This window comes from Sus scrofa, chromosome 4, assembly GCF_000003025.6.
Source record: "Sus scrofa isolate TJ Tabasco breed Duroc chromosome 4, Sscrofa11.1, whole genome shotgun sequence".
NCBI classification, from domain to species: Eukaryota; Metazoa; Chordata; class Mammalia; order Artiodactyla; family Suidae; genus Sus; species Sus scrofa.
In genome coordinates, this window is record NC_010446.5 from 96,485,848 (window position 1) to 96,629,209 (window position 143,362).

Sequence of the window (143,362 nt, forward strand, 5' to 3'; positions counted from 1 at the left end):
GGGAAAGGGGAGCCGTGGGGGGTAAGAGTATTTGCTGCAGCGTCCAGACCGCTGAGCCTCAGCGGGAGAGCAGAGCTGTGACTCTGTGCAGCTCTAGGGTCAGAGGTTCTGCTAGAGTTCAAGGTAGACCAAGGAAGCCATTTCTGGGAGGAGGAGAGATGGAGAGGGACTGGGATTTGGGGGATAGTAGATGCAAGCTGTTGCATTTGGTGTGGATGAGCAGAGATCCCGCGGTATAGCACAGGGACCTAAATCTAACCACTTGTGATGGGACACGATGGAGCAAAACATGAGAGAAGGAATGTATATATATGTATAACTGGGTCCCTCTGCCATCCAGTAGAAATTGACCAAATATTGTAAAGAAACAATAGTAATAATTTTCAAGAGGATGAAAATATGTAAACCTTAACTCAACCAAAAAAAAAAAAAAAAAATGAGAGAGAGATTTTTCTGAGTGAGATGCACCCAAGGGTGAGATTGTTACTGGTGGAGCTGTGGAGCCATGAAACCTCTGCCTGACACTCAAAAAGGTCTTAAACATGAGAATGTTGTTTTGAATCTCCAAACAAGGTTTTACATGCAGTCACGGAGACGCATCAACAGGACTGAAGGCTTTCTATTGTCCATCAGCTAGAGGATCGATTTCCCTCTCAAAGCACATTTCCCAGGGTCTTTCACATAGCATCTTTTTTTTTTTTTTTCATCACAAGAAGTTATTGTTTATTTGTTCTTGAGAGTTTTTGTTTGTTTAGGTCCACACCCGTGTCACATGGAGGATCTCAGGCTAGGTGGCAAATTGGAGCTACAGCGGCCTGCCTACACCACAGCCAGAGCAACACCCAAACCTTAACCCACTGAACGAGGCCAGGGATCAAACCCACAACCTCATGGTTCCTAGTCGCATTTGTTTCCTGGGCAGCACAACGGAAACTCCGAAGTGGAGATGTGAACTGAATGTGGAAATGGGATTTGGAGCTCTGGGCCTCAGCAGGACAGAGACCCCAGTTCAGTACATGGAAGGTGCCTAGAAGGAGGAGACCAGACAGCGGGACGAGGGGAGGAGAACAGGCTGGGCTGAGGCCCGAGTGCCAAGTTCAGGGGATTTGAGGGCTTCACTGGAGGTTCAAAAGGAGGCTGGAACCCTCCTCCGCATTTTCCCTTTGCTTTGGTATTGGTACCTATGGCTGCTCGCCAGCCATGTGAACACCGCAACCCTGAGTCCAGGGTCCTGGGACTGCACTATTCCTTGGGCTGACCTACCCAGGCCTCCGGCTCCTGCCTTGACTCTGGCACAGGATCCCACTGGTTCATGGGGGGCCCTGTACCAGCCACGGAGGCTCCAGAGTGCCTGGTTCAGTGGCAGCAGGAGGGCAGCGTTTGGATTTCTCTAGGCAGGTCCTCCCTCCATTCAACAGAGGACATTCTTTCCTTGGGATTGTGGAGATCTGTGGACACTGGGTCAGATGCAGTTTCCTAGCCTCGAATTTCACGAGGGAGTTTTTAGGCGCTGTTGCTTTAGAAATGTCACTTCACACTGGGACCAGTGTTCCCTTTTCCTTTCTTTCTGTTTTTTCTTTTTTCTTTTTTCTTTTTCTTTTTCGCTGCAGCCATAGTTCCCTGTCCAGACATTAACTCTCCATCAGAACCAAAGCAGTGTCCCAGGCTGCCGCTGTGAGGACGCCTTAATCCTTAGCCACAAGGAGACTCCCCATGCTGCCTTGGATGTGAAGCTATGCAAAGCCTGCCTATCCCCTGAGGACACAGGATTTCTGAATTCTGAGGAGCCTTTACAACATCTGTCCACCTGATTGCTAAGCCCATTCACAAGTGGTGTATATGCAACAGTGTTTAGAGTGAGTGCCACTCTTTGCTCTGCAAGTTTAGCAGCCCAGCTACTGGCAGGCTAAGGTGCCTGGCTGAGTCCTGGGGTAGTTACTTAATTCAAGAGGTGGATGCAACTTGCACCTTAGGTTCTAAAGAGCTGAACACATCTTCATAACATATACTTGGAAGGAAGCTGAACTTTCTGGTTCTGGCTTCAGCACAGGTTGCATTCAAAGAAATACTAATCTGAAGTTGTTAAAAAAATAAACACCATTGCAACTTCAATAGTTGACACTTCGTTAAAAAGAGCAAACTGGAATTACACTGCAGCAAGAGACTTTAACATGCTTTCATATCCTCAAATGTGTATTCATCTCTGCAGGGCAGTGGCCTTTAACTTCTCTTTCACCTTCTCCCTCCCTCCCCTCCCCTCTTCCTCCTTCCTCTCCTGTCCTCTACCCTCCTCTCTGCATCTCTCAGTCTCTCCTCTCTTTGTCCCTCAGTCGCCCCTTTCAGCTCTTCAGAATAACTCAGTGTTTGCTCGTTTTGTGTCTCTTGACCATCCTGTCCCATGGCCCGTTCACCAGTTTTCTTCTGCAAATGATGTCCTGTCCTTCCTGGAGTTCATCCACCTGGTGCTTCAGGTTTTCCTTGAGGTCCCCTCTGTGTGCATGTCAATAACACAGAAGGATGGAGTGGGCAGCGGGCAGTGAGGGGTTGTGCGTGGGAAGGAGGAGCGCATAGAAGGCGGTGCATAGTTACATGAGATTTGGTTTGAGTTCCTAGAGCAGAGGTGAGAAAAGTTTCTTCGTTCCTGAACTCACAAGATGGCTGTGAAGCTCATGTAGGATTAGACAATTTAGGAACTTAACATTATTTCTTTTTTCCACCAATATTCATTCAGCACCTACGGTGGTGTAGGTCTTGGGCCCTGTGTCCCAAAGGTGGAGAGAGGAGATGCAGGCCCCCTGTTCCAAGGCTGCAGGCCTGATGGAGAAGCAGATGAGTGGACAGGGCACATGCTGTGGATGATGGGAGAAGCAAAGCTCCGAATGTCCCGGGGGCAGGGCTTTTCACTGAAGTGATGGCTTTGTTGAGAGTTGTGTAGACATCAGCCTTGTTGAAATGATGACCAAATGCACTGAGGAGAGGAAAGAGAGATGTGGAAGACAAATCCTGAGACCTTAGCTATGGCAACAGCCCGTAGTTCAAGGCACAGAGTCATAAGGAATGAGGCTGGAGGGGAAGGAAGGGCAGTGTCTCGGATGGGGGATTGATCCTTGAAGGTTAAAATGTTTTCGGTACGCATATGACATAGTCAGGTTTAGTTTTCAGTGGATTGTTCTGACCGGCAATTGGAAGGTGGATTTGACAGAAAGAAGTCTTGGGGAGAGAGAGAAGTTAGGAAGGTGTGGTAATAACTGAGCCAGAGATGAGGAGGCCCTGAATTAGGGCCACGGTAGTTTGCATGGACAGGCTGAAATGGATTCCAGAAACATTTAGGCCCTCAGGATGGCATGAGTGGGTGTTTGGCTGGATAATTGCATGTTGCAGAGGGGAAAACACTCCAAAGAACATAAGGTACTGGGTTATTCACATGGAAAGATAAAGAGTCCTGGAGATTTGAATGGTTTGTGGGAGTGTGATCAGGTTTTGGACACTTGGAGGATATTGGAATAGAGACGTCCAGAAGGCAAAGGGATAGCTAAGTCCAAGGTGAGTTCTGCGATGCAAATGGAGCTGTGTGAGCTGACAGCTGTGTTATGATTGCCGAAACCACGGGAGTCATTGGGATTATGCCTGGAGAAGCATAAAGTGGGGCGATCCTGGGGCTAGGGACCAGAGAACGCCATTTGTTATTTAGAAGAAGAGGTTCAGGCCAGAGAGAAGAACGGCCCAGTGCAGGGGTTGTAGAAGCAGTGGATGTCCTGGAAATCTTCAAATAGGAAAAGGTGAGGAGGGCTCATCGTTTGCTTCCCATTTAACCTGTGTCTTGTGTTACATTTTGGTTTTGGCATCGCATTTCTTTTTCTTCCTCTTCTTCTCCTCTTCCTTCTTTCGTGAAATGAACTTCTGCTGACACCGCATCAGGTGGTGTGCTCTTTCTAGCTCATGAGGTGAATTGTTGGCAAATGCTACAAATCCAGACTTGATGTATTGCTTGGTTGATTGTCTGGACTTGAGAAAACGATAAAGAAAATGTTAATACCTGAGACTAAATGTCCACGTGGGTCGTGTCAGTAGCCGTTATGCTGTGAAGAGCTATGCCTAGACACATAGTTTTGTCCCCTCCAGGGCGCTGCTTGGGAGTTATTTACGATTGTAGGACCGACTGCTGTCCGTCTTTAACCAGCCTCTCACTCTTTCTCTCTTGTTCTAGGTAGAGTTTCCAATGGGAAACGTCATGCCTGGAGTCCTTCAAACGAGGGTTTCCATAGCATCTGGTCTCCCAAATCGTTGTCACCCTGGGGCTTTCATTCTCTTAATGATTCTCCTTTAGGTCCCCAGTTGCTGGCATTTCAGATCATCCTCATTTGGCGTTTTGATCTTTTTGGAGCAAAGCCTCAGGAAGCTACATCAATCAGAAAAGTTCAATCTAGATTTGTGTATTTCTGGCAATTAGACTGGTTGATCTCGTTGGATGACTCGTTTAGCTGCCTGCCACAAGGCAGGTTCAAAACATACCTTGCCTTCAGTTTCTGAAGTCATTGCTCCCTCGTCCTGTAGTGTACAGACTTGATGAGGCTTTCTGCTTTGACTCATGGCTTAGGTGGTCTCTCTTCTTATTCTCCAGCTACTCAGCTTCTCTTTTAGATAACCAGTACTGCTAGTTTCCAAGTAAGATCGACCAAACCTTCATGTAGTTGTGACATGGTTTTCGGATTCGCTTTGTTCCCAATGCTTCGAGGATCCACTCTTTGGGCAAAGTGAAGATCACTGAGCTTTCGTCACTGTCTTTGTGTATCACGAAATACTTGTCCCTCTTTCTAAAGCTGGCAGGCAACCTCACGAAGCATTTTTTCCCCTTGAAGCCTGATCCTCCTTCAGTTTATCAAATCTATGGCATGGCCCGTATAATTTCTTGGTAAAAATAACTTGGGCTCTCTTAGTAATTCATGAGGCGAAGAAAAACAAGTCTACCATTATGACAGTAGGACTGATCCAAATCACGTGACCCTTGGATGGCTCCCTCACCCCGGCAGGCACCACCTTTAGCTCCCAGGGCTTTAACAGGAAAAGAAGAGGTCGGGAAAGCACCTGACCCGTCATCCCAAGAGCATCGCTGTGCCTTCTGGCATCCCTGAAGGATGACACTCTCCTAATGGTGATCTGGGTCATTTCTGTTGCATCCCAGAGTGCTGGGCCGGAATGGCTGGCCTCAGATTGGCCGTCTGAGAGGCCGAGAAAGAGATGGGGAACAGGCTCAAGCTAAAGAAATTCCTCCCTCTTCAAGCCCCGAGGTGAGGCCACTGATTGTTCTTTTCTGTGCCACAGCAACCCAGGCAAGAGAGAACCACTGCAGAGGCTGCCCAGCATTCCTCCAGGAAAGAGCATCAGGAGGGGACTCTTCCCTCAGGCAGCGGGAGGGCCCTGCTCACCAGTAAGAAGGTGTGGACCCTGAAGGTGCTTTCAGACTGACTCCTTCGAATTAGCAGTGATGTCAGCCAGGAGAAAGAGGGGGAGAGGGCCAGGGTCTTAGCTAGGGAGCCCTGCTCTACACAGTGTCCTCTTCATCACAGTTTTGGGCATCGGTGACATTATCGATGAGTTATTACAGTGAGTTATTTGTCCTTCCTATTGGTTTTTCTCCTTCGTTGTTATTTTTTAATGGCCGCACCTGAGGGCATAAGGAACTTCCTGGGCCAGGGGTTGGATGTGGGCCACGGCTTTGACCTGTGCCATGGCTGTGGCAACTCGTGATGGTTTAACCAACTGTGCTGGCCTGGGGGGTGGAACCTGCACCTCCGTAGCCCTGCGGTAGAATTCTTAACCCACTGCACCACAGCAGGAACTCCTTAGGGTTTGTGCCCTTTAGCATTCACATGTCTTTTCCTTTCAAAAGTTTTTAGGGTCAGAATGTGTAACACGAGGAGTAGTCTCTGAATACTGCAAATGTATGATACGGTGTGGTTCGCATATTTGTCTATCATATCTGCAAATGTGAAGCTGTGGGGTGGGGGTGGGGCTGCCCCAGCCTGTGATCTTATGGCCCAGAAAACAGAGGGATAGTGCTGTCCTTTGCCGACCTATGTAGGGAGCCATGTGAGGACCCACCCAGCAGGGGACTGTCAGCAACTAGGAAAGCAAGATAAGATTTTGTGGCTCTGTGTGAGTCATTGAATTCTCAAGAAATGCCTAGAGACCTGTAGGACCTGGGCAAAGGGGAAGTTAGTTTTAAATCTTTGGTGGAAAATGAAACAAGGCCTAAAAGGACAAAAACTCAGCATAACCCAGCTGAATCCAGACTCGCAGTGTCCTAATCGAACAGGTGCATGCAACGAAGGAGTTCCCAAAGACAAAGAGCTCCAAGGCCACAGACGACAGGGCTCAACCAAAAAAACCCTTGTGTATGAAAAACCAAGCACTCCCCTGGGTGGGGGTGGGGGCTGCGGGAGTGAGTCTGAGTCTTGCTTGCTCACAGCCCCTGACCATTCAGTTTGTCAATAAACTGCTTGCAAGCTCATTGCTCCAGCCTGTGCCTCCTCCTTCCTTGCTGTTCTACCAGTAAAGGAAAACTGGGTGAACGTTAAGAGATGGGGGGTTAGCAAAACCTGGTCTCTGCTATTGAGAGACACAAAGCTGGAAGCTGGGCGGGAGGAGAGGCACCATCTCTGAGCATGGGAGCGCATCCCCACTGTCAAGGAATTTCTCCTCTTTCCTAACTGGCACATGACACTGGCATGGGGAGCATGCGCCACGGTCTCGGGTCAAACACTGTGCAGTTCCTGGGGAGGGGTGAGGGAGATCATGGACCAGGAAGTGTGATACTGGCATGAGTGTGGCAAGTCATTTATGAGATTGTGTGTGGAGGGCGTTTTTCTTTGGAAATGATAGCATCATGCCCAGCCAGCTCCCCCTGCGCCGTGCAGGGCTGCCTGGCCTTATAAAAGGAGTGACCGTCGTCCCAGCCCCACTCTCTTCCAGACACCAGTCCTAGATCTTCTTTGGAGCCTCTGGTGAGTACAGGTCTTAGAGGTCTTTCTTGGTCCTTGGGTGGTGGGATTTCACCTGAGTGTAGAAGTGACTTTATTTTCACCCCTCAATACTCTTTCTGGGGGAAGGAAGACAATGAGGTTGGGAGGGGGGTACGTTACTGATGGTGTTTGGGAGGTGATGTGGAATGGGAGGAGAGCGATGGAGTCCAAGGCACCACCTTACCCTGAAGGAGAGAAACAGAGATGAGGTGCTGTGCTGGAGCACCCCCTCCCCCATTCGTTCCCACAGCCTCCCTCTCACGGCTCCATCCCAGTGAGCGGTGGGATTGGGCCTTTGCATTTCTCCTCAAAAGCTCAGCCCCACAGTCGGGTCGGTTAGCCCAGCAAGCAGGGCCTCCTGGGACCTCTGAGCAGAGATGTGTTTTGAGACTGGTGACCCTTTTAATAAGCGGGTTTTTCCTCTCCAGATAATATTTGTATTCACACAACTCCCCTGAGGGTGATTTTATCTTTAGAAAGTGGTCGAATGTGAGATGAAGCAGAAAGGCCTGAGGCCTGAGGGTGAGAGGTGCTCAAAAGAACAGGTGAAGATGGGCCACAAAATCCTAAAGGCTGTAGTAGGAATCCAAGAGAGTCCTTGGAGACCAACGTGTTGGTGGCCCATTAGATTGTGGTGATCACTGTACACCGAGAAATGAATGAATCCATTGAGTCATAAAAAAAAACCCAAAAAGCCAAGTGTTGATGGTCGAGCTGACTGCTCTATGGACAGGACTGTCTTTGTGGTGACCAATGTTGTCTCACTGTACTTCAGGTTCCGTGAGTCCCAGGAAAGATGTCTCACCAGCAGGATCAGTGCAAGCAGCGCTGCCAGCCACCTCCTGTGTGCCCTCAGCCATGTCCACCTCCAGGGCAATGTCCACCTCCTTGCCCACCTGTGGTGTGCCCACCATACCCATGCTGGCCACCCTGCCCACAGTACCCAGGCTGGCCACCCTGCCCACCCTGCCCACCATGCCCACCCTGCCCACCCTGCCCATCCTGGCAGCCGAATTTTCCACGCAATTGCCATTAACATCAGCAGACTTCCTCAGGACCATGCAACAACGGGATCCAGGCTCCTCTTGGTCCCAGGGCTCCCTCGTCCTCCCTTTGGCCATGGTGATAGACTGCATCCTTCTCAACCTCCCTCCTGGATTCACAGCTGACAGAGAAAAGGCTTGGTTCCCCAGGCTCATAGGATGTTGTTGGAAGAGCAGCAGCGTCATCGCCGGATGGGGCTCTGCCATCTGCCTGCCTGTGATCTGGGTTGTGACCTCCAGCCTCTGAGCGCTTCAGTGTGTCTCTTTTTCAGTTCTCCAATAAAGGACATGTTTCATGGTCAAGCTCTCAATTCTTCCTTTTGTTCCTTTGTTTGTTTTGTTTGTTTGCATGTATTGCTCTCCAGTCTTCTGCCAAGGACAACAAACTCTTTTGAGGGGTCCTTTTCATTCCTAGTAAATCATCAGCATGAGCCTTCTCCAAACTGTCTTCACTTGGGTCTGAAATATGTTCTTTTGGATTTTTTACATCCAATCCTTCTTTTTTGTCATTGGTTTCCAACGGGTTTCTGCCTCTTTCTACCTTGTATTTCCCCGAGAAGAATGAACTTCTCTCAGCTTCAGTTGCCTTATCTGTAAAATAAGGAAAGAATGTATAAGTACCATGCATAACCGATTGAACCACTGGCGCTCCCACAGGTGGAAAGAATGTATTCAACTCAGCAGGCTCATAGAAATTAATTTATTCCCAAGTGTTTCCTAATTATGTATCAGGTGCCAGGCAGGTGGTTAGGTGTTAGAAGAATGATGATGGGGACCAAGGTCCTTGTCCTTAGAGAGCCTACATGCTGGAGGGGATTGCACACACACACACACACACACACACACACACACACACACACACACACGTGTAAGACAAATAATAGTTATGCTTGGGTGTATGTTAGAGACAAATGTTTTGAAAAGCTCTTCCAAAGTGGCTTTGTGGGCAAAGACGTGAATGAAGAGATGACTGCGCTATGAGTATGCTGGGGTTCGTGCTTCCAGAGAGAGCAGATGGCAAGGGCAAGGCCAGAGCAGAGTTAGAGCAGAGAGAACAGAGATGGGGTGTAGGGTGGGGGGTTGAGCACCTGTGAAACATGGAAGTTCCTGGGCTTGAGGTGGACTTGGAGCTGCAGCTGAGGCTTAGGCCACAGCCATGGACACACAGGATCCATAAGCCAATGAGCGAGGCCAGGGATCGATTGATGACCCCGTGTCCTCACAGAGACAAGGTCCAGTTCTTAAGCCTCTGACCCACAACGGGAACTCCTCAAGTGCATGTTTGTGGTCGTTCCCTCCCTGATCTCAGGGTGGAGGCCAGCAGGCCTGGACTTCCGGTGCTGAGAGCATCCGGGGAAGCCTTGCGTTTGTGTGGGTGGCGTCCGTGTCCCAGGGGAGTTGTGAGTAGGACGGTCCTAGTACCGGATTCAAAGTCCACCTTTGTGCTTTCAGATCATGGTGCTGTGGGCTGATATGGGGGTGAAGGATGAAGTGACATGTCTGTGCTTGGGGGTCTTCAGCCCCGTGAGCAGGAGCCTGTGAGGAGGAAGATGGCAAACGGGTGATGTCACTGTTGGGCAGTTCTTGCTGCCCAGGGGAGCAGTTTTATGCCCTGGAAAGATGCAGAGTCAGGGCTTAGGTATCCAAGAAGAGGAGGGTCGGTCCTCCCTTGTTGCTGCTGCCATCAGGGACCCTTCCCCAGGACTAGCATCATCACCATGGCCATCAACGACCACCAACACGACTGGAGAAAGAAGATTGGCATGGATGGCTTCTTCTCAGGTAAACAGCTAAAGCCCAGGTGCCGAGGTGAAATACCCGGAGAGGCTGGGGTGGCGGCAGATAAACGCCCAATACCTTCCTCACCATCACTGACTCAGGAGTTTTCCATTTTCCTACATCAGAACCAGAAGTGAAACCACCCCGCAGGCAGCTCCACGCACGAGGTGGAACCCAGAGCCAGTTCTCCCCGAGGCTGTTGGTGGAAAGGCTCTGCCTGGACACAGGTTAGGACTAGTTCTCTGGCCCTGTCTCATCAACCTACCGAGTGAGCAGGTGCAATGATCGAGGTCAGACAGGGAAGGAGCTAGAAAGGTTGTCACGTGAGGTCCTGGAGATGCTGGCCTGGGAAAGGGGAGCCGTGGGGGGTAAGAGTATTTGCTGCAGCGTCCAGACCGCTGAGCCTCAGCGGGAGAGCAGAGCTGTGACTCTGTGCAGCTCTAGGGTCAGAGGTTCTGCTAGAGTTCAAGGTAGACCAAGGAAGCCATTTCTGGGAGGAGGAGAGATGGAGAGGGACTGGGATTTGGGGGGATAGTAGATGCAAGCTGTTGCATTTGGTGTGGATGAGCAGAGATCCCGCGGTATAGCACAGGGACCTAAATCTAACCACTTGTGATGGGACACGATGGAGCAAAACATGAGAGAAGGAATGTATATATATGTATAACTGGGTCCCTCTGCCATCCAGTAGAAATTGACCAAATATTGTAAAGAAACAATAGTAATAATTTTCAAGAGGATGAAAATATGTAAACCTTAACTCAACCAAAAAAAAAAAAAAAAAATGAGAGAGAGATTTTTCTGAGTGAGATGCACCCAAGGGTGAGATTGTTACTGGTGGAGCTGTGGAGCCATGAAACCTCTGCCTGACACTCAAAAAAGGTCTTAAACATGAGAATGTTGTTTTGAATCTCCAAACAAGGTTTTACATGCAGTCACGGAGACGCATCAACAGGACTGAAGGCTTTCTATTGTCCATCAGCTAGAGGATCGATTTCCCTCTCAAAGCACATTTCCCAGGGTCTTTCACATAGCATCTTTTTTTTTTTTTTTTCATCACAAGAAAGTTATTGTTTATTTGTTCTTGAGAGTTTTTGTTTGTTTAGGTCCACACCCGTGTCACATGGAGGATCTCAGGCTAGGTGGCAAATTGGAGCTACAGCGGCCTGCCTACACCACAGCCAGAGCAACACCCAAACCTTAACCCACTGAACGAGGCCAGGGATCAAACCCACAACCTCATGGTTCCTAGTCGCATTTGTTTCCTGGGCAGCACAACGGAAACTCCGAAGTGGAGATGTGAACTGAATGTGGAAATGGGATTTGGAGCTCTGGGCCCTCAGCAGGACAGAGACCCCAGTTCAGTACATGGAAGGTGCCTAGAAGGAGGAGACCAGACAGCGGGACGAGGGGAGGAGAACAGGCTGGGCTGAGGCCCGAGTGCCAAGTTCAGGGGATTTGAGGGCTTCACTGGAGGGTTCAAAAGGAGGCTGGAACCCTCCTCCGCATTTTCCCTTTGCTTTGGTATTGGTACCTACGGCTGCTCGCCAGCCATGTGAACACCGCAACCCTGAGTCCAGGGTCCTGGGACTGCACTATTCCTTGGGCTGACCTACCCAGGCCTCCGGCTCCTGCCTTGACTCTGGCACAGGATCCCACTGGTTCATGGGGGGCCCTGTACCAGCCACGGAGGCTCCAGAGTGCCTGGTTCAGCGGCAGCAGGAGGGCAGCGTTTGGATTTCTCTAGGCAGGTCCTCCCTCCATTCAACAGAGGACATTCTTTCCTTGGGATTGTGGAGATCTGTGGACACTGGGTCAGATGCAGTTTCCTAGCCTCGAATTTCACGAGGGAGTTTTTAGGCGCTGTTGCTTTAGAAATGTCACTTCACACTGGGACCAGTGTTCCCTTTTCCTTTCTTTCTGTTTTTTCTTTTTTCTTTTTTCTTTTTCTTTTTCGCTGCAGCCATAGTTCCCTGTCCAGACATTAACTCTCCATCAGAACCAGAGCAGTGTCCCAGGCTGCCGCTGTGAGGACGCCTTAATCCTTAGCCACAAGGAGACTCCCCATGCTGCCTTGGATGTGAAGCTATGCAAAGCCTGCCTATCCCCTGAGGACACAGGATTTCTGAATTCTGAGGAGCCTTTACAACATCTGTCCACCTGATTGCTAAGCCCATTCACAAGTGGTGTAGATTCAACAGTGTTTAGAGTGAGTGCCACTCTTTGCTCTGCAAGTTTAGCAGCCCAGCTACTGGCAGGCTAAGGTGCCTGGCTGAGTCCTGGGGTAGTTACTTAATTCAAGAGGTGGATGCAACTTGCACCTTAGGTTCTAAAGAGCTGAACACATCTTCATAACATATACTTGGAAGGAAGCTGAACTTTCTGGTTCTGGCTTCAGCACAGGTTGCATTCAAAGAAATACTAATCTGAAGTTGTTAAAAAAATAAACACCATTGCAACTTCAATAGTTGACACTTCGTTAAAAAGAGCAAACTGGAATTACACTGCAGCAAGAGACTTTAACATGCTTTCATATCCTCAAATGTGTATTCATCTCTGCAGGGCAGTGGCCTTTAACTTCTCTTTCACCTTCTCCCTCCCTCCCCTCCCCTCTTCCTCCTTCCTCTCCTGTCCTCTACCCTCCTCTCTGCATCTCTCAGTCTCTCCTCTCTTTGTCCCTCAGTCGCCCCTTTCAGCTCTTCAGAATAACTCAGTGTTTGCTCGTTTTGTGTCTCTTGACCATCCTGTCCCATGGCCCGTTCACCAGTTTTCTTCTGCAAATGATGTCCTGTCCTTCCTGGAGTTCATCCACCTGGTGCTTCAGGTTTTCCTTGAGGTCCCCTCTGTGTGCATGTCAATAACACAGAAGGATGGAGTGGGCAGCGGGCAGTGAGGGGTTGTGCGTGGGAAGGAGGAGCGCATAGAAGGCGGTGCATAGTTACATGAGATTTGGTTTGAGTTCCTAGAGCAGAGGTGAGAAAAGTTTCTTCGTTCCTGAACTCACAAGATGGCTGTGAAGCTCATGTAGGATTAGACAATTTAGGAACTTAACATTATTTCTTTTTTCCACCAATATTCATTCAGCACCTACGGTGGTGTAGGTCTTGGGCCCTGTGTCCCAAAGGTGGAGAGAGGAGATGCAGGCCCCCTGTTCCAAGGCTGCAGGCCTGATGGAGAAGCAGATGAGTGGACAGGGCACATGCTGTGGATGATGGGAGAAGCAAAGCTCCGAATGTCCCGGGGGCAGGGCTTTTCACTGAAGTGATGGCTTTGTTGAGAGTTGTGTAGACATCAGCCTTGTTGAAATGATGACCAAATGCACTGAGGAGAGGAAAGAGAGATGTGGAAGACAAATCCTGAGACCTTAGCTATGGCAACAGCCCGTAGTTCAAGGCACAGAGTCATAAGGAATGAGGCTGGAGGGGAAGGAAGGGCAGTGTCTCGGATGGGGGATTGATCCTTGAAGGTTAAAATGTTTTCGGTACGCATATGACATAGTCAGGTTTAGTTTTCAGTGGATTGTTCTGACCGGCAATTGGAAGGTGGATTTGACAGAAAGAAGTCTTGGGGAGAGAGAGAAGTTAGGAAGGTGTGGTAATAACTGAGCCAGAGATGAGGAGGCCCTGAATTAGGGCCACGGTAGTTTGCATGGACAGGCTGAAATGGATTCCAGAAACATTTAGGCCCTCAGGATGGCATGAGTGGGTGTTTGGCTGGATAATTGCATGTTGCAGAGGGGAAAACACTCCAAAGAACATAAGGTACTGGGTTATTCACATGGAAAGATAAAGAGTCCTGGAGATTTGAATGGTTTGTGGGAGTGTGATCAGGTTTTGGACACTTGGAGGATATTGGAATAGAGACGTCCAGAAGGCAAAGGGATAGCTAAGTCCAAGGTGAGTTCTGCGATGCAAATGGAGCTGTGTGAGCTGACAGCTGTGTTATGATTGCCGAAACCACGGGAGTCATTGGGATTATGCCTGGAGAAGCATAAAGTGGGGCGATCCTGGGGCTAGGGACCAGAGAACGCCATTTGTTATTTAGAAGAAGAGGTTCAGGCCAGAGAGAAGAACGGCCCAGTGCAGGGGTTGTAGAAGCAGTGGATGTCCTGGAAATCTTCAAATAGGAAAAGGTGAGGAGGGCTCATCGTTTGCTTCCCATTTAACCTGTGTCTTGTGTTACATTTTGGTTTTGGCATCGCATTTCTTTTTCTTCCTCTTCTTCTCCTCTTCCTTCTTTCGTGAAATGAACTTCTGCTGACACCGCATCAGGTGGTGTGCTCTTTCTAGCTCATGAGGTGAATTGTTGGCAAATGCTACAAATCCAGACTTGATGTATTGCTTGGTTGATTGTCTGGACTTGAGAAAACGATAAAGAAAATGTTAATACCTGAGACTAAATGTCCACGTGGGTCGTGTCAGTAGCCGTTATGCTGTGAAGAGCTATGCCTAGACACATAGTTTTGTCCCCCTCCAGGGCGCTGCTTGGGAGTTATTTACGATTGTAGGACCGACTGCTGTCCGTCTTTAACCAGCCTCTCACTCTTTCTCTCTTGTTCTAGGTAGAGTTTCCAATGGGAAACGTCATGCCTGGAGTCCTTCAAACGAGGGTTTCCATAGCATCTGGTCTCCCAAATCGTTGTCACCCTGGGGCTTTCATTCTCTTAATGATTCTCCTTTAGGTCCCCAGTTGCTGGCATTTCAGATCATCCTCATTTGGCGTTTTGATCTTTTTGGAGCAAAGCCTCAGGAAGCTACATCAATCAGAAAAGTTCAATCTAGATTTGTGTATTTCTGGCAATTAGACTGGTTGATCTCGTTGGATGACTCGTTTAGCTGCCTGCCACAAGGCAGGTTCAAAACATACCTTGCCTTCAGTTTCTGAAGTCATTGCTCCCTCGTCCTGTAGTGTACAGACTTGATGAGGCTTTCTGCTTTGACTCATGGCTTAGGTGGTCTCTCTTCTTATTCTCCAGCTACTCAGCTTCTCTTTTAGATAACCAGTACTGCTAGTTTCCAAGTAAGATCGACCAAACCTTCATGTAGTTGTGACATGGTTTTCGGATTCGCTTTGTTCCCAATGCTTCGAGGATCCACTCTTTGGGCAAAGTGAAGATCACTGAGCTTTCGTCACTGTCTTTGTGTATCACGAAATACTTGTCCCTCTTTCTAAAGCTGGCAGGCAACCTCACGAAGCATTTTTTCCCCTTGAAGCCTGATCCTCCTTCAGTTTATCAAATCTATGGCATGGCCCGTATAATTTCTTGGTAAAAATAACTTGGGCTCTCTTAGTAATTCATGAGGCGAAGAAAAACAAGTCTACCATTATGACAGTAGGACTGATCCAAATCACGTGACCCTTGGATGGCTCCCTCACCCCGGCAGGCACCACCTTTAGCTCCCAGGGCTTTAACAGGAAAAGAAGAGGTCGGGAAAGCACCTGACCCGTCATCCCAAGAGCATCGCTGTGCCTTCTGGCATCCCTGAAGGATGACACTCTCCTAATGGTGATCTGGGTCATTTCTGTTGCATCCCAGAGTGCTGGGCCGGAATGGCTGGCCTCAGATTGGCCGTCTGAGAGGCCGAGAAAGAGATGGGGAACAGGCTCAAGCTAAAGAAATTCCTCCCTCTTCAAGCCCCGAGGTGAGGCCACTGATTGTTCTTTTCTGTGCCACAGCAACCCAGGCAAGAGAGAACCACTGCAGAGGCTGCCCAGCATTCCTCCAGGAAAGAGCATCAGGAGGGGACTCTTCCCTCAGGCAGCGGGAGGGCCCTGCTCACCAGTAAGAAGGTGTGGACCCTGAAGGTGCTTTCAGACTGACTCCTTCGAATTAGCAGTGATGTCAGCCAGGAGAAAGAGGGGGAGAGGGCCAGGGTCTTAGCTAGGGAGCCCTGCTCTACACAGTGTCCTCTTCATCACAGTTTTGGGCATCGGTGACATTATCGATGAGTTATTACAGTGAGTTATTTGTCCTTCCTATTGGTTTTTCTCCTTCGTTGTTATTTTTTAATGGCCGCACCTGAGGGCATAAGGAACTTCCTGGGCCAGGGGTTGGATGTGGGCCACGGCTTTGACCTGTGCCATGGCTGTGGCAACTCGTGATGGTTTAACCAACTGTGCTGGCCTGGGGGGTGGAACCTGCACCTCCGTAGCCCTGCGGTAGAATTCTTAACCCACTGCACCACAGCAGGAACTCCTTAGGGTTTGTGCCCTTTAGCATTCACATGTCTTTTCCTTTCAAAAGTTTTTAGGGTCAGAATGTGTAACACGAGGAGTAGTCTCTGAATACTGCAAATGTATGATACGGTGTGGTTCGCATATTTGTCTATCATATCTGCAAATGTGAAGCTGTGGGGTGGGGGTGGGGCTGCCCCAGCCTGTGATCTTATGGCCCAGAAAACAGAGGGATAGTGCTGTCCTTTGCCGACCTATGTAGGGAGCCATGTGAGGACCCACCCAGCAGGGGACTGTCAGCAACTAGGAAAGCAAGATAAGATTTTGTGGCTCTGTGTGAGTCATTGAATTCTCAAGAAATGCCTAGAGACCTGTAGGACCTGGGCAAAGGGGAAGTTAGTTTTAAATCTTTGGTGGAAAATGAAACAAGGCCTAAAAGGACAAAAACTCAGCATAACCCAGCTGAATCCAGACTCGCAGTGTCCTAATCGAACAGGTGCATGCAACGAAGGAGTTCCCAAAGACAAAGAGCTCCAAGGCCACAGACGACAGGGCTCAACCAAAAAAACCCTTGTGTATGAAAAACCAAGCACTCCCCTGGGTGGGGGTGGGGGCTGCGGGAGTGAGTCTGAGTCTTGCTTGCTCACAGCCCCTGACCATTCAGTTTGTCAATAAACTGCTTGCAAGCTCATTGCTCCAGCCTGTGCCTCCTCCTTCCTTGCTGTTCTACCAGTAAAGGAAAACTGGGTGAACGTTAAGAGATGGGGGGTTAGCAAAACCTGGTCTCTGCTATTGAGAGACACAAAGCTGGAAGCTGGGCGGGAGGAGAGGCACCATCTCTGAGCATGGGAGCGCATCCCCACTGTCAAGGAATTTCTCCTCTTTCCTAACTGGCACATGACACTGGCATGGGGAGCATGCGCCACGGTCTCGGGTCAAACACTGTGCAGTTCCTGGGGAGGGGTGAGGGAGATCATGGACCAGGAAGTGTGATACTGGCATGAGTGTGGCAAGTCATTTATGAGATTGTGTGTGGAGGGCGTTTTTCTTTGGAAATGATAGCATCATGCCCAGCCAGCTCCCCCTGCGCCGTGCAGGGCTGCCTGGCCTTATAAAAGGAGTGACCGTCGTCCCAGCCCCACTCTCTTCCAGACACCAGTCCTAGATCTTCTTTGGAGCCTCTGGTGAGTACAGGTCTTAGAGGTCTTTCTTGGTCCTTGGGTGGTGGGATTTCACCTGAGTGTAGAAGTGACTTTATTTTCACCCCTCAATACTCTTTCTGGGGGAAGGAAGACAATGAGGTTGGGAGGGGGGTACGTTACTGATGGTGTTTGGGAGGTGATGTGGAATGGGAGGAGAGCGATGGAGTCCAAGGCACCACCTTACCCTGAAGGAGAGAAACAGAGATGAGGTGCTGTGCTGGAGCACCCCCTCCCCCATTCGTTCCCACAGCCTCCCTCTCACGGCTCCATCCCAGTGAGCGGTGGGATTGGGCCTTTGCATTTCTCCTCAAAAGCTCAGCCCCACAGTCGGGTCGGTTAGCCCAGCAAGCAGGGCCTCCTGGGACCTCTGAGCAGAGATGTGTTTTGAGACTGGTGACCCTTTTAATAAGCGGGTTTTTCCTCTCCAGATAATATTTGTATTCACACAACTCCCCTGAGGGTGATTTTATCTTTAGAAAGTGGTCGAATGTGAGATGAAGCAGAAAGGCCTGAGGCCTGAGGGTGAGAGGTGCTCAAAAGAACAGGTGAAGATGGGCCACAAAATCCTAAAGGCTGTAGTAGGAATCCAAGAGAGTCCTTGGAGACCAACGTGTTGGTGGCCCATTAGATTGTGGTGATCACTGTACACCGAGAAATGAATGAATCCATTGAGTCATAAAAAAAAACCCAAAAAGCCAAGTGTTGATGGTCGAGCTGACTGCTCTATGGACAGGACTGTCTTTGTGGTGACCAATGTTGTCTCACTGTACTTCAGGTTCCGTGAGTCCCAGGAAAGATGTCTCACCAGCAGGATCAGTGCAAGCAGCGCTGCCAGCCACCTCCTGTGTGCCCTCAGCCATGTCCACCTCCAGGGCAATGTCCACCTCCTTGCCCACCTGTGGTGTGCCCACCATACCCATGCTGGCCACCCTGCCCACAGTACCCAGGCTGGCCACCCTGCCCACCCTGCCCACCATGCCCACCCTGCCCACCCTGCCCATCCTGGCAGCCGAATTTTCCACGCAATTGCCATTAACATCAGCAGACTTCCTCAGGACCATGCAACAACGGGATCCAGGCTCCTCTTGGTCCCAGGGCTCCCTCGTCCTCCCTTTGGCCATGGTGATAGACTGCATCCTTCTCAACCTCCCTCCTGGATTCACAGCTGACAGAGAAAAGGCTTGGTTCCCCAGGCTCATAGGATGTTGTTGGAAGAGCAGCAGCGTCATCGCCGGATGGGGCTCTGCCATCTGCCTGCCTGTGATCTGGGTTGTGACCTCCAGCCTCTGAGCGCTTCAGTGTGTCTCTTTTTCAGTTCTCCAATAAAGGACATGTTTCATGGTCAAGCTCTCAATTCTTCCTTTTGTTCCTTTGTTTGTTTTGTTTGTTTGCATGTATTGCTCTCCAGTCTTCTGCCAAGGACAACAAACTCTTTTGAGGGGTCCTTTTCATTCCTAGTAAATCATCAGCATGAGCCTTCTCCAAACTGTCTTCACTTGGGTCTGAAATATGTTCTTTTGGATTTTTTACATCCAATCCTTCTTTTTTGTCATTGGTTTCCAACGGGTTTCTGCCTCTTTCTACCTTGTATTTCCCCGAGAAGAATGAACTTCTCTCAGCTTCAGTTGCCTTATCTGTAAAATAAGGAAAGAATGTATAAGTACCATGCATAACCGATTGAACCACTGGCGCTCCCACAGGTGGAAAGAATGTATTCAACTCAGCAGGCTCATAGAAATTAATTTATTCCCAAGTGTTTCCTAATTATGTATCAGGTGCCAGGCAGGTGGTTAGGTGTTAGAAGAATGATGATGGGGACCAAGGTCCTTGTCCTTAGAGAGCCTACATGCTGGAGGGGATTGCACACACACACACACACACACACACACACACACACACACACACACACGTGTAAGACAAATAATAGTTATGCTTGGGTGTATGTTAGAGACAAATGTTTTGAAAAGCTCTTCCAAAGTGGCTTTGTGGGCAAAGACGTGAATGAAGAGATGACTGCGCTATGAGTATGCTGGGGTTCGTGCTTCCAGAGAGAGCAGATGGCAAGGGCAAGGCCAGAGCAGAGTTAGAGCAGAGAGAACAGAGATGGGGTGTAGGGTGGGGGGTTGAGCACCTGTGAAACATGGAAGTTCCTGGGCTTGAGGTGGACTTGGAGCTGCAGCTGAGGCTTAGGCCACAGCCATGGACACACAGGATCCATAAGCCAATGAGCGAGGCCAGGGATCGATTGATGACCCCGTGTCCTCACAGAGACAAGGTCCAGTTCTTAAGCCTCTGACCCACAACGGGAACTCCTCAAGTGCATGTTTGTGGTCGTTCCCTCCCTGATCTCAGGGTGGAGGCCAGCAGGCCTGGACTTCCGGTGCTGAGAGCATCCGGGGAAGCCTTGCGTTTGTGTGGGTGGCGTCCGTGTCCCAGGGGAGTTGTGAGTAGGACGGTCCTAGTACCGGATTCAAAGTCCACCTTTGTGCTTTCAGATCATGGTGCTGTGGGCTGATATGGGGGTGAAGGATGAAGTGACATGTCTGTGCTTGGGGGTCTTCAGCCCCGTGAGCAGGAGCCTGTGAGGAGGAAGATGGCAAACGGGTGATGTCACTGTTGGGCAGTTCTTGCTGCCCAGGGGAGCAGTTTTATGCCCTGGAAAGATGCAGAGTCAGGGCTTAGGTATCCAAGAAGAGGAGGGTCGGTCCTCCCTTGTTGCTGCTGCCATCAGGGACCCTTCCCCAGGACTAGCATCATCACCATGGCCATCAACGACCACCAACACGACTGGAGAAAGAAGATTGGCATGGATGGCTTCTTCTCAGGTAAACAGCTAAAGCCCAGGTGCCGAGGTGAAATACCCGGAGAGGCTGGGGTGGCGGCAGATAAACGCCCAATACCTTCCTCACCATCACTGACTCAGGAGTTTTCCATTTTCCTACATCAGAACCAGAAGTGAAACCACCCCGCAGGCAGCTCCACGCACGAGGTGGAACCCAGAGCCAGTTCTCCCCGAGGCTGTTGGTGGAAAGGCTCTGCCTGGACACAGGTTAGGACTAGTTCTCTGGCCCTGTCTCATCAACCTACCGAGTGAGCAGGTGCAATGATCGAGGTCAGACAGGGAAGGAGCTAGAAAGGTTGTCACGTGAGGTCCTGGAGATGCTGGCCTGGGAAAGGGGAGCCGTGGGGGGTAAGAGTATTTGCTGCAGCGTCCAGACCGCTGAGCCTCAGCGGGAGAGCAGAGCTGTGACTCTGTGCAGCTCTAGGGTCAGAGGTTCTGCTAGAGTTCAAGGTAGACCAAGGAAGCCATTTCTGGGAGGAGGAGAGATGGAGAGGGACTGGGATTTGGGGGGATAGTAGATGCAAGCTGTTGCATTTGGTGTGGATGAGCAGAGATCCCGCGGTATAGCACAGGGACCTAAATCTAACCACTTGTGATGGGACACGATGGAGCAAAACATGAGAGAAGGAATGTATATATATGTATAACTGGGTCCCTCTGCCATCCAGTAGAAATTGACCAAATATTGTAAAGAAACAATAGTAATAATTTTCAAGAGGATGAAAATATGTAAACCTTAACTCAACCAAAAAAAAAAAAAAAAAATGAGAGAGAGATTTTTCTGAGTGAGATGCACCCAAGGGTGAGATTGTTACTGGTGGAGCTGTGGAGCCATGAAACCTCTGCCTGACACTCAAAAAAGGTCTTAAACATGAGAATGTTGTTTTGAATCTCCAAACAAGGTTTTACATGCAGTCACGGAGACGCATCAACAGGACTGAAGGCTTTCTATTGTCCATCAGCTAGAGGATCGATTTCCCTCTCAAAGCACATTTCCCAGGGTCTTTCACATAGCATCTTTTTTTTTTTTTTTTTCATCACAAGAAAGTTATTGTTTATTTGTTCTTGAGAGTTTTTGTTTGTTTAGGTCCACACCCGTGTCACATGGAGGATCTCAGGCTAGGTGGCAAATTGGAGCTACAGCGGCCTGCCTACACCACAGCCAGAGCAACACCCAAACCTTAACCCACTGAACGAGGCCAGGGATCAAACCCACAACCTCATGGTTCCTAGTCGCATTTGTTTCCTGGGCAGCACAACGGAAACTCCGAAGTGGAGATGTGAACTGAATGTGGAAATGGGATTTGGAGCTCTGGGCCCTCAGCAGGACAGAGACCCCAGTTCAGTACATGGAAGGTGCCTAGAAGGAGGAGACCAGACAGCGGGACGAGGGGAGGAGAACAGGCTGGGCTGAGGCCCGAGTGCCAAGTTCAGGGGATTTGAGGGCTTCACTGGAGGGTTCAAAAGGAGGCTGGAACCCTCCTCCGCATTTTCCCTTTGCTTTGGTATTGGTACCTACGGCTGCTCGCCAGCCATGTGAACACCGCAACCCTGAGTCCAGGGTCCTGGGACTGCACTATTCCTTGGGCTGACCTACCCAGGCCTCCGGCTCCTGCCTTGACTCTGGCACAGGATCCCACTGGTTCATGGGGGGCCCTGTACCAGCCACGGAGGCTCCAGAGTGCCTGGTTCAGCGGCAGCAGGAGGGCAGCGTTTGGATTTCTCTAGGCAGGTCCTCCCTCCATTCAACAGAGGACATTCTTTCCTTGGGATTGTGGAGATCTGTGGACACTGGGTCAGATGCAGTTTCCTAGCCTCGAATTTCACGAGGGAGTTTTTAGGCGCTGTTGCTTTAGAAATGTCACTTCACACTGGGACCAGTGTTCCCTTTTCCTTTCTTTCTGTTTTTTCTTTTTTCTTTTTTCTTTTTCTTTTTCGCTGCAGCCATAGTTCCCTGTCCAGACATTAACTCTCCATCAGAACCAAAGCAGTGTCCCAGGCTGCCGCTGTGAGGACGCCTTAATCCTTAGCCACAAGGAGACTCCCCATGCTGCCTTGGATGTGAAGCTATGCAAAGCCTGCCTATCCCCTGAGGACACAGGATTTCTGAATTCTGAGGAGCCTTTACAACATCTGTCCACCTGATTGCTAAGCCCATTCACAAGTGGTGTATATGCAACAGTGTTTAGAGTGAGTGCCACTCTTTGCTCTGCAAGTTTAGCAGCCCAGCTACTGGCAGGCTAAGGTGCCTGGCTGAGTCCTGGGGTAGTTACTTAATTCAAGAGGTGGATGCAACTTGCACCTTAGGTTCTAAAGAGCTGAACACATCTTCATAACATATACTTGGAAGGAAGCTGAACTTTCTGGTTCTGGCTTCAGCACAGGTTGCATTCAAAGAAATACTAATCTGAAGTTGTTAAAAAAATAAACACCATTGCAACTTCAATAGTTGACACTTCGTTAAAAAGAGCAAACTGGAATTACACTGCAGCAAGAGACTTTAACATGCTTTCATATCCTCAAATGTGTATTCATCTCTGCAGGGCAGTGGCCTTTAACTTCTCTTTCACCTTCTCCCTCCCTCCCCTCCCCTCTTCCTCCTTCCTCTCCTGTCCTCTACCCTCCTCTCTGCATCTCTCAGTCTCTCCTCTCTTTGTCCCTCAGTCGCCCCTTTCAGCTCTTCAGAATAACTCAGTGTTTGCTCGTTTTGTGTCTCTTGACCATCCTGTCCCATGGCCCGTTCACCAGTTTTCTTCTGCAAATGATGTCCTGTCCTTCCTGGAGTTCATCCACCTGGTGCTTCAGGTTTTCCTTGAGGTCCCCTCTGTGTGCATGTCAATAACACAGAAGGATGGAGTGGGCAGCGGGCAGTGAGGGGTTGTGCGTGGGAAGGAGGAGCGCATAGAAGGCGGTGCATAGTTACATGAGATTTGGTTTGAGTTCCTAGAGCAGAGGTGAGAAAAGTTTCTTCGTTCCTGAACTCACAAGATGGCTGTGAAGCTCATGTAGGATTAGACAATTTAGGAACTTAACATTATTTCTTTTTTCCACCAATATTCATTCAGCACCTACGGTGGTGTAGGTCTTGGGCCCTGTGTCCCAAAGGTGGAGAGAGGAGATGCAGGCCCCCTGTTCCAAGGCTGCAGGCCTGATGGAGAAGCAGATGAGTGGACAGGGCACATGCTGTGGATGATGGGAGAAGCAAAGCTCCGAATGTCCCGGGGGCAGGGCTTTTCACTGAAGTGATGGCTTTGTTGAGAGTTGTGTAGACATCAGCCTTGTTGAAATGATGACCAAATGCACTGAGGAGAGGAAAGAGAGATGTGGAAGACAAATCCTGAGACCTTAGCTATGGCAACAGCCCGTAGTTCAAGGCACAGAGTCATAAGGAATGAGGCTGGAGGGGAAGGAAGGGCAGTGTCTCGGATGGGGGATTGATCCTTGAAGGTTAAAATGTTTTCGGTACGCATATGACATAGTCAGGTTTAGTTTTCAGTGGATTGTTCTGACCGGCAATTGGAAGGTGGATTTGACAGAAAGAAGTCTTGGGGAGAGAGAGAAGTTAGGAAGGTGTGGTAATAACTGAGCCAGAGATGAGGAGGCCCTGAATTAGGGCCACGGTAGTTTGCATGGACAGGCTGAAATGGATTCCAGAAACATTTAGGCCCTCAGGATGGCATGAGTGGGTGTTTGGCTGGATAATTGCATGTTGCAGAGGGGAAAACACTCCAAAGAACATAAGGTACTGGGTTATTCACATGGAAAGATAAAGAGTCCTGGAGATTTGAATGGTTTGTGGGAGTGTGATCAGGTTTTGGACACTTGGAGGATATTGGAATAGAGACGTCCAGAAGGCAAAGGGATAGCTAAGTCCAAGGTGAGTTCTGCGATGCAAATGGAGCTGTGTGAGCTGACAGCTGTGTTATGATTGCCGAAACCACGGGAGTCATTGGGATTATGCCTGGAGAAGCATAAAGTGGGGCGATCCTGGGGCTAGGGACCAGAGAACGCCATTTGTTATTTAGAAGAAGAGGTTCAGGCCAGAGAGAAGAACGGCCCAGTGCAGGGGTTGTAGAAGCAGTGGATGTCCTGGAAATCTTCAAATAGGAAAAGGTGAGGAGGGCTCATCGTTTGCTTCCCATTTAACCTGTGTCTTGTGTTACATTTTGGTTTTGGCATCGCATTTCTTTTTCTTCCTCTTCTTCTCCTCTTCCTTCTTTCGTGAAATGAACTTCTGCTGACACCGCATCAGGTGGTGTGCTCTTTCTAGCTCATGAGGTGAATTGTTGGCAAATGCTACAAATCCAGACTTGATGTATTGCTTGGTTGATTGTCTGGACTTGAGAAAACGATAAAGAAAATGTTAATACCTGAGACTAAATGTCCACGTGGGTCGTGTCAGTAGCCGTTATGCTGTGAAGAGCTATGCCTAGACACATAGTTTTGTCCCCCTCCAGGGCGCTGCTTGGGAGTTATTTACGATTGTAGGACCGACTGCTGTCCGTCTTTAACCAGCCTCTCACTCTTTCTCTCTTGTTCTAGGTAGAGTTTCCAATGGGAAACGTCATGCCTGGAGTCCTTCAAACGAGGGTTTCCATAGCATCTGGTCTCCCAAATCGTTGTCACCCTGGGGCTTTCATTCTCTTAATGATTCTCCTTTAGGTCCCCAGTTGCTGGCATTTCAGATCATCCTCATTTGGCGTTTTGATCTTTTTGGAGCAAAGCCTCAGGAAGCTACATCAATCAGAAAAGTTCAATCTAGATTTGTGTATTTCTGGCAATTAGACTGGTTGATCTCGTTGGATGACTCGTTTAGCTGCCTGCCACAAGGCAGGTTCAAAACATACCTTGCCTTCAGTTTCTGAAGTCATTGCTCCCTCGTCCTGTAGTGTACAGACTTGATGAGGCTTTCTGCTTTGACTCATGGCTTAGGTGGTCTCTCTTCTTATTCTCCAGCTACTCAGCTTCTCTTTTAGATAACCAGTACTGCTAGTTTCCAAGTAAGATCGACCAAACCTTCATGTAGTTGTGACATGGTTTTCGGATTCGCTTTGTTCCCAATGCTTCGAGGATCCACTCTTTGGGCAAAGTGAAGATCACTGAGCTTTCGTCACTGTCTTTGTGTATCACGAAATACTTGTCCCTCTTTCTAAAGCTGGCAGGCAACCTCACGAAGCATTTTTTCCCCTTGAAGCCTGATCCTCCTTCAGTTTATCAAATCTATGGCATGGCCCGTATAATTTCTTGGTAAAAATAACTTGGGCTCTCTTAGTAATTCATGAGGCGAAGAAAAACAAGTCTACCATTATGACAGTAGGACTGATCCAAATCACGTGACCCTTGGATGGCTCCCTCACCCCGGCAGGCACCACCTTTAGCTCCCAGGGCTTTAACAGGAAAAGAAGAGGTCGGGAAAGCACCTGACCCGTCATCCCAAGAGCATCGCTGTGCCTTCTGGCATCCCTGAAGGATGACACTCTCCTAATGGTGATCTGGGTCATTTCTGTTGCATCCCAGAGTGCTGGGCCGGAATGGCTGGCCTCAGATTGGCCGTCTGAGAGGCCGAGAAAGAGATGGGGAACAGGCTCAAGCTAAAGAAATTCCTCCCTCTTCAAGCCCCGAGGTGAGGCCACTGATTGTTCTTTTCTGTGCCACAGCAACCCAGGCAAGAGAGAACCACTGCAGAGGCTGCCCAGCATTCCTCCAGGAAAGAGCATCAGGAGGGGACTCTTCCCTCAGGCAGCGGGAGGGCCCTGCTCACCAGTAAGAAGGTGTGGACCCTGAAGGTGCTTTCAGACTGACTCCTTCGAATTAGCAGTGATGTCAGCCAGGAGAAAGAGGGGGAGAGGGCCAGGGTCTTAGCTAGGGAGCCCTGCTCTACACAGTGTCCTCTTCATCACAGTTTTGGGCATCGGTGACATTATCGATGAGTTATTACAGTGAGTTATTTGTCCTTCCTATTGGTTTTTCTCCTTCGTTGTTATTTTTTAATGGCCGCACCTGAGGCATAAGGAACTTCCTGGGCCAGGGGTTGGATGTGGGCCACGGCTTTGACCTGTGCCATGGCTGTGGCAACTCGTGATGGTTTAACCAACTGTGCTGGCCTGGGGGGTGGAACCTGCACCTCCGTAGCCCTGCGGTAGAATTCTTAACCCACTGCACCACAGCAGGAACTCCTTAGGGTTTGTGCCCTTTAGCATTCACATGTCTTTTCCTTTCAAAAGTTTTTAGGGTCAGAATGTGTAACACGAGGAGTAGTCTCTGAATACTGCAAATGTATGATACGGTGTGGTTCGCATATTTGTCTATCATATCTGCAAATGTGAAGCTGTGGGGTGGGGGTGGGGCTGCCCCAGCCTGTGATCTTATGGCCCAGAAAACAGAGGGATAGTGCTGTCCTTTGCCGACCTATGTAGGGAGCCATGTGAGGACCCACCCAGCAGGGGACTGTCAGCAACTAGGAAAGCAAGATAAGATTTTGTGGCTCTGTGTGAGTCATTGAATTCTCAAGAAATGCCTAGAGACCTGTAGGACCTGGGCAAAGGGGAAGTTAGTTTTAAATCTTTGGTGGAAAATGAAACAAGGCCTAAAAGGACAAAAACTCAGCATAACCCAGCTGAATCCAGACTCGCAGTGTCCTAATCGAACAGGTGCATGCAACGAAGGAGTTCCCAAAGACAAAGAGCTCCAAGGCCACAGACGACAGGGCTCAACCAAAAAAACCCTTGTGTATGAAAAACCAAGCACTCCCCTGGGTGGGGGGTGGGGGCTGCGGGAGTGAGTCTGAGTCTTGCTTGCTCACAGCCCCTGACCATTCAGTTTGTCAATAAACTGCTTGCAAGCTCATTGCTCCAGCCTGTGCCTCCTCCTTCCTTGCTGTTCTACCAGTAAAGGAAAACTGGGTGAACGTTAAGAGATGGGGGGTTAGCAAAACCTGGTCTCTGCTATTGAGAGACACAAAGCTGGAAGCTGGGCGGGAGGAGAGGCACCATCTCTGAGCATGGGAGCGCATCCCCACTGTCAAGGAATTTCTCCTCTTTCCTAACTGGCACATGACACTGGCATGGGGAGCATGCGCCACGGTCTCGGGTCAAACACTGTGCAGTTCCTGGGGAGGGGTGAGGGAGATCATGGACCAGGAAGTGTGATACTGGCATGAGTGTGGCAAGTCATTTATGAGATTGTGTGTGGAGGGCGTTTTTCTTTGGAAATGATAGCATCATGCCCAGCCAGCTCCCCCTGCGCCGTGCAGGGCTGCCTGGCCTTATAAAAGGAGTGACCGTCGTCCCAGCCCCACTCTCTTCCAGACACCAGTCCTAGATCTTCTTTGGAGCCTCTGGTGAGTACAGGTCTTAGAGGTCTTTCTTGGTCCTTGGGTGGTGGGATTTCACCTGAGTGTAGAAGTGACTTTATTTTCACCCCTCAATACTCTTTCTGGGGGAAGGAAGACAATGAGGTTGGGAGGGGGGTACGTTACTGATGGTGTTTGGGAGGTGATGTGGAATGGGAGGAGAGCGATGGAGTCCAAGGCACCACCTTACCCTGAAGGAGAGAAACAGAGATGAGGTGCTGTGCTGGAGCACCCCCTCCCCCATTCGTTCCCACAGCCTCCCTCTCACGGCTCCATCCCAGTGAGCGGTGGGATTGGGCCTTTGCATTTCTCCTCAAAAGCTCAGCCCCACAGTCGGGTCGGTTAGCCCAGCAAGCAGGGCCTCCTGGGACCTCTGAGCAGAGATGTGTTTTGAGACTGGTGACCCTTTTAATAAGCGGGTTTTTCCTCTCCAGATAATATTTGTATTCACACAACTCCCCTGAGGGTGATTTTATCTTTAGAAAGTGGTCGAATGTGAGATGAAGCAGAAAGGCCTGAGGCCTGAGGGTGAGAGGTGCTCAAAAGAACAGGTGAAGATGGGCCACAAAATCCTAAAGGCTGTAGTAGGAATCCAAGAGAGTCCTTGGAGACCAACGTGTTGGTGGCCCATTAGATTGTGGTGATCACTGTACACCGAGAAATGAATGAATCCATTGAGTCATAAAAAAAAACCCAAAAAGCCAAGTGTTGATGGTCGAGCTGACTGCTCTATGGACAGGACTGTCTTTGTGGTGACCAATGTTGTCTCACTGTACTTCAGGTTCCGTGAGTCCCAGGAAAGATGTCTCACCAGCAGGATCAGTGCAAGCAGCGCTGCCAGCCACCTCCTGTGTGCCCTCAGCCATGTCCACCTCCAGGGCAATGTCCACCTCCTTGCCCACCTGTGGTGTGCCCACCATACCCATGCTGGCCACCCTGCCCACAGTACCCAGGCTGGCCACCCTGCCCACCCTGCCCACCATGCCCACCCTGCCCACCCTGCCCATCCTGGCAGCCGAATTTTCCACGCAATTGCCATTAACATCAGCAGACTTCCTCAGGACCATGCAACAACGGGATCCAGGCTCCTCTTGGTCCCAGGGCTCCCTCGTCCTCCCTTTGGCCATGGTGATAGACTGCATCCTTCTCAACCTCCCTCCTGGATTCACAGCTGACAGAGAAAAGGCTTGGTTCCCCAGGCTCATAGGATGTTGTTGGAAGAGCAGCAGCGTCATCGCCGGATGGGGCTCTGCCATCTGCCTGCCTGTGATCTGGGTTGTGACCTCCAGCCTCTGAGCGCTTCAGTGTGTCTCTTTTTCAGTTCTCCAATAAAGGACATGTTTCATGGTCAAGCTCTCAATTCTTCCTTTTGTTCCTTTGTTTGTTTTGTTTGTTTGCATGTATTGCTCTCCAGTCTTCTGCCAAGGACAACAAACTCTTTTGAGGGGTCCTTTTCATTCCTAGTAAATCATCAGCATGAGCCTTCTCCAAACTGTCTTCACTTGGGTCTGAAATATGTTCTTTTGGATTTTTTACATCCAATCCTTCTTTTTTGTCATTGGTTTCCAACGGGTTTCTGCCTCTTTCTACCTTGTATTTCCCCGAGAAGAATGAACTTCTCTCAGCTTCAGTTGCCTTATCTGTAAAATAAGGAAAGAATGTATAAGTACCATGCATAACCGATTGAACCACTGGCGCTCCCACAGGTGGAAAGAATGTATTCAACTCAGCAGGCTCATAGAAATTAATTTATTCCCAAGTGTTTCCTAATTATGTATCAGGTGCCAGGCAGGTGGTTAGGTGTTAGAAGAATGATGATGGGGACCAAGGTCCTTGTCCTTAGAGAGCCTACATGCTGGAGGGGATTGCACACACACACACACACACACACACACACACACACACACACACACACACGTGTAAGACAAATAATAGTTATGCTTGGGTGTATGTTAGAGACAAATGTTTTGAAAAGCTCTTCCAAAGTGGCTTTGTGGGCAAAGACGTGAATGAAGAGATGACTGCGCTATGAGTATGCTGGGGTTCGTGCTTCCAGAGAGAGCAGATGGCAAGGGCAAGGCCAGAGCAGAGTTAGAGCAGAGAGAACAGAGATGGGGTGTAGGGTGGGGGGTTGAGCACCTGTGAAACATGGAAGTTCCTGGGCTTGAGGTGGACTTGGAGCTGCAGCTGAGGCTTAGGCCACAGCCATGGACACACAGGATCCATAAGCCAATGAGCGAGGCCAGGGATCGATTGATGACCCCGTGTCCTCACAGAGACAAGGTCCAGTTCTTAAGCCTCTGACCCACAACGGGAACTCCTCAAGTGCATGTTTGTGGTCGTTCCCTCCCTGATCTCAGGGTGGAGGCCAGCAGGCCTGGACTTCCGGTGCTGAGAGCATCCGGGGAAGCCTTGCGTTTGTGTGGGTGGCGTCCGTGTCCCAGGGGAGTTGTGAGTAGGACGGTCCTAGTACCGGATTCAAAGTCCACCTTTGTGCTTTCAGATCATGGTGCTGTGGGCTGATATGGGGGTGAAGGATGAAGTGACATGTCTGTGCTTGGGGGTCTTCAGCCCCGTGAGCAGGAGCCTGTGAGGAGGAAGATGGCAAACGGGTGATGTCACTGTTGGGCAGTTCTTGCTGCCCAGGGGAGCAGTTTTATGCCCTGGAAAGATGCAGAGTCAGGGCTTAGGTATCCAAGAAGAGGAGGGTCGGTCCTCCCTTGTTGCTGCTGCCATCAGGGACCCTTCCCCAGGACTAGCATCATCACCATGGCCATCAACGACCACCAACACGACTGGAGAAAGAAGATTGGCATGGATGGCTTCTTCTCAGGTAAACAGCTAAAGCCCAGGTGCCGAGGTGAAATACCCGGAGAGGCTGGGGTGGCGGCAGATAAACGCCCAATACCTTCCTCACCATCACTGACTCAGGAGTTTTCCATTTTCCTACATCAGAACCAGAAGTGAAACCACCCCGCAGGCAGCTCCACGCACGAGGTGGAACCCAGAGCCAGTTCTCCCCGAGGCTGTTGGTGGAAAGGCTCTGCCTGGACACAGGTTAGGACTAGTTCTCTGGCCCTGTCTCATCAACCTACCGAGTGAGCAGGTGCAATGATCGAGGTCAGACAGGGAAGGAGCTAGAAAGGTTGTCACGTGAGGTCCTGGAGATGCTGGCCTGGGAAAGGGGAGCCGTGGGGGGTAAGAGTATTTGCTGCAGCGTCCAGACCGCTGAGCCTCAGCGGGAGAGCAGAGCTGTGACTCTGTGCAGCTCTAGGGTCAGAGGTTCTGCTAGAGTTCAAGGTAGACCAAGGAAGCCATTTCTGGGAGGAGGAGAGATGGAGAGGGACTGGGATTTGGGGGGATAGTAGATGCAAGCTGTTGCATTTGGTGTGGATGAGCAGAGATCCCGCGGTATAGCACAGGGACCTAAATCTAACCACTTGTGATGGGACACGATGGAGCAAAACATGAGAGAAGGAATGTATATATATGTATAACTGGGTCCCTCTGCCATCCAGTAGAAATTGACCAAATATTGTAAAGAAACAATAGTAATAATTTTCAAGAGGATGAAAATATGTAAACCTTAACTCAACCAAAAAAAAAAAAAAAAATGAGAGAGAGATTTTTCTGAGTGAGATGCACCCAAGGGTGAGATTGTTACTGGTGGAGCTGTGGAGCCATGAAACCTCTGCCTGACACTCAAAAAAGGTCTTAAACATGAGAATGTTGTTTTGAATCTCCAAACAAGGTTTTACATGCAGTCACGGAGACGCATCAACAGGACTGAAGGCTTTCTATTGTCCATCAGCTAGAGGATCGATTTCCCTCTCAAAGCACATTTCCCAGGGTCTTTCACATAGCATCTTTTTTTTTTTTTTCATCACAAGAAAGTTATTGTTTATTTGTTCTTGAAAGTTTTTGTTTGTTTAGGTCCACACCCGTGTCACATGGAGGATCTCAGGCTAGGGGTCGAATTGGAGCTACAGCGGCCTGCCTACACCACAGCCAGAGCAACACCCAAACCTTAACCCACTGAACGAGGCCAGGGATCAAACCCACAACCTCATGGTTCCTAGTCGCATTTGTTTCCTGGGCAGCACAATGGAAACTCTGAAGTGGAGATGTGAACTGAATGTGGAAATGGGATTTGGAGCTCTGGGCCCTCAGCAGGACAGAGACCCCAGTTCAGTACATGGAAGGTGCCTAGAAGGAGGAGACCAGACAGCGGGACCAGGGGAGGAGAACAGGCTGGGCTGAGGCCCGAGTGCCAAGTTCAGGGGATTTGAGGGCTTCACTGGAGGGTTCAAAAGGAGGCTGGAACCCTCCTCTGCATTTTCCCTTTGCTTTGGTATTGGTACCTACGGCTGCTCGCCAGCCATGTGAACACCGCAACCCTGAGTCCAGGGTCCTGGGACTGCACTATTCCTTGGGCTGACCTACCCAGGCCTCCGGCTCCTGCCTTGACTCTGGCACAGGATCCCACTGGTTCATGGGGGGCCCTGTACCAGCCACGGAGGCTCCAAAGTGCCTGGTTCAGTGGCAGCAGGAGGGCAGCGTTTGGATTTCTCTAGGCAGGTCCTCCCTCCATTCAACAGAGGACATTCTTTCCTTGGGATTGTGGAGATCTGTGGACACTGGGTCAGATGCAGTTTCCTAGCCTCGAATTTCACGAGGGAGTTTTTAGACGCTGTTGCTTTAGAAATGTCACTTCACACTGGGACCAGTGCTCCTTTTTCCTTTCTTTCTGTTTTTTCTTTTTTCTTTTTTCTTTTTCTTTTTCACTGCAGCCATAGTTCCCTGTCCAGACATTAACTCTCCATCAGAACCAGAGCAGTGTCCCAGGCTGCCGCTGTGAGGACGCCTTAATCCTTAGCCACAAAGAGACTCCCCATGCTGCCTTGGATGTGAAGCTATGCAAAGCCTGCCTATCCCCTGAGGACACAGGATTTCTGAATTCTGAGGAGCCTTTACAACATCTGTCCACCTGATTGCTAAGCCCATTCACAAGTGGTGTATATGCAACAGTGTTTAGAGTGAGTGCCACTCTTTGCTCTGCAAGTTTAGCAGCCCAGCTACTGGCAGGCTAAGGTGCCTGGCTGAGTCCTGGGGTAGTTACTTAATTCAAGAGGTGGATGCAACTTGCACCTTAGGTTCTAAAGAGCTGAACACATCTTCATAACATATACTTGGAAGGAAGCTGAACTTTCTGGTTCTGGCTTCAGCACAGGTTGCATTCAAAGAAATACTAATCTGAAGTTGTTAAAAAAATAAACACCATTGCAACTTCAATAGTTGACACTTCGTTAAAAAGAGCAAACTGGAATTACACTGCAGCAAGAGACTTTAACATGCTTTCATATCCTCAAATGTGTATTCATCTCTGCAGGGCAGTGGCCTTTAACTTCTCTTTCACCTTCTCCCTCCCTCCCCTCCCCTCTTCCTCCTTCCTCTCCTGTCCTCTACCCTCCTCTCTGCATCTCTCAGTCTCTCCTCTCTTTGTCCCTCAGTCGCCCCTTTCAGCTCTTCAGAATGACTCAGTGTTTGCTCGTTTTGTGTCTCTTGACCATCCTGTCCCATGGCCCGTTCACCAGTTTTCTTCTGCAAATGATGTCCTGTCCTTCCTGGAGTTCATCCACCTGGTGCTTCGGGTTTTCCTTGAGGTCCCCTCTGTGTGCATGTCAATAACACAGAAGGATGGAGTGGGCAGTGGGCAGTGAGGGGTGGTGTGTGGGAAGGAGGAGGACAGCAACAGCAGTGCTTAGGTGCATGTGATTTTTTTCTACTGCCTAGAGCAGAGGTCATAAAACTTTCTTTTTCTTGCTGAGACCAGCTCAGAATGTGAGTGTTTCTGAACGGGTGCTCCTATACTTAAATTAAAAGTTACCGTAAAACAAGACACAGAGACATTTCTCCTAATGAAAATTGGAACCGGGAAACTCAAGGTCTCAGGGACCAAGAGCGTTGCCTCAAGATACCACACTGCTTTTACTGTGGTCTTGAGGATTATGTCACGTGAGGAAGGGGTTGTAGGTGCAGGATATAGGTTTTGTTTAAAAATTGTTTTAAAAGTCACATGGCTGGTAGGTGATTAAGCTTTTATTCTGACCTTTTGGCATTGAACAATCATTTGCATTGAGGAAGCTTGGTGAGAGCTACCTGTGCATAGAGAATCACCGTTGATCTTCTGCAGACCACGTGCTTGTCTGCATCACCCTGACCTGTCTAGGTTTGTACTTAGATTCTCCTTGCCAATGCATATCCTGCTAATGACCCCTCATAAACCCCTTGGGGCCATGAGGCTCATCCTCATCTTATTCTGTAGAGGACATATCCTGCTGTGCAAAGAGTGGGCATGCCTACCTGCACGGGTCCGGCATGCCTAGACCAATGCATTAGGTCCCCATTCAGCTGACCACATGAATAACCGATGCCTTCAGGTCTTTGTTCTTAAGCTTAAGTCATTTACCAGCCCTGCGACTGTTTTTCAAGCAAAAAATGGTGTAAGGTAAGGCAGGATAAGAAGGAGTGTTCATCATAAAGAATAGAAGCAAAGAGGCTAAGAAAATATTGTGGAAACATGTCGTGTGATACCTGATGCTTCTGGTTTTCCTTGAGGTCCCCTCTGTATGCATGTCAATAACACAGAAGGCTCGAGTGGGCAGTGGGCAGTGAGGGGTTGTGTGTGGGAAGGAGGAGGGCATAGAAGGAGGTGCTGATAACATGTGATTTTTTTCCAGTGCCTACAGCAGAGGTCACTAAACCTTCTTCTTTCCAAACTCAAGATGGCTGCGAAGCTCATGTAAGATAAGACAATTTAGGAACTTAACATTATTTCTTTATTCCACCAATATTCATTCAGCACCTAAGGTGTTGCAGTTCTTGGGCCCTGTGTCCCAAAAGGTGGAGAGGGGAGATGCAGGCCCCCTGTTCCAAGGCTGCAGGCCTGAGGGTGAAGAGATGAGTGGACAGGGCACATGCTGCGGAGGATGTGAGAAGCAAAGCTCCGAATGTTTCTGGAGACTCCCAGGGGCCACCCCTGTCCCGGGGGCCGGGCTTTTCACTGAAGTGATGGTTTTGTTGAGAGTCGTGTAGACATCAGCCAGGTCCAAATGAGGACCAAATGCACTGAGGAGAGGAAAGGGGTATGTGGAAGACAAATCCCGAGACCTTAGCTATGGCAACAGCCCCTAGTTCAAGGCATGGAGTCATAAAAGGAATGTGGCTGGAGGGGAAGGAAGGGCAGTGTCTTGGACGTAGGATTGATCTTTGAAGGTTAAAATATTTTAAGTACACATGTGACATAGTCGGGATTGAGTTTTCAGTGGGTTGGTCCGACCGGCAATGTGCAAGGTGCAATTGACAGAAACAAGACTTGGGGAGAGAAAGAAGTTCGGAAGGTGTGGTAATAACTGAGCCAGAGATGAGGAGGCCCTGAATTAGGGCCACGGTAGTTTGCATGGACAGGCTGAAATGGATTCCAGAAACAATTAGGCCCTCAAGCTGGCATGAGTGGGTGTTTGCTTGGGTAAGTAGCATGTAGTGGAGGGACCAAAACATCAGGAGAACTTCAGTTCCTGTGTTATTCTTTTTTTTTTTTTAATTATCCCACTGTACAGCAAGGGGGTCAGGTTATCCTTACATGTATACATTACAATTACAGTTTTTCCCCACATTTTCTTCTGTTGCAACATGAGTATCTAGACATAGTTCTCAATGCTGTTCAGCAGGATCTCTTTGTAAATCTATTCTAAGTTGTGTCTGATAAGCCCAAGCTCCAGATCCCTCCCACTCCCTGTGTTATTCTAATGTCAAGATAGATAATACTGGAGGTTCGAATAATTTGTAGGACGATGATCAGGTTTTGGACCCTTGGAGGATATTTGAATAGAGACGTCCCGTGGCAAGGGGATATTTAAGTCCAAAGTGAGTTCTGGGAGGCAAATGCAGACTGTGAGTCATCCTCTGATTTGTTTTGGCTGAAACCTCAGGAGTCATTGGGATTATGATGGGACAAGGCATAGAGTGGGAACGTCCAGGGCCCAGCGCCCAGGGAGCTCCACCTGGTGTGTAGTAGTTCAGACCAAAAAGAAGACAGACCTAGTGCAGGGGTGGTGGAACCAATGGCTGCCATGGGAACCTCCAAGTAGAAAGTTTAAAGGAAGATGGGATGATCAATGTGTCAACGTACAGGGAAGACGTCTCAAAAGATGAAAACAGAGGACCCGATTGATCTGACAGAAAGCTGTGATACACTTTAGCAGGAGAGCCTTTGGTGGAATGGTGGGTCTGAAGCCGGCTTGCCGCGGGATGAAGCATAAAAGAGATGTGGCACCGAGGAGGAGTGGCAAGTGTGGATAAGTCCTCGACACGTATGGGATGGAGGGATGAGAGATACTGGACTGAAACCACATAGGATCTCAGACCCAAGAGCTACCTCTTAGAGCAGGAGGGAGAGGAGTAACCAGAAAACGTCGGTGGCCAACAAGAGAGCAAAGCTCTAGGGTAGGTGAGAGGGGAGAGGAGGCCACTGGTATGGGTGGATGGGTTAGCTCCGTGCAAAGATGCTTGTGTGTATTAGTGCTTCCCAAGATCCATGGTTAGTCAGACAGGGAACGACAACCGTCATATGGCATCACTTATATGTGGATCTTAAGAAAGGACACAAGGGAGCTCAGCTGCCGAAGAGAAACCGACCCACAGACTTTGAGGGCAAACTTATGGTTACCCAGGGGCACAGGGGAGGGCGGAGGGATGGCCTGGGGGTTTGGGATGGGCATATGCTCACTGAGGTATAGGGAATGATTGGCCAACAGGGACCTGCTAACATCGTCCCCATATGCTGTGACAATCGATGTGGGAAAGGAACCTCAAGGAGAAGGGATGTGTGCGCATGTACAACTGAATCACCTTACTGTACAGCAGAAGTGATCACTACGTTGTAAATCAACTATGCTTCAATCAAACTTCCAACAATGGAAACAAAACATCTCCTGGCTAAAATCAAATCAAACAGTACAAAGGTGTTGGAACGAAAAGTGGCAGTTTCCCCTTCTACATCTCTCAGTTCTAGCTCCAGTCCTCAGGGGAAACTGAAGCAGCTGAAGTGTTTCCTTTGTACTTTGCACTTTTTTCATTTCAGGGAATGTCCACCAAGACTATCTTCTCACTGCTGTGAAAATGGAGCATATGTTTCCCTAACCACAGCTTCACTCTCCTTCTCCAAATATTCCTCGTTTCCACTTTAGTTCTTATGTCGTTTATCCTTGTCGACTTAAATATGAGAGTGTATTTCTTGCTCTGTGTAAGTTAGACAATTTCCTGTCTACATGAGATGAGGCTGTTAGTGCCTTTACCATCCCCCAAAGTGCAGCCACTGTATCTTGACTCTTACAGCGTCCAGATGAATACTATGCACCTTCTGTGCTCCATGTGTAGTCAAATCTTCTATAATGTGTCCGTAGGTTGATGGAACAATGTGGATGCCAGGGAAGGGCCATTCCACTCTTGAGGCCAACAGGAGAGATTTTGAGATCCAGACCCCTCAGCCCACCTTCGTGAGTTCACTCCATGGTTCGGGTGCTTATGACTGTAGGACCTTGGGCAATTTACTTCAGCTCTCTGTGTCTCAGTGTCCCCACCTTAAGGTGGGAGTGGTAATAGTGCTTATCTTTAGGTGCCCTTGTGAGCTCTACATTTATAAGTGCACGTAAAGGGTTTAGACCTGTGTCTGGCTCACAGAAAGCCCAGTGAGGACCAGATGTGACCGTGCACAGCTCACGGCATCACCAAGCAGCTTCCCAAAGCATCCTTACTTTTGGAAAGTAGGAGATGGATGCTTTGGTCCCGTGGGCCACTTAAAGGAACAGTCCTTTTTGCCTTAAGGTGGACATGTTCTCATCATTTGCTTTGCATTTAACCTACGTCTTTCCTGTATTCCGTGGCTGTTTTGGGAGCTTAAGTTGTTTCCTCTTCCCCCTCCTCCCATCCCCCTCCTCCTCTTCCTCCCCCTCCCCTTCCTCCTCCACCTCCTTCTGGTCCTCCTCTTTCCTTGGGAAAATTGGCATGCCTGCTGGCACTACATCAGGCGGTGTGCTCCTTCTAGCTCCTGAAAGGCAGGTTGTCGGCAAAGGCTACAAAGCAGGACTTGATGTATTTGCTTGGTTGATTGTCCGGACTGGAGAAAACGATAAAGAAAATGTTAATAACTGAGATTAAGTTTCAAAGGGTGTAGTGCCTGTAGCTGTCATGCAGGGAATAGCAATGCCGAGACACACGTTCCCTCCCCCTGCCCCCGCCTGCCCCCAGAGCTGGTGGGCAATTTGTCACCATAATTTTTCTCCATTATGCCCATAGTTGTTTGCATTTCAGATCATTGTCATCTGGGGTTTTTACCTTTTTGGTGCAAAGCATCAAGAAGCTACATCAGGAAAGATCAATGTAGATGTTTGTTTCTGGCACTTAGTTGGTTTTATTCACATTTGACGAGTAGTTTAGCTGCATGCCACAGTGGAGGTTCAACACGTATGTTCCCTTGGGATTCTGAAGGCACTGCTCCTCAGTCCTGTAGCATACAGACAGCCTCGATGACGATTTCTTCTTTGACTCATGGCTTATTTAGTCTGTCTTCTTATTCCCCAGATACTCGACCTGTCTCCTAGATAACCAGTACTACCAGTTTCTGAGGAAAAGCTCCCAAACCTTCATGTAGATGTGACATGGTTTTCAGAGATTCGGTTGGCTTCAAATGCTTCAAGGTTCCACTGTTTGGGAAAAGGGAGGATTGTCTGTCCTTTAGTCATTTTCTTTGTGTATCAAGAAATAATTGTCCCTCTTTCTAAGGTTGGCAACCTCATTAAGCCTTCTTATTCCTCAAGAAAGGCTGATCCTCCTTCGGTTGATCAAACATAGATCACAACCCGTGATTGAAACAGATCCGGTAAAATGGGGAAGCTGAATGGAGTGGTTAGGTTTCCATAGCAGATGCCTGGGAAGCTGGGCAGTAGGAGAGGCACCATCTCTGACCCAGTGGGAAAACATCCCCACTGTCAAGGAATTTCTCCTCTTTCCTAACTGGCACATGACACTGGCATGGGGAGTATGTGACACAGTTTCGGGTCAAGCACTGTGCTGTTCCTGGGGAGGGGTGAGGAAGATCATGGACCAGGAAGTGTGATACTGGCATCAGTGTGGCAAGTCATTTATGAGATTGCGTGTGGATGGCGTTTTGGTTGGGAAATGAGGTCATCGTGCCCGTCCTGGGCTGCTCCCCCTGCGCCGTGCAGGGCTGCCTGGCCTTATAAAAGGAGTGACCGTCGTCCCAGCCCTACTCTCTTCCAGACACCAGTCCTAGACCTTCTTTGGAGCCTCTGGTGAGTACAGGTCTTAGAGGTCTTTCTTGGTCCTTGGGTGGTGGGATTTCACCTGCGTATAGAAGGGACTTTATTTTCACCCGTTATTACTCTTTCTGTGGGAAAAAATACAATGATGTTGGGAGGGGGGTACGGTTTCGCTGGTGTTTGGGAGGTGATGTGGAATGGGAGGAGAGCGATGGTGTCCAAGGCACCACCTTACCCTGAAGGAGAGAAACAGAGATGAGGCGCTGTGCTGGAGCCCCCTTCCCTCCCCCCCATTCGTTCCCACAGCCTCCCTCTCACGGCTCCATCCCAGTGAGCGGTGGGATTGGGCCTTTGCATTTCTCCTCAAAAGCTCAGCCCCACAGTCGGGTCGGTTAGCCCAGCAAGCAGGGCCTCGTGGGAGCTCTGGGCAGAGATGTGTTTTGAGACTGGTGACCCTTTTAGGTTCTTTTTCTCCAGTAATATTCATATTCACACCACTCCCCTGCGGGTGATTTTAGCCTTAGGAAGTGGTTGAATGTGAGATGAAGCAGAAAGGCCTGAGGCCTGAGGGTGAGAGGTGCTCAAAAGAAAGGGTGAAGATGGGCCACAAAATCCTAAAGGCTGTAGTAGAAATCCAAGAGAGTCCTTGGAGACCAAAGTGTTGGTGGCCCATTGCATTGTGGTGATCACTGTACACCGAGAAATGAATGAATTCATTGAGTCATAAAAAAAAAAAACAAGTGATGATGGTCGAGCTGACTGCTCTATGGACAGGACTGTCTTTGTGGTGACCAATGTTGTCTCACTGTACTTCAGGTTCCGTGAGTCCCAGGAACGATGTCTTACCAGCAGCAGCAGTGCAAGCAGCCCTGCCAGCCACCTCCTGTGTGCATACCCAAGTGCCCTGAGCCATGTCCACCCCCTAAGTGCCCTGAGCCATGTCCACCTCCTTGCCCACCTGTGGTGTGCCCAATTCCAGTATGCCAGCAGAAATGCCCACCCTGCCCACCGTGCCCACCGTGCCCACCCTGCCAGCAGAAGTGTCCACCCAAGTGCCTGTAAGAGCAGCAGACTTCCTCAGGACCATGCAACAACGGGATCCAGGCTCCTCTTGGTCCCAGGGCTCCCTCGTCCTCCCTTTGGCCATGGTGATAGACTGCATCCTTCTCAACCTCCCTCCTGGATTCACAGCTGACAGAGAAAAGGCTTGGTTCCCGAGGCTCATAGGATGTTGTTGGAAGAGCAGCAGCGTCATCGCCGGATGGGGCTCTGCCATCTGCCTGCCTGTGATCTGAGCTATGATCTCAAGCTTGTAAGCACTTTAGTGCGTCTGTTTTTCCATTTCTGCAATAAACCGCATGTTTCATGGTGAAAATCTCATTTTTTCCTTCCCTTTTTTTTTTTGGTGCATCTTTCTATGTCCTTTGCCCCTGAAAAGAGTGTAGTTCTCTCAGCCTCACTTTTGTTATCTTTAAAAAGTAGAAAAGAATATATTAAACTCAGCATACTCAAAGAAATTAATTTATTCACAAATGTTTGGCCCAAAAGGGTTTTGAGTGGCCTTTAGTTTGACGTCAGCCATAAAAAGAATTAAATATTGCCATTTGATGCAACATGGTGGATTTAGAGAATGTCATACTAAGTTATGTAAGACAAAGACAAATATATGATGTCACTTATATGTGGAAACTAAAAAAATAATACAAATGAAAATTATTATACAAACTGAATAGACTTTCAGACAATGAAAACAAAATTATGGTTACTGAAGAGGAAATGAAGGGAGAGAGAAATTAGGATTATGAGCTTAACAGATACATACCATTATGTATAAAATAGATAGGCAACCAGGATTTACAGGAACTAACTATGTTCAATATCTTTTAATAACCTATAATTAAAAAGAATCAGAGAAAATACGTATAACTGAGTCACTTTGCTGTACACCTGAAACTAACACTCTATTCTAAATCTACTATACTTCATTAAAAAAATGCTGGGGGAGTTCCCGTTGTGGCGCAGTGGTTAGCGAATCCGACTAGGAACCATGAGGTTGCGGGTTCGGTCCCTGCCCTTGCTCAGTGGGTTAACGATCCGGCGTTGCCGTGAGCTGTGGTGTAGGTTGCAGAACCGGCTCGGATCCCGCGTTGCTGTGGCTCTGGCGTAGGCTGGTGGCTACAGCTCCGATTCAACCCCTAGCCTGGGAACCTCCATATGCCGCGGGAGCGGCCCAAGAAATAGCAACAACAACAACAACAACAGCAACAACAACAACAACAAAAAAAGACAAAAGACAAAAAAAAAAAAATGCTGGGTACAAAATCAGGAAACAAAACAAATCATCTTCCTATATGTTAGAAATGGGTACTTAGAAAATACAACTATAAGAATATGTTAAGGGCATAGAAATAAATATAAAAACATTTGTGCAAGGTGTCAATGGTGAGAAATCATGAAAAATATGTAAATGAATTAAAGGACTCATTTTTGGGAGTTCCCGTAGTGGCTCAGCAGTTGGCAAATCTGATTAGGAGCCATGAGGTTACAGGTTCAATCCCTGGCCTTGCTCAGTGGATTAGGGATTCGGTGTTGCCGTGAGCTGTGGTGTAGGTCACAGACATGGCTCAGATCCTGCACTGTTGTGGCTCTGGTGTGGGCCAGAGGCTAAAGCTCCGATTAGACCCCTAGCCTGGGAACCTCCATGTACCATGGGAGTGGCCCTATAGAAAGGCAAAAAGACAAAATAAAATAAAGTAAAAAAATAAAGGACTCGTTGTAAAAGTGTCAGTTTTCTCCTAAATTGATCTATGGAGTCAAACTAAAACCTAGGAATCTAGGGAGTTCCTGTTGTGGCTCAGCAATAATGACCCCAAGTAGTATCCATGAGGATGTGGGTAGACGGGCTCCATGAGCTTTAGCACCTTTCTTTCCAGATGCAGAGCTGAATGACAGGTATCAAAGGGTGAACAGGGATGGATCTGAAAGCTCTCAGGTGTCTAGTTAGTGGCAAAATAGAGAACTCTAAATTTTTCAGCTGCTACAAGTGGTTGCTCTTTCCAGAGAAAGAGGATCTCAGGTGAGTCACTAAATAATTGTCCTAGTGATAAGGGTCCTAAAGGTTGAGCATCCTTAGAATTTAGGGACTATGTCAAGTCAGTTTGGAATTTCAGCTGGATTGCATTTTGGCTGTGAAATAGTTGAATCCGCCCAGTCTTGGGCTTTTCTGCTTCTCCTTGAGTGAGGCAGCTGCCTCTATAAGGGGGTCTGTCTACTGTGTGGCTTCCATCTACTTGACCTTGATTGCAGATTTGCTTTGGAGAACTTGGTTAGTGTGATTTCTTTGTGTCTTCTATGGGGTATGGGTCTCAGAGGTGTCAGGATTTAATTGGGTGACAGCAAGTATGATTCAATAGAATATGAAGATTGGGAAATGTGTTGGATTATTTTGACTTGATTGTGATGGACTGTTTAGAAGTTTGAATGAGAAAATAGAGTTGTAACCTAAAATTAAAGAGAATGAGAAACACAAAATTCTTCTTTGTCCAATAATTCTTTCAGGAAGAATTTCTTGCTATCACCTAAATGTCCATCGACAGATGAATGGATTAAGAAGATATGGTACCTATACAAAATGGAATACTACTCTGCCATAAAAAGAAAAAAATGCCATTTGCAGTAACATGGATGCAACTAGAGATTCTCATACTAAGTGAAGTAGGTGAGAAAGAGAAAGACAAATACCATATAATATTACTTATATGTGGAATCTAAAATATGGCACATATGAACCTATCTACAAAACAGAAACAGACTCATGGACATAGAGAACAGACTTGTGGTAGCCAAGAGAGAGAGAAGGGAAGGAGTAGGATGGACTGCGAGTTTGGGGTTAATAGGTGCAAACTATTACATTTAGAATGAATGAGCAATATGGTCCTTCTGTGTAGCACAGAGAACTATATCCAATTTCCTGGGATAGACCATGATTGAAAAGAATATTGAAAAGTTATATGTTATATATATATGGCTGGGTCTCTGCTGTACAGCAGAAATTGGCACAACATTGTAAATCACCCATACTTTAATTGAAAAAATTATGTTTTGAGGGCGATATTGTCTCTGTTGCCACCATTCAATTCTGTTTAGCAAAAAAGCAGCCATAGACATTATATACCATGAATGAGTGTGGCTGTGTCCCAATGAAACTTTGTTTGCAAAAATATTTTTTAAAAGTTTTAAAAAACAGGCAGCAGGCTGGATTGGGCCCACAAGCTGTATAAAAATCTTCTATTGCTAACATCTGTTTTATTTTTCATTCCCACTGTTAGTAATGTGTGCTTTCTCCCATTTTACTGCTTAGTTTCCATATAATTCTATGCTGGCCTTTCCAAAGAACCAATTTGGGTCTTTGTCGATTTTCCATGGTCTTTTTTCTTTGTTGGGGTTTAACTTGCTCTTTCTTTACCAGCTTCTGAAGTTGCTAAGTTATTGCTTAAGTTCCTCCAAACTTAGGTTATTAATTTTCGTGCTCCTCTATCTAAACCTATGCATTTATTTCTATATTATACATTTCTCTCTAATCAGTTCTTAGCTATATTTAATAAATTTTATTTTTTTAATTTTTTAATTGACGTAGAGTTTATTTATAATGTGTGTTAGTTTCTGGAATATAGCAAAGTGATCCTGTTATACTTAATAAATTTTGATAAATTTTAATTTTATTATGATTAAACTAAAATTTAAAAAATCAATTCCACTGTGATTCCTTTTTCAACTCAAGGGTTATTTAGAAGCGTAATGCTGAACTTTCGAGCACTTGAGGATTTTCTGGTTATATTTTATTTTTTAACTTCTAGCTTTATTTTACATGGTCATATAATTCGGAAAGATTCAAACTTGAACATATTTGAAACTTGGTTTATGCCAGGCATGTGGTCATTAAAAATAATGTTCCACATGCATTTTAAAAGAATGTGCATCCTTTAGATATTGTGTGTGATTTCTTGACCTGTCAATTGGGTCAAGTGTGCTAATTACATATATATTTTTTGCTTTCTAGGGCTGCAACCATGGCCTACAGAGGTTCCTAGGCTAGGGGTCACCTCGGAGCTACAGCTGCTGGCCTACACCACACCCACAGCAACTCGGGATCTGACCTGTGTCTGCAACCTACACCACAGCTCACAGCAACATCGGATACTTAACCCCCTGAGCGAGGCCAGGGATTGAATCTGCATTCTCATGGATCCTAGTCGGGTTTGTTAACTGCTGAGCCATGTAGGAAACTCCTTTCCAAGTTTTCTATCCTTACTGATTTATAGCTATTTATCCTACCAGTTATTGCAAAATGTGTGTAAAAGTCTCCCACTATGATTATGAATTATCTCTTTCTTCACTTATTTCTGTCAACTATTTACATATTTTAAGTTATATTATTTGGGTCATGAAAATTTAGAATTGTTATACTCTGATGGATTGACCTTTTCCTATTTTTTTAAAAAATGTTTATTATAGTTGATATACAATGTTCTGTTAATTTCTGCTATACAGCACAGTGACCCAGTCATACATATGTTTACATTCTTTTTCTCATGTTACCTTTTTCTATTTTTGAAATACCTTTTTTAATATCTGAGGTAAATAGTTTTACATCTAGAAAATTGCACACCTCTTTTCTAGGCTGTTAGTATGAGGACTGAGTCAATCTACTAAAGAGTTGAGATGTATTTGGGATTTTTTGTTGTTGTCACTGCTATGGTTATGTCTATGCACTTCAGATTTCAAATTCTTCTATCAAAAATTGGGGAGTTTCTGTCAGGGTGCAGCGGAAATGAATCTGACTAGGAACCACGAGGTTGTGGGTTCGATTCCTGGCCTCGCTCAGTGGGTTAAGGATCTGGCATTGGCATGAGCTGTGGTGTAGGTCGCAGACGAGACTTGGATCCCACATTGCTGTGGCTGTGACGTAGGTCAGCAGCAACAGCTCTGATTAGACTCCTAGCCTGGGAACCTCCATATGTCACAGGTTCGGCCCTAAAAAAAGACTAAAAGACAAATTCTTCTATCAAAAATTATCTTGTGCTCAGGGTAGTGGCTGCAACACTGGAGGGTTTTTCTCCATTTTTCTACTCCACCTTCAGCTCAGTTGGTCTCTTTCTTTGCTCTGGCCTCTCCTCCGCTGGTAGACTACTACTACTTCTTATGATGCTTATGAGCCTGGGTAGGGACAGGAGACGAAGGCAGTGTTCATTGTCCTGGTCCATCCTCAGTCTTCGGCATGAAACCAAGCAGGGCCCTGTGGGTTCCTGGGCACACCAGCTTTCTGTGTCCCCCATTTCTTGTTTTCAGGGAATAAACTTCAGCTTCCATGACTTTTCCTGAGTTCCAGTTGCTAATCCGGGAAGGGAGGGGATGCAGAGATCAGGGAGGAGCTGTCAAGAAACAGCAGAGCATGACAAAGGGATGTGTAACTGGTCCCCCATGCTGTACCATGGGGAAAAAAATTGTGTTGGGGGAAATAACAATTAAAAAAAAAAAAAAGAAAAAGAAACAACAGTGCAGCTTTTGGGCAGGGACATGGTCCCACCTCAAGGAATATCCATAACAATATCTTTGAGTTCTTCTTCAGAAATAAAACCCTCAACAAATGGAAGATGTTTATGAAGCATTCTTTATTCCAGAAAGAAGACCACCCGACCACTGAAACACCAGCTTTGAAAACAATGCAATCTTGTCTCTACCCTGATCCTTATCTGCAGCCCTATTTTTCACTCCCTAAACTATAAAACCACCTCCCAATCTCTCCTAAATGGGGGCGCAGTCTTTAAGGTATTGAGGCAGAATATTAACTCAGGGAGTCAATGAAGGAGCATGGGCTTCAATGCATTCTTTGAAATGGCCATTGATTAACATTTGTGGCTTAAGGGCTCCAGGGAGTAACATCCCCACAGGTCTTGTCTTATTATAGGAAATGCGCATTCCCCACAGACTTTGTTTACTATAGAAAATGGGAATCTCTAGCCCACTCCCCAACTGATAGTAAAGGACTGAGAAGGATGGTGAAAGAAAAGCATAAAAAAACCCATAGAACTTTCGGGACATCTCCAACCCCACAAGCCCTGTTGGACAAGAACTGATATAGGTCACTGAACAATGGGAGAAAACCACAGCTTTCTGGACCCCACGTTTGTCCCCCCCATCTTTAAGAAATAAAACCCCCTATAGGACAATAGAGAAGGGGGACTCTTCTCCCCCCTCTCAGCAGCCCTGGGAGCTATCTGCTTTCCTTTAATAAAGATTTTGCTTGCTTGCTGCCCGTGTGTTCACGGAGTTCATTCTTCGACTGCCGTGATCAAGAATCCTGATTCCGGTATTGTCTTTCCGATATCAGCATTAGCCTGCTGTGACCCTCCTTTGCCTGGCAAAGCCGTAAAGCTATTTTTTCTTCTTAGCCCAAAACTCTATGTCCGAGTTTTGGCAGTTCTGGCAGCAAGCAGAGCCCCAGGGCTTGGGTCTTCAGTATGAAGCTTTCTCAGTGACCTCATACCTAGTCCCTGCAGCAGCTAAACTCTTCTTTGTACTGTTGGCAGATCTTTGTGACAGAGAATTTCTGCCCTCTGCTAGGATAAGAGACCTCTAATGATATCAGTACAGGAATTCGTTAGCACAAGTTCATGTGCGTCATGCACAGTGAGGCCAAACAGAAACATCAGAGTTTGGAGCAGAGGAAAGTTTATTGCAGGCCATGCCAGGAGACCTGGCTTGTGTCCCCCAGAAAGCCCAAACCTCCAACTGAAGATTGTAAAGCATTTTATTTACTTATTGCTTGTTAGGGCCACTCCCAAGGCATATGGAAGTTTCCCAGGCTAGGGATCAAATTGGAGCTACAGCTGCCAGCCTATGCTACAGCAACAGAAATGTGGGATCCAAGCCTTGTCTGCCACCTACACCACAGCTCATGGCAATGCCGGATCCTTAACCCACTGAGAGAGACCAGGGATTGAACCCATAACCTCACAGTTCCTAGTCAGATTCGTTTCCACTCAGTAAAGCATTTTAAAAGCCAGTTGAGGCATGGGGTGGCAGGGTAAGTGAACAGCTCATGCACAACTCTCTGATTGGCTGATGGTGAGGAAACAGGACGGGGTCACAGGAATTAACATCATAAATCCTTAGGGCTGGGAGGCCTGGGGACAACAGGAAAAGAAAACACCAGTGAAATATAACTCTAGCTAGAAGGTAAGCATTAGTAAAAGGAAGCAAAGAAGCTTTCTTTAAGGAAGAAATCATTTGTGGAAATCGCATTAGAGTGAGTGGGCCAAGGCAGGGCATAGCATCATGGAGACTTTCTAACCAGTTTTTTTTTTTTTTTTTTTTTTTTTTTTGTCTTTTTGCCTTTTCTAAGGCCGCTCCCACGGCATATGGAGGTTCGCAGGCTTGGGGTCGAATTGGAGCCACAGCCACAGTAACGCGGGATCCGAGCCGCGTCTGTGACCTACACCACAGCTCACAGCAACGCCGGATCCTTAGCCCACTGAGCAGGGCCAGAGATCGAACCGGCAACCTCATGGTTCCTAGTCGGATTCATTAACCACTGCGCCACGACGGGAACTTCAAGGTCAATTAAATGTTCTTATACTTCCTCCCTCCCCATTAGTTTTCCAGGTTTTTTTTTTTTTTTCTTAAACAATTCTTTTAGAGGATGCTCCAGAGATGACAATAAACATCCTTCATTTATAATCTAATAGACATGAGTGCTTACATTCTTTTTCAGAAAACCCGAGGCCCCTCAGAATAATTTAACTTTGCTGACTTAATCCCAGGCTCTTGCGCTGTTGTTGTCACAGACTTCCCTTATCCGTAAACTTGAAAACGTACACACCGTTACCATTATCATACCGTATTTACGCACATTTTTATACCTCTAGATTTCCTCCACTCTGTACTTTTCCCTCTCCGTGCAGGGAGTTTCCGCCTCACTCCTGTATTTTTCCCCCCACCCCCAACCCACCCTGAACTGAGACTGTGATGACGGAGTTCAGTTTTGGCTTTTGCCCACTTAATTAGCTCACCAGTCATGAACGAAGCCTGGGCTCTCCCTCCCTGTCACCTGCTCACAAGGTCTCCTAATTAGCCAAGGAGCAGGTGTTTGTGCCAGTTAGCCTCAGGGGTCAACACTGCCTAGGCGGCTGGTGGAGTCATTAGCAGTCTCTTGGTTTGATGGCAGCTGCTCCTGCAGGTGACTCAGTGCCCAAGGAGAAGTTCGTAGGTCCTGAGGGACCAAGCTTGTGAAAGACTTTTGCTTTGAGGCATCTGGGGTACCAAACCCAAAGAGAGACCAGCATCTTCCCTGTCACGGACAGTGGCCACCTTTGGGGAGGTGTGCCGTCGGAAACCATTGTCCCTGTCATTGTGATCCAGTTTTAAGCAAATGATTCACGAATTTTGTATGGTAGAATCAGGCCTTCCTCTAGGAAATTATGTTTGCGGTGTGTCACAAGGATACGAGGAGGAGGCACTTTCTGTTAGGGACAGTCCCTTGGCGTAACCAAGAGTATGTCCCAATCATCCTAGACTCAGTGGCAATGACACAGTTTACAGATGTCTGTCCTTTATCTGTCTAGGGTGGAGGCTTTATTCCTGATAGTCATGACCAATGCTGATCTCACACAAAACTCCCTGTTTCCTTGCAAGGGATGTTCAGGCATCTGCTCCCCTGAGTGGGAGCTTAGATGATTCAGTGTTTCTGCCCTGCTGAGAGCTCGGCTGGAGGGCAAAGGGGTGTGGGTGTTCCTTCTTTGCCCTGTCCTGCTTGTCTTCTTCTTTTTTTGGAAAACTACATTCTTGGAAGGATTTGTGATGGTCGCACTAGATCAAATAAGTTCAAATAGGGTCATGTCTGAGATGGAGGAGAGAGAAAGGGACCAATAGAATTAGTTCACTAAACTTTTATTCATGATCTGCTATTCACTAGACTCTATTCTAGATCATGTGGCTGTATAATTAAGAGGCAAACAAGGTCTCAGCTTTGTCTCCCTAGAACTTGCCTTTGGTGGTGGTGGTAGAGGGTCTGTGTATATGGTTGGAGGGGAATATCAAGAGAAGACAGATGTTAAATGAGCAGACAGTGCTAAGGATGAAATTCCCTGCTTTGAGGGACTTAGAGCCTAAGTTTGGAAAGAGAAAACACACACACCAATCCTGCAGGCATTAGGCCTCTTGTATTCTGCTGTACAAGCTCCCTCTTTAAACCTAGTGTCAGTCAGTCAGACATATGTCTGTGCAAACTTAAAATACTGTATCATGGGAGTTCCCAGTTGTGGCTCAACAGAAGCGAATCTGACTAGCATCCATGAGGATGCAGGTTTGATCCCTGGCCTTGCTAAGTGGGTTAAGGATCCAGCGTTGCTGTGGCTGTGGGGTAGGCCATCAGCTCCAATTCGACCCCCAGCTTGGGAATCTCCATATGCTGCGGGAGCAGCCCTAAAAAAAAATTAAAAATTAAAAAAAATATATTGTCTTACACTTGTCTTAGGTTTTGTACATGTTGAACCTTGTTTTATTTCTGGAGTTTAGGACATGTAGGGCATGGGGTAAGCAGAAGGTGACCTGGGATTCAGTGGCTCCCTTTCTGTACTTTCATAAACAAGCTAGGGATCCTCAACCATTGAGGGCAAAAAATGAAACAGCCTCAGTGAAAGGCATGCAGAGGAAAAGCAACAATGCTGAGTCCTGAACCAGGGAAGGACAGGAAACTGGTGGGGGCCTTTCGTGGCAGACAAATCTCTGAATGGGCAGAAATTAGATTATTCTGGAAGGACTTGAGGATATATTAGGGAGGTGTTTCCCAAATGTCAATGCATTCCGTACCACTTTTCTTATTTTTGGATATTGCCAACATTATTATATTCTTAATGGTTTTCACAGAAATTGCCTTCAAATCAACACTTTAAAAAATTATAATGAAGTTCCCATTGTGACTCAGTGGTTAACGAACCTGACTAGCATCCATGAAGACACAGGTTTGATCCCTCGCTCAGTGGGTTAAGGATGAGGCATTGCTGTGAGCTGTGGTGTAGGTTGCAGATTCAGCTCAGTTCAGGAATTGCTGTGGCTGTGGGGTAGGCCTGTGGCTATAGCTGCAGTTGGACCCCTAGCCTGGGAACCTCCATATACTGCAGCAGCATCCCTAAAAAGACAAAAACAAAAACAAAAAACCTTGCAGTAATTTTAGGCAGTAGTGTATATCATGTAAATTTGAAATTCAACATGTGAACTTTTCAAATGTAGATTAAGATAGATAACAGTTAAAATGTAAAAAGTTGTTTGACATGCGAGACCATTTTCTCTAAGGTCACACTGGTGCAACCATCAGGAAATACTGCAATAGGAATTTGTGTTTACAAATGGGAGACTATTAAAAAAATTAAATTAAATTAAAATGGAGCATTGCCTTCCTAGGAGATTCTCCCCTTTCTAAATAACTTTCATTCACTCCTTTGATCCCTCCTCATAAGGCAACCCTTACAGTGTGGGACAGAAATGAAAAGCAGGAGGATGCACATTTCAAGTGAGCACCAGAAGAGGGATGGGCTTGTCCTTATTCTTTCCTGATTAAATTTGTGAGCTGAAGCCGTGGGAAGAGGATTCGGGAAGAGACAGGGACAGTAGGAGTTACTGAAGGCTGGAGGAGGGGAAATCAGTGTGTGTGTGTGTGTGTGTGTGTGTGTGTGTGTGTGTGTGTGTGTGTGTGTGTGTGTGTGTGTGGTGGAACGCTTCTGACTACAGCATCACCAGGCATACCAGAAGCTCTGTACCCAAGAGCCCAGGTTGTTGCCTCTCCGGTCCCTCCACTAGCCTATAGCTGTTGGAAGGCAGGTTTTGCTACTAATAAAGCCCATATTCATGCTTTATAAGTAGTTACTACATAAATATTAAAAAAATTTTTTTCCTTTGGACTAAGTATAAACAGTAAAATTAGTGAAATTACTAAAAGGAAAAGACCTTAAGTAAATTTTCTGGAGGAAAGATGGAGCAAGCTGAGGAGCTGGGGTATTGTCAGCAGTCCTGGGGAGAGATGAGCCGCCAAGAATGAGCCTAGAGACAGTATCCCCAAAGGAATGTCCATTGTCTTCCAGCAAGTAAGGAGACCCAGGAGACTGTGAGGATACGAGCTGTGCTGGGAAGGCTCAATGGGATCTCACCGCAGAGATCCACCCAGCTACTCTGCCCGAGTATATGTAAAAGTGGAACTAGAAACAGGTGATAGTAAGTCTCTTTGAGAAATATGATCACTAGGAAGAGTTTTTAAAGCCACGACAATTAATAACAATAATTTGGCAATAATTTGTGGCTAAAATTATCTCCAATAAAATGGTAGTTAATAATAATGAGCAAATTATGAATAACTTGACAGAAACATTTTCCTGAATTTATTCCTGGCTTTCCTAATAATCACATTGTCATTATTTAAATACACAAAATTACAGATTTATTAGTCCTTTGAGTGGCTAACTTAAGAGGTTATTCGGAAATTGGATTTTTCGGAGATGGGACGAGGGTTCAAATGTACACTTGCCCTTCAAAAGTTAAAGACATGGGAGTTCCCCAGTGGTGCTATGAGTGAATGAGCCACTGGTCTCTGCGGCATTGCTGGTTTGATCCCTGGCCTGGCAGAGTGGGCTAAGGATGCAGCATAAAAAAAGCTAAAGAAATGGAAGGAGATCATTTGGGAATAATTCTGTAGGAGAAAAAAAAAGTGGAACACAATCACAATAAGAGAACTAAGAGAATTTATTCTTGGTGCTGGCTCAGAGTCTGTGGCTTAGAGACCTGAAATGCAGAAGGTTTCTGGTGAATTCCAAATACCCACAGTCGTGCCCTAAAAAGCCAAGCTCAGAGCATCTGTGCTCTAGCTGGAGGAAGGCAATGTCTCAAAATGTGGCCTCAGCTGTCATTGTTGGGGGGTATGCCTCTAATTATAAATTCTATAAATTATAACTCATATGTCTCTAATTATAAAAAAAAATGAGAGTATTTTCAATGTTACATATCCCATGAGTGATCTAGAGCGTTGAGACTAAGGGCAGGGGGTCAACTGAAGAGGAATGTGTTCCAAATGTGACTTGGAGAGATGTCTAGGGTAGGGTCAAGGTAACCAGGCAAGGAGAGCTAAAAAGAGCGGCCAGGCTTATGATGCGGATAATCTGAGATGATGTGAAAGTGGTGTCAACCCCATTCAATCAAGTGCTCTGTTAATTACCAATTAAAGAACATTCCTATCTTGAAACTGGGACAAGGTTCTGAAAAGACAAGGCAGGGTCCCACTTAAGACAATGTCTCACTAAGCATGTGCCCCAGGGAAGAGGATCTTTGTATGGAATGCTTCCAGTACTGGGTACATGCCAAGTCCTTTTTAGCGTTTCAGGTGAATTGAATTGAGTTGCGCAGAATTTGGAAGTGCCCAGGCTTGGGCTGTTCTGTTTTCATTAGGGTCCTCTGCAGTATGGCCTCCATCTCAGTTCCCCATCAGCTTTGGGGAATCTAGAGAGTCTCTTGGTGATAGAGGGTGGAGGAGTCGTATCATGCTTCAGGTACTCCAAAGCGTTTGGTTAATCTGGAGGCCCAAATTGTATTTAATGGCATCCTTTGGTCACTGGAAGTTGCAGAGAATGATAAGGTCCCCCCTGCCCCATTTTTGAAGTATTGTATTAAAGTTCACAGGAGAAAATAAATTAATGGTTAACAGATATAGACTATTGCCTTCGGAATGGATTAGCAATGAGATCCTGCTGTGTAGCACTGGGAACTCTGTCTAGTCATTTATGATGGAACATGTAAGGTGAGAAAAAAGAATGTATACATATATGTGTAACTGGATCACCATGCTGTACAGTAGAAAAAAATAATAAAAGGTAAAACACTTAAACTTCAAAAAAAATTAATTAATGGGAAGTGAAAATGAGTGAGAGACAGAGGACTCTCCCCTTTCCCGTGATCATTTTAGGAGTATCCAGAGATATGATTTTAAGGAGCTCCCATTGTAGATCCTGGGTAAAGAACCTGATGTAGTCTCCGTGAGGCTGTAGGTTCAATCCCTGGCCTTACTCAGTGGGTTAAGGATCTGGAGTTGCCACAAGCTTTGGCATCTATTGCAGATAGGGCTCGAATCTGGCATTGCTGTGGCTGTGGCGTAGGCCTCATTTGCAGCTCCCGATCAACCCCTAGCCTGGGAACTTCCATATGCCACAGATGGGGCCATAAAAAGAAAAAAATTTATACATAAAAACAAGTTGAGGTGGACTCACTGCACTCAAGGAGACACACAAAGTCAGCATTAAGGTAAGAAGTTCTCTTAACCTCTCTCCTATCAGTAGACATTTTTCTCTCACGTGTGCTCAGTGGCAGCTCTTAATGAAAACTGATTGCATCAGTTGCAAAGGAAGAGGCAACTGTCCCAAATAATAAGATGACTGTAAAGGGACACTCCTATAGTCAGAGAAGCCAAAGCTTGTGTAAAGGACTGTGTAATTATCCCTTTGACTTTCAAAGATCTGCTTTGATTTCTTAATGCCTTCCTTATGACTGTCTGTTCCACACCCTTTCCCTGAGACCTGGCAGCCTGAGAACCACCTCCTGCCTACTCTTCAGGAGTCCTGAACCATGCCCACTTCCAGTGCCCACCTGTGCAGTAACCCTTGTGCTGCCAGAAGAAATGCCCACCCACCAAGATCACTGCCAGTCCCCCAAACTTTCAGGACCATTAAACAAGAACAAATATGGCATCATAAACCATGGGTTCTAAATTGGGCTACTGCGTCCTGTTTTGCATCCTTGCTAATCTTCACCCCTGCTCTGCCTGGAATAATATGTGGTAGACAAGTGGCATTTCTGAAGTGGGCATACTGCCTCTCTCTGATCTAGAATCACCCTTGATTCCAAGCTTCCTGAGGCCTCAGAAAGAGGAGCAAGGATCAAACCCTACACTGTGGCAGGATTCCATTCCCTGAGTAACATACCTTCCTTTCAGCATTATGGTTAAATGTAAATTCAGTTTCATGTTTTTGTCATTTGGTGAAATTTGCTTTTGGTAACTGTAGCTGATCAGTGTTTTTGCTGTGGTGGTGGGGGTGTATAGGCGTGTGGGGTGTGTGCATGTGTGTATGTGCGACTCTTCCCATTTGATCCAGAATTTTAGGGTCTTATGATAAACATTTCACGAATCTTGTTTAAATTGCCTTTGATACAGTGGATGAAAAGACTATATCTTTATTTCTTTAAATTCATGTTCTACTGCTTATGTCCACTGTGATGCCCGTTAGGATATTTTAATCTATTGTTTTGATTTCTTTAATAATTTTAAAGATAATCAAGATTTTTATTGCTTCTAGAGTAATTTTTTAGAAAAAAATTAATTTTTTATTTAAAAATTCTAGCCTAGGTAAAATCCATAAAATCCAAGTAAACTCCTGGAGCAAAAATCATTAAAGAAAAATTATTAATGTTCTAGATTTCTGGAGTTCCCGTCATGGCTCAGTGGTTAATGAATCCGACTAGGAACCATGAGGTTTCGGGTTCGATCCCTGGCCTCAATCAGTGGGTTAAGGATCTGGTGTTGCTGTGGCTGTGGTGTAGGCTGGCGGCTAGAGCTCTGATTAGACCTAGCCTGGGAACCTCCATATGCCACAGGAAGTGGCCCTAAAAAAGGACAAAAAGACCAAAAAAAAAAAAAAAAAGCTCTAGATTTCCTCTTCTCCCCCACTCAGTTTTAAAAATAACCTTTTCTAATTTTTTTTTTGGTGAGTCATATGAGCTCTTTATGTATTTTGGATGTTAACCCCTTATCAGACATATCATACTAGTCAGGTTCCTTTCCGCTGAGCCACAACGGGAACTCCCCAGAATATATGTCTTTCACTACCTTGGTAAGTTTATTACTAGGCATTCTATTCTTTTTGATGTGATTTTAAACAGGATTGTTTTCTTGCGTTCTCTTTCTAATAGCCCACTATTAGTGTAAAGAAAAGCAACAGATTTCTGTATATTAATCTTGAATCCTATAACTTTACTAAATTCATTTATTAGCTCCAATAGTTTTTGGTAGAAACTTTAGGGTTTTCTATATTATGTCATTTACAAACAGTGACAGTTTTACTTCTTCCCTTCCAGTTGGATGCCTTTTATGTCTTTCTATTCTGTTATTAAATATTATTATTATTTTGGCCTGATTGCTGTGGCTAAAATTACAAACACTATGGTAAATAGGAACTTGTCTTGTTCCTGATTTTAGAGGAAAAGTTTCAGTTAGTTTTTTTTTTAAGTTGCATAAACACTTTTTTTTAATTTAATTTTTTATTTTATATTGGAGTATAGTTGATTTTCAATGTTGTGTTAATTTCAGGTATACGGCAAAGTGATTCAGTTATACATATACATATAGACTTTCTTTTTCAGATTCTTTTCCCATATAGGTTACTACAGAATATTGAATAGAGTTTCCTATATTATGCAGTAGGTCCTTATTGATTAGTAGAGTAAGTACCATTGAGTATGATGGTATCTGTGGTTTTGTTTTAAATGGCTTTTATCATGTTGGGGTAGAGTAAGTAGAGTAAGTACCATTGAGTATGATGGTATCTGTGGTTTTGTTTTAAATGGCTTTTATCATGTTGGGGTAGGTTCCTTTTATATCTACTTTGTTGAAAGTCTTTAAGTTAGTATTGAATTTTGTCAAACGCTTTTTCTGCATCTGTTGAGATGACCACGTGATTTTTACCTTTCCTTTTGTTAATGTAGCTCTTTTAAAAAATTCTTTTAGATGTTGGGTTAGGTTGCTCATTTGAGAGTCTTATTTCTTTATTTCTTTATTTATTTATTTATTTAATTTTATTTATTTTTTTTTTTGTCTTTTTGTCTTTTTGTTGTTGTTGTTGTTGTTGCTATTTCCTGGGCTGCTCCCGCGGCATATGGAGGCTCCCAGGCTAGGGGCCGAATCGGAGCTGCAACCACCGGCCTACGCCAGAGCCACAGCAACTCGGGATCCGAGCCGCGTCTGCAACCTACACCACAGCTCACGGCAACGCCGGATCGCCAACCCACTGAGCAAGGGCAGGGACCGAACCCGCGACCTCATGGTTCCTAGTCGGATTCGTTAACCACTGCGCCACAATGGGAACTCCTGAGAGTCTTATTTCTTGAAGTAGACCTGTATTGCTATAAAATTCCCTCTTAGAACTGCTTGTCTTACATCCTATAGATTTTGGAAACTTATGTTTTTGTTTTCTCTTATCTTAAGGTTTTTTTTCTGACTTTTCTCTTTGATGTCTTTTTTGCCCTATTGGTTTTTCAGCTGCATGTTGTTTAGTTTTCATTTACTTGTGCTTCTTCCATTTTTCTTTCTATAATTGATTTCTAGTTCCATATTGTTGTAGTTGGAAAAGATGCTTGATACAATTTATATCTTCTTAAATTTGTTGAGACTCATTTTATGGCCCGGCATGTGATCCATCCTGGAAAACATTCCATGTGCATGTGAAAAGCATGTATTCTGCTGTTTGGGGATGGAATGTTCTATAGATATTTATTACTAAGGAACTTGGACTTTTAGTTCTTACATTTAGGTCTTTGATGCATTTTGAGTTAATTTTTGCTTATGGTGTAAGATATGGATTCAAATTAATTCTTTTGCCTGTGAATATCTAGTTTTCCCAGCACCATTTGTTGAAAACACTGTTCTTTTCCCATTAAATGGCCTTGATGCCCTTGTCAAAAATCAGTTGACCAGAGTTCCTGTTGTGGCTCAGTGGGAAGGACCTGACATTTTCTCTGTGAGGAGGCAGGTACGATCCCTGGCCTCACTCAGAGGGTTAAGGATCCAGTGTTGCTGTAAGTTGCAGCATAGGTCTCAGATGTGGCTCAGATCTGGTGTTTCCATGGCTATGTTTTAAGCTTCAGACACAACTCTTATTTGACCCCTGGCCCAGGAACCTCCATATGCCACAGGTGCAGCTATAAAAAGAAAAAAAAAAATTGACCGGATAGGGAAAGATTTATTTCTGGATTCCCTAGTTTATTCCATTGATCTATATGTCTGTCTTTATGCCAGTACTATACTGTTTTGATTTTTGTAGCTTTGTACTAAGTTTTGAGTCAGGAAGCATGAGACCTCCTTATGTGCTCTTCTTTTTCAAGCTTGATTTGGCTATTTGGGATTCCTTGAAGTTGTATATGAATTTCAGGATGAGATTTTCTATTTCTGCAAGATATACATTTGGGATTTTAATAAGGATTGCATTGAAAATGTAGATCTTTTGGGTATTACTGTTATCTTAAAAATACTGTCTTCTGGAGTTCCCTTCATGGCTCAGGGTTAACGAAACTGACCAGGATCCATAAAGATGCCCGTTTGATCCCTGGCCTCGCTCATTGGGTTGAGGATCTGGCATTGTCATGAGCTGTGGTATAGGCAGCAGATGTGGCTCAGATCCTGCATTGTTGTGGCTGTGGTGTAGGCCAGCAGCGTAGCTCCGATTCAACCCCTTGCATATGCTGCGGGTGCAGCCCGAAAAAGCCAAAAAAAAAAAAAGTATCTTCTTTTTTGGCCATGCCCGTGGCATGTGGAAGTTCCTGGGCCAGGGATTGAACCAGAGCCACAGGAGTGACAACATAGAATCCTTAACTAATAGGTAGCAGGGAACACCTATAATTTGAATCTTTTTGATTATAGTAAAATAACTTAAAATTCTCTTTAACGGCCTTAAAAATTCAACCACATGAATGTATAGTAACTTAACCAATTCATCAAGATTATGGAAGGATAATGGAGAGTGAGCCTTATACTCAGAAATAAAAACAAAAGTCAGAAATTCAAAGGTACTCGCGGTTACCATTTCACTAAAAGTGTCAGGGATGTCTTACCATGGTTCTGATTTACTTATTGTTCTTTCTTTCCTATTTTATTGTAGAATCTTAATTTTCACGGAATATTTCATTCAATGGTGTACACATATAGTAGTAAAACATGAGATAAAATATTGAAGTGGAAATTGGACAGAATTTTTTAAAATGTTTTCCTGTCATTTGTCTTATAAGAATGATTCACAGTAAAACCCTCAGAAAGTTAGAGAATGGAGACAGTAGGGTTAAACCTGGCGTTATTGAGTCTTAAGACCATAAATCCAAGCTCTTTAGATATGTAGATAGAGGATAGATAGATAGAAAGATAACACATGTGAGTGGTGTGTGTGTTTGTGTGTGTGTATAAAGTATTTTGTGTTCCATGTCTCATGTCTTAGATGCTCAAATATGGAGGAACTTTAATTATTAGATGCCATTTTCTTTTTGGTCTTTTAGGGCTGCACATGTAGCATATGGAGGTTCCCAGACTAGAGGTCCAATTGGAGCTGTAGCTGGCACCTAAGCCACAGCCACAGCAATGTGGGATCTGAGCCACGTCTTCGACATACACCACAGCTCATGGCAATGCAGGATCTTTAACTTACTGAGCAAGGCCAGGGATGGAACTTGTGTCCCCATGGATGCTAGTTGGGTTTGTTAATCACTGAGCCATGACAGGAACTCCTAGATGCCATTTTTTCATCTTGTGGCAGCTCTTCCTGTAGATGATCTTGAGGAACTCTGAGTGTTCAAGTTCACTACCGCAACCTATAAAATGACTGCTGCCTCACAGGTTGGGGCACCAGGACTGCTGGGACTTTGGCGCCTTCACTGTCACAATGAGCACCCTTTCTGGAATGGTGTCCTCAGAGGGAAATTCTTCAAAGCTGGAGTGTCTGACACTGTTAATCCTATTTGAGCAGCTAAGTCTTAAATTCTTTAGATGACAGAAATCAGACATTTCTCTAAGGATTTAATTTTAGATGTGATGTGGAGCTCTGGGTAGTAATAACCTGTTGAGTAAAGTCCCTTCTCTTTGCTCTCCGATATAGTCTATATAAACCTTTTGGTGACAGCACTGCTGGTAGACACCTATCCTGAAGGTGCAGTAGTGATGGCTCTGTTCCTGGATGGTCACAGTCAGCAGTAATCTGGACAAAGCTCTTCCTTCCTGACAGGAGCAATGACAGTTTTGGGAACCTTACCTGTTTAACTGATGAGATGTGATGTTAGGTTAATTCCATGATCCTTGATTTCTGGAGCATAGCTGGTGACTGTTTCAGAGGTTTCAAGTGTTCCCTCTTTCTCTTCCTTCCCTTCTCTTCATCCTCTTTTCCCATTTACAAAGGCACATTCTCAAAAAGCTTCCTGGTTATTTGGCCAACACAAGGAAGGAGGCTCGAGCAACATCACTGTAAACACTTAATTTGCAATTTAATTTTAAGTTAATTTGTCTGCCCTTCTGACTGCAGGAAGAATTTCCTTTTTTTCTTTTTGTCTTTTTAGGGGCACACCCATGGCATATAGAAGTTCCCAGGCTAGGGGTCCAATCCGAGCTGTAGCCTCTTTCGGCCTATGCCAGAGCCACAGCAACACCAGATCCGATCCATGACTGTGACCAAAACCACAGCTCAGGGCAACCCTGGATCCCTATTATACTGAGCGAGCCAGGCATCGAAACTGCAACCTCATGGTTGCTAGTCAGATTCATTTCCACTGAGTTATGATGGGAATTCCAGAATATTTAAAAATGTGAAAAGACAAATCACTAAATGCATTGATGTTGTGTCAATGTACCAAATTGGACAGTCAAGAGTTATACATCGGGGGGTCACCTTGCTGTGTACTGGAAAATTGAGAGAACTGTATAAAACAGCTATGATGGAAAAAAAATCATTAAAAAAAAAGAGTTACATATTGGAGAGTGTGAGGATAATGTGGAGGGCTGAAGGAGAAGACAGAGAATAAGCATAAACATAAATTTAAACAAATAAAATTACAAAAAAATTAAAATTACGTTTAAAATTTACATTTAAGAATTAAACTTAAGAATTAAAAAATAAAATTACCATCTTTTAAAGAACTAAAACACATTTGGAAAGAGAATGGGAGAAAGCAAATTTATAAGCTCAGCCCTAGATCTCAGAGCTTAGTATCTGATCCTCTCCCTCCTCCCCGTACCTACACTCTGTCACTTCTTTGTGATGGTGTGAGTCTTCAACGGTGCCTTACATTTCTTTTAGGTCTCATGCCATTTAAACCCATTTGCTCATAGGAAAACAGGGTTTATTTCCTGATAAAGGAATGTGAAGCACATGACGGCAGTCTAGGGGAGTGTTGGGGTCAGGGGGAGATGGAACATGCTGGTTCCAATAACAAACATGTTCCTACGTTGCACAGGGACATAAAGCCAGGCATGTAGCTTGATTCCCAAACCACACAGGACCCCTCACCCCTCATCAGCCACGGCCCGTGAATAAGATTTCAGTGCCCAAGGGCACAGTACAGAAAAGAGGATCGTTCCGGACCAGCAATGAATGGGGAGCTGTAGAATTCTTGAGAGCTAAATCTCTGAAAAGGCAGAAATGAAATCCTTTGCCAGGATTGGAGAACATACTATGGCATTGTTTCTCAAACTTGGGTTATTCCCCAAAGGCCCATTACATTTGTCCCAATCACGTATCGCATGTACCATGTAGTATTCATGCTTTTTACTTTACATTCATCGTATGCTACCTTTCTGAATTTTTAATTTAATTGGCCATAGGCAATCCATTATGTACATGAAATGGCAGAGGAATGATTCCAGTTTTATATATATATATATATATATATATATATATATATATATCTTTAGAGAGAGAGACACACAGACAGAGACTGAGACAGAGAAAGAGATACCTTGAAGGCTGGCAGGGCCCACACCTGTGGAGCCCAAACCCTGCTGGAAGCCATTAGGCAGGGCAGTAATCTCTTGCTGGGAGAGGGTCCGCCTTTTGCTCTTCTATTCAAGCTTTCAGTAGATTGCGTGAGGCCTACCGACCTTGTAGAGGACACCCTCAGAGCACTGACCCCAGTGTGAATCTCATCGCAAAACACTCTCAGAGAAGCATCCAGGATAAAGTTTGACCAACTATCTGGGTACCCTGTGGCCTGTCACGCTGACCCACAAGTTCGCCATCAATGCTTCCTTCCAGCACTCTGACAAATTGTGTGGCAAACGTGGAGCAGGAAGCGGTGTATGTGACTTCCATTCCACTGGGATCAATATGGAAAGATCTTACTAACAATAAAATTATTGTTCATGATTAAGAAGTTGTATGTACATGGCAATTAACTTCAATGACACAATTACTAATTGCCGGAGGCCAGCTCCGGCGGACAGGGAGTGTACACTTTTTCCCGATCGGAGGTGGACGGCGTCGGCAAAAATGTGCAATATGGAGACAGCCTCTTTGCCCCTTCTTTCAGGGCGCTGGACTGCTCAAATTTTATTGGCATAAGTGGTTGATTATATAGACAGCTTTTCACTACAGATTACATCACAGTGTTAAAAGTACGTTGGTAAACTCTTACATGGTATAGCAGCTATACATCATGTTTTAAGATCTTTATCTTAACTAAACTTAGTGGGTACAATTTAAGGGCAATTAGGTACAATACATCATGTGGAAAGGAGGAGACTCAATACAAATCATCCCATGGCCAGCCAGTCTTTACAAGTTGAAGAGGCCACAGACACAAGAATTTGGCATTCACAAACCTTGTTTGTAGACTGGTGCTTATCTTCAAAGCGTTATGGCAGGGAGACAGTGTAAGTAAATATAAACCAACTTAACCAGCTATCACTTAAAAGCTTTTAAAATCAAGGACAAAACTCACAGCTAGGTTTTCGTGGACAATATATGTCTAACTTCTATGGACCTCATTAAAATCCTAAGTCTAAAGTTTACTATATAACTAGTTAGTAGATAAACACTATGTTTTAACTAAGTTGGATTTAAATAGGGGAAAGTCCTTTGGGGTGAAATTCTTATTATATTATTGTTGTAACTTTGTTAAATCACCAATCACCACAGGAGAATAAGAATGGAAAATAAGAATAGTAAGCAAATAATCAGGAAAGACTGAGGAAAACTGAGTAACAAATAAAACAACAGGAAAGACTAGGTCACCAGAGAAACAATCCATGTTCTCTGGTGCAAACATGGAAATTGTTTTCCCAGGAAAGCCCCAATTCTTTCCCATCAACATCAAAATGAGAGCTGTGTAACCTGAGGCCTGCCCTCGGCTTGTACTGTGCAGGCGAGCTTTTTTCCTGACCAGAGGCCCACCTTCGGCTTGTACTGTTCAGGTGAGCTTTTTATCCGGAACAGAAGCCCACGTTCGGCATGTACCATTCAGGTGAGCTCCCTTCCTTGGTTAGGAACCTGCTTTCAGGTTTTTTTTTGCCATCAGGCAAGGTCCTTGTTTTGAGTCCCTGCATTGTCTCGGCTCCCCACAACTAATAAAGTGAGTTCAACTTTGTCTCGAATTTACCTTTAGATTCTGTGTGAAACAAATGGGTTTCAATAATCAATACATATTAAATACGTATGAAATTAGTTTTTGAATGGCACTGCTTATTACATTGGGTTTTCCAATCACTTCAAAGGGGTAAGAAGCCAGAAAATTGGAACAAGCTCCTGAGAGTGCTTCCAAAGTTGAAGAAACAGAAAGAGGTCCATGGAGAGACATTCTGTCCCGTTGGGGTATTATGAGCAAAAAGCTTGTTGCCTGTGGTAGGTCTAGGGTCTGAGCTGCCAGAACATCTGAATTACACTAGGTGATGCTATGGTCCTGGTAAATGCCTTGTGTCCCCGTCCCCAGGTGAAACCGATTTATAAAGGCCAGAGGAACCTGCTGGATGTCCTTTGCTTGAAGGAGCAAAGCAGTGAGTGGAGGACCCTAGTGGTCAGCACTGTGCTGAACGTGTGTGAGAGTCACGAAGGGAAGGCTGGCGAGATGATTTGCAAGCTTCCCTCAGTCCATTTTAGAAAAAGAATGGGAGTTCCCGTCTTGGCGCAGTGGAAATGAATCTGACTAGGAGCTATGAGGTTGCAGGTTCAATCCCTGGCCTTACTCAGTGGGTTAAGGATCTGGCGTTGCCAGGAGCTGTGGTGTAGGTCACAGATGCCACTCGGATCTGGCGTTGCTGTGGCTGTGGCGTAGGCCGGCAGCAACAGTTCCGATGAGACCCCTAGCCTGGGAACCTCCATGCGCCATGACTGAGGCTCTAAAAAGACGAAAGGCAAAAATAAATAAATAAAGGAACAGAAGAAGAATGGCTACTTAGGTTAGCAAGGCTCTCGATGGATCAGGGGAAAGGCATTAGGAACAGGACTTGAGGTATAGAGAAAGGAGTGAGCAGGTAGCCAGGCTCTTTTCAACCCAATGTGTGGAAGAGGGCAAGCAGCTTTATGATTCAGGAAAGGGGAAAGACAGAAACGGGTCATCTTCCCCAATCAGAAAAGGGAGACCTTGATTACCCACCTCGCTTCTCCCTCAGCCATAAAGCACGGAAACTGAGAGCTAAGGCCGGGACTCTGTGAGTCATGAGAACTTAAGCCAGTGAGCCGATCCTGAGGCAGCACAGTTCCTGTTGTCAGAGTCCCTGTCAAGCCAGGTGTGGATGGATTTGCATTTTGGTTGGGAAATGATTGGACCAGACCAGTTTTAGGCAGCTCCACTTCCCCCTGGGTGGGGCAGCAAGCCCCAATAAAGAGGCCTTCGGCTGCACAGCGGCCATCCTCCTGGTGCTCGCATCCCGATCCACTTCGGAGAACCCGGTGAGTCTGAGTCTTGATTTCGACTGTGTTCTTGGGCTCCCGCAGGTGGAATTTATTCTGGAGACACCACAAGCGGTGGGTGCAAGGTTACGATCATGGGTTTAATACGACTCAGCTTTTGGAAACTTGGAATCTGGGCAAAGGGAATGCCGTGTTTATGAGGTTTCTCATGCATGGTTTGGCATCCTCATTTAAAAAGAACCTAATTGAAAAAGCTTTGCCATGAGTGGAGGTAAAGCACAAAGTGCTTTTCCTTGTTCTTTGTTCTTTTTAGGGCTGCACCTGCGGCATATGGAGGTTCCCAGGCTAGGGGCTGAATCGGAGCTCCAGCTGCCGGACTACACCAGAGCCACAGCAATGCCGGATCCTCAACCCACTCAGCAAAGCCAGGGATCGAACTCACATCCCCATGGATCCTAGTTGGGTTCGTTAACCGCCGAGCCACGAAGGGAACTTCCTTTTTGTGTTTGTGTTTTTTGTTTTTGGCTTTCCCCGTTTCGATGTCTTTTTGGTGTCCCTCTGCTGTGACTGCAGAGGCTTCTGTCTTAGAATGTGTGAGGTCCTTGTCTTCTCCCTGATGGCCCTTTGTTCGGGACACAAGTCATTCCGTTGGGACCTCAGGAGAGAGAATGATGATAGGAATTGCCTGTGAGCTGGTCCAGGATTTCAGGACTCATGATGGCTTTTCTTGAAGATGTTTTCCTACCCCCCCAAACGTCGTTTGGGTCTTTCAAACAAGATATTCTCTTTGAAAAAGCTGCATGAGAAAAGAGACGGTTTTCTCTGGGCTGAGAGCACAATTTGCTCACGAGGGAGCCAGAAGCCAGAAATTTGTTCAAAGGGGTGGCAGAGATGAAAGCACACGCTTGGAGACTGGAGACGTACTGTCTCGTGGCGTGACATCAGCTCTGGCTGTTCTCTCTGTGTAGGAGTTCCTTCTTGTGAGCCCTGTTGTCCTTTCTTTCAGGTTCTCAAACTCCAGAGACATGTCTTATCAACAGCAGCAGTGCAAGCAGCCCTGCCAGCCACCTCCAGTGTGCCCTCCTCCAAAGTGCCCGGAGCCCTGCCCTCCTCCAAAGTGCCCAGAGCCCTGCCCTCCTCCAAAGTGCCCAGAGCCCTGCCCACCTCCAAAGTGTCCTGAGCCGTGCCCACCTCAGCAGTGCCAGCAGAAATGCCCTCCCGTGCCACCTCCCCAACCCTGCCAGCAGAAGTGCCCACCCAAGAGCAAATAAGAGCGTCTCCATTCATCCGGACCAGGAAGGGATAAGCACAATGGGCTCACCTGCTGCCACACTCCACCTTCGCCTTCTCTCCAAGGCCCGTCATGGAGGCAGAAGAAGCTTCTCCCTCCTTCAGCCTGTCGCATGCTGGGAGCCACTCCTGATGGCCAAAGCTTTCTTCCCTGAGGCTGCTCTGCCTCTTCCCTCCAGAGGCTGCTAAGGAAGCACCTCAGGGCTTCAGACGGAAGAGCAGAAGCTCCCCTCCTGGGCACCAGCAGGGGATTCTCAGGCCGTCTTCAGTGCATGTCACCTGGGCAGGGGTTTCTACCACTGGGCAATTGTTACTTATCCTCCCCTTCCTGAATAAACCACAGTTCTCTTGTGTGATGAGCAATGTGTTTGCTTTCTTTTAAAGCCTGCTTGTTGCAAAGGGGTATCATCATCCGGGTTTGTTTCTGTTCTTCTTGGATCCCGAGGTTCCGTCTCTCACTGTCAGTGTTATCTGAATTTTGAGTCCCGTCCACCATTATTTCTATAGAATTTTGAATCCGTGTTATTTCCCTTAATTTCGCTTGATTGGCGGAACCATTTATTTAACTCCTCAGGACTTCAATGCCTTTATTCAAAAGCGCAGCCCATTGTCTTTTCACTGCAAACTTGGCTGAGGCGTAAAGATTAAGTGAGTGTGTATAACTCGGTTGACACCATGCCGGACACAGAGGTAGGTAGCACTTGGGAAGTCAGCAGATGCTCACGGTCTCCATCCCCATCACTGTCACCAGCATCGTGATCATCAGCACCAGCAGCAGCATCACCACCACCACCACCACCATCACCGCCACCACCCTGTTGGCTCCAGCTGGCAAGTGGCTCAGACATGACGCCCACAGCAAACATGAAGATTCTTACACTCTATTACCCTTTTGTATTCTCTTGTTCTTTTTCTTTTCTCATTGGCTTATTTTTAATGCGCTACCGCAGACAAAGAGCTTTTGAGAACTCGTCGATTATTTTGTATAAACTTATAACCGTGCTTAAAACAAGACTAGGAGAGAAGAAAGGGACAGACATATAGAGGATTCTTACCAAAGTGCTGCCTCTTCTCCATGGGGACCACTCGCTCCACATATCCCACCCACCAATCACAATTCAGAGTCCTGCTGTAGTTTGCTCACCTCTGGGATTACTTTCTGGCTTGTTTTGAAGAACGAATTGGGGATTCCAATGTTTCTTTAGATTTGCAACGTTACTATCCCTACCCAGTTTGTGTTCAAAGTGCTTAGCCTTCCAGTCAAGTAAGCTCCGAAGAGAGGGGCAAGTTCTTTCATTCTACCTTTTCTTGTCATCCCAAGGGTATCAAAACAGAATAGTTACTTCAGGTCACACACACACACACACACACACACACACACACAGAGTATTGAAATAGTGTAGTTGTTGCTGTTGTTTGTCTACACTCATGGAAGTTTCTGGGCCAGGGATCCAATCTGAGCTGCAGCTGCAACCTAGGCCACAGCTGTGGTACTGACGGAGCCTTAACCCACGGTGCCACAGCAGGAACTCCTATAGCATTATGTTAAAAAGCATCAACGTCTTCATGTTAAATCATACTCTACCCCAACATACTTAAGATGAAGAAGATTTCTCTTTCTATATCCTTCCCTCACAAAGCTAGAAGTAAAGGAATCCAGGATGGTAGAACCACAGAGGACAAGAGATTTCCAGATGACTGCTCAGCCCTCATTAGAATGTGACATGAGTAAAACCAAACACTGATATTTGGGAGTTGTGTTCCCTGTAGCGCGTGTCATTGGACCTGATACAGCAATTAGTTTCTTGAGGCAGGGTGCTATTGTAACAAATCTTCAATATGTAGCTTTGGCTCAGGAGGCTGGAGGTGGCTGGCAAGGAAACTGATATTGGAAACAATAAACGATGACCCACAGAATTCAATGGCAAAGCCATTGCTAGAATGGTAGCTTGGCAGGCAGAGTAAATGTTGGTTAGTTGTTGGATTGGCAAGGTGTTTCAATAACACACGTGCAGGAAATAATTGTTGGCTTTCAGAGCAGAGATGAAAGAATAACCAAACCCCAAATCTCCCAGAGTTAAAACACCTTGTCGAATGGGAAAACTCACCACTGTTAGCCCAGACAAGTTCAAAATGAGGTTAGAGGTGGTTTTGCACTCAAAGTTCGCTTTCAGTTGACTGTAACAAGAGAGAAAAGAGACAGAACTCGTCGTCTTTCCATCTCTGTGCCTGAGTGCCTCAAGGTAGCTCTATTGTGTTTAGAGGGAAAAGCAGCAAAATAAATCAGGCCACAAAACTGCTTCTAGGAAAGGACTGAGTGTGGTTCCCAGGACATAGAAATGGTTCGAGGAGTGCCTAATAAGTTTTGGAGGGAATTGATGCCTAAGTCAGTGATGTGCCCAAACTAACAGACTTTGCATTTTCAAGAAGAGAAGCCACTTTCCAGCCCTCCTTTCCCCACTTTTCATGCTACCCCTGTCAGACGTGGTCAGTGCAGGTGACTGAGAAGGAATACATGCTGTGAGGTGGACACAGGACCATAGAGGATAATGGATAAGGGAAACTCTCTCAGAGAACAGTATCAGAGCCTAAGAGAGCTAAGGATAATAAAAAAAATACAAGAGTTTCAATCTTTTTTTTTTTTGTCTTTTTTTCTAGGGCAGCACCTGTGGCATCTGGAGGTTCCCAGGCTAGGGGTCTAATTGGAACTATAGCCGCTGTCCTACACCACAGCCACAGCAACGCAGGATCCGAGCCGTGTCTGCAACCTACACCACAGTTCACAGCAACGCCGGATCCTTAACTCAGTGAGTGAGGCCAGGGATTGAACCCACCACCTCATGGTTCCTAGTTGGATTCGTTAACCACTGAGCCCCACGGGGAACTCCAACAATTTCAAACTGTGTTACTCTTTTTTTGTGGTGGTTATTCTCCTTTGTCTTTTGCTCTTCAGATTTATTGAGGTATAATTGATTAATTAAATTGCATGTATTTAATGTGTACGCTACAATGACTCGATATATGTATACTTTGTGCAATGATTACCACAATTGGAATGCTTTTTTTTTTTTTGTCTTTTTTCTTTTGTCTTTTCAGGGCCACACCCACAGCATATGGAGGTTCCCAAGCTAGGGGTCTAATGGGAGCTCACCACAGCTCGTGGCAACACCGGATCCCTAACCCATTGAGCGAGGCCAGGGATCAAACCCACAACCTCAGAGTTCCTAGTTGGATTCATTTCCATTGCGCCACAACAGGAACTCCAGGATTTTTAAAAATGTGAAAAGACAAATCACTAAATGCATTGATGTTGTGTCAATGTACCAAATTGGACAGTCAAGAGTTATACATCGGGGGGTCACCTTGCTGTGTACTGGAAAATTGAGAGAGTGGTGTAATCCAGCTCTGATGGAAAAAATAAAAATCATTAAAAAAATAGAATTACATATTGGAGAGTGAGAGGATAATGTGGAGGGCTGAAGGAGAAGACAGAGAGTAAGCATAAACATAAATTTAAACAAATAAAATTACAAAGAAATTAAAATTACGTTTAAAATTTACATTTAAGAATTAAACTTAAGAATTAAAAAATAAAATTACCATCTTTTAAAGAACTAAAACACATTTGGAAAGAGAATGGGAGAAAGCAAATTTATAAGCTCAGCCCTAGATCTCAGAGCTTAGTATCTGATCCTCTCCCTCCTCCCCGTACCTACACTCTGTCACTTCTTTGTGATGGTGTGAGTCTTCAACGGTGCCTTACATTTCTTTTAGGTCTCATGCCATTTAAACCCATTTGCTCATAGGAAAACAGGGTTTATTTCCTGATAAAGGAATGTGAAGCACATGACGGCAGTCTAGGGGAGTGTTGGGGTCAGGGGGAGATGGAACATGCTGGTTCCAATAACAAACATGTTCCTACGTTGCACAGGGACATAAAGCCAGGCATGTAGCTTGATTCCCAAACCACACAGGACCCCTCACCCCTCATCAGCCACGGCCCGTGAATAAGATTTCAGTGCCCAAGGGCACAGTACAGAAAAGAGGATCGTTCCGGACCAGCAATGAATGGGGAGCTGTAGAATTCTTGAGAGCTAAATCTCTGAAAAGGCAGAAATGAAATCCTTTGCCAGGATTGGAGAACATACTATGGCATTGTTTCTCAAACTTGGGTTATTCCCCAAAGGCCCATTACATTTGTCCCAATCACGTATCGCATGTACCATGTAGTATTCATGCTTTTTACTTTACATTCATCGTATGCTACCTTTCTGAATTTTTAATTTAATTGGCCATAGGCAATCCATTATGTACATGAAATGGCAGAGGAACAATTCCAGTTATATATATATATATATCTTTAGAGAGAGAGACACACAGACAGAGACTGAGACAGAGAAAGAGATACCTTGAAGGCTGGCAGGGCCCACACCTGTGGAGCCCAAACCCTGCTGGAAGCCATTAGGCAGGGCAGTTATCTCTTGCTGGGAGAGGGTCCGCCTTTTGCTCTTCTATTCAAGCTTTCAGTAGATTGCGTGAGGCCTACCGACCTTGTAGAGGACACCCTCAGAGCACTGACCCCAGTGTGAATCTCATCGCAAAACACTCTCAGAGAAGCATCCAGGATAATGTTTGACCAACTATCTGGGTACCCTGTGGCCTGTCACACTGACCCACAAGTTCGCCATCAATGCTTCCTTCCAGCACTCTGACAAATTGTGTGGCAAACGTGGAGCAGGAAGCGGTGTATGTGACTTCCATTCCACTGGGATCAATATGGAAAGATCTTACTAACAATAAAATTATTGTTCATGATTAAGAAGTTGTATGTACATGGCAATTAACTTCAATGACACAATTACTAATTGCCGGAGGCCAGCTCCGGCGGACAGGGAGTGTACACTTTTTCCCGATCGGAGGTGGACGGCGTCGGCAAAAATGTGCAATATGGAGACAGCCTCTTTGCCCCTTCTTTCAGGGCGCTGGACTGCTCAAATTTTATTGGCATAAGTGGTTGATTATATAGACAGCTTTTCACTACAGATTACATCACAGTGTTAAAAGTACGTTGGTAAACTCTTACATGGTATAGCAGCTATACATCATGTTTTAAGATCTTTATCTTAACTAAACTTAGTGGGTACAATTTAAGGGCAATTAGGTACAATACATCATGTGGAAAGGAGGAGACTCAATACAAATCATCCCATGGCCAGCCAGTCTTTACAAGTTGAAGAGGCCACAGACGCAAGAATTTGGCATTCACAAACCTTGTTTGTAGACTGGTGCTTATCTTCAAAGCGTTATGGCAGGGAGACAGTGTAAGTAAATATAAACCAACTTAACCAGCTATCACTTAAAAGCTTTTAAAATCAAGGACAAAACTCACAGCTAGGTTTCGTGGACAATATATGTCTAACTTCTATGGACCTCATTAATATCCTAAGTCTAAAGTTTACTATATAACTAGTTAGTAGATAAACACTATGTTTTAACTAAGTTGGATTTAAATAGGGGAAAGTCCTTTGGGGTGAAATTCTTATTATATTATTGTTGTAACTTTGTTAAATCACCAATCACCACAGGAGAATAAGAATGGAAAATAAGAATAGTAAGCAAATAATCAGGAAAGACTGAGGAAAACTGAGTAACAAATAAAACAACAGGAAAGACTAGGTCACCAGAGAAACAATCCATGTTCTCTGGTGCAAACATGGAAATTGTTTTCCCAGGAAAGCCCCAATTCTTTCCCATCAACATCAAAATGAGAGCTGTGTAACCTGAGGCCTGCCCTCGGCTTGTACTGTGCAGGCGAGCTTTTTTCCTGACCAGAGGCCCACCTTCGGCTTGTACTGTTCAGGTGAGCTTTTTATCCGGAACAGAAGCCCACGTTCAGCATGTACCATTCAGGTGAGCTCCCTTCCTTGGTTAGGAACCTGCTTTCAGGTTTTTTTTTGCCATCAGGCAAGGTCCTTGTTTTGAGTCCCTGCATTGTCTCGGCTCCCCACAACTAATAAAGTGAGTTCAACTTTGTCTCGAATTTACCTTTAGATTCTGTGTGAAACAAATGGGTTTCAATAATCAATACATATTAAATACGTATGAAATTAGTTTTTGAATGGCACTGCTTATTACATTGGGTTTTCCAATCACTTCAAAGGGGTAAGAAGCCAGAAAATTGGAACAAGCTCCTGAGAGTGCTTCCAAAGTTGAAGAAACAGAAAGAGGTCCATGGAGAGACATTCTGTCCCGTTGGGGCGTTATGAGCAAAAAGCTTGTTGCCTGTGGTAGGTCTAGGGTCTGAGCTGCCAGAACATCTGAATTACACTAGGTGATGCTATGGTCCTGGTAAATGCCTTGTGTCCCCGTCCCCAGGTGAAACCGATTTATAAAGGCCAGAGGAACCTGCTGGATGTCCTTTGCTTGAAGGAGCAAAGCAGTGAGTGGAGGACCCTAGAGGTCAGCACTGTGCTGAACGTGTGTGAGAGTCACAAAGGGAAGGCTGGCGAGATGATTTGCAAGCTTCACTCAGTCCATTTTAGAAGAAGAATGGGAGTTCCCGTCTTGGCGCAGTGGAAATGAATCTGACTAGGAGCTATGAGGTTGCAGGTTCAATCCCTGGCCTTACTCAGTGGGTTAAGGATCTGGCGTGCCAGGAGCTGTGGTGTAGGTCACAGATGCCACTCGGATCTGGCGTTGCTGTGGCTGTGGCGTAGGCCGGCAGCAACAGCTCCGATGAGACCCCTAGCCTGGGAACCTCCATGCGCCATGACCGAGGCTCTAAAAAGACGAAAGACAAAAATAAATAAATAAAGGAACAGAAGAGGAATGGCTACTTAGGTTAGCAAGGCTCTCGATGGATCAGGGGAAAGGCATTAGGAACAGGACTTGAGGTATAGAGAAAGGAGTGAGCAGGTAGCCAGGCTCTTTTCAACCCAATGTGTGGAAGAGGGCAAGCAGCTTTATGATTCAGGAAAGGGGAAAGACAGAAACGGGTCATCTTCCCCAATCAGAAAAGGGAGACCTTGATTACCCACCTCGCTTCTCCCTCAGCCATAAAGCACGGAAACTGAGAGCTAAGGCCGGGACTCTGTGAGTCATGAGAACTTAAGCCAGTGAGCCGATCCTGAGGCAGCACAGTTCCTGTTGTCAGAGTCCCTGTCAAGCCAGGTGTGGATGGATTTGCATTTTGGTTGGGAAATGATTGGACCAGACCAGTTTTAGGCAGCTCCACTTCCCCCTGGGTGGGGCAGCAAGCCCCAATAAAGAGGCCTTCGGCTGCACAGCGGCCATCCTCCTGGTGCTCGCATCCCGATCCACTTCGGAGAACCCGGTGAGTCTGAGTCTTGATTTCGACTGTGTTCTTGGGCTCCCGCAGGTGGAGTTTATTCTGGAGACACCACAAGCGGTGGGTGCAAGGTTATGATCATGGGTTTAATACGACTCAGCTTTTGGAAACTTGGAATCTGGGCAAAGGGAATGCCGTGTTTATGAGGTTTCTCATGCATGGTTTGGCATCCTCATTTAAAAAGAACCTAATTGAAAAAGCTTTGCCATGAGTGGAGGTAAAGCACAAAGTGCTTTTCCTTGTTCTTTGTTCTTTTTAGGGCTGCACCTGCGGCATATGGAGGTTCCCAGGCTAGGGGCTGAATCGGAGCTCCAGCTGCCGGACTACACCAGAGCCACAGCAATGCCGGATCCTCAACCCACTCAGCAAAGCCAGGGATTGAACTCACATCCTCATGGATCCTAGTCGGGTTCGTTAACCGCCGAGCCACGAAGGGAACTTCCTTTTTGTGTTTGTGTTTTTTGTTTTTGGCTTTCCCTGTTTCGATGTCTTTTTGGTGTCCCTCTGCTGTGACTGCAGAGGCTTCTGTCTTAGAATGTGTGAGGTCCTTGTCTTCTCACTGATGGCCCTTTGTTTGGGACACAAGTCATTCCGTTGGGACCTCAGGAGAGAGAATGATGATAGGAATTGCCTGTGAGCTGGTCCAGGATTTCAGGACTCATGATGGCTTTTCTTGAAGATGTTTTCCAACCCCACCAAATGTCGTTTGGGTCTTTCAAACAAAGATATTCCCTTTGAAAAAGCTGCATGAGAAAAGAGACGGTTTTCTCTGGGCTGAGAGCACAATTTGCTCACGAGGGAGCCAGAAGCCAGAAATTTGTTCATAGGGATGGCAGAGATGAAAGCACACGCTTGGAGACTGGAGACGTACTGTCTCGTGGCGTGACATCAGCTCTGGCTGTTCTCTCTGTGTAGGAGTTCCTTCTTGTGAGCCCTGTTGTCCTTTCTTTCAGGTTCTCAAACTCCAGAGACATGTCTTATCAACAGCAGCAGTGCAAGCAGCCCTGCCAGCCACCTCCAGTGTGCCCTCCTCCAAAGTGCCCGGAGCCCTGCCCTCCTCCAAAGTGCCCAGAGCCCTGCCCACCTCCAAAGTGTCCTGAGCCGTGCCCACCTCAGCAGTGCCAGCAGAAATGCCCTCCCGTGCCACCTCCCCAACCCTGCCAGCAGAAGTGCCCACCCAAGAGCAAATAAGAGCGTCTCCATTCGTCCGGACCAGGAAAGGATAAGCACAATGGGCTCACCTGCTGCCACACCCCACCTTCGCCTTCTCTCCAAGGCCCGTCATGGAGGCAGAAGAAGCTTCTCCCTCCTTCAGCCTGTCGCATGCTGGGAGCCACTCCTGATGGCCAAAGCTTTCTTCCCTGAGGCTGCTCTGCCTCTTCCCTCCAGAGGCTGCTAAGGAAGCACCTCAGGGCTTCAGACGGAAGAGCAGAAGCTCCCCTCCTGGGCACCAGCAGGGGATTCTCAGGCCGTCTTCAGTGCATGTCACCTGGGCAGGGGTTTCTACCACTGGGCAATTGTTACTTATCCTCCCCTTCCTGAATAAACCACAGTTCTCTTGTGTGATGAGCAATGTGTTTGCTTTCTTTTAAAGCCTGCTTGTTGCAAAGGGGTATCATCATCCGGGTTTGTTTCTGTTCTTCTTGGATCCCGAGGTTCCGTCTCTCACTGTCAGTGTTATCTGAATTTTGAGTCCCGTCCACCATTATTTCTATAGAATTTTGAATCCGTGTTATTTCCCTTAATTTCGCTTGATTGGCGGAACCATTTATTTAACTCCTCAGGACTTCAATGCCTTTATTCAAAAGTGCAGCCCATTGTCTTTTCACTGCAAACTTGGCTGAGGCGTAAAGATTAAGTGAGTGTGTATAACTCGGTTGACACCATGCCGGACACAGAGGTAGGTAGCACTTGGGAAGTCAGCAGATGCTCACGGTCTCCATCCCCATCACTGTCACCAGCATCGTGATCATCAGCACCAGCAGCAGCATCACCACCACCACCACCACCATCACCGCCACCACCCTGTTGGCTCCAGCTGGCAAGTGGCTCAGACATGACGCCCACAGCAAACATGAAGATTCTTACACTCTATTACCCTTTTGTATTCTCTTGTTCTTTTTCTTTTCTCATTGGCTTATTTTTAATGCGCTACCGCAGACAAAGAGCTTTTGAGAACTCGTCGATTATTTTGTATAAACTTATAACCGTGCTTAAAACAAGACTAGGAGAGAAGAAAGGGACAGACATATAGAGGATTCTTACCAAAGTGCTGCCTCTTCTCCATGGAGACCACTCGCTCCACATATCCCACCCACCAATCACAATTCAGAGTCCTGCTGTAGTTTGCTCACCTCTGGGCAAACTACTTTCTTGCTTGTTTTGAAGAACAAATTGGGGATTCCAATGTTTCTTTAGATTTGCAACGTTACTATCCCTACCCAGTTTGTGTTCGAAGTGCTTAGCCTTCCAGTCAAGTAAGCTCCGAAGAGAGGGGCAAGTTCTTTCATTCTACCTTTTCTTGTCATCCCAAGGGTATCAAAACAGAATAGTTACTTCAGGTCACACACACACACACACACACACACACACACACACAGAGTATTGAAATAGTGTAGTTGTTGCTGTTTGTCTACACTCATGGAAGTTTCTGGGCCAGGGATCCAATCTGAGCTGCAGCTGCAACCTAGGCCACAGCTGTGGTACTGACGGAGCCTTAACCCACGGTGCCACAGCAGGAACTCCTATAGCATTATGTTAAAAAGCATCAACGTCTTCATGTTAAATCATACTCTACCCCAACATACTTAAGATGAAGAAGATTTCTCTTTCTATATCCTTCCCTCACAAAGCTAGAAGTAAAGGAATCCAGGATGGTAGAACCACAGAGGACAAGAGATTTCCAGATGACTGCTCAGCCCTCATTAGAATGTGACATGAGTAAAACCAAACACTGATATTTGGGAGTTGTGTTCCCTGTAGCGCGTGTCATTGGACCTGATACAGCAATTAGTTTCTTGAGGCAGGGTGCTATTGTAACAAATCTTCAATATGTAGCTTTGGCTCAGGAGGCTGGAGGTGGCTGGCAAGGAAACTGATATTGGAAACAATAAACGATGACCCACAGAATTCAATGGCAAAGCCATTGCTAGAATGGTAGCTTGGCAGGCAGAGCAAATGTTGGTTAGTTGTTGGGTTGGCAAGGTGTTTCAATAACACACGTGCAGGAAATAATTGTTGGCTTTCAGGGCAGAGATGAAAGAATAACCAAACCCCAAATCTCCCAGAGTTAAAACACCTTGTCGAATGGGAAAACTCACCACTGTTAGCCCAGACGAGTTCAAAATGAGGTTAGAGGTGGTTTTGCACTCAAAGTTCGCTTTCAGTTGACTGTAACAAGAGAGAAAAGAGACAGAACTCGTCGTCTTTCCATCTCTGTGCCTGAGTGCCTCACGGTAGCTCTATTGTGTTTAGAGGGAAAAGCAGCAAATTAAATCAGGCCATAAAACTGCTTCTAGGAAAGGACTGAGTGTGGTTCCCAGGACGTAGAAATGGTTCGAGGAGTGCCTAATAAGTTTTGGAGGGAATTGATGCCTAAGTCAGTGATGTGCCCAAACTAACAGACTTTGCATTTTCAAGAAGAGAAGCCACTTTCCAGCCCTCCTTTCCCCACTTTTCATGCTACCCCTGTCAGACGTGGTCAGTGCAGGTGACTGAGAAGGAATACATGCTGTGAGGTGGACACAGGACCGTGGAGGATAATGGATAAGGGAAACTCTCTCAGAGAACAGTATCAGAGCCTAAGAGAGCTAAGGATAAGAAAAAAAATACAAGAGTTTCAATCTTTTTTTGTCTTTTTTTCTAGGGCAGCACCTGTGGCATCTGGAGGTTCCCAGGCTAGGGGTCTAATTGGAACTATAGCCGCTGTCCTACACCACAGCCACAGCAACGCAGGATCCGAGTCGCGTCTGTTACCTACACCACAGCTCACGGCAACGCCGGACCATTAACCCACTGAGCAAGGCCAGGGATTGAACCTGCAACCTCATGGTTCCTAGTCGGATTCGTTAACCACTGCGCCACGACAGGAACTCCTCGTAGTATATCTTAAGTCTTGTACCCTTTTATCAACTTCTCCCTTTTCCCAGTCCCTCCTTCTTGGTAACTACCATTCTACTCTCTGTTTCTGAGCTCTTTGAGTTTGACAACACATTCCTAAATAACCAGTGGCTCAGAGAAGAAATAACAAGTAAAATTATAAAATACTTTTGCAGGGGAGTTCCTGTTGTGGCTTAGCGGGTTAAGAACTTGACTAGTATCCATAAGGATGCAGGTTCCATCCCTAGCCTTGCTCAGTGGGTTATGGATCTGGTGTTGCTGCAAGCTGTGGTGTAGGTTGCAGATGAAGCTTGGATCTGGCATTTCTGTGGCTGTGGTGGGGGCCAGCAGTTGTAGCTCGTATTTGATTCCTAGCTTGAAAACCTCCATACACCAAGGGTGTGGCCCTCATATATATATATTTTTTTTACAGGAATGAAATGAAATTATAACTTACAAAAACTTATGGGCTACAGGTACTGCAGTGCATGGAGAGAAATTTATGACTAGAAACATCTATATAAAAAAGATGAAAGATCTAAAATCAAATACCATATAGGATTCTAAAAGAAAGAAGAACAAAGTGAAAATGGAAATAATATATACTTGAGCAGAAATAAATGAATTAGAAATTAGAAAAGCAAAAGAAGGAATAAAATGAAAGAATACATACAGATGACCAACAAAGAGGCACATGAAAAGATGCTCAATATCACTAATTATTAGGGAAATGCAAACAAAACTACAATAAGGTATCACCTCACACCAGTGAGAATGGCCATCATTAAATAGCCTACAAACAATAAATGCCGGAGCTGGTATGGAGTAAAAGAACCCTTCTACACTGTTGGTAGGAATGTAAATTGGTGCAGCCACTACAGAGAACAGTACAAGAGTTCCTTAAAAAACTAAAAATAGATTTATCATATGATCCAGCAATCCTACTCCTGGGCATATATCCAGAAAAAAACCTATAATTCAAAAAGGCACATGCACTATTTACAATAGCTAAGGCGTGGAAATAACTTATATGTTCATTGACAGATGACTGGATAAAGAAGATGTGGTATATTTATACAATGGAATATTGGCCACAAAAAAGATTGAAGTAATGCCTTTTGCAGCAACATGGATAGACCTAGAGATTATCATACTAAGTGAAATATGTCAGACAGAGAAAGACAAATACCATATGGTATCAGTTATATGTAGAATCTAGAAAAAGGATACAAATGAACTTACTTACAGAAGAGAAATGGATTACAGATTTGAAAACAAATTTATGGTTACCGAAGGGAGGGATGGGCTGAGGGATTGGCATAGGTACACTCTAGTCTATGGAATGACTGGCCAAAGGGGACATGCTGTATAGCATGGGGAACTCTACCGACTATTCTATGATAATCTATATGGGGAGGAGTGGATGGTAATGCATATGGAGAGGGAAAAAAAACCCCTTAACATAGAAGTCCCCTGATGGCCTAGCAGTTAAGGACTTGGCATTGTCACTGTTGTGGCTTGGATTACCGCTGTGGCCAGGTTTGATCCTGGGAACTTAAGCATGCCATGGGCATGGCCAAACAAAACAAAACAAAACCTTAACATAGAATTTCTGTCACTTCTGGAGGTTGGGTAGGGGATGAACAATGAATATGGCTTCATGATACCTACATAACTGGATTTCAAAATACTAAGGTCTAATAACTGCTATTTTGTCTCCTGTTATTTTCTCTTTCTCTAATTAGAATGGTAGTTTCTATTTAGTTTCCTATATCTGTGCCGTCATTGGTTGCTGGGTAACAGGAAGAAATGGTCCCTCTCATAATCTGCTAAACCAAGAGAAGCCATAGAAAGACAAGACAGAGAGAATTACATGTCACCCGGAAGCCTTATATTTTGAGTTAGATGGAACTACAAGGTTTCTTCCTTGGGAACGGTGCTGTTTAGGAGCCAAAAGGAGTAAACAGATATTTGAAGACCAGAACGGTAGACTGTGACAGAAGCTTGATAAGCTCACCTGTGTTTCTTTCCTCTTCTTTCTGGGAACCCCAAGAAACTAAATTTCTTGACTTTGTAAGGTAGATAAAACCATGTGATTAATTTTAAGTCAAGCTAATTCCAGATGGATAAGAGCAGGGCTGTCTTGAAAAAGACAAACATCATAGGACCTCACTTAACATGTGGAATCATAAAAAAGGATATAAATAACTTATTTTCAGAACATAAATGGACTCACAGACTTTGAGAACAAACTTATGGTTACTGAAGGGGACATGTAGAGAGGAGGGATGGACTGGAGGTTTGGGACTGGCATACGCTCACTGTGGTGTATGGAAAGGTTGGCTAACAGGAATCTGCTGTATAGAACAGGAAATTCTACCCAATATTCTTTGATAATTTATATGGGGAAAGAATCTGAAAAAGAATAGACATGTGTACATGGATAACTGAATCACTTTGTTGTACAGCAGAAATTATCACTACATTTTAAATCAACTACACCTCAATAAAACTTAAAAAAAAGAGAGAAGAGCTGTTTTCTCCATACTCAGTCATTTTTATCTTTGCTTATATTTAGATATTTATTTTCATATATTTTTCTTTTTCTTTTTGTCTTTTTAGGGCCACATCCATGGCATATGGAGGTTCTCAGGCTAGGAGTAGAATCAGAGCTGTAGCCACCAGGCTACATCAGAGTCACAGCAATGCCAGATCTGAGCTGCATCTTCAACCTACACCAGAGCTCACAGCAACGCAGGATCCTTAACCCACTGAGCAAGGCCAGGGATCAAACCTTTGTCCTCATGGATGTTCATCAGATTCATTAACCACTGAGCCATTATGGGAACTCCTATTATATTTTTCTTATATTCAGAGGAGGACAAGGCACTCAACCATGGAAGGAACCTGAATTGCATGGCTGCAAAGACCTTACCAATGAGCACTGGACCTGGACATGAGTAAGAAATAATTTCTAGCTGGACTAAACAACAGCAACTTAGTAATAAACACAGCATGGTTAGGACACATTTTTTTCTGTTTGTTTGGTTGGTTAACTTTGGTTCTAGGAGGCACTGTTTACTTGGTTGACCTTATCTACCAATTAAACAAGAAGGCATTTAGGATATAAATATTTTCCAAGTAGCCTTCAAAAATTTGAATAATGCAATCAGATAAAAGTGTTATGATTAAAAAGAATCACAGCAGCTTGAGTTATACCAAATGCACCTTTTTTTTTTTTTTTCCTTAAGGCTGCAGGTGTGCCACGGAAGTTCCCAGGCTAGGGGTTGAATCAGAGCTATAGCTGCCAACCTACATCACAGCCAGAGAAAAGCCAGATCCAGGCTGCATCTGCCACTTACGCCACAGCTCATGGCAATGCAGGGTCCTTTAACCCACTGAGCGAGGCCAGGGATTAAACCCACATCCTCATGGATACTAGTTGGGTTCATTTCCACTGAACCACAATGGGAACCCTTTTAAAAATTATTTAATTTTACAACCTGAGGAGAAATATGTTTCTTTTTATACTGCTGAAGGAAAATTTTCTTTGTCTCTAAGTAATATAAAAAAAGAAACATACTTTTTATGTAACTATAAACATATTATATATGAATGCATGATTGATAATTCTATTGTGTTTCATTTTACTGTAAATATTTTTACACTCTAGGAAGATGGGGGTGGGCTTTCTAGTCCTTGCCCCCTGTGGTTCCTGCTATACTACATGTGAAGTAAATAGTTTGCAACCTGGGGGTGCAGTGGATGAGCTTTTGGGTGTTACTCCATGTGTGTTTGCACGAGGGGTGGGGTGGAGAGGGAAGTACATCCTCCTCAAAGACTATATGTGCCCAAGGCAAGCATTGTGAATCCTCCTCATCCCCTTTCTGACAGAGAGTGGCACTCGGTGATGCCAGAGGATTGATTGAGATACAAAAGTGAAGGCTGTGCATCTTTGGGTATGTTTGAGAATCTGAATTATGGGTATCAGAAAGAAATGAGAGAGAAGGAGCAGATTCACACAGGTAGGAACAACATCCCTTGAAATAAACAAGAAATGGTTGGATGGCATTCCCGTCATGGCTCAGCAGTCAACGAATCCGACTAGCATCCATGAGGATGCAGATTCAATCCCTGGCCTCTCTCAGTGGTTAGGGATACGGCGTTGCTATGAGCTGTGGTGTAGTTGCAGACGTGGCTCAGATCCCGCATTGCTGTGGCTCTGGTCTAGGAGGGCGGCTACAGCTCCGATTTAACCCCTAGCCTGGGAACCTCCATATGCCTTGGGTGCAGCCCTAAAAAGACAAAAAAAAAAAAAAAAAGAAATGGATGGATAAATCAGCAGTCTGGAAGCTGGATTGGGGATGGGGGTGGGGAATCAGAGTGTGAATCAGTTCAGACAGGCACTAACAATTAGACTCTAGAATGACTCACCAAGTTGCAAGTGGAAAGCCCTGCTCTAGCCTTGGATTCCCAAAGCAACAGCCTCTGGGTGGCACTGTACAACCTCCCATTGCCAGCCCAGGAATACCCAGCGAGGGCAACTCCCCACCCACCTGTTATCAGGACCAGATACTTCTGATGAACCTCTTCCTCACCAACCTGTCTATGTACAGGTCCTCCTTCATGAGGGAAGTGAATCAGGGAGTTGAGTCAGACCACAACACACAGTCAGGAGTAGAATTGAAAATGCATTTAATGAGGGAAGAACAAAGCTGAGCCACATGTTTTCACCTCAAGTCCCCCTTCAGATGCATCCTGAGTAGCTGATAGGTAAAGTTCTAAGGTACCCAGACCCTCAGCCTAATTCAGAGGGTTAGAGGCTCAACGTGCCTTCTAGCATGTTTTTAGTGTGTAAATTAAGGTCTGTGACTCAGGGTAACAGCATGCTGATTGCAAGGCAAGTGGGACTCATAATCAGAACGGGAGAAGTGGGGGTTCAGCATCCAGTAGTTGGTTCCTCAAGAGCTTGGCTGTGGACCCCATTACTTCTGCTTGGTCTTCTGCTGAGCTGGTACCGGGATGACTGGTGAGGGACAAGGCTCTGGAACCTTGGGGTGGCAGGGCTCGGGCACCTTGGGGTGGCAGGGCTCCTTGGTTTGGGGGACACATGGTTCCTGGGGTGGAGGCTGGCAGGGCTGTTTCACCTGCTGCTGCTGAGGCTGGGGGGGTGGGGTGCAGGGCTGCTTCTGCTGGTAGGAACTCATGCTTCAAAGGAGGCTGGACCTAGAGAAAGAACGGATGATTTAAGCAGGGATTAGCTGTGGAAGAAGCCACATTCAATGCCACTTTAAGTCTCTTAAGAAGCAAATGTCCTCCTTTCCTCTCCTCTATGGCAAAGAACACTTTGATGGTTTCTGAGCCTTTGAAAAGGAGGAAAATAAATGTGATTGTTCTGCTCCACTTGAGCAAGAACAGGCTTGTCCCAGGGTGCCCCTTCTTACAGGTATGTCTTAAAACCCAGTTAGCAAGACAATGTAATCGCAGGCTCCTGGCAGGAATGTGAGATGACAGCATTGGAGTATACGGAAATGTGATATTATTGGGGGGGAAAAACCCCAATAAATTTATCCCCCCATTTATGATAAACAGTATGACTTATCATCATGATAAGTACTGACTTCTTTAGAACCCCACGCAATCCCACTTCCAGCCTCATTCACACCCTCTTCCACCTCACATGTTTTCCTTATTTCTGCTTGTTCCAATAGGATCCAGCCACCGTGATCACAGATTGCCTCAAATGGTAATTTTGGGAGGTTTTCTTGAGCAAGCCAACCAGAAATCACCTGTCTCTCCAAACTGCCTTAGTGCCTAACTTGTCCACATTGCCTCATGCCAATGACTTTCGACATGGTATTTCAGCTCTTTGTGTCCTTGTCTTATTTTTGTGAATAAATTGTAGTTTCATGGAATAAATTCTCTGCTGTCTCTGTTTTTTAGCAGCTATATGCCAAATATAGTAAACTTTCACAGAACAATTTGTTGAAAGAATAAATTTCTCCATATTGAATTTGTGAATAAAGAATTACAATGTCACTAAAAGTGCTGTGGCCCCTCAGTTCTAGTCCTTATCCTGCCAACTGTGGGCCCTTACACAAGGCCATCTCCTTCCTACTGACATAGTAAGAATGGACAGGGAAGAACTGATAGGGTCTTAAGTCCCTGCAAGCCTGAACTATGATTGCTTTTATTTTATTTTATTTTTTATCTCTTTTATTTATTTATTTTTTTAGGACCACACTTGTGGCATGTGGAAGTTTCCATCCTGTAGTCAAATCAGAGCAGTAGCTGCTGGCTTATGCCACAGCTACAGCAATGCCCAGAGTCAAGCCATGTCTGTGACCTACACCATAGCTCACGGCAATGCTGGATCCTTAACACACTGAGTGAGGCCAGGGATTGAATCTCATCCTCAGGGGTACTAGTCGGGTTTGTAACTCACTGAGCCACAGTGGGAACTCTTATGATTGCTTTTAAAACACAGACATTCCTAGAGGATCTAACTCTCAAGATGGGACTTCAATAATGGGGGGAAAGATACCAATACCAAGGAGATTCTAATAAAAGTCAAATACATTGGGTGAATGATAAAAAGTTGTAAGGAAAGTGACTCACCTGGTATGCAGAGAAGAGCAGGCTGTGGGGTCACTCTGATCAGGTGTGGTGTCTCCAGCCAACTGGCTTTTATATAGGGGATGAGAACTGTCTCAAGGAATGGGATCTTTTGGGCTGCTGTGTCTTCATTCCTTGCTTGCCAAATGTGATTCATCCTTTACCCCTCATTTACCTGTTGGCTCAGCTTTGGTGATGAAACCACCCACTTGACATTTTTGTTGGCACTTGCTGTCTAACAATGATGTCACCCAAGACTTATCTACATTGAGTGCCCATTGTACCCAGATCTAGTCTTTACCGTTGGGGTGGTGTGGCCTGGAAGGAGAGAGAAGGAAGAAGTTCTAGGGTGGCTGACTGAAAAAAAACCTGGAAGATCCTAATCCTTAGCACAGACCAAGCTTGTTGGACGACTTACCATTTGAGGTGGATGTAAAGATGAGCCATACTAGTTTCCGGGTATTCTGGGAAGCCAAGGGCATGGGGCATGAATTTTCTCAGGAGAAAAAAGGCAATAATTTTATTTATCCATCATTCAGTGTACCAGGCCTGGGGTGGGATGTGAAAGGCTAAAATGATTCTTTGGGTCCTAAAAAGCCTTTACTCCAAGAACGTCTTCAGAGTTAGTAGCAGCAGGACTTGGGGACGCTGATCAGCGAAAACACTAGGGAAGGCACCCAGGTTCAATAGCCCCAGAGCAACCTGGTCCTTATGGCCCCTTCACTTGTTCTGTCTAATGTGGCAGCAGGTCCTGAAGATACTGTCTTTATGCGGGCAACACAGAGACAAAAGATGTGGGACACCAGAGTTTATTCTGCTCAGGCCAAAATGAAACCGAAGTCACAAATCCAGGTCTACTTCCAATACAGAGTCTGTAGCAAGTTGTTGTCTCCGAAAAATCTAAATTGTTTTTCAAACCTTCATGTTTGTGTGGTCCCGTCCTTCTTACTTTGCTTACTTAAATGTTTGTGGAGTACCTGTTGGCTTCACAGCTATGTCACTGCCCCTGAACTTGAGGCTGGGACCTGCCAGACACCACCAGAAACCTGTCCCACTGGGTCCCCTTAGCCATTATGCTACACTTTATCCCCCCAAGTGCCTGGTGTGTAATAGCTGCTCAGTGGATTGACAATTATAGAATGGATGGATGAATGAAAGATATTGTTTGTTGAGATCCCCAGAGGCTGCTTGTAGAACGACCAGGACATTTCTTTTAAAGGACACTGCTCCCTTGTGACAAGCTTCATGGTAGTTCAGAAGAGGGGTAAGGGTTCAGCAAGACAAGACATTTCTGCTACTATCCCCAACTTCCTGTTTCCCTCTCTGCTACAATTTACGTAGTAACTTCTGTTTGGGCTGGGACCACTGCCACCACCTTGCTTGAGTTCCAGGCCTCTTGAACCAATTTTTTTTTAATATTTTATTTCCTTTTGTCTTCTTAGGGCCATACCCGCAGCATATGGAAGTTTCCAGGCCAGGGGTCTAATGAGAGCTACAGCTGCCTACCTATGCCACAACCATAGCAACACAGGATCCAAGCTGCATCTGTGACCTACACCATAGCTCACAGCAATGCCGAATCCTCAACCCACTGAGCAAGGCCAGGGATCAAACCCTTGTCATCATGGATACTAGTCAGGTTTGCTACTGCTGAACCATGACGGGAACTCCCTTGAACAAATTTAACTCTCCTCTAGGCTTGGATACTAGCCTCTCCTCACCCAGACCCCATTTCTAAGGACCCCATGGAAGGAGTTCCAAGTACACTTTGCTGCTGACCTGGTGGGATTCTCAGACCAAGGGCAAACTTCTTCCTGTTCCTTGGTCTTCCATGATGCTACCCATGGATCTGGCTGATTGGGCCTTAGCTCTGAGGCTGGACTGCTGCCTCTCCCATCTTTCCTGGACCCATATCTCTGATTGCAAAGTAGGGCTGTCTTTCAGTATTCTCTAGGCTTTAACCTGATTGTGCCAGCCTGACTTGTGCCTCCTTTCCCCTGGAAACATCTTCCCCTTTGAAGTTGCTGGGGTTTCTCCTTTACCCTTCTACTTTTGTCAAAAGTACAATGATTAGCTGGGGGTTAAGTCTTTTTCTACTATACAGTGAAACTCAATTTCTTCATTAGCAGTGCTGGATTAGCCAATGAAGTTTCTGGGAAGCCATATGGCTTCTGATTGCAACTAGCATCTCCCCACATGTCTTTGGCTCTTGCACTGATGCCCTTTTCAGGATGATAGGGTGCTGGTGATATTCTTATGTCTTGATATTATTGGTTAACTGAACTAGACACTTCTACAAGTTCTCTCTACTTTACCCCAACCACACACCATCATGTGTCCCTTTTCATGTAGGTTTGGATGGGCTTTGTGTAGGAATCTCCTCTTCTTTCCTGATCCAGGGCTTCTATGATCCTACCATTCAGAGCACCTGTGGAACACAATGCACTCCTGTGTGCTCAGTCCAGAAGTGGGGGGAGTTAACGCACATGGAGCCAAATTGAACAGATGATGGCGGTGAAAGTGAGTGACAGGAGACCATGGAGAAATGCTTCCTACCTTCATCTCCAGGACAAAGAGTTCTGAGATTATTTCCTAAAGATCCTCAAAATGTTCCTTGGGCTTGACCACCAGTCATTCCTGGTGATGTACAGAAAGATAATGACTCCTTGAATTCCTTCCTTCTCACTTATCTCCTTATGTATCATTCTGTTTCTTTGGGATCACATTCCAAAATAGACTTCTGCCAATGAGGTTTTGGCATCATGTACAACGTTCTAGAGAAGCCAGGTTAAGACAATTATGAAACAGGCTTGTAATTCACAAAGCAGGCATGTAAACACAATCATCCAGAGGATGGAAATCAATGCCCAGAGCACATAAAGGCATATGGATCACTGTAAGAAAGTTGAACTTGATCTAAGTAGCCTTCTGAGACTCTGGAAAATTTGATGTGGCTGAAGATGGTACTTTCTCAGCTCAAAATGCTGCATGGTAAGAAGTCAAGGAAAGGAGCCTTCTGTTAAGTTTCATCCTAAGGGTATCCGGGGATGATGATTGGTGAAGATGCCATCTCTCATCATGACAAACTCAAGGAGAATTTGTTGGAGCGCCACAAAAGGGAGGATCCATTTGATTTTGTGGTGTTTTGGCCCTGCCAGTTTCCAAGGCTCTTCTATCTTTGGGAAATACCAAAGAGGCTTCAAATGGGAAGACTTGAGCAGACTATTAGGAAAGCAGACACACTAAGGGGAGATCCTATAGTTGTGGACAGTGGCAAGGTGGGCTTGGTGGAAATGTGCAAGGTGCTGGACAGTTAAAACCCTGCCTCCAGAAACTAGGGAGGCCATGTCAGGTGAGGCTGCTGGAGGTGGCAGGCAAGGCACCTGCTAATAGAACAGCCTTCTTGTTACTTAGCAACATCTAAAGAAACAGGTAATTGTTAACAAAGGGTCTCTTTTGCAGGAAAAGTGGGCGAAGTTCTCCTGATGAGCTAGGGCAGTACTTGTCCAAACTGTGAAGATATTTTTTCAGCCCCTAAAATCATCATTATTACATTGGCTTACTTCCTCTCCTTTACTGTTTAACATTAGTCCAGAAATTTGTATTTTGCTACAAATAGCCTCCCTCTGTATTCCGTGATTCCAAGGAAATTCTCTTTTTCTTACACAGTGGGGAAAAAATGAATTAAGGGAAACAAATTGAATTTTTAAAATTGTGATCCAAGAATTTTTCCTTTTCCATACCTGCTATGAAATTCATTTTAACTAAATAGCCTCTGGAAGTGAGGCAAGTACTGCTTGAGAAGAATGGCCAAATTTAGTTCACTCTTCCTTGAAATTAACATGGAAGGATTCTTTCTGTAATGGAGACTGTCTTGTTCTCACTCTCCTCCATTGTAATGTCATGTGCCTAACTTTCTTCTCAATGAAGACTTCAAAATAACCCTTTATTAAAAAAAAAAGCAAAATCGTATTACACAGTATCTGTATCTTCTCCTTCCACCTGAGGGGGGAAAAAGCACAAAAGCACCAACCATTCTTTTTTTTTCTTGGATTCAACACACAATCTGATTGCTGCAAAATAGACATGAATTCTAAGGACTCAGGCTCATATTCACGGGGGAGATTATAGCCTCGTAGGGAGGGAGGTGGAACATCCCAAGATTGAGCAGGTTCAGTTACTTCTCAAGCTAAATACAAATCATCTGAAAGGACAAGTCAGGGAGTGTTAGATGACGTGCTCTAGCACCTGCCTACTGGAATCTGTGCTCAGCGCTGGAGGTCCTGTCTAACCTTGTAGTTACAACACATTGCTGGTGGCAACGGAAAATTTTGAGAACTCCCTGTCTCTATATCCAAGGAACTCTTCTAGTTCATTCATTCACCTTATCCTTGAGTGCTATAATATGTCAGGCAGTTAGGAAATGCCAGTGAACAATAACAAAGATCTCTGACCTTGCAGAGTTCACATGGGATAGGGGAGGGTGGAAATAAACCATAAAAAAACAAGATGACTCTGTAAATTATGTACTGACAACTCTGTAAACAATGTATCAAATGCTGTGAGAAAAGGAAAAGTGGTGTAAGTAATTGGGAGCATTGAAGGGGTAAGGATGCGGGTCGTGCCTCCTTTTTGAGAGGATGGTGTTTGAACAGACATGAAGGAGGTGACGGTGTTAGTTATTAGGATATCTGTGGCAAGAGTTTCAGGTCAAGAGACCATCCAAGGAGGTGAATGCTCCAAGACAGGAGCTTGCCTGGTGTGTTTTGTAGGTGCTGTGGCTGGATGGGAACAGGTGAAGGGAGGAGAGACAAGGGCCAGAGGAATGTTAAGTTCATTCCCTGCTTTTAGTCTCTGCCATCAGCCATCATCAGGGTGCGATGAGGCTTTCTTCTTCCTCAGTCAGCAGAAGCAATCAGCTCAGTGTAAAATACACTAAGGAAGGTTTCTCCAGGCTCCCAAATGTCACTTTTATCTGTAGGCTCTCCTGTTATGGTAAGTTTCCACTCTACAGAGGTAGGGTACCCACAAAAGTGAATTAATCCACATGTCGAAGCCCCTCAAGGACAGGAAGTTGACTTGCCATGGAAATGCTCTTGTAGCAGACTTTGGTTTGTTGTGCGTGATAATACCACAGAATTACTCTAATGCAGAAACTATGTAATTGTGATTTTTGAAAAATATCTTTTGTTATAAAGAAATGTTAAAGAGATGTTAAGAAAATATTGTAGTACAGGGATATCAAGTTGTGGTAAAATAGGGATAGTGGTGAGGCAGAATAATAACTCTGGTAGTCTGTGTAAGAGCATGGGCTTTGATACCTTCTTTGATGTGGCTATTGATTAACTTTTGTAGCATAAGGGCTCCAGGGAGTAACATCCCCACAGGCCTTGTTTATTATAGGGAGTGTACCTATGTCCAGATGGACATTAATCTCTAACACCCTGTGACTCAGTTTATGGGAAGAAAAGGGCAAAGAAACCAAGAGACTTACGGGACATTTCCACCCCTAAGATCCCTATTGGACAAGGACTGATATAGGTAACTGGGCAAGGCCAATGGGAGAAAACCACATCTTTCTGGACCCCATGTTGGTACCATCCCCCTCTTTAAGGGAAAAAACCCTATAAGACAATAGAGAGAGGGGGGCTCTTCTCCCCCTCCCAGCTGTCCTGGGAGCTATTTGCTTGCCTGTAACAAAGACTTGCTTGCCTGCTGCCTATGTGTTCACAAAGTTCATTCTTCAGCTACGTCAACAAGAACCTGGATTCTGGTAACAACTTTCCAGCATTAGTAGTATGAGAGTAATTGAATATTTGGAAAACTGGGAGTTCCTGTTGTGGCTCAGTGGGTCAAGAACCTGACTAGTATCCATTAGGATGTGGGTTCAATCCCTGTCCCTGCTCAATGGGTTAGGATCCAGTGGATGTGGCTTGGTTAGTTTCCCAGAACTGTCATTGCTCCTTTCAGGAAGGAAGAGCTTTGACCAGATTACTGCTGACCGTGACCATCCAGGAACAGAGTCATCACTATAGCACCTTCAGGATAGGTGTCTACCAGCAGTGTTGTCACAAAACGATTCATGTAAATGAATCATGATTCATTACAGTTGCCCCTATGTACTAATTACCTGAATATGGTTAGAGTACATGTTTTGTACACAATATGTGGGGACCTGTAGAGTACACTTAGTAGTCACAGCTAGATGTAATTTGGTCAAAGTATGCCATGAGGACTTCCATAGCCTCTCTCATCTCAAGGTGGGGCTAAATCTCAGAGTACTCTGGATCCTCCCTGATATGCCTACTTCCTTTTTTTTTAATTCCACTTTTTATTCTTTAACATTTTATACATAATAAATACAAAGTTTTTACAGCCACTGTAAAGAAAGCACATTGGCACAGAGATGCTCCCTCTGAGCCCAGCCTGTTGCACTGCGACACTGGATTGCATGTCCTGGAGGGAGGGGTTCTTTTTAAAAAAGAGGCATATTTTTATGACTTTGTATTTTTTTTTAAACAAAATTAGCAGATCTTCCAAAAAATATTTTAAAATATAACCAAAGATTTCAAATAACCCTTGGAGAATGTGGAAAACCCAGGTTCAAAGACAACTTTGCTAGCTAAAGAGAGACTACAAGACTGAGTAGCAGGAGTGGCCCGACTTGAGCACTTTGAAGATTTTTAAAGTACTCCAAAGACTTTTTAACTTGTCAACAAACTTTAAAATCTTAAAAATAGCCACCCTTTTAGTTTCTTTTTTAAACTTAAGAATAAGTTTGATAAACACAAAAAGACCTCAAATAGATCAACATGTTAAGAAATGCAAAAAACTGAAATAAAACTCCTCAAATCACAGAGAAGATTATCAATGAGTATTGTCACTCATCAAATGAGTAACTGAAAATTTCTTCAGCTATGACCATACTTTTGGTCAAAAATCCCATGGGGACATTAGGTGATCATTTCAAGTGTTTAAAGATTCTTAGGAGGGATGGAATTTTCAAAACATTAAGACAACTTTTGGATTAAGTTCTGCAAATCTGATTTCTTTTTTTAAAAAAAGAAAGTAAAAAGAAAAAGCAACTGGCAAACATCCTTTAGTCCCTAAATAGTGCACTCCTACCTTCCCTGGGAGGGGAGGGCCACCAGGGGCTTACTCTGGGATGCCTACAGCACAGGTTGCCCGCCTGCCCGCAGGAAAGGCAGCTTCTGGCTCTATTTTCCCTGCCTTGGATGTAAGTCTGCCATGCGGACTTCCATAGCCTCTCTCGTTTCAAGGTGGGGTCAATCCTCAGAGTAATCTGGATCCTCCATGATATGCCTACTTCCTTAATCCCATCTAAACCCATTGTCTTTTTTTATTCTGTTTATTAGCTTTCCTTCAATAACAAAAAATGTGATACTTGCTACATTTTGTTTGTTGTAACTCCAGACCTTCCTTAGCATTCCATAATCAAGGTTTATAGTTACATTTGTGATCCATCTGCAGGGAGTTATATGCCATGTTGTTAGGTGGCCCTATAGGGAGTAGTTGCTGGAAATTTCATCCCAAACAATATCAATTATAGTAGATGTATCCTGAAAAATAAGAGTCAAAAGACACTGACACATCACTACAGTTTGGCCTCAGTCATTAACAGCTGGTACAGTTCATTGTCATATTGTATCATCAAAATGTCTTCCAGGAGTTCATCGGTAAGGAACCCAATTAGGATCCATGAGGACACAGGTCCGATCCCTGGCCTGGCTCAGAGTTAAAGATCCGGTGTTGCCATGAGCTGCGGTGTAGGTCCCAGACATGGTTTGGATTTGACACTGCTGTGGCTCTGGTGTAGGCTGGCAGCTACAGCTCCAATTCAACCCCTAACCTGGGAACTTCCATATGCTGTGAGTGTGCCCCCCCCTCCGAAAAAGTCTTCCAGATGATGTCACTCAGATTTTAAAAATTCTATTTAACCTTATAAATTTCCAAAAGCAAGTGTGGTCTCAGCCAACATATGGCCTCACTCTGTTGGGTATCTGATATAATTGTGTTAAAAAGACAGTGGTTTGTTTGTTTGTTTTCTCCTCTTTTTTTTTTTTTTTTCTCTGAGCCTCTCTCAGGGAACCAGTGTAATGAATGTTGGATTTTCCTTTTTGCATAATTCATTTATTCATTCTTTTGCCTTCAGCTACTATTTCTCCTTCTCTCTGTTTCTCATTGATTTAAACCTCTGGATGGGACATTAGGTTCAGCCCCTGTCTAGTGCAGATAGCCAAGAGCAACGCCAGTCTAGCAAGTGCTTTCCCCTCAGTCCATTCCCATTCATACAAGGTAGGGTTACATAGGCACGGAACTAGAGGACTAGTTCAAACACTAGACAATGCAGCTGCAGTCACTGTCAAACCTAATTTTCCAGACCAGTAAAGACACAGTCCATCTAAGACAATGGATCCACCTGGGGCAAACCAAAGTAATTGGTATTTTAGTACAGCACAGTGCCAGAGAAGAGCTCTTCTCCAGGTATGTCTGCTCAGAATGACAGGCTCTGCCCTCTACTGTACAATAGCTATAGCCATTCAAGGGATGCCCCCTAGACATAATCACACACACACACACACACACACACACACACACACACACACACACTTACAGAAGCACAGGAGACCACCTCCTCTCTGTCTACAAGTCCTACTCATAATGGGACAGCAGGGAATGTGGCACAGTCACCCAATGACACAAACAGCCAGGAGTGCACTTAGAAGTGTTTTAATAGAGACAGAAAGGAAAACATGTATTTTTTCCCATCCAGATTATCCCCTTCAGATGAACCCTGAGCCACTGAGGACCTAAAAGCCACTAAGGCCTTCTGCATAATTCAGACCTCAGAAGACTCTTTGGAGTGTGTAGAGAAAACTTCATAGCACATATTTTTAGGATGCAAAGATGAGAGGCTGTGACTCAGGGTGAAAAAATACTGATTAGAAAATCTACCCAATGAAGACAAAGAAGAAGAAGGGAAAAAAGTATTCAGCATCTAGAAATTTCTTCCTCAAGGGCATGGCTGTGGACCACATTACTTCTTCTTGGATGAGCCTGGAACAACCGTTGTGGGGCAGGGCTCTGGTGCCTTGGGGTCGCCAGGTTGAGGGATGGTGGGGTAGACCGGCCCAGGAACCTTGGTGCTGTCAGTTTGTGGAACCTTTGTGTGTGGGTCTCTGGGTACAGGAACACGTGGATCCTGGGGTGGAGGCTGGCAGGGCTGTTTCTCCTGCTGCTGCTGAGGCTGGGGGGGTGGGGTGCAGGGCTGCTTCTGCTGGTAGGAACTCATGTCTGAACCTAGAGACAAAAAAACTGACTTAGTGCTTTGGTCAAACAAGGAGAAAGCCAAGTCTAACGACAAATATCTTATTTCATGCCCCTTCAGAATTGAGAGCCTCTCTTTTCTTTATTTTTGTTGCCCCGAATTTGAGATCAAAGGAAACTTTGGTGATTCCTCTACACTTTCAAAATGAGAAGCTTAAAGGTAATTTACTCTGCTCCATAGGAGTGGAGACTTTATGCTTCCTCTTTTCTTGGTGATTCTGAAAACCTTCATTAGCAACATTAACTTCAGGCTCCTGACTGATTGAGGCCTCAGGTTTTCAGTAAGTTGAAACGATGATAAAGTTCAAAGTCGGGAATATACCCTCTTATGTTGACCACATAGAATGCCTCAGATCTCATAGGAAAACCCCCGAGCCCTAACAATTCCACCTATGAGCTTCTGTTCACATTGTCCTCTCTATGCATGCTTTCTGGAAGGCTCTCCATTCTTGCTGCTTGTCCACACACGCTGACCCCTCGTGGCTCTCCACTCAGAAGCCTTCTGCCCAGTCCCAGGTTATCATTCTCATTCTTCAACAGCACAATACCTGCCTTTCCCTCTCTACTAATCACTTTACATACAGTATGTTTGCAAATTATGCCCATGTATTATATTGTCTCACAGATCATAGGTTCATGGAGTAAGGAAAGCATATCTTTTGAACACCCAAATTGCCAGTGCAGTGCTTTCAATATTGCAAATTCTCAGTATTAATTACAGAGAGTATTAAAATGTCACTAAAAGTGCCCTGGATGTGGGCTGTAATCTATATCCTACCAACTGAATAGACGATCAACAAAAACCACTCCCCTTTTCTGACCCCAAGTTCCACTGCTGTAATCTAAGCGAGAAGTTAAGAAAGATTTGTAGTCACCCTAAACACAAATTACTTTGCATTTAAAATAAATCTACTGCAGCATGGCAAAGAGTTCCAAATTTCCAAATTAAAATAAAACACCACTTGGCAAATATTAAGAAAATTCAAGTGGGGAGTCTCACCTGGTGTGCAGGAAAGTTCGAGTTGCTTGGCCTCTTGGATCTGGTGAGAAGTCTCTGGCCAGCTGGCGTTTTATACAGAATATGAGCCTTGACTTAAGGGAGTGGGACTGGGGGGTGCTAGTCTATCTTCATTCCTGCTTTTGTAACAAAAATCTCTGGCTTAACACTTTTGGGGCACGTATTGTTTGACAATGAGTTCACTTAGGTCTGTCTTTCACTGTCTACTCTTTGTGGTGTGGTTGCTGTGGGCAACAGGATTCTTGGGTGGGGATGAGTTAAGTCAGGGAGACATTCCAGGTATCTGGGACCAGAGATGGCCATGCCTCTTAGACAGGACCCTGATATTTAGCTCAGATTAATTCTGTTGAGCATTTTAGTATTTTAGATGGATGTGGAGATGAACAATAGACACTACTAGTTCTCCTGGGAGGCTGTGGGGATGGAGGCTATATGTGGATCATTTGAAATTCCATCTCTTAGTGGATCCAAGCCTGGGCGAGGAAAAGGAAATGTCTCTCTCTAGAGAGAGCCTTCATTTGCCATGTTGACCACAACTAGTAGATATCTTTGGGATGGACAGTCAAGATTGACTGGATCTGTCCAAGATGATGGCACAGCCCTGAAGGTCTTGCTTCTCATGGGAATCTCTCTTCTCTGTGGGTGACAAAAAACAAAAAAGCTCTGATTCTCTAAGTTTATACACCAGCCACATCCTTGGATCAAGGTAAAATGAAAGAGATGTCACTAACCCAAAGTTGATCTCAAGGCACATCTCTTGTGAGGTGTGGCCCTTGGGAAGTTCAGATATCCCCAAAACTCAGATATGTGAATGGGTCCTCCCTTCTCACTGCTCTCCCTCTGTTACCTCCCATGAACCCGAGTCCCAGGCACAGCCACCACCAGGATCACCTTTTATTAGTTCTCCAAAGCCCTAGTTACACTTTATCCTTACACACTGTCTGGTAGATGCTCAGGCAATGCTGGATTATTCTTTTCTCTGGTAGATACATAGGTTCCTAGAGGGGAGGGAGAAAGCAAGAAATGAAGGGAGAAGGAAGGGAGGGAAAGAAGAAGGGAAGGAAAGAAGGAAGAAAGGGCAGAGATAGAGAGAGGAGGAGGAGGAAGGGGGGGAGGGAGGGGATGAATAGCATTAGTTTAGAAAGATGCTTTGACAACCATAAAGCAACTTCTTGTAAATGACTCACTATCTTATGACAGGCTTCAAGGTATGAGCCGAGAAGAAGGTAGGGTTCGTCATGCTCTTCCCCTGCTTTCTTCCCCCACCCATCTCCTTCCCTCTCTGCTACTGTTTGACCAGCCACATCCCTCTAGGGTGGTGCCAGTGCCACTGTCACACCTAAGTGCTAGTCTATGGTGTCACATTAGCTCTCCTCTCAGGTTGATCCAGTTCCCTCCGTTTCCCAAAACCACTCTCAGAGCCGTGGCCTCAGGGATATTCAACCAGGTCCTGAAATTCTTATTTCCAGAGATACCTGCTTCTTGCTCCTTTTTATGAATCTGGCTTTCTTGTATCCTAGATGGATTACGGACCTTGATTCTAGAAGACATTCCTTTTCTCATTTCCTGTCCTCCTTCACTGATGGGCTCTCTTCGGCTTTGTCCTAACTCATGCCTATTCACCCTAACAAAACCTCTCTGTCATTAGCCACTAGAACTTCTAATCTACTCCAAGCTTGCTGTTCCTTTTTGGACAGGCACACTCACTGGCTGGGGGTCAAAGATCTTTCTGTCCTTGAGAGAACCTTGGTTTCTTCACCAGCACTGCATGCACTAAGGAAACTGACCTCCATACAGGGCATGGGTTGCATTGCTTCTGACAATGAGTCCCACCTCCAGAGGTACCTTGATCTTTTCCACTGGACCCCTTTCCTGGGGGCAGAAGGCTATAACTCTTCCCACATCAATGGCTTGGACCCTGCTTAAGACCCTGTATATGGGTGATGGGAGTACTTTAAACATTCTGCAAATCTTCTGGTCTTGCTCTTTTGCCAGCCATGATTGTATGGAAGTCCTACCCATCCCCTTGGATGCTACTTTTCCTTTCTTGATTCTTGGTTCCAGGATGCCAAAGCATGAGATGTCTGTGGAAATTTTTAATGCATTTGTAGAAATACAGGCTTGAATAGTTAATGTTTGACAGCCCCATCTTACCACTGGAATACATGAGCTGATAGGTAATGCTTCCCTCTTTTATCTCCAGAGAAAATCCTTCTGAAACACATTTTTTTTCATGTTTAATATGTATAATTAGGTGAGTTTGGACACATGAAAACACCCATGGTAGCATCTCCATACACATCAAGAAAATAGACGTTCAACACTTCCCAGTGTCACCAACTTTTTTCGGCTGCTCCAAGGCATATGGAGTTCCTGGGCCAGGGATCAGATCCAAGCTGCAGTTGTGACCTACACCACAGCTGAGACAATGCCAGATCCTTTAACTCACTGCGCAGGGCTGGGAGTTGAACCAGCGTCTGGCACTGCAGAGATGCTGCTGATCCCATTGTGCCAAAGAGGGAACTCCATTCCTCTTCTCCTTCTTCTTTTCCTCTGCCTCCCCCTCCCCCTCTCCCCTCCTACTCCTTCCCTCCCCCTCCCCCTTCTTCTTCTTCTCTCTCTTTTTCTTTCTTTTGTGGTGAGAACACTTATATATTCTCTTAAATTTCAAGTACACTGTATCATATTGTTAACTATAGGCATAATGTTGTAGAACTGATCTCTAGAATTTATCTATCTAGCATAACTGAAAATTTATGTATCTAATTGAATAACAACTCTTCATTTCCTCCAATTCCTCACCCATGAAAACCACTATTGTATGCTCTGTTTCTAGGAGTTTCACTATTTTAGATGCCTCCTATAAATGGAATCACTTTTGTCCTCATGTTACTGACTTATTTCACTTAGCATAATGTTCTCTGGTTCATCCATATTGTTGCAAGTAGCAAGATTTCCTTATTTTTAAAGGCCAAATAGTATGCCACTTTGTTTATGTACCATATTTTCTTTGTCCATTAATCTATTGATGGACACTTGTGTTGTTTCCATATCTTGGCTATTGTGAATAGTGCTGCAATGGTCATGGGAGTGCAGCTATCTCCTAGAGACACTGATCTAAATTGTTTTGGGATATATACCCACAAATAGGAAAACTGGATCATACAGTAGTTCTGTTTTTATTTTTTTGAAGAATCTATATTTTCCAACTGCTTATTTTACATGCCAAAAAACAATGTGTAAGAGTTCCAATTTCTCCATAAATTTATCAGCACTTATCCTTTATTCTTTTCACAATAGTTGTATGAAACCACAAAAGAGACAGAATTGGAGTGTCCATCATGGGTCAGCAGTTATTGAACCCGACTTGCATCCATGAGGATATGTGTTAGATCCCTGGCCTAGCTCAGTGGGTTAAGGACCAGGTGTTGCCATGAGTTGTGGTGTAGGTCGCAGATGTGTCTCAAATCCCTCATGGCTGTGGATCTGTTGTAGGCCAGTGGCTACAGCTCCGATTGAACCCCTAGCCTGGGAACCTCCATATGCCATGGGTGCCACCCAAAAAGACAAAAAAAAAAAAGAGAGAGAGAGAGAGAGAGCGATACAGAATTGCCAAAATGATCTTAAGGAAAAAGAACAAAGCTGGAGGCAACAAACTTCCTGATTTCAAACTATATTACAGAGCAACAAAAATTAAAACATTGTGAAAGTTCCCTGGGTGACTCAGGGGGTTAAGGATCCAGTGCTGTCACTGCTGTGGCTCTGGTTACTGCTGTGGTGTGGGTTTGATCCCTGGTCCAGGAACTTCTGTATGTCTCAGGTAAGGTCAAAAAAGCCCACAACAAACAGTACAGTACTGGCATAAAGAAAGACTTATAGACCAATGGAACAGGCTAGAGAGCTTAGAAATAAATTCACTCATATGCAGTAAGCCTATCTTTGACAAGCCTGCTAAGCACATATAATGTGGAAATAATAGTCTCTTCAACAAATATCTTGGGAAAACTGGGTATCCACATGTCAAAAAAAAAAAAAAATTGGACTCCTACCTTCCACTAGTTACAAAAATCAACTCAAAATTGATCGAAGACTTAAATGTATGACCTGAACCCATAGAGCTTCTAGGAGAAAAAAAAGGGGGGGGGAACACTCGTGACACTGGTGTTGACATTGCTTTCATGGATATGAAACCAAAGTACACCAAACTAAAAAGCTTCTGCACAGCAAAAGAAACAATCAACAGAGTGAAAAAGCAACCTACAGAATGTACAGAATGGAAACCATATATCTGCGAAGGTGTTAATTTCCAAAATATATAAGGAGCTCCCGCAATTTAACAACAACAACAACAAATCAAACAACCTGATTAAAAAATAAGCAAAGGAATTAAATAGACATTTCTCCAAAGAAGACATACAAATGGCCAACAGGTATGTGAAAATGTGCTCAACATCATGAATTATCAAGCCAACACAAATAAAAAAATTATCAGGGAAATGCCCTTGGTGGCTGTCTACTTTGAACATATTCTTTGTGACAGTTTGGTGTTTCCTTTTGCCTAGTTTCACTCCTCCTTGATCCCATCTTTCTCCTACCTAGGATTAAATTCTTGAAGAAGAAATTAGTGGCACATAAGTCTTTGTTACAGTCTCTGTTCTGGGGAGATCCAGGCTGGGACATGTCATGAAACACATGCTCTATTGGAGACACAGAAAGAGAAACACAATGGCCTAGTGACCGAAATCAGTGTCTAGGTCAGAGAAATCCTGTGATGGATCAATGCAGGAAACTTGGAATTGACCTCAGGCCCCTTTTTGGAAGCTCTGAAACTAGCTCTGGAACTAGGCTGTTCAATAGATTAGGCACTGGCCACGTATGGCTATTTAAATTTAAATGTAGGCATTTGGGACCACGATGGTGGAGGAGCAGCAGGATGAGACAAGATCAAGCCCATGGCTGAGCGAGTGACTTGAACTCTGGTGCTGACTCTACACTGGCATATTTATGTGTGTTCCTCTGTACTGATCTGTTGCTGATTTACTTTTGTGGGGTTTCAATACCTTGGGTTAGCTCGGTAGAAGCAGTGCAAACTAACATGGCGGTAGGAGAGGGAGAAAGCGCACTGACAGCCTGGGGTTTGGGGGTTGCACAGTGGGTGCCAAGCATGAGGCTGTCTCCGTGAGCCAGGCCTTGGCTCTGGCCCTCCAGGAGTATATTCTGGTGTTCTCAGATCTTTTATCTCCATCACCATCAGCATCCAGCTACTATTCCTAGTTAACCTGGCCACCGTCATCCAGCAGGATTCCGCTCACCAGCAAATTGCTGCCCCGTAGTGACAGTAACACAGCCTTCATGAAGGGGTTTGTCTACCAGGATTCCCCATTTCTGAGCTTAGCAGAGCATTAATAGCATGTGATAGCATCGTGGATGATACCAATCACTTGCCCGCTTCTCTTACTGCTTACTCTGTAGGATTCGTGAATCGGATATGGATGAGATAACTTCATACATTATTTATTACTACAGCTTGGTGCCACTGTCTTGATTCTTGCTAAAAGTGCCAGGAATTTTTCTCTTTTTTCCTCATTTAGATTGACCCATCTAGGCAATAATATCACAGTAAAAATCCAAACCATCTTATTATTATCAGTCTTGATACCACAGACTCCCTGATAGGATCTCAGGGACCTTCAGAAACCTGCAGGTGAGACTTGTGAACCACTGGTCTGGCATCCTATGAATAGATTTGTAAAAATGCCTATATTTGTACAAATAAGGCAACTCCAGGGGCTGCCGTCGTGGCTCAGTGGTAAGAAAAACCACTAGTATCCATGAATATTCTGGTTTGATCCCTGGTCTCGCTCAGTGGGTGAAGGAGCTGATGTTGCCGTGAGCTGTGGTATAGGTCACAGATGCGGCTTGGATCCCGAATTGCTGTGGCTGTGATGCAGGTCCAGCTCTGATTCGACCCTTAGCCTGGGAAATTCCATATGCTGTGGGTATGGCCCTCAAAAGAAAAAAATAAATAAATAAGGCAATTTCTACTTTTGGCCTGGTCACATCGGTTCCTGAGGCAAAGCAACACACAAAGCTTGTGACCGGAAGATGCAAAACCTCACAATTACTATCACAGTAAATATAGACTTTCTGGGCTGCCATCCACCTGAGAAGGGTCAGGTTGAAGGAGGGCTAAACGGCTGTGGAGGATTTGAGAAATAAGATCAAACTATTCAAGGAAAAAGCTCAACTTACTATCCATTTATATGCCCCATTTGCACAGAGATTGGAAGATTGGTTATTTATGTGCAAGGTGGGTTTTTTCTTTATGCAGAAATCTGATATTTTCAGAGGGTGCATGTCTTTAAACAGGGACAGCAGCCTAAAGAAAGTGTTAGGTCTCAGAACCACAGAGCACCAGAGGGGAGGGACCCCTTATTCTCTGTGCAAACCACTCACTCTGTCCAGTCTTCTAGTTGTCTTCTCTGAAAAGGAGGAAACATTGCATTCTTCAGGGATCCTCCACTCGCAGATAACAAGGCCAGTTCCAGTTAATAAAATCCTTTAAATTCATCTACACTCTTCAGTATGTGCTTTACACAAAATTCTATGTGACAAAATGGGAAGCATACATAAATTGTTTCTGCTGTCTTTCAAAGCATGATGATTATCTCAAGAAAAATCCTTTGTGCTGCTGAATTTTGACTTCAACTAGCTGTTCTTCATGAAGCATAAACTTACTTTTGACTTTTTAAATTTTATTTTTATTTTTTAAGGCCTTAACTGCAGCCTATGGAAGTTCCCGGGCTAGGGGTTGAATTGGAACTGCAGCTGCTGGCCTACTCCACAGCCACAGCAACGTGGGATCTGACCTGCACCTGCGACCTACACCACAGCTTGTGGCAATGCTGGATCCTTATGCCACTGCATGAGACCAGGGATCAAAAACACATCCACAGAGTTACCATTGTGGCTCAGTGGTTAATGAATCTGACTAGGAACCATGAGGTTGCAGGTTCAATCCCTGGCCTCGCTCAGTGGGTTAAGGATCCAGTGTTGCAGTGAGCAGTGGGGTAGGTTGCAGATGCGGCTCAGATCTTGCATTGCTGTAGCTCTGGCATAGCAACAGCTCCGATTAGACCCCTAGCCTGGAAACCTCAATATGCCGTGGGTGTGGATCTAGAAAAGACCAAAAAAAAAAAAAAAATCCCCATGGATACTAGGTCAGGTTCTTAACCCATTGAGCCACAATGAGAACTCCATAAACTTAAGTTTTACTTGAAAGGATAACTGATGGGCAGACTGTGGTTAGTCAAACTCTGATATTTGAAGACATTTCTTCGGCAGTGAGTTAAGCGAGCCTGTTCACTTCAAGGAGAACAGCTCATAGTGTTTGTGGTAGTCAGACCCTAAGCTGACACCACCCCTCTGCCCCGCCCCGCTCAGCAGTTCCCTTTCTGGCATTTGTGCTTCATGTAATCCTCTCCCCTTGGGTGTGGACCTATGACCTGTTACCTGCTTCTGACCAATGGATTATGGAAAAGGAGATGGGACACCACGCCTGTGATTCTCTCATGTATATGATTCTGACTTAGCTGGCTGGACTGGACACTCTCCATGCAGGCAAGATGAAGCAAGAGCCCATGTGCTGTGTGAAAGAAGTTCACTGGGCAGGGAATTTGCATAGGTGGATTCTAGAATCTGAGAGAGGAGTCCATTGGATAGCCAGCAAAAAGCTGTAGCCACAAGGAAATGAATCCTGCCAACAACCTAAATTAGCTTAGAAGTGGATTCTTCCCCAGGGGAGCTTCCAGATAAACACCATAGCCTGGCTGATATCTTTTTATTTTTTCTTTTTAGGGTCACTCCTGTGGCATATGGGAATTCCCAGTCTCGGGGTGGAATCAGAGTTGCAGCTGCCAGCTTACACCACAGCCATAGCGATGCAGGACCCAAGCCATGTCTTCAACCTATGCAGCAGCTTGTGGCAACACCAGATCCTTAGCCCACTGAGCAGAGCCAGGGATCAAACCCACATCTTCATGGATACTAGTTGGATTCTTAACCCACTGAGCTACAATGGGAACTCCCATGTTTTTAAACTTTTAATTTTGAAGTAATTATAGATTCACAAGCAGGTGCAAAGAAATGTACACCTTCACCCTGTCTCCTTGGATGTTATCTTACTTAATTTTAGCACAATATCAAAGCCAGAAAATTGACATTGGTACAATCCAGTGAATTGATTCAGATTTCACCAGTTACCCATATGCTTATTTGTGTGTGTGTCTGTGCAGTTTTATCATAGGTGTAGTTTCATGTAGCCACAGACATCATCAAGCGACATAACTTTACCATCACCTACCATTTGGTAGGTACTTGGCTTTGCAGAAGTGTAGGGGTGGCCAGAAGTGTGGGGGTGGCCAGGGTGTGTTGAACATACAGCAGAAAAGTGACGGAAGGCAAAGAGAACAGAAGGACCAATGTTGCAGATAATCACAAGCATTATGTAGGAAGATGCTGGAAGTCACTGGGAAAGTGGTTGGCACAGACCTCCAGGAAAGCATCTCTTTGAATCAGGAACAGGTGGAAACAGCCTGCAGCCCAGTGGGAACTCCCTTATAGAACAGCACTCAACTAAACCAGATACTCTATTTTCTTCTGCACACATGGAGACTCATGGTGCTACTAGGACAGAGGAATGTGAGGGTGAGGAAACCAAGGTATACACATGAAGAGAACCCAAAGTGCTTTCTTTATCCGCACAGATGAGCTCTGCAACCAAGCTGTTAACCTGCAGTTTCCCAGTGTGTAGCCTGTGCTTCAAATTCCTCCCACACAACAGTATCCTGCCCTCTAGTGTTGGCTGGGTGAATGGCATCCTGCTTACTCAGAGGAAAGATGCTGTAGAAAGAGGGAGAGCTGAGACCGGGATAACCTCATATTACCCTTGGTGGTCATAGTTTCAAAGTCAGGGAGCAAGACTGGAGTCCTTGGCTGTGAGTGGGATGGATGGGTTGGGGGTCATGCTCTGGGGGCTTTCCCCAAAGGATTTAGAATTGCAATGGGCTTTACGTGGGGTCACGAGTACAAAAAAAAAAAAAAATATGTAACCACATCCCTCTTCCTCTCTTTTTGGGCTGTGGGCTTGGAAACTGCTGCAGGGCTTTAGAAAGATTCTGAAAAAAAGTTTCCTCTAGTTCCTCAATATCTTGGACTGCATTACTTTTTTTTTTAAAGGTGTGAAAGAAAGGTTATAAATAAACATAATTTCAATTTATGGTGTAGAAAATGTTTTAAAAACTTCTTAAAAAGTGCATGTGTGCCTTTGTGTCAGTGCATATTTGTGCAAGTGCATCCCTTCCTGCTACAGCACTGGGGTCTTCATAGTGGGGACTCAATGAAAGGAGAAAAAAAAAGAGACTAATTTCATAAAATCGGCATGTGTGTGTGTTGTGTGATTTTGGGGATCTGTGTGTGTCTATGTGCGTGTGTGTGTTTGTGAGTGTGAGTGTTTAAGAGCTCAGCTTCGTGTGGGAGGCATCAGGAAAGGAGGATGAGTGAATAGATAATCATGTTGGACCATGTTCAAGCATCATTTCTTTGGAATAATAATAATAAAGAATAAAGGTAATTTGGGAGCAAGGACTTAAGAGTCAGAGATGGTGTGAAGGAGACACCATCTAAACTCAGTTATGAATAATTTATGCAAGGGCAAGAAGAAAGCCCTGCTCTTGCTCAGGCTGCCCAAGGTAACAGGCTCTGATGGCTTTGTCTGCTCTCCTGTCGCCAACCAGACATTGCCATTGCCTGTGAGTATAACAAACACACACACACATACACACACGCTCACACACAGTCCTGATGCTCAGGTGCTCAGGTGAGGCACTTTCTGACCGCAGCCCTCACAACCAGCCCTCACTCTGTGCAGTTCCTCCTCCGTGTAAAAGAACCACAAAAAAAGCTGAGTTGGCCAACGACACACAGCCAGCTATGGGGTTAAAAGTGATTTAATGGGGACAGAGCAGGGAAAATTCACTTGACTTCCCCAACCCCAATATTCCTCTTCAGATGAGCCCTGAGCATCCAGAAGACTAGCTCATCCAGTGAGACTTTCAGCCACATTCAGAGGCTCAGGAGCCCTCCAGACTGAGAGTGAGGGAAGCCTTTTAGAGGGTGCAAAGAGGGAGGGGTTGTGACTCAGGTTGAGAACAAGCTAGTTACAGACAGGACACACAGGCAGAATGGGAGAGGAGATTCAGCCTCTGGTGGTCGCCTCCTCAAGGGCTTGGCTGTGGACCCCATTACTTCTGCTTGGTCTTCTGCTGAGCTGGTGCTGGGATGACTGGTGAGGGACAGGGCTCTGGAACTTTGGGCTGGCAGGGCTCGGGCACCTTGGGGTGGCAGGGCTCGGGCACCTTAGGCTGGCAGGGCTCCGGCACCTTGGGCTGGCAGGGCTCTGGCACCTTGGGGTGGCAGGGCTCCTTGGTTTTGGGGACACATGGTTCCTGGGGTGGAGGCTGGCAGGGCTGTTTCACCTGCTGCTGCTGAGGCTGGGGGGGTGGGGTGCAGGGCTGCTTCTGCTGGTAGGAACTCATGCTTCAAAGGAGGCTGGACCTGGGGACAGAAAACCTGACTCAATGATTTGCTTAAACAGAGAAGAAACCAAGTTAAATGCCAAAAAGATTTCATTTCAGCTCCCTTTAGATGAGAGAGCTTCTCCTCTCCCTTAGCTAGACATGAGAGTTAAAATACACTCTGATAATTGCTGGGTCCTTTCAAGAGGAGGGGCTTAAGAGCACTTCATTCTGCTCCATCTCAGAGGAGCAGAAATGTCACATCTGTCATTGACAAGTACCCAAAGCCTCTTTGGAAGGTGATATTGTAGGAAGAGCTGCAGCGTACACACCCCTAGTGCTACACGGTACATCAGTGACTTGCACGGTGACTCACTGAGTCTAAGCCCCTTCCGATTCACTCTGGCCTTGTGTACGAAGCCCTTTCTCAAGCACTTTCCTTCCTGTCTCTGTTGGTCCAAATACTCCTCCATCATAGCTCACATCACGCGCCATCACTGGGAGCTCTTCTTGAGCACCGCGCCGCCCAAATGCCACCTCCCTTCCCTGCCCTTCTGTGCTCACACCAGTCATGGTCTATTTTGCATTTTGTCCCTGTGTGTACAGGCATTCTCCTCCCTGCTCCCTTGGAAGTTTGTTAGGTCCCATAATCATCTGATTCATTCACAGTGCCTAGGATAGTGTCTGAAATATACTAGATGTTCAGTAATAAACAGGTGCATCTTAGGAGTTAAAATCGTTATAATGCACATCGCCAACAGAGAGAATCATGGTGTTGCTGAGTGTGCCTCAGGCCTGAGTTCCAGCTGTAACCCTGATACTAATTTACTGTGGGACCTTGCACAGATCTGCCCCCTTGCCTGACCTCCACACCTGTCTACTCCTGTCCACAGAGGTGGTAGAATTCGCCAGCTCTAAAGTAAAACACAAACCATATTGCATTTAAAATAAATATATCCCAATATTCTCTCTCTCCCGCTAATACTCTGCTTCAGTCCTCTTACATGTGTTGGCCATTTTCCAATAACGAAAAAATAAAAATTTCAAATGGATTCTGATGAGAGACTCACCTGGTACACAGAGAAGAACGGGTTGGCTGGTTGCTTCGGTCTGCTGTGAAGTCAAGGGCCAGCTGGCTTTTTATATCATGAATGAGCCCTGCCCCAAAGAAATACAATCACCCCGGGCCCCCTCTGTTTTCATTCCAAACCTGTCAAACATGATTCACCCCACTCCCCTCAATTACCAGTTGGCTCAGCTTTTGTGATGAAAACCACCCACTTGTTACCTTTTGGCACTGGCTGTCTGACAATGATGTCACCTGGGCCTAATTCCCACTGTCACCTCCCCTCACCTTGGACACAGGTGTAGGGCTTGTGCTGGGGGAGGGGTGGGCCACAGGCTTCTTGGAGGGTTTAGTGAGTCCTCCTTTTGTGGTCTTGCCACCTTCCTGCTCTCTTTTTTCTTGAGATGGTTGTTCCTTGGTTTCTCTGGGATAGAATACATTTGGGCACACGAGCAGGTGGAAGGGAAGGGGAGCAGAGAGCTGAGGTGGGCGCGAGTCCGCCTTATAAAGGTGGATGCGAGAGACCATGGACTGAACTGAGTATAGACCCCTTGTCTGCAATCTCCCAGACCCTGTATCCACTTCCCGCCTCTTTCTCCCACCTCCATTGAACTACACGCATTTGGAACTGCTTCATTATCACCCCGCGACCCCACCCTCCCTGACGAGTTGCTAATCCAGGTAAACCTGCTTTGCTTTCTCCAACCACACCTTCACCCCTCTCCTACTTGAGAGATTTTCAAGAGCTAATTCCTCTTCTGGGATAACCTTTTTCCTCCCCTCCACCCGGCCCTCAGGCCACGGCCCTTCCCTCTTTCCTAACCCTGCTCTCAACCACCCCTACGTGAAAACCAGGACGTCTGTCTGTTCTAACCACCGGCCCCTACCAGGCCCATCCATGGAGCCCTGGGGCGTGAATCCTTCCCCATCTCTCAGCCACTTCCAACTCTGGACCCAACACCTGAGGGTCCTTCTGGCTGCAATGTTTTCCTCCTCTCTCTCGGGCATGTGGCTGGGTGTATTCTGAGCATCAGAACTGTGTCTGCTCTAAACGATGGTGTTCCCATGATAGTATTTGTTTCCTCAATCATTCAAGTGTTAAGGGAGTCCTTTATATACGCCAGTCATGTCTCATTTTAAAAACTATTCCAGGAGTTCCTGTTGTGGCTCAGTGGTTAATGAACTTGACTAGCATCCATGAGGATGCGGGTTTGATCCCTGGCCTCTCTCAGTGGGTTAAGAATCCGGCGTTGCCGTGAGCTGTGGTGTAGGTCCCAGATGCAGCTCGGATCCTGCCTTGCTGTGGCTCTGGCCTAGGCCCGCAGCTACAGCTCCGATTCAACCCCTAGCCTGGGAACCTCCATGTGTATCGGGTGTGGCCCTAAACAGACAAAAGAGAAAAAAAAAAAAAAAAGCTATCCCAGCACAAAGACCCCTTCCCTTCAAGACTGGGCTGAGAACTCCTGAGGGCAAGGGGCTTAGCCAAATTCAGAGCCACTGGTCTAATGGATCTCAGAGACCCTCACTCATTCCACGCTCCTCAAGTGATAATTGAGTTTGAGGCCATGAGAGGTGAAGTAACTCAGCCAAGATCAAATAACAGATGCCATGAGAAACAGAGCTCTATACAGGAACCCTATGTTCATCTCTGTCCTCTCCCATCTTTGCTCCTCAAGCTTGCAGAGGAAAGAAATTAAGCCTAGCAAGGAAAATGATTAAAAGGGGGAGCTCAGACTTCCTGTGTGGAGGAGGGCCCAGTCCTAGTCCTGGGAAAGCTTTGTGTGAGTGGCATTGGGGGATGTCAGAAAGAGCCTTGCCTTTTGGGTAAGCCCTTAATATGTGCTATGATGAATCCTCTTAAGTAGGAATAAAGCTGCTGAATGTTTGGATTGGCCCTGGGGATAAACAGAAGGTATTTTTCAGTGCTGCCAAAAATAGGAGGGGGCATGAGCTAGAGCAGGTGGCAGTAATGGACTCCCTCAGTTTATCATCACTCAGTGAACCAAGGTCTGAGAGCGGGGAGAGGCTGAAATGCTTAAGTGCCAGTTTTTGTTTTTGTTTTTGTTTTGTCTTTTTAGGGCCGTACCCTCGGCATATGGAGGTTCCCAGGCTAGGAGTCACATCGGAGCTACAGCTGCTGGCCTACACCACAGCTACAGCAATGCCACATCTGAGCCGTGTCTGTAATTTACACCATAGCTCATGGCAACACCGTATCCACTGAGTGAGGCCAGGGATCAAACCCACAACCTCATGGTTCCTAGTCGGATTTGTTTTCACTGCACCACGATGGGAACTCCTGTCTGGTTTTGAACCAGAGTTGCTTTCACTCTGGAGGGGGTTCCAGGGTGGCATAGTGACAGAGCCTGGGCACCCAGAATGACACCGAGGATGGTAGAAGATGAGCAGCTCCTGAGCACTTGCCTGGGTACTCCTTCCATCCAAGATGGTCATTTCCTGAAGAGGCTCCTTGCCATGGGCTTATCTTTTCTGGGGACATAAGAACTGAGATTCCCTGAGCCCTTACAGTGGCAATTTCCTCTGATCAACATAAAATGACATTGAAATCACTCCTGCAAAGCTGCCCTTGAAACACGTGTTACTATGTGTGGCCTTTGGAAAATCTTAATCATGCTTAAAACCCAGGTTTGTGGATAGTTCCTCCTTCCCCGGCCCCCAGACACAAACCTAAATGTTTATAAAGCACCTGCTGGATCCACAGGCGATCACCTCTAATGACCCTGAGTCCTGCGTGAGCCTCCCACTGTGCCCCCATAGCCAATGGTTGGCTTCCATCCTTACATGGTCCCTGGAGTGCCGTTGGTACTCAGTGAGTTGGTGATTGTAGAATGACTGACTGATTGACTGGATGAGTGAATGGGTGAATGAATGGCATTATTTGGTTTCTGGGAAGTCTCTTCTCCTTGAGGGTAATTTAAGATGAAGAGTAAAGGCTTAACAAAGGACAGACAGCTTCCGCTGCCTTCTCCACCCAAAGTTCATTGTCAGCCAGTACAATGACCTGCCTCCCAATGGGCTGCAACCAGCATCGTGACCACAGCCAAGTTCCAAGCCTCTCCTCTGACTTGAGCTCCCCTACAGGCTTGGGCCAGGTCCCTCTCTCGACCCAAACTCCCTCTCAAGAGCCCCTGAGAGAGGGAGCTCCAGGCAGAACCTACTGCTGCATCTGGTAGGCTTCTTAGCCCCGAGGGAACTGCTTCCTCTCCTCTGGCCTGTGGTGTAGCCCAGCTTGCCTCAGGCCCTGGAGGATCTTAACCCAGCTCCCATGCCCTCCTGGGGCCTTGGCCCCAGATGCAAAGGAATTTCCCTGTCACCCAGTACCCCGCCCCGGGCGGACTCCTCTGCTTGCCTGGACCTCTGCTTCCTGCATTCTGCCCCACAACACTGCGGATCTGAGCTGGAGCTTTCCCTTGACCCGCGACATCATTCTCCCTGTTTGTTCATCTGAAGCTCACTCACTGGTTGGTGTTAAGTCTATTTTCCCCTTCAGAGATGCTTGGTTTCTTCACCATCCGGGTTGGGTTAGCTGGTGAATCTGGGCTCGCAAACTCCCCACATAAAGAAAGGGGAAGCCAGGGGGCTTCTGCGGGTAAGTACATCTCCCAGAATGTCTCATCCTTTAAAACACAGGAGGCTGCTGCTCTTCCCAAGTCAAAGCCTGGCTTCCCTCTGGACCAGCTCTGGGATCCTCTCTCCACTATCTTGGAGTGTGTCTCTGTTCCACGCTCCACCACTCATGTACAGAGCAGGGAACTGGGTAGCCCTGGGCCTATGTACCCAGCAATCAGGCCCTTAACTTAGGCCATCCCCTCCCTTACTTCTTCACAGCCCTGAGCATGCAGACTGGGTCATGCTGAATTTGAATGCCTGCCATTTTAACATAGAAACCCATATGTAAAATATGGTAACATCTGTGAATTCCCTTCGTGGCTCAGCGGTTAATGAACATGATTAGGATCCTTGAGGATGCAGGTTCGATCCCTGGATCCCTGGCCTCACTCAGTGCGTTAAGGATCCAGCGTTGCGGTGAGCTGTGGTATATGTCGCAGATGGGACTCAGATCCCACGTTACTATGACTGTGGCTTAGGCCGGAGGCTACAGTTCCAATTGGACCCCTAGTCTGGGAACCTCCATATGCAGTGGGTGCAGCCCTAAAATAGCTATATATATAGTATATATATATATATATATATATATATATATATACTATATATATAGTACCATCTGGAAACAAGCAGTAGGAAGAGAGTTTTATGGTCACTCTTCCCCCATCGCTGTGAGGAGCTCAGGACACCAGATTGCTGGCTGCCCATTTCAGGCTGGGATGGCTAAAGGAAAACAAAGCACACAGTGTCCCCCATCTGAAAAAGAGGGGGAGAAGAAGAATTCCCCGATCCCAGGTGTTTAGAAGCCTACCGAACACTTCAACCTGGCAGGCAGGAGAAGCAATGGTTGCCAGCATGGATGCTCAGTGGTGAAGGCAGGGCGGTCCCGGGGCTGGGGAGCCTGGACCCAACCCTATCTGCAGGCGGCAAGAGGCCAATGGAGTAGGGGAGGGACTCCGAGCAGGCTTCACCGCTTCCTTAGCAGCAGAGTCAGACAGAAACCTATCTCCCCATCCTGCCCCTTTTCCCTTCCCGGTCCCTGAGGGGTGGAGAAAATTTTAAATCTGGCTTCTCTTGCTGGAGGCAGGTAGAAAAGAGAAGACCTAGGCTTAGCATCTGGCCCGGTTATTTCAAAGCCTCTTTATGCTCTTATGAGTTGGATGATCTTGAGCAAGTTACCTGACCTTTCTGTGCTTTAACATCTTGTTGTTTAAAATGGGAACTAGAGGGAGTTCTTGTCGTGGCTTAGTGGTAATGAGCCCGACTCGTATCCTTGATGATATGGGTTCAATCCCTGGCCTCACTCAGTGGGTTGGGGATCTGGCGTTGCCATGAGCTGTGGTGTAGGTCGCAGATGCGGCTCGGATCCTGTGTTGCTGTGGGCCAGCAGCTACAGCTCAGATTGGACCCCTAGCCTAGGAATCTCCATATGCCATGAGTGTGGCCCTAAAAAGCAAAATAAATAAATAAATAAGAAATAAAATGAGAACTTTATTTTATTTTTTAAATTACTCAATGAATTTTATTACATTTATAGGTGTACAAAAATCATCACAACCAAATTTTATAGCATTTCCATCCCAAATCCTCAGTGCATCCCCCCAAAATGAGAACTTTAAATCATTCTTCGCAAGGTTGTTGTAAAGATTAAATGAAATGATGCTTTAAACCCTTTTAGGATGAATGGGCTAAAAATGTTGCACATAATCATTCTGGCTAATTTGTCTCATTCTTTCCTTCCAATTCGAATCTGACAGATCCTCTTCTTGCTGTCTGTGTGTTCCCCCTTTATGTTCTTATTGTGTGTGTGTGTGTGTGTGTGTGAGTGTGTGTGAGGACCCAAGGGCACCCTTCTCACGTGGCGCTACGTGCTTGTGCTTTGTGATTGCTTCATCTCCCCTCATTTTTTTTTCCACTACACTTTCAGAGGTACATGTTTGTTAGATTGGATTATTGGATACTGACAATGACTACACAGGCCATACTTTATATAAGTTGGTGGCTAAAGTTTTTGGTGACCATGCATGACCAGGGCATGCCCTAGATAAAGAAACTTAGGCAGAAAAATGTTAAGTCACTCTCCCAAGAGGTCAAAAAGGTAGCATGTGCCAGGATATAGTCCCTTAACAACTTTGCTTTTCTCAGTACTAGCAGGGCATTCTATATGCTGGAGGGCTGCTCTTAAAAGGAGGAGAGGGAGGACGAGGAGGACAAGGAAGAGGAGGAATGGGACGGGGAGGAGTCCTGGCTGGGTCCTGACCTCTCACAGCTGAACTAATGGATTACCTCTCTATTGTCTTTTCAAGATAACCTTCCTCTGGGTACGGATGGTCAAGGACACATATAGATATATTTTTTTTAATCAAGAGTATTGAGTTTTGAAATGAAATCTGGTGTGGTTCAGATTATTATCCTAGATAAGTGCTCCCCCATTGATGTCTCATTGCCACTGGGGCTGATGAAGGTCAGGGTGATAACCCCATGACTAAACATCTTGGAACAGAGTCCGAAACCCCATTGTAAGTGACTGCTGTTTCTAGCTGTTGGTCCACTCTTGTTTGCTCTGCTGTACCTGCTGTATCACTGATTCACCTCTCAGAGCAAGCACCTCCAGAATGCCCAGTGGCCTCTATAGATAACAGGTTTGGAAACATAAATTCCTGGGTTCAAGTTCTAGCTGCTCCTTACTAGCTCCATACTAATAAAACTGTATGTTTACTTAATCAGTTTTTTTTTTTTTTTGGTCTGTTTAGGGCTGCACCCAGGGCACATGGAAATTCCCAGGCTAGGGGTCAAATTGGAGCTGCAGCTGCCAGCCTATACCATAGCTATAGCAATGACAGATCCGAGCCATGTACATGGGAGGATATTGGGAAAGTTTCTCAATAATAATAACTCCTATCTGATTGGCACCTACAAAGCATTAGACTTTCTTCTAGGCATTTGACACTAAACCCCACAATATCACTGCTAGGTCATTAAATACCACTGTTAGTCATTAAATCCATTCTCTAAATGTGGAAGCTGAATCAAAAAGAATATCACCTGCTCAAGTTTACATGGCAAATACGTGGCAGGGCCAAGAGGCAAATCCAGTATTGTGGCTCTGAGGCCTTAAGGCTCTCAGTTTTTCTTACCTATAAGTTAGGAATGATAAGATTGCTTCCAGAACTGTTATTAAATTAGATTATGTATGCAAAACAACTACTGTCGTGACTAGAGCATAGTAGTTGAATGCTAGATGTCAAGTGCATTGCTTTTCTTGAGGGTCTGAAGTACATCTATTATTAGAAACTCATCTCCAGTGACTCGGAACATTCCATAATTTTCTTGGCTTGTGAGGTATTCACCCACTTATCTAACACATGTTTGCTGAATGACAACCACTTGTCAAGCATGAAGTCCCAGCTGATATGAAGGCTGGAGGAGAAATAGGCAGACTTCTGTGAGCTTCTGGGATTCAGTATCTATGAGTGAGGCATGTTCCCCTGACTGATCTAAGCACAAGAATGACTTGGGATGCTTGTTGAAAATACAGTGACAACCTCTTCATTGTAATGTAATAAAAATAGCTAGGGAAGGCCTGGGTGTCTGTATTTCTAAAGTGTTTGTCGGGTGGGTTTTTTTATGATAATGTATAGTTGATTTACAATGTCTCTTCAAGTTCTGTTGTATAGTAAAGTGACCCAATCGCACACATTTCCCTGTACTGTACAGTAGGATCCCATTGCCCATCTATTCCAAATATAACCGTTTGCTTCCCCCAAACCCCCCAAATGCCCATTCCTCCCATTACCTCCCCTTCCACCCTGGGAACTCCAAGTCTCCTCTCCTTGGCCATGATATGTTTCTGTTTTTTTAGATAGGTTCATCTGTTCCATATTTTAGATTCCACAAATAAATGATGTCATATAGTGTTTGTCTTTTTCTTTCTGGCTTACTTCACTTAGTATGAGAATCTCTATTTCTATCGATGTTGCTACAAATGGTATTAGCTTGTATTTTTTATGGCTGAGTAGTATTCCATCATATATATGTACCACTTCTTAATCCATTCATGTGTCAGTGGAAATTTAGGTAGTTTCCATGTCTTAGCTATTGTGAATAGTGCTGCAATGAACATAGGGGTGCATGTATTTTTTAAATGAAAGTTTTGTCTGGATACCCAGCAGTGGGAGTGCTGGATCATATGGTAGCTCTATATTTAGTTTCCTGAGGTATCTCCATTCTGTTTTCACACTAGTTGTACCAATTTATCAGATAAGTTGGGAAACACTAGATTTTAAACTCAATGTCTCTTTTACCTCAACAGCAACTGTCATTATCTGGTATCTCTTAAAAAAATATCCCTGTCTCAGCACCAATCAAAATTTATTTAATCAGTTGATTTTTAAATTTTTCTATTAAGGTATAGTTTATTTTACAATGTTCCTTAAATTTCCACTGTATAGCAAAGTGACCCATTCATATATATATATATATATATATATATATATATATATATATATATATACACACACATTCCTTTTTTCCCTATACTATCTTCCATCATGTTCTAACCCAAGAGATTGGACAGATTGGACATATTTCCTTGTGCTGTACAGTAGGACCCTACTGCTTATCCATTCCAAATGCAATAGTTTGAATATACCAACCCCAAATACCCGCTCCATCCCACTCCCTCCACCCTTCCTGGCAACCTCAAGTCTGTTCTCCATGTCTGTGATCTGTTTCTGTTTTGTAGATAGGATCATTTTGTGCCATATTTTAGATTCTACATATAAGTGATATCATATATTACTTGTCTTTATCCTTCTGACTTACTTCAATTAGTATGAGAATTTCTAGTTCCATCCATGTTTCTGTAAATGGCATTAATTTGTCTTTTTATTGCTGAATAGTATTCCAGGTATATATGTACCACATCTTCTTAATTCATTCATCTGTCAGTGGACATTTTCTTTGTGTTCACATAAGCACCTATGGCCAACTAGTCTATGACAAAAGAGGCAGGGACAGTGAAAGGAAGATATTCTCTCCAATAACTGATGCTGGGAAAACTGGAAAGCTACATGTAAAAAAATGAAATCAGAACACTCTCTAACACCATAACAAAAATAAACTCAAAATGGAGTAAAGACCTAAAATATAAGGCCAGATACTATAAAACTCCTAGAGGAAAACATAGGCAGAATACTCTTTGACATAGATCACAGCAACATCTTGTTTGATCCACCTCCTAGAATAAGGAAAATAAAAACAAAAGGAAACCAATGGGACCTATTTATCAGTTGGTTTTTTAAAAGTCCTGAGACTACCAGGTTTGAAAATCACTTCTCCAACAGAATATCTCAACCCCTAGAACCTGAATCCAGACACGGATCCCCAGTCCCATAAGTCCTCCAGGTGAAAGGAGGTACAGGTGGGTGCTAATTTACCTGGGTGTGTGTTGATGTTGATGCAACTAGATGCCCATAGATGTGAGTGTTTGGCCTGAGGATACTGGGAGCCTTGGGAAGCAATTAAGTCCCATCTTAGGAAGGCTAAGTATTCCACGCACCCTGAACTCCCACCCTCCCTCCAGGGAATCATCAAAAGACAGGCTCAGGCTGGCTTGGCTGGCTGGTCCTGGAGCCAGGGCCTGGAGCCCGGCCACGGTCCGGTGTCACCTGCCTGGACACCATCATGCGCATGGTATGGAGACTTTGTGGTGATGTAGGGGAAGCAAACTTTTACCTCTCCCCATTTGAAATTTTTAGCTAGGACTCTTTTTTGTTTTTTAATAAATTTTATTAGAGTGCAGTTGACTTGGAAAGTTGTATTCGTTTCAGGTGTACAGAAAAGTAAGTCAGTTATATATATACACATATCTATTCATTTTCAGATTCTTTTCCCATATAGGTTTTTCAAAAAAAAAAATAACAGGAGAAAAGCCAACAGTTTATTAATGTGCACAGCACACATCCTTCTAAATCAAAGAGTAACTCTAAGCCGTGGCCCAAGACTGTGGTTTATATAGCATCTCCCACAAAGAATAATACATTTGTAGAGAAAGATCAGGTCAAAGGGAATTGGTTTCAGGCTTCCAAGGGTAGCTAACTGTGGAAGGGAAATAAAGGGGGAAGTAATGGAAGAAGTTTGGCTTGCAGATTCCCTGGTGCCATCACTGGTCTGATGAGAGTCTGTCTCTAGTAAAAGAATTTGTATACTGCTTTTAGGCCAAAAAGGGGAAACTTTTTCTGTGTCTGCTATTTCTTAATTGCCTTCAGCCTGAAATAATTGCCAGGTCAAAGGGGCATATATGGGCTGACACATTCTGATTTCCTTCAGCAGATTAGAGGTCCTTGCTTCCTCCCTCCACAGAGCTTCTGGCAGGGCCAGATTATCACATTTGGGGGCCCAAAGTACCAAAAATTACATTTTCTGCCCTCCTCCCTCATCTGCTGCTTCAGCAAAACTTTATTTTTCAAAATCACCTAAAATGCAGAGTTGTGGCTTCTTTTTAGATTTTCTCATTACTACAGTCTGATATTGCTCATAAAGTCTGATCTTCTTTCATTTCTTTATTCTTTCATTTGTTCATTCTCTCATTTTTTGGGCTTTGCCCTTGTCTGGAACACATGGACTCTGCTTACTTAGATCAGCAGATTTACCATTGTGGGGCTGGAGAGGGTGGAGTAGGGAAAAGGAATACAAACAGCCCCCCTCCCCTAAATGCACGATCCACTTAATATTAAGCAGGAAGAAAGTATCCAACTCAATTTCTCATTTTATGGGCAAAAGACTGAAGTGAAGGGACTTAAGTTCACACGTCTGTTTAGTAGCAGAGCCGGAACTAGAACACACGTGTCTTCTTTCCTGGTCCAGCTTGGGAAATAGACAATTTACAATTAGTGTAGATTCCCGAGCGAGCAGAAAGATTCCACATGGCCACGCTCTAGGCAGAGGAATGTCCTTAGGCTAATGTTTTGGCAGTTAACTTCCTCAGTTGTAAATGATGATATAAGGCCAATCATTTATCGAGCATATACTGTATCCAGCCAATTTATAGATGTCCTCACAAAAATTCTGCAAATAATTGTTATTAAACCATTATTGCTTCTCATGGATGAGAAAACTAAAGCTTTGTGTCTTGGACAGCTACGAAACAGAGATGCTGAGAGTCAATGCTCTTCGATCTGACTGCAGACTCCCTGCCCCTGGAGTTCCTGTTATGGCTCAGTGGGTTAAGAACACAGCACAGTGTCTGTGAAGATTCGGGTTTGATCCCTGACTTCACTCAATGGGTTAAGGGTCCAGTGTTGCCGTGAGCTGTGTTGTAAGTCACAGATGCAGTGCAGATCCAGTGTTCTTTTTGTGTTGCTATGGCTGTGGCTGGCAGTTGCAGCTCTGATTTGACCCCTATCCCTGAAACTTCCATATGCAGCAGGTGTAGCCATAAAAACAAGAGAGAGGGAGAGAGAGAGAGAGAGAGAAAGAGAGAGAGAGAGAGAGAGGAGAATCCCTGCCCCTTTTTTCCAAAGGAATATTATCAAAACAGCTCCCATGCAGATAATGTCCAGGCCTGGGGCTCCTGTCCAGAAGATGAGGTTGCAGGGAATGGGAAACAGCCAGGTTAGTATCTACCCAGTGGGGTGGCTGGATCAGGTGGGGCATAGTTTTGTCTCTGAGGTGGAGAGAATTTTCTGGGCAAGTGGGGTGAAAAGAAGGAGGGATAGAGAGAGACGGTAGTTAGGCTTCCCTCCCCTCGCCCCCTTCTGCATTATTTTGAGTCTTTCTATGTATACTTTCCTTTCCTCAGAAGAACAGAAGTATGTTAATCTCATTAATTTGTGTGGATGGGGTTTGAAGTCATGGCGGGAGAGGAAATCAGTGGAGTGTGCAAAGGAACAGTGAGAAAAAAAATCGTCAATTGTCAAGTCAATTAGGGTGGGAAGATAACCTTGTTAAAAATTTGGAAGTATGATATTATACAGTAAAATACAGGAGGCTCAATGAATTTTCACAAGGTGCCTGCACCCATTTACCTAGGACCTAGATAAAGACAGGGAACTAGACCAGCTCCCCTATTACAGCCTTCATTTCATCTGCCAGCCATTCTGGCTCTATATAAATGGGATAGTTCAATACATACTTTTTAAAAATTTAATTTAATTTAATTTTTTTCCTGCTGTACAGCATGGGAATCAAGTTACTCTTACATGTATACATTTTCTTTTTCCCACCCTTTGTTCTGTTGCAATATGAGTATCTAGACATAGTTCTCAATGCTATTCAGCAGGATCTCCTTGTAAATCTATTCTAAGTTGTATCTGATAATCCCAAGCTCCCAATCCCTCCCACTCCTTCCCTCTCCCGTCAGGCAGCCACAAGTCTATTCTCCAAGTCCATGATTTTCTTTTCTGAGGAGATGTTCATTTGTGCTGGATATTAGATTCCAGTTATAAGTGATATCGCAATGGTATTTGTCTTTGTCTTTCTGACTCATTTCACTCAGTATGAGATTCTCTAGTTCCATCCATGTTGCTGCAAATGGCATCATGTCATCCTTTTTTATGGCTGAGTAGTATTCCATTGTGTATATATACCACATCTTCTGAATCCAATCATCTGTTGATGGACATTTGGGTTGTTTTCATGTCCTGGCTATTGTGAATAGTGCTGCAATGAACATGCTGGTGCATGTGTCTCTTTTAAGTAGAGTTTTGTCGCTATATGCCCAAAAGTGGGATTGCGGGGTCATATGGAAATTCTATGTATAGATTTCTAAGGTATCTCCAAACTGTTCTCCATAGTGGCTGTACCAGTTTACATTCCCACCAACAGTGCAGGAGGGTTGCTTTTTCTCCACAGCCCCTCCAGCACTTGTTATGTGTGGACTTATTAATGATGGCCATTTTGACTGGTGTGAGGTGGTATCTCATGGTAGTTTTGATTTGCATTTCTCTTATAATCAGTGATGTTGAGCATTTTTTCATGTGTTTGCTGGCCATCTGTGCAATACATACTTTTTTTTTTTTTTGTCTTTTGTCTTTTGCCTTTTTAGGGCAGCACCTACAGCATATGGAAGTTCCCAGGCTAGGTGTCAAATAGGAGCCATAGCTGCCGGCCTATGCCAGAGCCACAGCAATGCGGGATCTGAGCTGCGTCTGTGACCTACATCACAGCTCACGGCAATGCCAGATCCTTAATCCACTGCGTCTGTGACCTACACCACAGCTCTCAGCAACACCAGATCCTTAATCCACTGAGCGAGGCCAGGAATCGAACCCGCAACCTCATGGTTCCTAGTCGGATTCGTTTCTGCTGCACCACGACAGAAACTCCCAATAACATATTTTTAATGTCTGCTCTCTTTTCCTCATGAGATTTACCCATGTAATGTATCTAATCTCACTGCTGTGTAGTATCTCATTGTATGAAGATACCATAGTTAATATATTTAGGATATCATCAGCTTGGACTTAATGCAAATCCTGCTGCCATGAACATCTTCATATATGTGTTTTAGCATCATAAATACACATTTCCGTTGTATATACACTAAAGAGTGAACTTGCTGGGATAGGGAGTGTATGCTCAACTTTAGAAAATACCATTCAGGAGTTCCTGCTATGGCTCATCTGGTTAAGAACCTGACTGGTATCCATGAGGATGCAGGTTTGATCCCTGGCCTCACTTGGTGGGTTAAGGATCCGGTGTTGCCACAAGCTATGGTATAGGTCAGAGATGTGGCTCAAATCTGGGGTTGCTGTGGCTGTGGTGTAGTACGGAAGCTGCAGCTCCGATTTTACCCCAAGCCTGGGCACTTCCATATGCCACAGCTGAGGCCCTAAAAAGAAAAAGAGAAAAAAAAAAAAAGAAAAGAAAGAAAAGAAAGAAAAAAGACCATCCATTAGTTTTCCAAAGTGTTTGGCCAATTTATGCTGCTATCAGCAGTCTATGGGGGCTCTGATTCGACTTACGTCTTTATCAGATCCTGGTGGTATGCATGTGTTTTTAATTTTAGCCAATTTGTTGGATTGTGGGCCACACTTTCATTCTGATTTGCATATCCCTGATAATGAGTGTTCAGCATCATTTCATACAGTTATTGGTCATTCTCTTTTATAAAGTACCTGTTCAAGTCTTTGCCCATTTTTCTAGTAGGTTGTCTATAGCTTTTATTGATTTAGTCCTTTATGTATCCTGAATATACTGCCTTATCTATTTTATATTTGTGTAAATAAACATAGTTCTATTTTATGTCTATACCATATGTAAACACACATATAAATATACACACATATGTATATATGTCTATGTGTATGTATATGTATATACAATTTTCCCAGTCTGTGTATTTGTGTATATTTTGGTGAATGAAGTTCTGGTTTTAATGTAACCAAATTTATTAATTTTTTAATAGATGACACTTTTGTGCTATTTAGGAAGTCTTTGTTACCCTAAAGTCTTCTATGTTTTTTTCTGAAATCATATTTTTTAACATTCAAATTTAGATCTACAATTTATCAGGAATTATTTTTGTGAATGCATAAGGTGGGGTTAACATGTATCTGTTCCATATGCATTTCATTTGACCCATCACTATTTATTGAAACATCTTGTTTTCTCCTTTTTGTAATGCCATTTATTTTTTGTAATGAGTCAGATGACTGTGTGTGTAAATCTATTAGACTGTAATAGAGTCTGCCAGGGCCTGACTAGCGCACATGTCTTCATTTGTTAGTTCTTCTTTAATTTCTCTCAACAATGTTTTATGTCTTTAGTATAAAGGTCTCACATATCTTTCATTAAATCTATGTGAAGTAATTGAGGCTTTTTTTGTTTCTTTCCCATCCCCCAGCTTTATTGAAACATAAATATTATATAACATTGCATAAGTTTAAGGTGTACAATGTGATTTGATAAACATATGTATTGTGAAATATTTGTCTCTATTTTCATTCAGGTTAAATTAACAAAATGCAAAATACACAAATCTTAGGTATAGCTCAGTGAATTTTGTACATACATATGCACCAACCCATAAGATAGAGAACATCTCTGGAAGCAGGAAATCTCCACCACGTCCCCTCCAGTCCGTCCTCTCTCCAAAGATGACCACTATTCTGCCTTCTCTTGTGAGAGACCAGGTTCACCCCTGACCTTACAGTTTTAAACTCCTAATCTGGTGTGTTCCTGAAGGCCCCTCTCCCTGGCGGTTCACAAACTCCAATCATTATCTTGTAAACCTACTAAACACGCCACTCTGCTTTTCAGAAACTTTGTGCTTATATTTTTAGTCTATTGACTTAAACATTCCCCCCCTTCACTAAATTTTCTGAGTGGAAATCAGTCACTTGCTTGAAGCTCTTCAAAGCTTCCACCACCTTTTTCAGTTTCTCTGTCTCCCAGCGAGTCCTCACAATGGGAAGCCTGGTTTTCATTCTTCTGCTCAAGTCCAGAATCCACAAATAACCCCCTGGTTGAAAAAGTTCAGCTCATCTCTGAAGTTCTCCTCTCTCTGGAGTTTTGTGGTCCCCAGGCACGTTCAGATATTTATAAATTTATTCTAGATTCATATTAGCCTGCCGGAGGGCCTCAAGTTATCCCATCCCACTCAGAATCAGAAGTTCAGGAGTTCCCATTGTGGTGCAGTGGAAATGAATCCGACTGATATTCATGGAGTTGCGGGTTTGATCCCTGACCTCGCTCAGTGGGTTAAGGATCCAGGTGTCATAGCCAGTGTTGCTGTGGCTGTGGCATAGGCCAGCAGCTGTAGCTCTGATTTGACCCCTAGCCTGGGAACTTCCATATGCTGCCAGTGCAGCCCTAAAATGCAAAGAAAAGAAAAGAAAAGAAAAGAAAAGAAAAGAAAAGAAAAGAAAAGAAAAGAAAAGAAAAGAAAAGAAAAGAAAAGAAAAGGAGTTCAATCTTCAGTACTTTGGAAAAGCCAGTCATTGTGCAGTTGGGGAATAATAAGAACAGTAAGACTCTAGGCTTCAAGAGTTCATAATATAGGAGTTCCCGTCGTGGCGCAGTGGTTAACGAATCCGACTAGGAACCATGAGGTTGCGGGTTCGGTCCCTGCCCTTGCTCAGTGGGTTAACGATCCGGCGTTGCCGTGAGCTGTGGTGTAGGTTGCAGACGCGGCTCGGATCCCACGTTGCTGTGGCTCTGGCGTAGGCTGGCGGCTACAGCTCCGATTCGACCCCTAGCCTGGGAACCTCCATATGCTGCGGGAGTGGCCCAAGAAATAGCTAAAAGACAAAAAAAAAAAAAAAAAAAAAAAAAAGAGTTCATAATATAATACGGAAAATAAACACATAATAGTGAACTTTAATGCAAAAAGTAAAATAAAATGAAATATCATAAAATAATCGTAATAAATGTATTACAAATAATAGAAATTTATACAATGTGTCATGAGAGCTTATGGAAGGTTTCAGTTCTTTCTAAAATGTTAAGTGAGGTTCCATGGAAGTATTTGAAGAGGATCTTTAGAACCAAAAGGATCTGTTACAGGGCAAAGTGGAGAACTGATATTCTAGGCAGAAGGAGTAATATGAAAAAAAACCAGAGGCGTCAAAATTGAGTGATGTATTTGGGAAAAAGTGATTATCTTGTACTGCAGGATTGTGGCACGTTTTGGGTCTTGGGGGGTTTTGGAAGAGTTCAGTAGTTTTTACACTTTGGAGAATATAGGAATTTTAGGAGAGTTTTACATTTTCTCCTAGGCCCATGAAGTTGAACCAAATGGTGCATTATGTCTCTTTGTGGTCTGACATTATATTACTTTATGTGAAGGGGAGCCAGGAACAAACAAATCACCCTTCTTCCACGATATATATGGATGAGATTTGCATGTATAAGACATTGTTACTTTGTGAACCTCTGCTGGGTGGAGTTGGATAAAAAAAAAATGTGTTTCCTTAAGAAGGGAATGGGAACTTGATATTCACAGAGGGATGGGACTTTGTTCTTGGCCAGTGGTGTTGCAGGGATGCATGTCTCCCTTCCTCGCTGAGCCAGTAACTTGGGATCTGACTACAGCACAAGAAGTCACTGTTTTAGTCACTCCTGTGAACTGAAGCCTAGGCAAGTCTGTCAGCCCTGGAACCCAAAACTCTGGCAGGAGGACTTGCCAGGGTCTTCCTGGTAGACAAGGAAAGCCATGTCTGTGTGACTGAGAATTTGACTGGGTCTTCAACGGAGGGAACCAGAGAAGGGGGTCTGCTGAGATACCAGCCTTTCTACCTGACAGAGGAGCTCTTTCAGGATGCAAGGCCTGGGGCTCAGAAAGACTGTCAAGTAATTCTTTGGGTTAGAAGCATTTGCAGTTGACCATCTCTGGTCAAGTTTGCTGGCGGTTTCAAATGGTAGGAGCCAAATTTCCCACCCTTTGTCCTTCCTTAGATACAATTATCTGGCAAGAGTCTTAGACTCTTGTCAAATTGTCCCTGGGCTTTCTCTCCCCTTTACCTGAGATGTGTCAGGATTTGACATCACCTGTCATCAGTTACCAGAGAGCGAGGAAGGATGCACCGCCTGGGCACGTGTGTACTCACACTCACTTCCCCCAATAGCCTCTCAGAACCAATGAATGCATCACAGACTAGGGCCGGGACACAGACAATGACAGGAAGCAGGGTTTTATTTGGGGAAGAAATAGGAGAGAAGCTCAGGGATGGGAAGATGGGGAAGGGATGAGGCAAAAGCTGTGCAACAGCCTCTGGTGTCCCCATGCATCAGGGTGGAACCCCAGAAGAAGCTCAGATATATCCATGCTTTGGGACATGGATGGGGCCAGAGTTGTGGCCAAGCTGGAGGCTAGAGATGATGAGCCCCCTCTCGTGTCAGAGTGGGGTACAGAAGGAGACTGGGGGCAAACAGGCAGGTGTGTGGCAAGGGGCTCAGTGGGAAGAAATCCTGATAGTGTTTCATTGGGCTCTGGATGGGAGGAGATAGAAAAGAAGGGCAAAGCCTGGAGCTGGAGGGAGGAGGGGCGGGAGGACGAGAAGGCTGCATCAGGGGTCCTGGATGACAGGCTGGTGTGTCTCAGTCCATCCTTACTTCTGCTTACTCTTGGGGGCTTGCTGGAGTGAGGGACACTTCTGCTGGGTTGGGATGGCTGTTCCCTTGGGTGGACATTGCTTCTTGGTCTGGGGAGCACATGGATCCTTGGTTTTGGGTACACATGTCTCTTGACATTTGGCAGAGGGTGGCTGACAGGGCTGCTTCACCTGCTGCTGCTGCTACTGCTGTGAAGACATTGCTATAGAAACAGGAGAGCCTGGAAGAAACCCTGGGCAGGGACATCGTGAGATGGGCTCCCTCCATCTCTTCTCCCTCTGGCTCTTAGAGGAGTGTTTCCTCTACCAGCCAAGGGTGTGATACATGATTAAGAGCCTCCAGTCGATTAATGGATTGATTCACACACACCCATCGCCATCTTCCTCTCTCTCTTTCTTCCTTTGTCTATGTTGCTCTGACTTCCCATCTTCCTTCATTGACCCAAGGACTCTTTGTTTTTTTATTTTTGGCCAAAACCGTGGCATGTGGAAGTTCCTGGGCTAGGGACTGAACCCAAACAACAACAACAACCCGAGCCGCTGCAGTGAAAATGCTGGATTCTTAACCCACTGTGCCACAGGAGAATTCCATTCTCCCATGGACTCTTGATCCAGCTGAATATACAATTTATTTCTTAGTCTTAACAGGAAATAAAATGAGGATTAAAATCTGGCTGAGACATTTTGCCAGATCAAGGCAAGAGATTTTGGCTGATGGGTTGGCAATACCAACCGTCTCCCTCAGGAAGTGCAGGTAGTGAGTGTGGACAAGGTAGGAAGGCATGAGGATTCTGTCTCAGAGGGAGGCGTCATGGTGTGTGAGTGATGGGGCTGGAGTCAACCTGCTCTGGGAACTCAGAAGCCCACGTTCTGACCCTGGCTCCAACGCTGAATCACCAGGGGATGCTAAGGCAAGTCATTTAATGTGGCCATGGGATAAGAGTTCTAGCCTTCCATGATGAACTGGGGAATTGAAGGCTGATTAGATCACTGGAGAGAAGGGACTATAGGAAGATGTTTTGCCAAGAGGCAGCCTGGTCCAGAGGAAAGTGCATTGGTCAAGAAGCCATGGTGTGTGTTCTAGATCCAAACCTGTCACTCACATGCCAGGTGCATCTCTGGCAAATCTGCCTTCTCTGGACCTCCATGCTTTTATTAGAAGGATGCTGATCTGGAAACTCTCTGAGGCCTTCCCAGCTTTGACATGTGTCTCTGGTTTTCTTTGTAGGCACATTCCTAATCTTCTAAACTCTTGATTATCAATGGGAAATATAGGTCCCAGGTGGCAATCAGGATAGCAAGTCACGGGAGCTGCATTGTGTAAAAGACAATATTCAATATATCTATTTCTGTAAACCTAAATGCAGTTTGAGAAATTTGCTTGTACTGCTCCAAAGGGCAGACAGGGCGTGAGAAGGCTTTGGGGGAGTCTCAGAATTGCTACAAAATGCTCCAGCTCTAAACATCTCTCCTGGCTGAGAAAAATCCTCTTGTTAGGGAATCAAACCCAGAATCAGGAAATTAGTCAGCCCCAGCATTGGTGCTGAATGGAGATTGAATTTCCTGCGTGACAATTAGTGTGACATTTCCTTAATAGTCATGAGGCTTATGTCACTTCTCTGGTTACCCAAGAATAGGAGAGGAGCTTGGCCTAGCGGTTCAAAACAGTTCAAGGAGGAAGAAAGGGCCAAGCAGATCCCAGGAGAATGAATTCATTACCACTTACTAGGTGCAAACCAGACCCTAGGAGAGGTGGCTGAACACAGGTCCTCATCAGCTACTCCTGGGAACCTTTTAATGGCCCCCAACCTGCCCCAGGCACCTGGTGTGGCCCTCATTACCACCTCTCAGGGAATTCCTCACATACTTCTCCCACCTGCATTTCCTCCAGGACTTGATTTACTGGCCTGTTTTGGTGAAAACCACCCACCAGATGTTCCAGCATTCTAGGTCCCTGGCTCCCTGAGCTGACTTCAGCCACCTAAGTTGTCTATTTGTAGACCGGGAGTTATAAGAAACATGGAAGAAGGAAGAGGAAGAGCAAGGAAGGAATATGGGCTGGGGGCACTTCCAACAGAAATAGGAACCTAATCTTTTCTGCTACTGCTGCCACTTATTGAGTATTCACTGGGGCTTGGTGCTGAGATCCCCTTCATGCCCATTGTTCTATTTTATCTTTATAGATCCTGTAAGGTGATGTCATTGCTACTCTTTTGCAGACGAGAAAAGTGAGGCTGGGGAAGATCACATAGGAAGGAAACAGCAGAGGTTGGATTTGAACTTAGATCTGGTAGATTTTAAGAACACAGTCTTTTTTTTTTTTTTTTTTTTTTTTTTCGGCCACACTTGCAGCATGTGGAAATTTCCAGGCCATGGATTGAACCCACACTATAGCAGTGACAATACTGGATCCTTAACCTACTGAGCCACCAGGGAAATCCAGAACTCATATGCTTAAACGCTATAAAGGAAGAAGTCAAAAGTCTAGCCACAGGTGTCCCACCGCCCCACCCATGACACAGTGCATATGATTTTTCCAATGCAGCAGAGACTGTTTGCATAGTATTCTATGAGGCTTCCTTTTGATCACAAGTAGAAGATGAATGATCAATATGAATGATCAGGAGTTCCTGTTGCGGCTTAGTGGTAATGAGCCCACTAGTATCCATGAAGTTGCAGGTTCAATCTCTGGCCTTGCTCAGTGGGTTAAGGATCTAGCATCGCTGTGAGCTGTGGTGTAGGTTGCAGACGCAGCTTGGATCCCAGGATGCTGTGGCTGTGGCAATAGGTCAGCAGCTGCAGCTCTGATTCTACCCCTAGCCCAGGAACTTCCATATACTGCAGGTGCAGGAGCCCTAAAAAGAAAAAAAAATATGAATGATCAATTAGAATGATCCCCCCAAATTGACCAACATGGTGGTGCAGTCCTTCATCTGCTCACTGGGAGTCAGGCTGCTGTGCTAGTGGTAGGATAGCATTTGTTCCCAGATAAAATATAGGACAGTGAATTTCAGATAAAGAGAACATTTTGAGTTTAAGCAGGCCCCAAATATAGCATGAGACCTACTACAAAATCTCTTGTTGTTTGTCTGAAAGTCACATGTAACTGGAGAAGCTGTGTTTGTATCTGAAAAATCTGAGAACCTAACTCAAGGGCTTATTAAGATGGAAGAAGGGGCACTGGTCCTCCCCTTGGCCCTGTAGCCCCTGGGATGGGGGAACCCAGGATTCTGGGAGGCTGGTGCGTTTTGGGACCTTTGCACCAACCCTCAGGGTCCCACCCTCTATGGGCCATCAATGCCCTTCTTCCTGTCATGACCAGAGCAAAGTGTAGGGCTGCCTGAGATGTGATAGAAACACCTGAAAGAACCTTCCAAACCCTTTGCCTTATTTAAGCACCATGGGAATTCTGTCAGCTAGTGCAAATCTGATTTTATAGTTGAAACGTGTAGCTCCAAAGAAGTTAACTGACTTGCTCAACAACATGCAGCTAGAAGGGGTGGAGCTGGGTGGGGGCCCAGGCCCAGGGCTCCTTTCCACTGCATCACAGTACCTGGCGTCCCCACCGTGGACAAGTGACTGTCGCTGGGTGGGGACTGTGACTAATGATCTTTCCTGAGCTTCCTGTCATCTGCAGACCGAACACTGATCATTTTTCGGGACCAGCTTCACTCGAAAGTTAATCCTCCCTTTAGATGCCATCCAGGCCAGGCCTCAAGCTCATTCACATCAAACATGTTAAACTTTTCCAAACCCCCCTCCACCTCCTCCCAAGCCTGCCACTCTGAGGATGTAACATGCTGGGTCCCAGATTCCAAGTTCTGCATTCCATCTTCTAGAAGAACCCCTTCTCCACCTCCACCTCTCTCTTCCCTGCTCCCACTGTGTTCACTCTGATGCAAATTCTCTATAAAGAAAGTATGAAGCAGGACGGGTGTGGACACGGATCAAAGCATCCTCCATGCCTGGCACCAAGAAGCATCCCTGTGTGTGCTGCTCAGGAAGGAGTGGATTATGTCACCTGTCATGTCTCGGTCACCGCCATGGCTTCTCTGGAATAAACATTACTTCTATTTTGCCCAGTCTGCTCATTAGACTCTTACTTGATCCATCGACAACTCCTGCTGGGTTTTGAGAGTTCTATCTAGCGATAAAACTTGGCTTATAACACAATGATCATCTCAGAGGATACTCCAGGGGTGGCCTTTATAGAGACCTAAACATGGTTGTCCTTGAGGTAGCCATGTCCTCTGGGTCATAAACATTCAAGAGTGACTCAAGCTCCTTCACATCGAACGTGTTAAACATTTCTGAACCCTGGCCTTCAGCTTCCCCGTTGGCCTCATCATCCCCATGTTATAGAGGGAAAAACTGAGACTTGGAGGGAGGGTGTGCATGGCTCAAGGTCACAGAGGGTTAATGTCAAAGCCAGGGTTGGATCACAGGTCTCCTGACTTCATAGCAATTTGCAGTCAGCTGAAGTGCCTGTGGCACTGGGCCACTTCCTAGCAGAGGCTACGTCAAGGACAAAATGAGAAAGCTGGTTCTGGTGGTCTCCACATCTTGCACAGTCCCCTGTCTTCTTTCCTCTCTGGCACACAGATGCTTCTTTCCCACCAAGCCTGTCCCTCTCTTCCTCTAAGAGATCCAACCGGATGCCTTTTTGTATTAATCCTTAAACCTTACAAAGCTCCTCTAATAAGTTTTCACAATATGCTATGAAGAAAGTTAATTGCATCATGAATTTTATAGATGAGAAAATTGTGGCTCTGATGGTGGCTGGATCTGGAATCCAGAAAAGAGAGCCCGCTCAAGTCTCTTAAATCTGTAACCGCTCATTGCCAGACACCCCGACTGGCTGGGGGAGTGGATTGTTCTTCCCCAGGAGGGGAGACTTCTTGGTACCCCTCAGATCACCCCATGAGAGCAACTCCTCCAGGTGAGGCGGGCCCTGAGAAGCTGTGTGGAATGGAGCTCTGCAGTGCCCGCTGCCACCCACACTGTCCTGGCCTGGCCAGGGACGGTTGCCTGATGGACCCTGAGTCCTGCATCTGCTCTCTCATCCTCAGAGGACCACGTTGTATGGAAAGCAGGGAGCCAGGCTCTGCATCTGGCCTCTCTAGGGAACAGACACCTGAGAGCAGGCGTGTGCCAGTGACTCCATCAGGGAGGGGAGGGCACGGGCAAGACTCATTTCTGAAAGTGAGTCAAAGCTTGAGAAACCCCAGCCCCACCCTGCAGACAAACAATGGGGTGACCGAGTAGCAGACACCTGACACTGGGAGGGGACCCTGCCAGGGATAAAGCTAATTCTCTAATGCTTCATCAAGACACATCTTCACTGGGGCACTTTTTTTGTCTGAACTTTGAGGGGGAGACAAGAAGGTTGTTGATGAATGACTCCATCAGGAAACACACAGAAGAGATGTATTCTGTTATTTCCAAGACTGAAACAAAGGAAAACAAAAAGGAGAACTCTGGGTTGCTCACAGGAAGCTCTTCTGAGGGGAGGTCTGTGCTTGGCAGAGAGGACGGTGGACAGGGAGGCTGCCAGCATTCCTGTATTTTAGCTGCTTATCCAGGAACATAAAAACTTAAAATGGAGCAAGTTGCACCTTATTTTTAAAAATTGCAATCATGTGATATTGGCTTTATCTTAATTTCTGGTTGATACTTAACCAGCAGTCATGGCTCTGACCATTTCAGTTTCATGTCTACCTCCACTATTGACTTAACCATCTATCAACAAACACTATAGAAGATGCTACTTAAAGAAAACTTGCGACTTCTTTAAATTAGGGAAATCCACTTGCACCGTGAAACATCTCACCCTCTAATTTATCTGTACACAAATAAGATGCTTGAACCGTAAGATTACGTATTCTGTGTCACAGTATTAAAAGCAGTCTCAGCCAAGGCTGAGAGAATGGGTCCCAGGAAATATATGATTAATTTATCTCCTCCCTCCACCTCTTGTTCCCCTGTTACATTTCCAGAAGACCCTCCATAGGAAGACTAATCCTAGTGATAATAAATAAATAAAGTCCTAGACCTGGTGAGAGGCTAGTTTTAATAGAACACCTGTAGACTCACCTGTGGAAGTTGAAGACTGGCTGTCGAAGGGGAGGGGTGAGTGGGCAAAGCATCCATCTCTGGGAAGAGTGCCTAGCTTGGCCTCTTGGAGGTCGAGAGGTGCTGGAGCACTAGTCACCATCTTTTTGAATGAGACATGGTGTCATTAAAGACATAGGGAAGGACCCAAGGGAGTAAGGAAATAGCTCTACTGACTTCCCCTTCACTGCCTGTGAGGTCTTGGGCACATCCCTAAACTTTTCTGGGCCTCGGGTTTTTTTGTTCTTCAATATGAGGAGATTGGCTTAAACTTCCTCTAAGGTCCCATCGAGGGCTAGCATTCTGTAAACACATGATTAGGTCCAGATGGCAGCCACGTTTCATGCCAATGAGATCAATAGGGAATTAAGAGGGCTGAGGATGAGTTCCGGCGGAACGGGAAAGAGTGCTGGTATTGATGAGAGATGTCTGCTGTGAGAGGCAGGTGCAGTCTTTGCATCCCTGGCTTTGCCTAAAGCAGAGAGGGATACACCAGGATTTATGAGTGCGAATAATTGAAGCACTTGACGAAGGAGAGAAGATAGGAACTATTTAAAAGTTCTGCACAAGCTGGCACCACCTAGAAGTCCCACCTGAGCTCTCACCTTTTCTTAACACAGCTGTTAAGGGGATTGCAGTTTCCAAATGCTCAAACCATTTGATCTGTGATGGCACTCTACTCCCAAATTTCCTGGTGAAAGTCAAGGTATTCTCTAAGAACCATTTTAAATATTACTGAAACTAGGCAGGACCCTGTGGAGCCCTCCCAGATACAAGACTTGTTCTGCTTCCCCTGTTCCTTGTGTGCAGGAAAAGGCTTTAGCCTCCTAGGGGCCTCTCCTGAGTCACACAAGCCTGGTTTAATAATTAATGATTGAAAGATATAAACATATAGTGAAAAAAATAGCAGTTGGTCCAGGAGGACAGGTAACAATATATACAGTAAATCAGCCATATGGCTGTCACAGAATCTTTAGTTTCTCCCTGAAGGACATAGATAACTATGTCTGAGAGACATTCCTATGTTGTTTTGCAGATGCTATCACCGCCACCAGAGGAAGAAATCTAACTGCCTGATGACCAGACTGGAGCCGTGACCTAAGCTGTTTCATCCTGAGCAGTACTAAATATATGGTTTGCATAGTTCCAAGGATTGGCCTCAAGAAAATGGGAGTAAACTGACCCTAGAGATGAAGATTAACTGTGCTTAAAACAATCAAGATGACACTGACAAGACCAATTTCAAGATGATTGTTGGAGCTACCTCTGCTGTTCCAAACATAGCCTCTGCCTGCACATCCTTGAAGCTCCTTTATTTGTATTTATTTAATTATGTATTTATAAGCCCAAAGAATTTATTGATATATTGACTCTTGAAAGAGAAGCCAGGTTTTCTTTCAAGTAATCCCGTCATTTCTCTTATGTTTTCTATAGATGGTTTCAAGCTCTTGTATATTCCTAATAAAGATAGCTGACTGTGGATCATCAACCAACATTTCAAAATCTTTCAAAAGGGTCCAGTAGGGTTGATTTTATTAAAAATGTACTCTATCTGTTGACCATGCTGGTGTCACAGTATCAAAACAAGAAAAAATTAAAATACACGTGTTTCACGTAGAAGCTGTAATGTAGACAGAGCCTGCTGTTCTTCCCATGGATAACAAAAGCCACTGATGGAGACTCTGAGAGTCTGGGCACTGCAACCTCTATTGCTCCTAAAGCTAATATTGGGCTAATTCCATTCAACACAAACTATTTAAATGATACTTCCTAGACCCTGCTCATTAATTTCCTTTGTAATCACAGGAAATTTGGCTTCTATTACTACCAATATACCAAGCTACAGAGAAAAGACAAGCTTTCCTTTGAAAACTCCTGCCCTCTGATCAGCAATGGGGAAGTGGTTTTACAGATGCCAGTCCACCATCTTCCCAGGTTGCTGGCTTCTTGAATGAAGCATCTTTTTTTTTTTTTTCCCCACCAACCCTTGTCTCTCAAACATTGACTTTTGAGTGATGAGCAGCTCAACCTGGTTTGGTTCCAGCTCTGACTGGTAACGTTACTTTCTCTAAGACTTCTTTCCTTATTCTCTCCCCAAAGAAGTGTTTTCCTCTTCTCCACCTCCACAGCTTTTATTTATACCTATTTGGAACACTTTTTATCTCATGTTTTGACTTGATATACATATAAATGATAAAATATGCTATTTACTTGTTTATGTATTTATTTATTTATCTTAGCATCAAATATATGTTCCTTGATGGTAGGAGCTGTTTCACCCTCATCATATATTCATGTGTTTACTCTCTACCTCACATACCAGCCAGACACACATTATATCTACTCTATAAATATGAACAAATAAATGAATGCATAAATGAAAGGGTGAAAGAATTATAAATGAATGAATTGAACTGAATGGTAAACACAGGGCTAGACATTTTGGCTTTACAGCCAGAATCATTAGGGGGCAAGCTGCTTTTTGGACTAAGCCATCTTTTCAAGTTCAGGTTGATGGTTTCCATCTCTAAGTAGCTCTCCCCATTCATCCCAATGATGCATATAGTCTTTATACTCCCCTAAACTTGAAGATTGAAGCTGAAATCATCCATTACCTGTAAGAGGCCCAGGTGCTTAGCGGTGTGTGTGTGTGTGTGTGTGTGTGTGTGTGTGTGTGTGTGTGCTTCTTCATGCACAAACTGCAAGCTTCCTAAAAGAAGGGAAGATTTTTTTTTTGTCTTTTCTTTTTTGTCGTTTCTAGGGCCTCACTCATGGCACATGGAAGTTCCGGGCTAGGGGTCTAGTGAGAGCTATAGCCGCCAGCCTATACCACAGCCACAGCAATGCAGGATCTAAGCCACATCTGCAACCTACACCAGAGCTCACAGCAAGGCCGGATTCTTAACCCACTGAGCGAGGCCAGGAATCGAACCCAAAACCTCATGGTTCCTAGTCGGATCCATTAACTACTGAGCCATGATGGGAACTCCAGATTTTTTTTTTTTTTTGAAATCATATATTTTTTTATTTTTTATTTTTTTGTCTTTGGGATATTTTTTACTTTTTTAAAATTTCTCAATGAATTTTATTACATTTATAGTTGTTTGATGATCATCACAACCCAGTTTTATAGCATTTCCATCCCAAACCCTCAGTGCATCCCCTCAGCCCCCAACCTGTCTCATTTGGAAACCATAAGTTTTTCAAAGTCTGTGAGTCGGTATCTGTTCTTCAAAGAAGTTCATTCTGTCCTTTTTTAGATTCCGCATGTAAGTGATATCATATGATGTCAGTGTCTCACTGTCTGGCTAACCTCACTTAGCATGATAATTTCTAGGTCCATCCATGTTGCTTCAACTGCCCTATTTCTTTCCTTTTAATGGCTGAGTAATGTTCCATTGTATATATGTACCACATCTTCTTTAGCCACTCCTCTGTTGATGGACATTGCTTAGGTTGTTTCCATGTCTTGGCTATTGTATAAGTGCTGCAATGAACACTGGAGTACATGTATTTTTTTGAGTCATGGTTTTCTCAGAATAGATGCTCAGGAGTGGGACTGCTGGATCAAGTGGTAATTCTGTTTTTACTTTTCTGAGGAATCTCCATACTGTTTTCCGCAGTGGTTGCAGGAAGAGAAGATGTTCAGAATAGAATTTACACCTGATAAAAACTGGTACTTGGACAGACTATCTAGTTGGTGAGTAGGTGGTCTGGTTACTAAGGGATGCTGTTGAGGGAGTGAGTTACTGAATAAATGAAAGATGGAGGGAGTGAGTAAGCAAATGAATAAATGAGAAATGAGCTGACACACTAGCTGACTGACTGGATAGTTCACTGAATAACTGACTGGCTGCCTGGTTGAGTAGCTGATTTACTGACTGGCTGAATGGTTGGAGAATTTTGGAAAGCGGATCCTGATACAGTATAGCAAAGGAAGCTCGCTGGGGGACATGGAACTAATGGCACAAAACAAAAGAGGATGCTGGGTATAGAAGGCCCTAAGGAGTGTGTCCTATGAGTTGCACGACCGTATCTTAACTCTCTTCCTTTCTCTTAGGGGTTCTCTGTGATTTCCATTCCCAGTGAACTGAGCTCAGTGGAAGTAATATCAAGCAAAGGCCTGCCAGAGGCAGCCAGTCTAGGACAGCGTTTCTCTTCCTGTAAGAAGATGGTTGGGGCAAGAGGACATTTGCCCAGTGGGGAGCCTGAATGCTCCCTGGGCCTTGGGACTTGGGGTGGGGACGAGATTGTCCTTCAGGTCAGAGACTGGGGCCTCTGTGATGGTGGCTGAGATAGGGAACCAAATCAAACAGACAAATTAGCAGCTACCACAAGCCGAGTCCGTTTGTCTGGTCAATGCCCTGCTCTCTGACCCCAGGGCCCTTCCTTGGGAAAGTGACTGCGGTGGCAGCAAGCATGGGCTTCCAGACCCATCCTCAGACTATGCCCAGTGATGACCAAATCCCCCAGAATGGACCAGTGCACACAGTGCTATGCAGTGCTTTGTCCTGCATTCACTCACCTGACTGACACACGGAGACACCACCCTGCCACAGCCATCCCACCTGACCTGGATGAGAAGGGAGGGGGCAGGGCAATTCCTTGTATCCATAGTAACCAAGCCACTCCATGCTCAAATTCTTCAGTGATTCCCACAGGTCCCAGGATAAAGTCCATGGTTACGACACAGGTTAAAAGGCCCTTCCCACTCTGGTTCCTCTCTGAGAAACCTTCTCTCCTCTCTCCCCAGTCATCCCATCTTCCTCTTTCTCTTTGCACAAATACTCTACCATTCCAGCCGTAAGCCATGATAAACTATTCACAGGCTTTCAAAAAAAATAGTCTGGGAGTTCCCATCATGGCTCAGTGGTTAATGAGTCCGACTAGGAACCATGAGGTGGTGGGTTCAATCCCTGGCCTTGCTCAGCAGGTTAAGGATCCAGCGTTGCTGTGAGCTGTGGTGTAGTTCGCACACGCGGCTCAGACCCAGCATTGCTATGGCTCTGGCGTAGGCTGGCCGCTACAGCTCCGATTAGACCCCTAGCCTGGGAACCTCCATAGGCCACAGAAGTGACCCTAGAAATGGCAAAAAAGACAAAAAAAAAAAACTGTCTTTTTCTCTCTCCCTGTGCCAGCAAACTGCTGCCTCTGCTCGGCGTTCCTGCTTCTCCTCTGTGCCTAATTTTAGAACTTCAGAAATTAGTTCATTCCTTCCCTGAACACCCCCAATTCTGTGTTCCCAGGCAGTGATTCCCAGGCATGTGGAATAGAATATTCCCTGGTGGGTCCCTTTGTCAACTCTGAGCTCCTGGAAGGCAGAAATATCCCCTCCTCTCTTTTGACTCCTAAGAGCCCATAATAGACACACAATGAATCTGTGTTCAAACAAGCCAAATATGCAGTCAGTCTGGGACAGATGTAAACATGGTCTCTCCCAGCGTGTGGCTCTGAGAGGGCTCTTACGTCCTCTGTCTGACACAGCGGAGCCCGTTCTCCTCCCCATCACGGGGGTTTTCCCTTCCAGGTGCTTTCGGTCCTTCCATGCTGGCCTGGGTCAAACACATCTTCTATGTGTTTTGTGTTCAGCCTGTGCTTTCTTTCCTCACTGGACCGTGAACCTATGAAGAGCAGGGCCCTATCTTTCTTAACCTTGGTCCCTCCTATGCAGGGCCTGGGCAGACTTTTGCACACAAGAGAACTTAATAAAGCTTGCTTGGGTTTTCCAGGGCGATACTCACAATTCAAAAGAAGACAACACTGGATGGATCATTCCAAAGGGCAGATGGGCAAGAACCTCTTTACATGGGGGAGATGAACTGTCCTAGTTCGTAAGTTTTGCTGCTTGTGTCCCTCTCCCCCAGGAGGTATCCTTCCCTGCCCCATTGATGATGGCAGCCCTGGCCACATGACTCGCACTGCCCACCAAAGTTAAACATTAAGACCATGGTGCAGTACCCCCTCTTCCTCTCTGCCATAAATACTGACCATGTTCCAGCCTGAGGCTGCTCTGTGAGCCTGCATCCTGAAGTCAAATGCACATGTAGCTGAGCTACAGCTGATGTGTAAAGTGAACAAGAAATCAGCCTTTGTTCTTTTAAGGTGCTGAATGTGCGCTCACTGGTTACTGCAGCATGATTTAGCCTATCCTGATTGATACACTGGGATGTGCAAGGGTTAACTTCTTTCTTCCTAGTTCTGCTTGGCTCTGCCCAAAGGGAAAGTGCATGCTCAAGTCCAGTGTGTACTGAGTCATAGCCAAGACTGTGACTCAGGGGTGTGTGTGTGTGTGTGCGCGCGCACGCATGTACGTGTGTGTGTGCATGTGCGTATGTGGTGTATGTGGATATACATGTACATGCTTATCAATATGTGATTGCATGCAGAGGTGGGATGCAGAAGGAAGGGGAGGGGCTGGAGAAAGGAGAATCCCCCACCGAGGACCATCTGCTTGAGGGCAACTGATACCTTCCTACAAATGCTTTTCTGTCTGTGGTTGGGAATATAAACAAACTTGTTTCCTCACTCCTGCCACAGGACCTTGTGCCAAACCACATCACACATGTTCCCCAGGCAGTTAGGACACAGCGCCACCTGCTGGTCCTGCCAAGCCAGTGCAACTATTTCCAATCTCAGCCCTGTTCCTCCCTTTGAAGCCTGGTTCAGTCAGACCTATAGGATGGAAGCTTCAGGTGCAGAAGTGACGCTGGTGATCCACCTCTTCCTTCACTTTCTAGGCAGAGAGACTAGCAGATACTCTTCTCTTGGACGGCCTCTCAAGCTGGGCTTCCCTGCCTTCACAGGGTGGAGGGGGGACCAGCTACTTCCCCACAGGAGCCACTGCTCTTCCAAGGTTCCTTTGTCGATTAAAGATGGAGGTGGGGTTCGAAGTAGACAGACTGGTTTGGGTCAGTGCATGGGGTGCGGAAGGGGCAAGGACTCGGTGGAGTTCAGGGTAGCCAACCTGAATGGAGGGTGAGAGAAGCTTCCTTGTCATGGCTTCGGTTCATGGAACAGGGTCTACATAAAATGCAAGGCTCTCTGCATTGTTGCCTCCAATCCCTATGGGAGAGGCACTACCTCCTTTCAGTGAATGACTGAGCAAACTGAAACCCAGAGAGCTTAAGGAGCTTGTCCAGAGTCGTGGAGCTGGTAAATGGTTGGATCAGAATTCAAGCCCATGTCAGTTTGGTTCTAAGACTGAACTCTGCCCTGTAAGGCATCGCCTTGCCCCCAGATTACGTGCCCTCGCTTTCTCTTGACTGCATGCCTCCTGTACAGGGCATGTGGCCAGGCGGGGCTCAGGACTCACTGGCCACGTGGCATGGTTCTTTCAGGGAGTCCACAGATTGCAGAATGAGGGCCCTGTGAGCCGACAACTGGTGTTGTCTGCAGATGGCCCCAGCCTCAGAACTGGCTGTGAAACCACTGCCTGCGAACCCCATGCAGGTTCTTCGGGATGCTGTAGCCTATGTTTATGGAGGACCTCTCAGTGCCAAGTCCTGAGTTTGGTGAACAAGTGGGCAGTGAAGGGGCAGGGAGACAAGTGACTGGGTGGTTACAACTGAGCCTGATAATCCCCAGGCCAGCTAAGGGCAGCACTGGAGGGCAGCTGTAGGAGGCAAGCTGTAGGACATTTAAATTGCCCCAGCGAGGAAGGGGGCTCCAAAGGCTTTTGGACAAGGTGATACATGAGCATAGACATCTGCCATCTCCTCCCTTTAAGAATCACTACTCCAACCAACCACTGTTTTCGATAGAGCAGGGAAGACATTATGAAGTGCAGGTCTAGCTGTGCAAAGCCCAAGTGCTGGAGCGGGCCCCTGCACGGTAAGGGTGGGGACCTCTGGCCCAACCTGGAGGGAGAAGGGGCTTGTCATCAGCCACAATCGGAGCTGCGTGAGCTCCTTTGTTGGCACTGCAGGCATCCTGAGTATGTGCCTGACCTTTCTCACCTCCTCCCACGGTTGCTGGTGCCTACTGTTTGATCCTGTTTCTTCTGCTTTCCCCTTTTCCATGGCACCCGCTCTGTAACCAGAGGTCACCAGCCCCCTGGGAGAGCAAAGCCAACATCATTCCATTAACTACCCCCAGTCTGTTCTAAGGAGTATCAGAGTGAGTATCTTAAGAACCAAGAATCTGATTTTATAACTCTGTCGGCAGGGGCCCAGTTCTTATAGAAGGAGAAATAGAGGAGCAGCAGGAAACTTTATTAAGATTATAGTAGCCGGTGGCACTTTACTGGCTGTCCACAGAGAGAACAGCATTCATGCGCATGCACACACACAGACACACACACACAGACACACACACACACACACAGACACACACACACACACACACACACACACACACACATTGTCTTCAGGGAGCCATCCTGACCTAATCTCAGGCAGAGAATGGAATAAGGGCATTCAATGAAAACTTGACTGGAATGTGGCTGACAGCTATCAATCAGCCTTAAAAATCAGTAGCTAGTTTCTCGCTCTCTCCCTGCAGGGAAGCTCCAGTTCTGTGGACATGTGTCTGACCCTTCACTCTATTTCATCGAGACCCTTCTGAACAAGAAAGAGGGCTTGGGGCCAGCTCCTCAGAGGCCAGAATGGACCATCTAAACATCCCATCAGCCATCACCCGGAGTCCTCCCTGCCAAGAACTGCATGGAGTGCAAATGAGAACAACTCTGCCCCTGCTTGTCCAGGAAAAGTTTTCAGTCTAACATCAGGGGAGAGTAGAATTAGTCAAAAGGATGGGCTTGCATGAAAGACAGACGATTTGAACCCCAGTTCTTCCAGCTTTGTGGTCTACCTCCTCAGGACTGCTTTTCCTCACTTGCAAAGTAAGTATTTTTACCTTTTGTGGTAGTAATGAATATTCTACAGGCTAAGAGTCTTACAATCCTAGTTGGGTGCCTTGCTAACAGTAGTAAAACTCACTTCTCTAAAATGTGAATATATACATACTTGTATTTATTTTAAATGGCAAATATTTAATTTAAATAGTAATATAATTAAACATAATGTATTTAAGTAGTTAGTATAAATATATCAACTATTTAATAAAGTATATTAACTATTAAAATATTCAGTTGTATACATGTATATATAAAACTGGCCCCAGACTCAGTGTGCATATGGGCTCCCTGGAGGGAGGCAGGTGAGTCCTAAGGCCGAGGGATCCTAAGATCTAGATGTGGATTTTAGCTCAGCTTGCTCTGGGCGTCTGGGAGGAATCCATACAAAACGCTCTGGTACCTGGGTGGCCCCACCCCATCCTTACTTCTTTACAGGTTTTCCGTGACTGTGACTAGTTAGGAGAGGAAGAGATTAAATAAAGATTAGGGTGAGTTACTTAATGTTGAGTCAGAGTGGGAAGGAAACTGAGAAAGAGTCCAGCCAGCCTGACACTGTCACGAGCAGATGAGAAAACGGAGGCCGGGAAAAGGAAATGACTTGCTCAGGGTCACACAGGCGGCCTGCGGCAGAACCAAGACAGCAACTCGGGTCTCGGGACTCTCCATGCAGTGCTCTTTATCTGAAGCTATCATGCCTCCCCAAATCCATGGAAGGTGAGCCTCCTTGTCCCATCAGCCCCTGGGGACAGAGGAGACTGAAGCTCAAGGTCTTCCTAGAGAGCTGAGGACAGAGTATGGATTTCCTTTTATGTTGTTAGAGACTGAGACAGAAGCAGCACCATCTGATACTTGATGCTGGTGTAAAAACTCCAGAAGACAGAGGACTGAATACCAGGAGCCAGGAACCAGGAGCCAGGGCCCGGGGTCAACAGTGACAGTTCTCTGCCCTTGGACCACCCCAGGCAGCAACAGCACACACACACAAACACACCCCTGCGATGGAGGCACCACACTGACCCAGGAAGTCTCACCCATGCGTTTTCAGTGCCAGGTATCTGCGATTCCCCAGGAACACCAGCAGCCAGGGCCCATGTACAGACATGCAGGAGAAGGCAGAGCCAACCAAATCGGGCCGTGTCCGCAAACAGGGCTCCTGACCCAGGATTCCCGGTGGCTGGAGCCTAAGTCTCTCTGCTGAAACCCATCACGAGTTGGGGACCCTCTGGGAAATGGTCAGGTGTGTGCCCAGCAGCTGAGAGATGAGAGGCTGAGAGATGCCCTCACTTTCCCAGGGGGCTGGTGGAGAAGAGACGAGGGCAGTTATTCCCATTTTACAGCTTAGAAATTTAAGTTGGCCAAGGTTAATCAGTAAAACACTACGGAAGAGAGGATTTGAACCCAGGTCTGTCAGGCTCCAAGATGGGTGTGTGTTCTTTTTCCTGAACTCCACCACCTTCCCGGGAGTTTCTTTATCTGGAATATACATATAGCTGTATTCTTCCCTGAAGAAGGGCCAGCCTTCCAAGCCCTCAGCATCACACCCTTCGTCCTGGGATCTCTGGGATGTGGACATTTACTCAAGGTCACGGGTCAGTCATCCTGCTGGAAGTTGCAGAGGCCTGGGGAAAGGTGAGAGGACAAGCCACTGGGACATGAGGATGGAGGCTGGGCTCCCCGCTCTGGGGCCGTGCACATGAGCTAAATGACGGTGTGAGCACGCGTGTTGGTGTGTTTGGTTATCTGCCAGTGTGTGAACAGGTATTTCAGGGATTGACAGCATGTGATTGTGTATCAGCAGGTAGTGAGTCATGGCCTCATGTGAGAGCTCATGAATGAATATATGTGGGAATCTGAATGTGAGTGTGCAAGAGTGTGTGTGCACAGGGCTGATGGTCATACTGGTATGTATATGTATTGTTGAATCCACAGTTAAAATGTTGAAATTACTCCTGGTTCTGGGTGGCAAATAGCCTCTGCACCAACTCCCCTGCCCACCAGTGTCCCTGCTGCCACCATGGCTGCCAGCCAGCTCAGTCCTACCCCATGGAGAAGCTGGGAGTGGTGCTTGTCACAGCCAGGGCCTCTGGGACACTGCTCCAGCTTCTGCTCTCAATGCTCCATGTCAGTCTCCAAAGCTACAGAGTTTACCTTGGATGACAACCCCATGTGTGTCAATTACATGCGTGTGTGAACATGCATGAGCATTTATAAACACATCAGAGTGTGGGACTGGGGGGACATGCTGTCTTTGCCTTCTCAACAGATCATTGGATTGTATATTCTGGAAAGATGGGATCAAACTATGCTTCTTCCAGACACTATCACTGTCAGAGCCCTTGCCGTGTTGCCAAGAATACAGACCAGAGAGCAGAAGGTCCCAAGTTTGAACCCGAGCTCTACCACCTACCAGCTGTTGTTACTGAGAGCAAGTAAGGAATACGTGGGTCAATACCTGCTTCAGTAGGATGGTACCAACGTGCGTAAGTGCTTGGCACACACCGTGCCAGGCAGGGCCCTGCCCCTGTACATGCTCCTCGGCTTATCAGCTTCAGTTCTTTCCTCCAGGGAGCAAGGTCTGCCTCCCAAAGACATGTCTGGCTGTGTAACCTGGCAGGGGAAAGTCACTGTGGGCCCGAGATGCCCAGAGATGCCTGAAGAGCAGGATCTGACAGGGGCGGATGTTAACAAGAAGAAGATTCTGGAAGAAAAGGGGAAGCACCAAATGGGGTGAGGATGCCCTAGACTAAATCTCGTTTCCACCTATGAACACCCCCCCCACACACACACACACCCCTTTGTCTCCCTAAGGGTCTGGAGCCCACGTCCTCAAGGTGGCGGGAAGAAGTGGAGGGTCCTGCCTGCAGGCTTGCTGCTCTGTCGGAAGTGGAGAATAATAATAAAAGCCACAGCTCACATCCATCGCACACTCACTATGGGTTACCTTATGCTTATTATCTATTTACAGGTCCCCGTGAACACCCCTCCCTTTCACCCCAGAGGCAGGTATTATTCTCCTCACTCTGCAGAGGAGAAGAGAGACCTAGAGAGGCCGGGGATTCGCTCCAGCATTAGGGTGGTTCTGGGATCCAGTAGGATGGGGGTACAAGGAGAATCAGCAAGCCGGTCCGTGCATTAGCCCACATGCACCCACGTTCACTACCATCATTAGTGGAAGAGAAAATTAAATGAAGCCTGGAGAGGCGAAATTAAACCTATATTCAGCCGCTGGGGGAGGAAGGGGGAGGAAAGAGAGTAAGAGCCCAAGGGAGAGGTTTGCAGGGGAGGCATTTGGAGACTACGCTGAAGGAGGAATGTCTACAGCCTCTCACCGTTTTCAGGGAGTTCGGTTTATATAGCCTTCCAGGACTTGGTGTGTGTTGTACTTGAGTTCTGTTGAAGGCAGCGCTTGGGGGTGGGGGTGGGGGGAAATGGTTAGGAGACACAGGTCACGTGACCGGCGTCTTCCTCTGGCTTTCTGCGGGTCCAGCAGGCGTGGGTGGCTGCAGAGGCCACACTTCATCACATGGACCAGGGATGAGCCGCGGAAGGGCTACACTCGGCACTCACAGCACTGGCTCCTCTACCCAGTCCTGGAACTTGCTCCTCCCTGCCTACCCAAGTCCAATACTCCCTCCGTTCTGAACCCACCTTCTCCAGGTGTCCCTCAGGGAACAGACGCTTTCTGGGAGCCCTGTGGTTGGGGCCATGGCGACAGAAATGGCTGGGTTCTCCTTCCTCCCCTCAGCATCCCTCATTGTTCTCTCTCTGTCCCCCCCACCCCGAATTCCCAGGGCATGAATGAGTTCTCAGTAGCTCCCAAGTACCCTTTATTTAGACATGATCTTGTCTAATCATTCTTTGTTATCTTGGGAGTCTCAGCTTGGTCTTCTTACACGAATTATTAAACCAAGAGGCCTGGAGTCCTGGGTAGTAACTCTGTGTTTTCACAGCACCCATCACATTCTAAGCCAATGGGAGGAGGGAGTGCTTACCAAGGATGCACTGATGGATGGACGGATGGATGGGGTGGATGGATTGGTGATGGATGGATGGAGCAGAGCTGAAAGGCATGAAAGGAGATATGATAGAGGAAGACGAGACCAGCCAACCAGGGAAACAATGTTAAAACTTCAGTCTTCAGCTAATTCTGCCTTCTATAGAGTCTGCGATATATGCTGGAGATAATCCACATATTTAGTTTATGTTGTTTTCCTCTCTGGCTCCTTTTGGTTACTTCTGCTCATTCTCGGTGAGTCCCCTGTAGCCCAGAGGCATGAAAGGGGAGGCAGATGTAGGAGAGGGAGGTTCAAATCCCCAATTTGTGGACTATTTTCTAAGAAAAGGGTTTGGTGGAAAGGGATGTGGTAGTGGAAGCAATAGAAACAAGAAGTTTGAATTACCTGAGGGTCTGAATTATGAGGTTACCTCAATACCCCAAGAATTTTGGGAATTTCAAGAAGGAGGGCTGTTAGAGAAAAATAGCCCAGGGGAATCCTAAGCTGGAGAAATAATGGACGCTGTGATTTTGATAAAACATTGACAGTAGGTATATGTGTGTTGGTTCTGTGATGTTTGCATAGACTGTCTCCAATTAATTATACATGTGGTTCGCTTGAAGAAACTTTGCTCTATTCTTTTCCTTGGAGAATTTTTTAAGCCCTCTTAACTCCTTTTGACCCATAAGTCCTTGGAATGTGTGTGTTCTCTGAATTATAATTGATTTACCTCCATCCTCTATTATGTAGCTCTTGGTTTGGGGGTTCCCTTACTTTTTCTGGACCTATGAGGGTGAGAATGGGTGTTTTTTTGCACGTGTTTTCTAGGTGGGCATCCTCTGCCCCATTTCCATGTGGCGTTCTTGTCTTCTGCAGCTGGGGGATGTGTCTCTGTGCTGCAGAACTCCCATCTCCCCTCCTCACCCTGGGAGGACCCCTGTAAATATCCCTCAGCTCAGAGGTGTTTGTCTTCTCTACCCACATGTCCAGCTTTCCTAGGGCTCCGGGTTAGGGAGCAGGATACAAAATCTGCAGGAATTTAGAATTGCTAAATGCCAAAATAATCAGCCTGAGACATTAATGCCAGAGGGCTTATGTTTAATTGTTTGGAAAACAGGAACAGGAATGAAGGGAGATAGGAAAGGCTGTCCAGGCACGCTGCCCGAGTTACCAAGAAGCCAACAGGGCGATGTAGGCACATGTCAGCAAAGATGAATTAGACAGTTTAGAACAGGATCCTTGTTTGAGATGCAAATTGCAGCTGCTAATTAATAGCAGGTAAAGATCCAGGAAGCTGCCGTCCTGGTGCTGCCTCTTCCCAGAGTGTGGCTGCATCCAGAAGCCGGGGATGAGTGGGGCTGACAGCCAGCGGGCTGCTGGAGGGGACTGGGCTGCATACTCTCTGTTCTCCCCCTGGGACTTGGCCTCTGGTCACATGCCCGGGGTTTACTTCTGCTTGGACCTCTAGCATTGTTGAGGGGGCGGGTACTTCTGTTGGCACTTGGGTGGAGGCTGGCATGGCTGCTTGGTCTGCTGAGGTAGGGGGCAGCACTGCTTTGGTGGGGGGCAGCACTGCTGAGGTGGAGGGCAGCACTGCTTTGGTGGGGGGCAGCACTGCTGAGGTGGAGGGCAGCACTGCTTTGGTGGGGGGCAGCACTGCTTTGGTGGGCAGCACTGCTGAGGTGGGGGGCAGCACTGCTTTGGTGGGGGGCAGCACTGCTGAGGTGGGGGGCAGCACTGCTTCTGCTTCTGCTGAGACATTCTGGGCTGGATGCACTGGAAGCAGAAAGACACAGAAATGAGGAACGCTGGAGCTGCAGAGAGACTCAGCCCGCAAGAATCTCCTGCCCCCTTCACATCTGCCCAGATTTTACTTTGTCTCCGGAGGTGGCTCCATGGATTTAAGGTATGTATGTAACTGTGTGTGCC

At 45.7% G+C, this 143,362-nt stretch overlaps 6 protein-coding genes across 6 annotated transcripts in view; 3 read left to right on the top strand and 3 right to left on the bottom strand.

The window, feature by feature from the left end:
- LOC106510154 lies at positions 38,616-40,027 on the top strand. The gene is made up of 2 exons (XM_013997106.2): positions 38,616-38,785; positions 39,569-40,027. Exons 1-2 carry the CDS (start codon positions 38,652-38,654, stop codon positions 39,945-39,947), a joined length of 513 nt encoding a protein of 170 aa, XP_013852560.1. The 5' UTR covers positions 38,616-38,651; the 3' UTR covers positions 39,948-40,027.
- On the top strand, positions 63,370-65,081 carry LOC100737840 (small proline-rich protein 2D). The gene is made up of 2 exons (XM_021090796.1): positions 63,370-63,474; positions 64,442-65,081. The coding sequence occupies exon 2, from the start codon at positions 64,461-64,463 to the stop codon at positions 64,704-64,706; it is 246 nt and encodes an 81-aa protein (XP_020946455.1). The 5' UTR covers positions 63,370-63,474; positions 64,442-64,460; the 3' UTR covers positions 64,707-65,081.
- Positions 71,954-73,639, top strand: LOC110255231 (small proline-rich protein 2E). Its single transcript, XM_005663427.2, has 2 exons — positions 71,954-72,058; positions 73,027-73,639. Exon 2 carries the CDS (start codon positions 73,046-73,048, stop codon positions 73,262-73,264), a length of 219 nt encoding a protein of 72 aa, XP_005663484.2. The 5' UTR covers positions 71,954-72,058; positions 73,027-73,045; the 3' UTR covers positions 73,265-73,639.
- On the bottom strand, positions 80,849-93,286 carry LOC100157968 (cornifin-A). Its single transcript, XM_013997101.2, has 3 exons — positions 93,135-93,286; positions 91,848-92,107; positions 80,849-81,381 (listed from the first exon to the last, which is right to left on the bottom strand). The coding sequence occupies exons 2-3, from the start codon at positions 92,097-92,099 to the stop codon at positions 81,157-81,159; spliced, it is 477 nt and encodes a 158-aa protein (XP_013852555.2). The 5' UTR covers positions 92,100-92,107; positions 93,135-93,286; the 3' UTR covers positions 80,849-81,156.
- On the bottom strand, positions 103,144-104,849 carry SPRP (small proline-rich protein). The gene is made up of 2 exons (NM_214238.2): positions 104,797-104,849; positions 103,144-103,766 (listed from the first exon to the last, which is right to left on the bottom strand). Exon 2 carries the CDS (start codon positions 103,745-103,747, stop codon positions 103,454-103,456), a length of 294 nt encoding a protein of 97 aa, NP_999403.2. The 5' UTR covers positions 103,748-103,766; positions 104,797-104,849; the 3' UTR covers positions 103,144-103,453.
- The window catches only part of LOC106510150, a 4,799-nt gene continuing 3,947 nt past the window's right edge, over positions 142,511-143,362 (bottom strand). The window contains exon 4 of the mRNA XM_013997103.2: positions 142,511-143,209. Within this exon, the coding sequence (XP_013852557.1) occupies positions 142,702-143,209 (508 nt within the window). The 3' untranslated portion in view covers positions 142,511-142,701. The remainder of the gene's footprint in view (positions 143,210-143,362) is intronic.

Coding starts and splice junctions, on each gene's coding strand:
- LOC106510154 (XM_013997106.2), top strand. CDS start 38,652: ATGAGGTCATCGTGCCCGTCCTGGGCTGCTCCCCCTGCGCCGTGCAGG. Junction 38,786..39,568: donor GACCTTCTTTGGAGCCTCTG/GTGAGTACAGGT, acceptor ACTGTACTTCAG/GTTCCGTGAGTCCCAGGAAC.
- LOC100737840 (XM_021090796.1), top strand. CDS start 64,461: ATGTCTTATCAACAGCAGCAGTGCAAGCAGCCCTGCCAGCCACCTCCA.
- LOC110255231 (XM_005663427.2), top strand. CDS start 73,046: ATGTCTTATCAACAGCAGCAGTGCAAGCAGCCCTGCCAGCCACCTCCA.
- LOC100157968 (XM_013997101.2), bottom strand. CDS start 92,099: ATGAGTTCCTACCAGCAGAAGCAGCCCTGCACCCCACCCCCCCAGCCT. Junction 81,382..91,847: donor CAGGCTCATCCAAGAAGAAG/TAATGTGGTCCA, acceptor AGCCTCCTTTGA/AGCATGAGTTCCTACCAGCA.
- SPRP (NM_214238.2), bottom strand. CDS start 103,747: ATGAGTTCCTACCAGCAGAAGCAGCCCTGCACCCCACCCCCCCAGCCT.